Source organism: Excalfactoria chinensis, chromosome 8, assembly GCF_039878825.1.
Source record: "Excalfactoria chinensis isolate bCotChi1 chromosome 8, bCotChi1.hap2, whole genome shotgun sequence".
Taxonomy (NCBI): domain Eukaryota; kingdom Metazoa; phylum Chordata; class Aves; order Galliformes; family Phasianidae; genus Excalfactoria; species Excalfactoria chinensis.
The window spans coordinates 27,925,462-28,050,194 of record NC_092832.1 but is presented as its reverse complement, the minus strand read 5'-3'; the positions used below and the strand labels follow the sequence as shown (position 1 = coordinate 28,050,194).

The 124,733-nt window shown below is 41.7% G+C and overlaps 3 protein-coding genes and 2 non-coding genes across 5 annotated transcripts; 1 reads left to right on the top strand and 4 right to left on the bottom strand.

Moving 5' to 3' along the window:
• Positions 1–28,770: 28,770 nt before the first annotated feature.
• On the bottom strand, positions 28,771–52,090 carry MSH4 (mutS homolog 4). The gene is made up of 20 exons (XM_072342586.1): positions 51,777–52,090; positions 49,689–49,853; positions 47,171–47,334; positions 46,048–46,158; positions 45,547–45,662; positions 44,155–44,328; positions 43,557–43,729; positions 42,578–42,645; positions 40,438–40,512; positions 40,027–40,091; positions 39,395–39,564; positions 38,869–39,005; positions 38,393–38,496; positions 37,369–37,493; positions 35,336–35,536; positions 34,077–34,195; positions 32,946–33,074; positions 31,728–31,902; positions 29,526–29,614; positions 28,771–29,177 (listed from the first exon to the last, which is right to left on the bottom strand). The coding sequence occupies exons 1-20, from the start codon at positions 52,018–52,020 to the stop codon at positions 28,992–28,994; spliced, it is 2,790 nt and encodes a 929-aa protein (XP_072198687.1). The 5' UTR covers positions 52,021–52,090; the 3' UTR covers positions 28,771–28,991.
• Positions 52,091–53,064: 974 nt separating this feature from the next.
• RABGGTB (Rab geranylgeranyltransferase subunit beta) lies at positions 53,065–64,107 on the bottom strand. The gene is made up of 9 exons (XM_072342585.1): positions 63,961–64,107; positions 63,174–63,281; positions 61,957–62,154; positions 59,476–59,581; positions 58,196–58,248; positions 57,972–58,082; positions 56,892–57,017; positions 56,002–56,151; positions 53,065–55,040 (listed from the first exon to the last, which is right to left on the bottom strand). The coding sequence occupies exons 1-9, from the start codon at positions 63,961–63,963 to the stop codon at positions 54,900–54,902; spliced, it is 996 nt and encodes a 331-aa protein (XP_072198686.1). The 5' UTR covers positions 63,964–64,107; the 3' UTR covers positions 53,065–54,899.
• LOC140255909 (small nucleolar RNA SNORD45) lies at positions 60,950–61,034 on the bottom strand. The gene has a single exon (XR_011904599.1). It is a non-coding gene; the product is annotated as a small nucleolar RNA SNORD45 (small nucleolar RNA).
• Positions 62,977–63,059, bottom strand: LOC140255910 (small nucleolar RNA SNORD45). The gene has a single exon (XR_011904600.1). It is a non-coding gene; the product is annotated as a small nucleolar RNA SNORD45 (small nucleolar RNA).
• Positions 64,108–66,137: 2,030 nt separating the features above from the next.
• SLC44A5 (solute carrier family 44 member 5) lies at positions 66,138–119,329 on the top strand. Its single transcript, XM_072343052.1, has 22 exons — positions 66,138–66,335; positions 80,076–80,124; positions 82,309–82,382; positions 87,246–87,330; positions 90,529–90,613; positions 93,286–93,414; positions 93,881–93,941; positions 95,342–95,465; positions 96,262–96,345; positions 97,377–97,489; positions 97,901–98,032; positions 100,301–100,400; positions 101,738–101,830; positions 103,441–103,528; positions 104,251–104,513; positions 105,696–105,790; positions 106,176–106,279; positions 107,507–107,580; positions 109,126–109,196; positions 110,663–110,751; positions 111,371–111,455; positions 114,354–119,329. The coding sequence occupies exons 1-22, from the start codon at positions 66,299–66,301 to the stop codon at positions 114,464–114,466; spliced, it is 2,148 nt and encodes a 715-aa protein (XP_072199153.1). The 5' UTR covers positions 66,138–66,298; the 3' UTR covers positions 114,467–119,329.
• The last annotated feature ends 5,404 nt before the right edge of the window (positions 119,330–124,733 follow it).

Here is a 124,733-nt window from a genome sequence, read left to right as displayed (position 1 = left end):
GTCTGCTCCCGCGGGGTTCGGCTGAGGGAGAACGAACGAGAAACCGCGGGGCGCGCCAAAGGCGGGAGAGAACGCCGCTAAAATAGGAGGTCGCCATTTTGGTCATGCGCAGTAGCGCTTTTCCGCCGCAATTTTGGACATGCGCAGTAGCGCTGTTTTCGCCGCCGTTTTGGACATGCGCAGTAGCGTCCCTTCCGCCGCGGTGCATTGTGGGATATAACGCGGCAGGAGGAGGTCGGCATTTTGGACATGCGCAGTAGCGCTTCTCCGCCGCCATTTTGGACATGCGCAGTAGCGTCCCTTCTGCCGCGGTGCATTGTGGGATATCCCGCCAAAATTGGAGGACGCCATTTTGGACATGCGCAGTAGCGCTTCTCCGCCGCCATTTTGGACATGCGCAGTAGCGTCCCTTCCGCCGCGGTGCATTGCGGGATATCCCGCCAAAATTGGAGGACGCCATTCTGGACATGCGCAGTAGCGCTGTTTTCGCCGCCATTTTGTACATGCGCAGTAGCGTCCCTTCTGCCGCGGTGCATTGTGGGATATCCCGCCAAAATTGGAGGACGCCATTTTGGACATGCGCAGTAGCGCTGTTTTCGCCGCCATTTTGGACATGCGCAGTAGCGTCCCTTCTGCCGCGGTGCATTGTGGGATATCCCGCCAAAATTGGAGGACGCCATTTTGGACATGCGCAGTAGCGCTTCTCCGCCGCCATTTTGGACATGCGCAGTAGCGTCCCTTCCGCCGCGGTGCACTGTGGGATATCCCGCCAAAATTGGAGGACGCCATTTTTGACATGCGCAGTAGCGCTGTATTCGCCGCCATTTTGGACATGCGCAGTAGCGTCCCTTCCGCCGCGGTGCATTGTGGGATATCCCGCCAAAATTGGAGGACGCCATTTTGGACATGCGCAGTAGCGCTGTTTTCGCCGCCATTTTGGACATGCGCAGTAGCGTCCCTTCCGCCGCGGTGCATTGTGGGATATCCCGCCAAAATTGGAGGACGCCATTTTGGACATGCGCAGTAGCGCTTCTCCGCCGCCATTTTGGACATGCGCAGTAGCGTCCCTTCTGCCGCGGTGCATTGTGGGATATCCCGCCAAAACTGGAGGACGCCATTTTGGACATACGCAGTACCGCTTTCCCGCCGCCATTTTGGACATGCGCAGCAGCGTCCCTTCCCGCAATATAGTTTTATTAGTTGTTAGTTTATTAGTTTATTAGTTTATATTTCCGAAAATATAGTTTTATTTCAATAAATAATAAATAATAATAAAATAAAATAAAAATAAAATAAAATAAATATAAAATAAAATAAAAATAAAATAAAATAAAAATAGAATAAATAAATAAATAATAATAAATAAATAAATAATTTAGGGTATAATGGGGGCCTGCAATACCATTAACAGCCACAAGGCGGCGCTATAATGGAGCCCATAGGGTTTAATGGGGCCCATAGGGTTTAATGGGGCTCATAGGGTTTAATGGAGACCATTGGGTTTAATGGGGACCTGCAATACCCTCAATAGCCACAAGGCGGCGCTATAACGGAGCCCATAGGGTTTAATGGGGTCCATAGAGTTTAATGGGGCCCATAGGGTTTAATGGGGCCCATAGGGTATAATGGGGGTCTGCAATACCATTAACAGCCACAAGGCGGCGCTATAATGGAGCCCATAGGGTTTAATGGGGTCCATAGGGTTTAATGGGGCCCATAGGGTATAATGGGGGCTGCAATACCATTAACAGCCACAAGGCGGCGCTATAATGGAGCCCATAGGGTTTAATGGGGCCCATAGGTTTTAATGGGGCCCATAGGGTTTAATGGGGCCCATAGGGTTTAATGGGGGCCTGCAATACCATTAACAGCCACAAGGCGGCGCTATAACGGAGCCCATAGGGTTTAATGGGGTCCATAGGGTTTAATGGGGCCCATAGGGTTTAATGGGGGCTGCAATACCATTAACAGCCACAAGGCGGCGCTATAACGGAGCTCATAGGGTTTAATGGGGCCCATAGGGTATAATGGGGCCCATAGGGTATAATGGGGCCCATAGGGTATAATGGGGGCCTGCAATACCATTAACAGCCACAAGGCGGCGCTATAATGGAGCCCATAGGGTTTAATGAGGCCCATAGGGTTTAACGGGGCCCATAGGGTTTAATGGGGCCCATAGGGTTTAATGGGGTCTGCAGTCTCCAGTCTAAAGGGGCGGAGCCCCATATGCTAATGAGCCATGAAGCCACACCCCCGGTAGGCTGGAGTCCAAAGGGGCGGACACCAGGTGGCGCTCTAACATAAGCTATATGGGACCCCATAGGGTTTAATGGAGCCCATAGGGTTTAATGGGGCCCATAGGGTATAATGGGGGCCTGCAATACCATTAACAGCCACAAGGCGGCGCTATAATGGAGCCCATAGGGTTTAATGGGGCCCATAGTGTATAATGGGGCCCATAGGGTATAATGGGGCCCATAGGGTATAATGGGGGCTGCAATACCATTAACAGCCACAAGGCGGCGCTATAATGGAGCCCATAGGGTATAATGGGGCCCATAGGGTATAATGGGGCCCATAGGGTATAATGGGGGCTGCAATACCATTAACAGCCACAAGGCGGCGCTATAATAGAGCCCATAGGGTATAATGGGGCCCATAGGGTATAATGGAGCCCATAGGGTTTAATGGGGCCCATAGGGTTTAATGGGGCATGCGCAGTAGCGCTTCTCCGCCGCCATTTTGGACATGCGCAGTAGCGTCCCTTCCGCCGCGGTGCATTGTGGGATATCCCGCCAAAATTGGAGGACGCCATTTTGGACATGCGCAGTAGCTCTTCTCCGCCGCCATTTTGGACATGCGCAGTAGCGTCCCTTCTGCCGCGGTGCATTGTGGGATATCCCGCCAAAATTGGAGGACGCCATTTTGGACATGCGCAGTAGCGCTGTATTCGCCGCCATTTTGGACATGCGCAGTAGCGTCCCTTCTGCCGCGGTGCATTGTGGGATATCCCGCCAAAATTGGAGGACGCCATTTTGGACATGCGCAGTAGCGCTTCTCCGCCGCCATTTTGGACATGCGCGGTAGCGTCCCTTCCGCCGCGGTGCACTGTGGGATATCCCGCCAAAATTGGAGGACGCCATTTTGGACATGCGCAGTAGCGCTGTATTCGCCGCCATTTTGGACATGCGCAGTAGCGTCCCTTCTGCCGCGGTGCATTGTGGGATATCCCGCCAAAATTGGAGGACGCCATTTTGGACATGCGCAGTAGCGCTTCTCCGACGCCATTTTGGACATGCGCAGTAGCGTCCCTTCCGCCGCGGTGCATTGTGGGATATCCCGCCAAAATTGGAGGACGCCATTTTGGACATGCGCTGTAGCGCTTCTCCGCCGCCATTTTGGACATGCGCAGTAGCGTCCCTTCTGCCGCGGTGCATTGTGGGATATCCCGCCAAAATTGGAGGACGCCATTTTGGACATGCGCAGCAGCGCTGTATTCGCCGCCATTTTGGACATGCGCAGTAGCGTCCCTTCTGCCGCGGTGCATTGTGGGATATCCCGCCAAAATTGGAGGACGCCATTTTGGACATGCGCAGTAGCGCTGTATTCGCCGCCATTTTGGACATGCGCAGTAGCGTCCCTTCTGCCGCGGTGCATTGTGGGATATCCCGCCAAAACTGGAGGACGCCATTTTGGACATACGCAGTACCGCTTTTCCGCCGCCATTTTGGACATGCGCAGCAGCGTCCCTTCCGGCAATATAGTTTTATTAGTTGTTAGTTTATTAGTTTATTAGTTTATATTTCCGAAAATATAGTTTTATTTCAATAAATAATAAATAATAATAAAATAAAATAAAAATAAAATAAAATAAATATAAAATAAAATAAAAATAAAATAAAATAAAAATAGAATAAATAAATAAATAATAATAAATAAATAAATAATTTAGGGTATAATGGGGGCCTGCAATACCATTAACAGCCACAAGGCGGCGCTATAATGGAGCCCATAGGGTTTAATGGGGCCCATAGGGTTTAATGGGGCTCATAGGGTTTAATGGAGACCATTGGGTTTAATGGGGACCTGCAATACCCTCAATAGCCACAAGGCGGCGCTATAACGGAGCCCATAGGGTTTAATGGGGTCCATAGGGTATAATGGGGGCCTGCAATACCATTAACAGCCACAAGGCGGCGCTATAATGGAGCCCATAGGGTTTAATCGGGACCATAGTGTTTAATGGGGCCCATAGGGTTTAATGGGGGCCTGCAATACCATTAACAGCCACAAGGTGGCGCTATAATGGAGCCCATAGGGTTTAATGGGGTCCATAGGGTTTAATGGGGCCCATAGGGTATAATGGGGGCTGCAATACCATTAACAGCCACAAGGCGGCGCTATAATGGAGCCCATAGGGTTTAATGGGGCCCATAGGTTTTAATGGGGCCCATAGGGTTTAATGGGGCCCATAGGGTTTAATGGGGGCCTCCAATACCATTAACAGCCACAAGGCGGCGCTATAACGGAGCCCATAGGGTTTAATGGGGTCCATAGGGTTTAATGGGGCCCATAGGGTTTAATGGGGGCGGCAATACCATTAACAGCCACAAGGCGGAGCTATAACGGAGCCCATAGGGTTTAATGGGGTCCATAGGGTTTAATGGGGCCCATAGGGTATAATGGGGCCCATAGGGTATAATGGGGCCCATAGGGTATAATGGGGGCCTGCAATACCATTAACAGCCACAAGGCGGCGCTATAATGGAGCCCATAGGGTTTAATGGGGCCCATAGGGTTTAATGGGGCTCATAGGGTTTAATGGAGACCATTGGGTTTAATGGGGACCTGCAATACCCTCAATAGCCACAAGGCGGCGCTATAACGGAGCCCATAGGGTTTAATGGGGTCCATAGGGTATAATGGGGGCCTGCAATACCATTAACAGCCACAAGGCGGCGCTATAATGGAGCCCATAGGGTTTAATCGGGACCATAGGGTTTAATGGGGCCCATAGGGTTTAATGGGGGCCTGCAATACCATTAACAGCCACAAGGCGGCGCTATAACGGAGCCCATAGGGTTTAATGGGGTCCATAGGGTTTAATGGGGCCCATAGGGTTTAATGGGGCCCATAGGGTTTAATGGGGGCTGCAATACCATTAACAGCCACAAGGCGGAGCTATAACGGAGCCCATAGGGTTTAATGGGGTCCATAGGGTTTAATGGGGACCATAGGGATTAATGGGGCCTGCAATACCATTAACAGCCACAAGGCGGCGCTATAATGGAGCCCATAGGGTTTAATCGGGACCATAGGGTTTATAAGAGCTGCAATACCCTCAGCGGCCACAAGGTGGCGCTATAATAGAGCCCATAGGGTATAATGGGGCCCATAGGGTATAATGGAGCCCATAGGGTTTAATGGGGCCCATAGGGTTTAATGGGGCATGCGCAGTAGCGCTTCTCCGCCGCCATTTTGGACATGCGCAGTAGCGTCCCTTCCGCCGCGGTGCATTGTGGGATATCCCGCCAAAATTGGAGGACGCCATTTTGGACATGCGCAGTAGCGCTTCTCCGCCGCCATTTTGGACATGCGCAGTAGCGTCCCTTCCGCCGCGGTGCATTGTGGGATATCCCGCCAAAATTGGAGGACGCCATTTTGGACATGCGCAGTAGCTCTTCTCCGCCGCCATTTTGGACATGCGCAGTAGCGTCCCTTCTGCCGCGGTGCATTGTGGGATATCCCGCCAAAATTGGAGGACGCCATTTTGGACATGCGCAGTAGCGCTGTATTCGCCGCCATTTTGGACATGCGCAGTAGCGTCCCTTCCGCCGCGGTGCATTGTGGGATATCCCGCCAAAATTGGAGGACGCCATTTTGGACATGCGCAGTAGCGCTTCTCCGCCGCCATTTTGGACATGCGCGGTAGCGTCCCTTCCGCCGCGGTGCACTGTGGGATATCCCGCCAAAATTGGAGGACGCCATTTTGGACATGCGCAGTAGCGCTGTATTCGCCGCCATTTTGGACATGCGCAGTAGCGTCCCTTCTGCCGCGGTGCATTGTGGGATATCCCGCCAAAATTGGAGGACGCCATTTTGGACATGCGCAGTAGCGCTTCTCCGACGCCATTTTGGACATGCGCAGTAGCGTCCCTTCCGCCGCGGTGCATTGTGGGATATCCCGCCAAAATTGGAGGACGCCATTTTGGACATGCGCTGTAGCGCTTCTCCGCCGCCATTTTGGACATGCGCGGTAGCGTCCCTTCCGCCGCGGTGCACTGTGGGATATCCCGCCAAAATTGGAGGACGCCATTTTTGACATGCGCAGTAGCGCTGTATTCGCCGCCATTTTGGACATGCGCAGTAGCGTCCCTTCTGCCGCGGTGCATTGTGGGATATCCCGCCAAAATTGGAGGACGCCATTTTGGACATGCGCAGTAGCGCTTCTCCGACGCCATTTTGGACATGCGCAGTAGCGTCCCTTCCGCCGCGGTGCATTGTGGGATATCCCGCCAAAATTGGAGGACGCCATTTTGGACATGCGCTGTAGCGCTTCTCCGCCGCCATTTTGGACATGCGCAGTAGCGTCCCTTCTGCCGCGGTGCATTGTGGGATATCCCGCCAAAATTGGAGGACGCCATTTTGGACATGCGCAGCAGCGCTGTATTCGCCGCCATTTTGGACATGCGCAGTAGCGTCCCTTCTGCCGCGGTGCATTGTGGGATATCCCGCCAAAATTGGAGGACGCCATTTTGGACATGCGCAGTAGCGCTGTATTCGCCGCCATTTTGGACATGCGCAGTAGCGTCCCTTCTGCCGCGGTGCATTGTGGGATATCCCGCCAAAACTGGAGGACGCCATTTTGGACATACGCAGTACCGCTTTTCCGCCGCCATTTTGGACATGCGCAGCAGCGTCCCTTCCGGCAATATAGTTTTATTAGTTGTTAGTTTATTAGTTTATTAGTTTATATTTCCGAAAATATAGTTTTATTTCAATAAATAATAAATAATAATAAAATAAAATAAAAATAAAATAAAATAAATATAAAATAAAATAAAAATAAAATAAAATAAAAATAGAATAAATAAATAAATAATAATAAATAAATAAATAATTTAGGGTATAATGGGGGCCTGCAATACCATTAACAGCCACAAGGCGGCGCTATAATGGAGCCCATAGGGTTTAATGGGGCCCATAGGGTTTAATGGGGCTCATAGGGTTTAATGGAGACCATTGGGTTTAATGGGGACCTGCAATACCCTCAATAGCCACAAGGCGGCGCTATAACGGAGCCCATAGGGTTTAATGGGGTCCATAGGGTATAATGGGGGCCTGCAATACCATTAACAGCCACAAGGCGGCGCTATAATGGAGCCCATAGGGTTTAATCGGGACCATAGTGTTTAATGGGGCCCATAGGGTTTAATGGGGGCCTGCAATACCATTAACAGCCACAAGGTGGCGCTATAATGGAGCCCATAGGGTTTAATGGGGTCCATAGGGTTTAATGGGGCCCATAGGGTATAATGGGGGCTGCAATACCATTAACAGCCACAAGGCGGCGCTATAATGGAGCCCATAGGGTTTAATGGGGCCCATAGGTTTTAATGGGGCCCATAGGGTTTAATGGGGCCCATAGGGTATAATGGGGGCCTGCAATACCATTAACAGCCACAAGGCGGCGCTATAACGGAGCCCATAGGGTTTAATGGGGTCCATAGGGTTTAATGGGGCCCATAGGGTTTAATGGGGGCGGCAATACCATTAACAGCCACAAGGCGGAGCTATAACGGAGCCCATAGGGTTTAATGGGGTCCATAGGGTTTAATGGGGCCCATAGGGTATAATGGGGCCCATAGGGTATAATGGGGCCCATAGGGTATAATGGGGGCCTGCAATACCATTAACAGCCACAAGGCGGCGCTATAATGGAGCCCATAGGGTTTAATGGGGCCCATAGGGTTTAATGGGGCTCATAGGGTTTAATGGAGACCATTGGGTTTAATGGGGACCTGCAATACCCTCAATAGCCACAAGGCGGCGCTATAACGGAGCCCATAGGGTTTAATGGGGTCCATAGGGTATAATGGGGGCCTGCAATACCATTAACAGCCACAAGGCGGCGCTATAATGGAGCCCATAGGGTTTAATCGGGACCATAGGGTTTAATGGGGCCCATAGGGTTTAATGGGGGCCTGCAATACCATTAACAGCCACAAGGCGGCGCTATAACGGAGCCCATAGGGTTTAATGGGGTCCATAGGGTTTAATGGGGCCCATAGGGTTTAATGGGGCCCATAGGGTTTAATGGGGGCTGCAATACCATTAACAGCCACAAGGCGGAGCTATAACGGAGCCCATAGGGTTTAATGGGGTCCATAGGGTTTAATGGGGACCATAGGGATTAATGGGGCCTGCAATACCATTAACAGCCACAAGGCGGCGCTATAATGGAGCCCATAGGGTTTAATCGGGACCATAGGGTTTATAAGAGCTGCAATACCCTCAGCGGCCACAAGGTGGCGCTATAATAGAGCCCATAGGGTATAATGGGGCCCATAGGGTATAATGGAGCCCATAGGGTTTAATGGGGCCCATAGGGTTTAATGGGGCATGCGCAGTAGCGCTTCTCCGCCGCCATTTTGGACATGCGCAGTAGCGTCCCTTCCGCCGCGGTGCATTGTGGGATATCCCGCCAAAATTGGAGGACGCCATTTTGGACATGCGCAGTAGCGCTTCTCCGCCGCCATTTTGGACATGCGCAGTAGCGTCCCTTCTGCCGCGGTGCATTGTGGGATATCCCGCCAAAATTGGAGGACGCCATTTTGGACATGCGCAGTAGCGCTGTTTTCGCCGCCATTTTGGACATGCGCAGTAGCGTCCCTTCTGCCGCGGTGCATTGTGGGATATCCCGCCAAAAATTGGAGGACGCCATTTTGGACATGCGCAGTAGCGCTTCTCCGACGCCATTTTGGACATGCGCAGTAGCGTCCCTTCCGCCGCGGTGCATTGTGGGATATCCCGCCAAAATTGGAGGACGCCATTTTGGACATGCGCAGTAGCGCTTCTCCGCCGCCATTTTGGACATGCGCGGTAGCGTCCCTTCCGCCGCGGTGCACTGTGGGATATCCCGCCAAAATTGGAGGACGCCATTTTGGACATGCGCAGTAGCGCTGTATTCGCCGCCATTTTGGACATGCGCAGTAGCGTCCCTTCTGCCGCGGTGCATTGTGGGATATCCCGCCAAAATTGGAGGACGCCATTTTGGACATGCGCAGTAGCGCTTCTCCGACGCCATTTTGGACATGCGCAGTAGCGTCCCTTCCGCCGCGGTGCATTGTGGGATATCCCGCCAAAATTGGAGGACGCCATTTTGGACATGCGCTGTAGCGCTTCTCCGCCGCCATTTTGGACATGCGCAGTAGCGTCCCTTCTGCCGCGGTGCATTGTGGGATATCCCGCCAAAATTGGAGGACGCCATTTTGGACATGCGCAGCAGCGCTGTATTCGCCGCCATTTTGGACATGCGCAGTAGCGTCCCTTCTGCCGCGGTGCATTGTGGGATATCCCGCCAAAATTGGAGGACGCCATTTTGGACATGCGCAGTAGCGCTGTATTCGCCGCCATTTTGGACATGCGCAGTAGCGTCCCTTCTGCCGCGGTGCATTGTGGGATATCCCGCCAAAACTGGAGGACGCCATTTTGGACATACGCAGTACCGCTTTTCCGCCGCCATTTTGGACATGCGCAGCAGCGTCCCTTCCGGCAATATAGTTTTATTAGTTGTTAGTTTATTAGTTTATTAGTTTATATTTCCGAAAATATAGTTTTATTTCAATAAATAATAAATAATAATAAAATAAAATAAAAATAAAATAAAATAAATATAAAATAAAATAAAAATAAAATAAAATAAAAATAGAATAAATAAATAAATAATAATAAATAAATAAATAATTTAGGGTATAATGGGGGCCTGCAATACCATTAACAGCCACAAGGCGGCGCTATAATGGAGCCCATAGGGTTTAATGGGGCCCATAGGGTTTAATGGGGCTCATAGGGTTTAATGGAGACCATTGGGTTTAATGGGGACCTGCAATACCCTCAATAGCCACAAGGCGGCGCTATAACGGAGCCCATAGGGTTTAATGGGGTCCATAGGGTATAATGGGGGCCTGCAATACCATTAACAGCCACAAGGCGGCGCTATAATGGAGCCCATAGGGTTTAATCGGGACCATAGTGTTTAATGGGGCCCATAGGGTTTAATGGGGGCCTGCAATACCATTAACAGCCACAAGGTGGCGCTATAATGGAGCCCATAGGGTTTAATGGGGTCCATAGGGTTTAATGGGGCCCATAGGGTATAATGGGGGCTGCAATACCATTAACAGCCACAAGGCGGCGCTATAATGGAGCCCATAGGGTTTAATGGGGCCCATAGGTTTTAATGGGGCCCATAGGGTTTAATGGGGCCCATAGGGTTTAATGGGGGCCTCCAATACCATTAACAGCCACAAGGCGGCGCTATAACGGAGCCCATAGGGTTTAATGGGGTCCATAGGGTTTAATGGGGCCCATAGGGTTTAATGGGGGCGGCAATACCATTAACAGCCACAAGGCGGAGCTATAACGGAGCCCATAGGGTTTAATGGGGTCCATAGGGTTTAATGGGGCCCATAGGGTATAATGGGGCCCATAGGGTATAATGGGGCCCATAGGGTATAATGGGGGCCTGCAATACCATTAACAGCCACAAGGCGGCGCTATAATGGAGCCCATAGGGTTTAATGGGGCCCATAGGGTTTAATGGGGCTCATAGGGTTTAATGGAGACCATTGGGTTTAATGGGGACCTGCAATACCCTCAATAGCCACAAGGCGGCGCTATAACGGAGCCCATAGGGTTTAATGGGGCCCATAGGGTATAATGGGGCCCATAGGGTATAATGGGGCCCATAGGGTATAATGGGGGCCTGCAATACCATTAACAGCCACAAGGCGGCGCTATAATGGAGCCCATAGGGTTTAATGGGGCCCATAGGGTTTAATGGGGCTCATAGGGTTTAATGGAGACCATTGGGTTTAATGGGGACCTGCAATACCCTCAATAGCCACAAGGCGGCGCTATAACGGAGCCCATAGGGTTTAATGGGGTCCATAGGGTATAATGGGGGCCTGCAATACCATTAACAGCCACAAGGCGGCGCTATAATGGAGCCCATAGGGTTTAATCGGGACCATAGGGTTTAATGGGGCCCATAGGGTTTAATGGGGGCCTGCAATACCATTAACAGCCACAAGGCGGCGCTATAACGGAGCCCATAGGGTTTAATGGGGTCCATAGGGTTTAATGGGGCCCATAGGGTTTAATGGGGCCCATAGGGTTTAATGGGGGCTGCAATACCATTAACAGCCACAAGGCGGAGCTATAACGGAGCCCATAGGGTTTAATGGGGTCCATAGGGTTTAATGGGGACCATAGGGATTAATGGGGCCTGCAATACCATTAACAGCCACAAGGCGGCGCTATAATGGAGCCCATAGGGTTTAATCGGGACCATAGGGTTTATAAGAGCTGCAATACCCTCAGCGGCCACAAGGTGGCGCTATAATAGAGCCCATAGGGTATAATGGGGCCCATAGGGTATAATGGAGCCCATAGGGTTTAATGGGGCCCATAGGGTTTAATGGGGCATGCGCAGTAGCGCTTCTCCGCCGCCATTTTGGACATGCGCAGTAGCGTCCCTTCCGCCGCGGTGCATTGTGGGATATCCCGCCAAAATTGGAGGACGCCATTTTGGACATGCGCAGTAGCGCTTCTCCGCCGCCATTTTGGACATGCGCAGTAGCGTCCCTTCTGCCGCGGTGCATTGTGGGATATCCCGCCAAAATTGGAGGACGCCATTTTGGACATGCGCAGTAGCGCTGTTTTCGCCGCCATTTTGGACATGCGCAGTAGCGTCCCTTCTGCCGCGGTGCATTGTGGGATATCCCGCCAAAAATTGGAGGACGCCATTTTGGACATGCGCAGTAGCGCTTCTCCGACGCCATTTTGGACATGCGCAGTAGCGTCCCTTCCGCCGCGGTGCATTGTGGGATATCCCGCCAAAATTGGAGGACGCCATTTTGGACATGCGCAGTAGCGCTTCTCCGCCGCCATTTTGGACATGCGCGGTAGCGTCCCTTCCGCCGCGGTGCACTGTGGGATATCCCGCCAAAATTGGAGGACGCCATTTTGGACATGCGCAGTAGCGCTGTATTCGCCGCCATTTTGGACATGCGCAGTAGCGTCCCTTCTGCCGCGGTGCATTGTGGGATATCCCGCCAAAATTGGAGGACGCCATTTTGGACATGCGCAGTAGCGCTTCTCCGACGCCATTTTGGACATGCGCAGTAGCGTCCCTTCCGCCGCGGTGCATTGTGGGATATCCCGCCAAAATTGGAGGACGCCATTTTGGACATGCGCTGTAGCGCTTCTCCGCCGCCATTTTGGACATGCGCAGTAGCGTCCCTTCTGCCGCGGTGCATTGTGGGATATCCCGCCAAAATTGGAGGACGCCATTTTGGACATGCGCAGCAGCGCTGTATTCGCCGCCATTTTGGACATGCGCAGTAGCGTCCCTTCTGCCGCGGTGCATTGTGGGATATCCCGCCAAAATTGGAGGACGCCATTTTGGACATGCGCAGTAGCGCTGTATTCGCCGCCATTTTGGACATGCGCAGTAGCGTCCCTTCTGCCGCGGTGCATTGTGGGATATCCCGCCAAAACTGGAGGACGCCATTTTGGACATACGCAGTACCGCTTTTCCGCCGCCATTTTGGACATGCGCAGCAGCGTCCCTTCCGGCAATATAGTTTTATTAGTTGTTAGTTTATTAGTTTATTAGTTTATATTTCCGAAAATATAGTTTTATTTCAATAAATAATAAATAATAATAAAATAAAATAAAAATAAAATAAAATAAATATAAAATAAAATAAAAATAAAATAAAATAAAAATAGAATAAATAAATAAATAATAATAAATAAATAAATAATTTAGGGTATAATGGGGGCCTGCAATACCATTAACAGCCACAAGGCGGCGCTATAATGGAGCCCATAGGGTTTAATGGGGCCCATAGGGTTTAATGGGGCTCATAGGGTTTAATGGAGACCATTGGGTTTAATGGGGACCTGCAATACCCTCAATAGCCACAAGGCGGCGCTATAACGGAGCCCATAGGGTTTAATGGGGTCCATAGGGTATAATGGGGGCCTGCAATACCATTAACAGCCACAAGGCGGCGCTATAATGGAGCCCATAGGGTTTAATCGGGACCATAGTGTTTAATGGGGCCCATAGGGTTTAATGGGGGCCTGCAATACCATTAACAGCCACAAGGTGGCGCTATAATGGAGCCCATAGGGTTTAATGGGGTCCATAGGGTTTAATGGGGCCCATAGGGTATAATGGGGGCTGCAATACCATTAACAGCCACAAGGCGGCGCTATAATGGAGCCCATAGGGTTTAATGGGGCCCATAGGTTTTAATGGGGCCCATAGGGTTTAATGGGGCCCATAGGGTTTAATGGGGGCCTCCAATACCATTAACAGCCACAAGGCGGCGCTATAACGGAGCCCATAGGGTTTAATGGGGTCCATAGGGTTTAATGGGGCCCATAGGGTTTAATGGGGGCGGCAATACCATTAACAGCCACAAGGCGGAGCTATAACGGAGCCCATAGGGTTTAATGGGGTCCATAGGGTTTAATGGGGCCCATAGGGTATAATGGGGCCCATAGGGTATAATGGGGCCCATAGGGTATAATGGGGGCCTGCAATACCATTAACAGCCACAAGGCGGCGCTATAATGGAGCCCATAGGGTTTAATGGGGCCCATAGGGTTTAATGGGGCTCATAGGGTTTAATGGAGACCATTGGGTTTAATGGGGACCTGCAATACCCTCAATAGCCACAAGGCGGCGCTATAACGGAGCCCATAGGGTTTAATGGGGTCCATAGGGTATAATGGGGGCCTGCAATACCATTAACAGCCACAAGGCGGCGCTATAATGGAGCCCATAGGGTTTAATCGGGACCATAGGGTTTAATGGGGCCCATAGGGTTTAATGGGGGCCTGCAATACCATTAACAGCCACAAGGCGGCGCTATAACGGAGCCCATAGGGTTTAATGGGGTCCATAGGGTTTAATGGGGCCCATAGGGTTTAATGGGGCCCATAGGGTTTAATGGGGGCTGCAATACCATTAACAGCCACAAGGCGGAGCTATAACGGAGCCCATAGGGTTTAATGGGGTCCATAGGGTTTAATGGGGACCATAGGGATTAATGGGGCCTGCAATACCATTAACAGCCACAAGGCGGCGCTATAATGGAGCCCATAGGGTTTAATCGGGACCATAGGGTTTATAAGAGCTGCAATACCCTCAGCGGCCACAAGGTGGCGCTATAATAGAGCCCATAGGGTATAATGGGGCCCATAGGGTATAATGGAGCCCATAGGGTTTAATGGGGCCCATAGGGTTTAATGGGGCATGCGCAGTAGCGCTTCTCCGCCGCCATTTTGGACATGCGCAGTAGCGTCCCTTCCGCCGCGGTGCATTGTGGGATATCCCGCCAAAATTGGAGGACGCCATTTTGGACATGCGCAGTAGCGCTTCTCCGCCGCCATTTTGGACATGCGCAGTAGCGTCCCTTCTGCCGCGGTGCATTGTGGGATATCCCGCCAAAATTGGAGGACGCCATTTTGGACATGCGCAGTAGCGCTGTTTTCGCCGCCATTTTGGACATGCGCAGTAGCGTCCCTTCTGCCGCGGTGCATTGTGGGATATCCCGCCAAAAATTGGAGGACGCCATTTTGGACATGCGCAGTAGCGCTTCTCCGACGCCATTTTGGACATGCGCAGTAGCGTCCCTTCCGCCGCGGTGCATTGTGGGATATCCCGCCAAAATTGGAGGACGCCATTTTGGACATGCGCAGTAGCGCTTCTCCGCCGCCATTTTGGACATGCGCGGTAGCGTCCCTTCCGCCGCGGTGCACTGTGGGATATCCCGCCAAAATTGGAGGACGCCATTTTGGACATGCGCAGTAGCGCTGTATTCGCCGCCATTTTGGACATGCGCAGTAGCGTCCCTTCTGCCGCGGTGCATTGTGGGATATCCCGCCAAAATTGGAGGACGCCATTTTGGACATGCGCAGTAGCGCTTCTCCGACGCCATTTTGGACATGCGCAGTAGCGTCCCTTCCGCCGCGGTGCATTGTGGGATATCCCGCCAAAATTGGAGGACGCCATTTTGGACATGCGCTGTAGCGCTTCTCCGCCGCCATTTTGGACATGCGCAGTAGCGTCCCTTCTGCCGCGGTGCATTGTGGGATATCCCGCCAAAATTGGAGGACGCCATTTTGGACATGCGCAGCAGCGCTGTATTCGCCGCCATTTTGGACATGCGCAGTAGCGTCCCTTCTGCCGCGGTGCATTGTGGGATATCCCGCCAAAATTGGAGGACGCCATTTTGGACATGCGCAGTAGCGCTGTATTCGCCGCCATTTTGGACATGCGCAGTAGCGTCCCTTCTGCCGCGGTGCATTGTGGGATATCCCGCCAAAACTGGAGGACGCCATTTTGGACATACGCAGTACCGCTTTTCCGCCGCCATTTTGGACATGCGCAGCAGCGTCCCTTCCGGCAATATAGTTTTATTAGTTGTTAGTTTATTAGTTTATTAGTTTATATTTCCGAAAATATAGTTTTATTTCAATAAATAATAAATAATAATAAAATAAAATAAAAATAAAATAAAATAAATATAAAATAAAATAAAAATAAAATAAAATAAAAATAGAATAAATAAATAAATAATAATAAATAAATAAATAATTTAGGGTATAATGGGGGCCTGCAATACCATTAACAGCCACAAGGCGGCGCTATAATGGAGCCCATAGGGTTTAATGGGGCCCATAGGGTTTAATGGGGCTCATAGGGTTTAATGGAGACCATTGGGTTTAATGGGGACCTGCAATACCCTCAATAGCCACAAGGCGGCGCTATAACGGAGCCCATAGGGTTTAATGGGGTCCATAGGGTATAATGGGGGCCTGCAATACCATTAACAGCCACAAGGCGGCGCTATAATGGAGCCCATAGGGTTTAATCGGGACCATAGTGTTTAATGGGGCCCATAGGGTTTAATGGGGGCCTGCAATACCATTAACAGCCACAAGGTGGCGCTATAATGGAGCCCATAGGGTTTAATGGGGTCCATAGGGTTTAATGGGGCCCATAGGGTATAATGGGGGCTGCAATACCATTAACAGCCACAAGGCGGCGCTATAACGGAGCCCATAGGGTTTAATGGGGTCCATAGGGTTTAATGGGGCCCATAGGGTTTAATGGGGGCGGCAATACCATTAACAGCCACAAGGCGGAGCTATAACGGAGCCCATAGGGTTTAATGGGGTCCATAGGGTTTAATGGGGCCCATAGGGTTTAATGGGGGCGGCAATACCATTAACAGCCACAAGGCGGAGCTATAACGGAGCCCATAGGGTTTAATGGGGTCCATAGGGTTTAATGGGGCCCATAGGGTATAATGGGGCCCATAGGGTATAATGGGGCCCATAGGGTATAATGGGGGCCTGCAATACCATTAACAGCCACAAGGCGGCGCTATAATGGAGCCCATAGGGTTTAATGGGGCCCATAGGGTTTAATGGGGCTCATAGGGTTTAATGGAGACCATTGGGTTTAATGGGGACCTGCAATACCCTCAATAGCCACAAGGCGGCGCTATAACGGAGCCCATAGGGTTTAATGGGGTCCATAGGGTATAATGGGGGCCTGCAATACCATTAACAGCCACAAGGCGGCGCTATAATGGAGCCCATAGGGTTTAATCGGGACCATAGGGTTTAATGGGGCCCATAGGGTTTAATGGGGGCCTGCAATACCATTAACAGCCACAAGGCGGCGCTATAACGGAGCCCATAGGGTTTAATGGGGTCCATAGGGTTTAATGGGGCCCATAGGGTTTAATGGGGCCCATAGGGTTTAATGGGGGCTGCAATACCATTAACAGCCACAAGGCGGAGCTATAACGGAGCCCATAGGGTTTAATGGGGTCCATAGGGTTTAATGGGGACCATAGGGATTAATGGGGCCTGCAATACCATTAACAGCCACAAGGCGGCGCTATAATGGAGCCCATAGGGTTTAATCGGGACCATAGGGTTTATAAGAGCTGCAATACCCTCAGCGGCCACAAGGTGGCGCTATAATAGAGCCCATAGGGTATAATGGGGCCCATAGGGTATAATGGAGCCCATAGGGTTTAATGGGGCCCATAGGGTTTAATGGGGCATGCGCAGTAGCGCTTCTCCGCCGCCATTTTGGACATGCGCAGTAGCGTCCCTTCCGCCGCGGTGCATTGTGGGATATCCCGCCAAAATTGGAGGACGCCATTTTGGACATGCGCAGTAGCGCTTCTCCGCCGCCATTTTGGACATGCGCAGTAGCGTCCCTTCTGCCGCGGTGCATTGTGGGATATCCCGCCAAAATTGGAGGACGCCATTTTGGACATGCGCAGTAGCGCTGTTTTCGCCGCCATTTTGGACATGCGCAGTAGCGTCCCTTCTGCCGCGGTGCATTGTGGGATATCCCGCCAAAAATTGGAGGACGCCATTTTGGACATGCGCAGTAGCGCTTCTCCGACGCCATTTTGGACATGCGCAGTAGCGTCCCTTCCGCCGCGGTGCACTGTGGGATATCCCGCCAAAATTGGAGGACGCCATTTTGGACATGCGCAGTAGCGCTGTATTCGCCGCCATTTTGGACATGCGCAGTAGCGTCCCTTCTGCCGCGGTGCATTGTGGGATATCCCGCCAAAATTGGAGGACGCCATTTTGGACATGCGCAGTAGCGCTTCTCCGACGCCATTTTGGACATGCGCAGTAGCGTCCCTTCCGCCGCGGTGCATTGTGGGATATCCCGCCAAAATTGGAGGACGCCATTTTGGACATGCGCTGTAGCGCTTCTCCGCCGCCATTTTGGACATGCGCAGTAGCGTCCCTTCTGCCGCGGTGCATTGTGGGATATCCCGCCAAAATTGGAGGACGCCATTTTGGACATGCGCAGCAGCGCTGTATTCGCCGCCATTTTGGACATGCGCAGTAGCGTCCCTTCTGCCGCGGTGCATTGTGGGATATCCCGCCAAAATTGGAGGACGCCATTTTGGACATGCGCAGTAGCGCTGTATTCGCCGCCATTTTGGACATGCGCAGTAGCGTCCCTTCTGCCGCGGTGCATTGTGGGATATCCCGCCAAAACTGGAGGACGCCATTTTGGACATACGCAGTACCGCTTTTCCGCCGCCATTTTGGACATGCGCAGCAGCGTCCCTTCCGGCAATATAGTTTTATTAGTTGTTAGTTTATTAGTTTATTAGTTTATATTTCCGAAAATATAGTTTTATTTCAATAAATAATAAATAATAATAAAATAAAATAAAAATAAAATAAAATAAATATAAAATAAAATAAAAATAAAATAAAATAAAAATAGAATAAATAAATAAATAATAATAAATAAATAAATAATTTAGGGTATAATGGGGGCCTGCAATACCATTAACAGCCACAAGGCGGCGCTATAATGGAGCCCATAGGGTTTAATGGGGCCCATAGGGTTTAATGGGGCTCATAGGGTTTAATGGAGACCATTGGGTTTAATGGGGACCTGCAATACCCTCAATAGCCACAAGGCGGCGCTATAACGGAGCCCATAGGGTTTAATGGGGTCCATAGGGTATAATGGGGGCCTGCAATACCATTAACAGCCACAAGGCGGCGCTATAATGGAGCCCATAGGGTTTAATCGGGACCATAGTGTTTAATGGGGCCCATAGGGTTTAATGGGGGCCTGCAATACCATTAACAGCCACAAGGTGGCGCTATAATGGAGCCCATAGGGTTTAATGGGGTCCATAGGGTTTAATGGGGCCCATAGGGTATAATGGGGGCTGCAATACCATTAACAGCCACAAGGCGGCGCTATAATGGAGCCCATAGGGTTTAATGGGGCCCATAGGTTTTAATGGGGCCCATAGGGTTTAATGGGGCCCATAGGGTTTAATGGGGGCCTCCAATACCATTAACAGCCACAAGGCGGCGCTATAACGGAGCCCATAGGGTTTAATGGGGTCCATAGGGTTTAATGGGGCCCATAGGGTTTAATGGGGGCGGCAATACCATTAACAGCCACAAGGCGGAGCTATAACGGAGCCCATAGGGTTTAATGGGGTCCATAGGGTTTAATGGGGCCCATAGGGTATAATGGGGCCCATAGGGTATAATGGGGCCCATAGGGTATAATGGGGGCCTGCAATACCATTAACAGCCACAAGGCGGCGCTATAATGGAGCCCATAGGGTTTAATGGGGCCCATAGGGTTTAATGGGGCTCATAGGGTTTAATGGAGACCATTGGGTTTAATGGGGACCTGCAATACCCTCAATAGCCACAAGGCGGCGCTATAACGGAGCCCATAGGGTTTAATGGGGTCCATAGGGTATAATGGGGGCCTGCAATACCATTAACAGCCACAAGGCGGCGCTATAATGGAGCCCATAGGGTTTAATCGGGACCATAGGGTTTAATGGGGCCCATAGGGTTTAATGGGGGCCTGCAATACCATTAACAGCCACAAGGCGGCGCTATAACGGAGCCCATAGGGTTTAATGGGGTCCATAGGGTTTAATGGGGCCCATAGGGTTTAATGGGGCCCATAGGGTTTAATGGGGGCTGCAATACCATTAACAGCCACAAGGCGGAGCTATAACGGAGCCCATAGGGTTTAATGGGGTCCATAGGGTTTAATGGGGACCATAGGGATTAATGGGGCCTGCAATACCATTAACAGCCACAAGGCGGCGCTATAATGGAGCCCATAGGGTTTAATCGGGACCATAGGGTTTATAAGAGCTGCAATACCCTCAGCGGCCACAAGGTGGCGCTATAATAGAGCCCATAGGGTATAATGGGGCCCATAGGGTATAATGGAGCCCATAGGGTTTAATGGGGCCCATAGGGTTTAATGGGGCATGCGCAGTAGCGCTTCTCCGCCGCCATTTTGGACATGCGCAGTAGCGTCCCTTCCGCCGCGGTGCATTGTGGGATATCCCGCCAAAATTGGAGGACGCCATTTTGGACATGCGCAGTAGCGCTTCTCCGCCGCCATTTTGGACATGCGCAGTAGCGTCCCTTCTGCCGCGGTGCATTGTGGGATATCCCGCCAAAATTGGAGGACGCCATTTTGGACATGCGCAGTAGCGCTGTTTTCGCCGCCATTTTGGACATGCGCAGTAGCGTCCCTTCTGCCGCGGTGCATTGTGGGATATCCCGCCAAAAATTGGAGGACGCCATTTTGGACATGCGCAGTAGCGCTTCTCCGACGCCATTTTGGACATGCGCAGTAGCGTCCCTTCCGCCGCGGTGCATTGTGGGATATCCCGCCAAAATTGGAGGACGCCATTTTGGACATGCGCAGTAGCGCTTCTCCGCCGCCATTTTGGACATGCGCAGTAGCGTCCCTTCTGCCGCGGTGCATTGTGGGATATCCCGCCAAAATTGGAGGACGCCATTTTGGACATGCGCAGTAGCGCTGTTTTCGCCGCCATTTTGGACATGCGCAGTAGCGTCCCTTCTGCCGCGGTGCATTGTGGGATATCCCGCCAAAAATTGGAGGACGCCATTTTGGACATGCGCAGTAGCGCTTCTCCGACGCCATTTTGGACATGCGCAGTAGCGTCCCTTCCGCCGCGGTGCATTGTGGGATATCCCGCCAAAATTGGAGGACGCCATTTTGGACATGCGCAGTAGCGCTTCTCCGCCGCCATTTTGGACATGCGCGGTAGCGTCCCTTCCGCCGCGGTGCACTGTGGGATATCCCGCCAAAATTGGAGGACGCCATTTTGGACATGCGCAGTAGCGCTGTATTCGCCGCCATTTTGGACATGCGCAGTAGCGTCCCTTCTGCCGCGGTGCATTGTGGGATATCCCGCCAAAATTGGAGGACGCCATTTTGGACATGCGCAGTAGCGCTTCTCCGACGCCATTTTGGACATGCGCAGTAGCGTCCCTTCCGCCGCGGTGCATTGTGGGATATCCCGCCAAAATTGGAGGACGCCATTTTGGACATGCGCTGTAGCGCTTCTCCGCCGCCATTTTGGACATGCGCAGTAGCGTCCCTTCTGCCGCGGTGCATTGTGGGATATCCCGCCAAAATTGGAGGACGCCATTTTGGACATGCGCAGCAGCGCTGTATTCGCCGCCATTTTGGACATGCGCAGTAGCGTCCCTTCTGCCGCGGTGCATTGTGGGATATCCCGCCAAAATTGGAGGACGCCATTTTGGACATGCGCAGTAGCGCTGTATTCGCCGCCATTTTGGACATGCGCAGTAGCGTCCCTTCTGCCGCGGTGCATTGTGGGATATCCCGCCAAAACTGGAGGACGCCATTTTGGACATACGCAGTACCGCTTTTCCGCCGCCATTTTGGACATGCGCAGCAGCGTCCCTTCCGGCAATATAGTTTTATTAGTTGTTAGTTTATTAGTTTATTAGTTTATATTTCCGAAAATATAGTTTTATTTCAATAAATAATAAATAATAATAAAATAAAATAAAAATAAAATAAAATAAATATAAAATAAAATAAAAATAAAATAAAATAAAAATAGAATAAATAAATAAATAATAATAAATAAATAAATAATTTAGGGTATAATGGGGGCCTGCAATACCATTAACAGCCACAAGGCGGCGCTATAATGGAGCCCATAGGGTTTAATGGGGCCCATAGGGTTTAATGGGGCTCATAGGGTTTAATGGAGACCATTGGGTTTAATGGGGACCTGCAATACCCTCAATAGCCACAAGGCGGCGCTATAACGGAGCCCATAGGGTTTAATGGGGCCCATAGGATATAATGGGGCCCATAGGGTTTAATGGGGCCCATAGGGTATAATGGGGGTCTGCAATACCATTAACAGCCACAAGGCGGCGCTATAATGGAGCCCATAGGGTTTAATCGGGCCCATAGGGTTTAATGGGAGCTGCAATACCCTCAGCGGCCACAAGGGTATTAATATTAATTAGCAATAGAGTAGTATTAGTGATGGAGCATTATTAATTAGCAATAGGCCATTATTATGGTGATGAAGGTGATGACGATGGAGATAGATGATCCTACAGCACACAATGGGACGATCCTACAGCACACAATGGGGTCCTGCAGCCCATGGGATGATCTTACACCTAATGGGATGATCCTACAGCACACAGTGGGGTCTGTGGTGCACAATGGGGTCCAGCAGCCAATGGGATGATCCTGCAGCCAATCGGTGACTGGTGTTTCATTGTGCACACAGATGCTGAGCTGACACACATGGATGCGGAGCGGCAACAATCCGGACTCAGTGGAGGAATCCAACCTGCAGCATGTGAGGATGGAAAGCAGGGGGGATTAATAAAGGCATCAGCACTGCAATAGGAACAACAGGATGGATATGGGGTATAAGGGATGGTTAATAAAGGCATCAGCACTGCAATAGGAACAACAGGATGGATATGGGGTATAAGGGATGGTTAATAAAGGCATCAGCACCGCAATAGGAACAACAGGATGGATATGGGGTATAAGGCAGGGATGCCTCATAAAGGCACCAACACACAACAGGAACAGCATAGGGACAAAACTCCATCCAGCTATGGGATATAAGGCCATTATACAGACACACACACAGACACACACACAGACACACATCTCACATCAGTTCTCTATTGGGTTTAATGGAGGCCTATGGGGTCTTATGGGGTCCTATGGGGTTCAAATGGGTCTTATGGGGTCCTATGGGGTTCAAATGGGACCTATGGGTTCCAATTAGGGCCTATGGGGTCTCTATGGGGTCCTATGGGGTTCAAATGGGGCCTATGGGGTCTCTATGGGGGCCAGTGAGGTCTTATGGGGTATATGCACACATACATACACACACACACACACACACACACACACACACACACATACACACACACACACACACATCATGCCCCATAAATATCCCAGAAGATCCCATTAAGCCCCATAAGGACCCCATAACATCCCATAGGCCCTTATTAAACCCCCATAGGGATCCCATAAGACCCCATTAAACCCCATCGGACACCCTAAGGCCCCAAAGGCCCCATTAAACCCCATAGAGACCCCATAAAGGCCCCAAATGATCCCATAAAACCCCATAGCGCCCATTAAACCCCATAGTGACCATAGAGGACATTAATAGCAGCAGTCTGAATCTCCCTTTGCATTGCAGCCCTATTAACAGCAATGGGAGCTACAACAGCGCCGCCTTGTGGACACAACGCAGAACTGCAACGGAGGAGCAACAGCAGCAATAAAGAACTGAATGGAGCCATGGGGGAACAGAAACGAACTTGAGGGGCAGAATACGATGGCTGGACTTGGGGGGCAGAACGTGATGGCGGCACTTATGGGGCACGACACACAGGCTGGACTTGGGGGGCAGAAAGAGATGGCTGCATTTGGGGGCAGCAAAAGGCAATGGCTGCATTTGGGGGCAGCAAGAAGGGCACTGCAATAAGAATTAAGCACTGAAGTGCATAAATGAGCTCTGGAACGTTACCTTGGGTCTCAGTATGGAACAGATCCAACACAGTCAGTGTGTGCTGCTCTTATCTGCTGGGCAGGCAATTCCCGGCCAGCAAAGTTGAGTTCCGAGGCGTTCCAGGCAATGCAGGTTTCTGTTCCTCGCTGTTCTCGTCAGGAGCTGCACATCTCTCAGGGCTCTGCTGGCGCCTGTTGGACACAATGCAACAATGAAGGCACTACCCACATGTGCAGGGCAGCACCTTTTGCACAAGCAGGCACTGCAGTGGTCGGGATACCTAAAAATGGCAGAGCTCACAGCCCTGAAACAAAGCAGAAACCAAAGACAAACACTCACCCACAGCCCGCAGGAGGCAAACTCCAGGGAGAAACACCACCCGTACAGCTGCTGACACTTCAATGTGGTCAGGCTGCCCCAGAAATGAGGGCAGCACAGCCCTGACATAAAGAACCCCTCACCCCAATCCAAGGCCCAGAGCTCACCCCACACTCCAAAGGAAGCAGTCCCCAAGGAGAGATACTGCCCTCATGGCTGCCAGCCTTCCAATGCAGCTATGAGCCCCAACAGGGGCAGATCACAGCCCTGCAATAAGGCAGGAATCACTCACCCCTTCCCGAGGAGCGGGGCTCACCCCACAGAAAACAGTCTGCAAGGAGATATGTGTCCCTTGCAGGTGGCACCCCTTAAATATGGTCACAACCCCCTGAGAAAAACAGAGCTCCCAGCCCCAAAATAAAGGAATCACTCACCTCATTCCAGAGACAAACAGCCCACACTCCCAAGGAAGCAATCAGGTACAGATGCTGCTCCTGCCGCTGCCAGCCCTGAAATGGGGTCAGGATCCACTAAAAAGAGAAAAACACAGCCTTAAAATAAGGAAAGGATCACTCACCCCACTCCATGGCTCACCCCATAAGGAAGGGAACACTCACCCCACCCCACAAGGAAGGAATCACTCACCCCACCCCACAAGGAAGGGATCACTCACCCCACTCCATGGCTCACCCCCACACTCCTAAGCAATGGAGGGCTATAGGGGGCAATGGGATGATGGGGGGCTATAGGGGGACATTAGCAGCAATTTTATATATCATAAGTAAACCAACAATAGACGACCATCTATTTCATAGTCACACACACTGCCGGCTTCACACTGCACTGAGTCAGAGCTGCAGGCCTTCTTTCAAGCGCTTTGATAGCACTGACTGCAATACACGGTACCTGGCCATAAGCAATAGATGGGAACAGCAGCACGAACACCCCGTTATCGTTGCCATGGCTGAGAACAGCAACGAGGCAACAACCTGCAGCTCCTGCTGCGACGCTCCCGGACTTTTCCCTGCGTCCAAACGCTGTTCCACGGTCCGACTGTTGTTCCCCGGGCAGGAACTGCCGGCAGCTTTTCTACCCCAGCCGGAACCAACCGGACCCGGGAGCTCACCCGGCCGGGGGCAGCGACGATCGCTGCGCTTCTACCCCGCGTAGGACGGCTCCGTCCGGCTGACGGGCTGCCCTGATCCCACGCACAAACCGCTCCGCCGATGGAGGCTCCTTGTCGGCTCCCGCGGGGTTCGGCTGAGGGAGAACGAACGAGAAACCGCGGGGCGCGCCAAAGGCGGGAGAGAACGCCGCTAAAATAGGAGGTCGCCATTTTGGTCATGCGCAGTAGCGCTTTTCCGCCGCAATTTTGGACATGCGCAGTAGCGCTTCTCCGCCGCCGTTTTGGACATGCGCAGTAGCGTCCCTTCCGCCGCGGTGCATTGTGGGATATAACGCAGCAGGAGGAGGTCGGCATTTTGGACATGCGCAGTAGCGCTTCTCCGCCGCCATTTTGGACATGCGCAGTAGCGTGCCTTCCGCCGCGGTGCATTGTGGGATATCCCGCCAAAATTGGAGGTCGCCATTTTGGACATGCGCAGTAGCGCTTCTCCGCCGCCATTTTGGACATGCGCAGTAGCGTCCCTTCTGCCGCGGTGCATTGTGGGATATCCCGCCAAAATTGGAGGACGCCATTTTGGACATGCGCAGTAGCGCTGTTTTCGCCGCCATTTTGGACATGCGCAGTAGCGTCCCTTCTGCCGCGGTGCATTGTGGGATATCCCGCCAAAATTGGAGGACGCCATTTTGGACATGCGCAGTAGCGCTTCTCCGCCGCCATTTTGGACATGCGCAGTAGCGTCCCTTCTGCCGCGGTGCATTGTGGGATATCCCGCCAAAATTGGAGGACGCCATTTTGGACATGCGCAGTAGCGCTTCTCCGCCGCCATTTTGGACATGCGCAGTAGCGTCCCTTCTGCCGCGGTGCATTGTGGGATATCCCGCCAAAAATTGGAGGACGCCATTTTGGACATGCGCAGTAGCGCTGTTTTCGCCGCCATTTTGGACATGCGCAGTAGCGTCCCTTCCGCCGCGGTGCATTGTGGGATATCCCGCCAAAATTGGATGACGCCATTTTGGACATGCGCAGTAGCGCTTCTCCGACGCCATTTTGGACATGCGCAGTAGCGTCCCTTCCGCCGCTGTGCATTGTGGGATATCCCGCCAAAATTGGAGGACGCCGTTTTGGACATGCGCAGTAGCGCTTCTCCGACGCCATTTTGGACATGCGCAGTAGCGTCCCTTCTGCCGCGGTGCATTGTGGGATATCCCGCCAAAATTGGAGGACGCCATTTTGGACATGCGCAGTAGCGCTTCTCCGACGCCATTTTGGACATGCGCAGTAGCGTCCCTTCTGCCGCGGTGCATTGTGGGATATCCCGCCAAAATTGGAGGACGCCATTTTGGACATGCGCAGTAGCTCTTCTCCGCCGCCATTTTGGACATGCGCAGTAGCGTGCCTTCCGCCGCGGTGCATTGTGGGATATCCCGCCAAAATTGGAGGACGCCATTTTGGACATGCGCAGTACCGCTTTTCCGCCGCCATTTTGGACATGCGCAGTAGCCTCCCTTCTGCCGCGGTGCATTGTGGGATATCCCGCCAAAATTGGAGGACGCCATTTTGGACATGCGCAGTAGCGCTTCTCCGCCGCCATTTTGGACATGCGCAGTAGCGTCCCTTCTGCCGCGGTGCATTGTGGGATATTCCGCTTTAATAGGAGGTCGCCGTTTTGGTCATGCGCAGTAGTGTCACTTCCTGCAAGGTGCATTATGGGATATCCTTCCACGTGCGAGTTCCGGTGACGTATTACGTATGCGTCGATTCAGGTGTTACCATACGCATGCGTGAGTTGCGGAGCCGCAGTACCTTTGAGGCAACTCTAGAACGGGTTTACGTATGCGCGGTTTCCCGAACGGCAATACGTCTGCGCTTGTTGTGGCACCGTTCTGGGATTGGCTTGAACACTGTTTCCTGCGTATCGGCGTTTTGGACTTGGCACGTGCGAACTGTCTTTCGGGAACTGTTGTGTAAATTGGTGTATGCGATCTGCCGTTCCGGAATTAGCGCATCCGTATTGCGATGCCTGAATTCACGCTTCCGCAGTGCAGAACCAGATTTGGCGCATGCGTAGTGTCGTTTCGTAACTTCCGCGTGCGTACAGCCTTCTAGAATTGGTGCATGCGTAGTACGCTTTATGAACTCGCGCATGCGTTTTGTCGTTCCGGTCTTGGCGCATGCGTATTGCAGTTTTTGAATTGGCGCATGCGTCTTGGCGTTACGGAATTCGCGCATACATATTGACCCTATGGAGCTGGCGCATGCGTCCTACATTTCCGGTACTCGCGTATGTTACTGACGTTTCGGAATCGGCCCGTGCGTTGTGCGGTTCCAGAATTGGCCCATGCGTAGCGACCTTCCGGCATCGCCGCACGTGCATCGATGTGCCGAAACTGGCGCGTGCGTAACGCCGTTCCGGAGTTGGCGCGTGCGTATTGCGGTTCCGGGGTTGTTGGCGCCCAGGAAGCGGCGCTGCCGTTCCAGCAAACGCCGGTTTCTGTTCCTCTTTGCCCTCACAAACAGTCGCGACTCTGCGCCGTTCCGCTGCAGAGCGCGAACCTCGGAGCAGCACAGAGCGCCCGCTGTGCTCCCAGACCTTCTCTGATCCGCCCCCGCCAACAACCCCATATATAACCCCATATATAACCCTATATACAACTGATAGGGAAAATGGTAAAGTTCTCAGCCAATATGCTACTCATTAATCCCCTGTACAGCCCCGAACCATGAGCCATGTAGGGGTGTTAGACTTTGTGAAATCATAAACAGTAGAGTTAGACAAAAATAGTGCTGACATTGTTATTTAGTAGTTAATAAGTTGGTGATCATGAGACAGATGGAATGGACTGGTCAAGACCGGATAGCTTAGATGAAAGAAGAATAACACGCGAAGCATGAAAACCGGCGCAAACCAGATCCTAAGATGGGAAACAGCATCGAGAAGAACTGATGATCTATTAATAATTAGTTTTGAGAATGGATAACATAAGTGATGTCATGTTTTTCTGATCATATAAATATAGGACCTTCATAAAGCTTGGATGTCATTCACTAGGAGTGACCCGAGCTCTGTATGTCTGCTGTACTGAGCTTGTCAATAAAATCAACACTACAGTACCCACGAGTTTGAGTCTCTCCCTGGTGTCCCTGTCCGCAACAACAACCCTATATACAACCCTATATACAACCCTATATATAACCCTATATACAACCCTATATACAACCCTACATACAACCCTATATACAACCCTATATACAACCCCCCGCCGAGACTCGGCTGCCCCCGGGGCGGTCTCACGCTTTGGCCGCGCGGTGGGAGCGGAGACCGAGGAAGCGGCTCCGTCGCTCGCGTTGAGCGGCGGCTGCAGTCCAGCCTCGGGCGCGCCGTTTCCTCGCGTGCCGTTTGAACGCTGCTCCTCCCGGCAGCGCCCCGCGTGCCGAACCCCGCAGCGGCAGCGCTGTGAGAACCCTGTGAGTAGGAAACAGCTGTTTGTGGACGCACGTCCAGCAGCGCAACTAGAGATCGCCTGTGTAGGACAGACGGACCCCCTGCTTCAAACTGCTTTTTATTCAGCAGCATCAAAACACATCTCTCATGCACAAAGGATTAACTACATTCTGTCTCTAAAATAATGAAAGGGATAGAACGTGTTCACTATCAAAAGAAAAGAATTGCTTCACACAGAAAGTAAATGATTTCATTTCTGGCAACAGAAGAAACACAGTCTTTTACCAATGGATACAATTTCAACTAAGATTAAATTATAAACGTGAAAAGCCGTGTTTTCTAATACTATGGAAGAGAATAAAATCATCTCGCAGTCAGAAACTATTTCAGCAGCTCTTGTTACGAGTTAACGTTGCTCCTCGCTCCAATCAGACGCAGGACAACTGGCTGTATACTTTTTCTTCAAGCCTTTCAAATATATTTGCAGACTATCTGAATCCAATCGCGAATTTCTAGCAGTCTGAACCAACCTCGTTGCCAAATGGTACACAGCTCTGTGTTTCATCATCTCAGGAGCGGTTTTCTGTCTGTGCTGTTCTTAAAAACATACACATACTTTAAAACAGGAAATTAATAACTTTCTATTACTAAAATACAAGTATTAGAGGGTTTTTTCCCACACTGTTTCTGATCCGCTGATTCTTGTTGGTGCACCAACACTGCAGCCAGCACTCCTGAACCCCAAACGCTGCTTTCTGTTGTCATCGAAGAGAGGCCTTTAGCAAAATCTCTTACCAGTAGTTTCAGAAATCAAAACGTTGCTTTCATAAAGCCCTATCAGCGCTTATGCTATAATCTTTCAGAAACGTTTAAAATAAACCAGAGTTTTACAAAAACCAAGAATTGCAGCAGTACACATTTATAAAGAACTGCTACATACCAAGATTTGTTTTGCAACGTGGTTTGTGATTGCCTTTGCATCCAAAATTATGGATGGTGGTAGAGAAGAAACTTCTGCAGCTTTTAATCCTAAACAAAGGAAACACAAATCAGGATTTAAGATAACATTTTATTCTGCGCTCCACGGCATTTATTCTAGAATCAGCTCATTTTAAAGGGTAAAATATTCATCTAAAAAGTTATTTTGATAACATTTTCTGTCTCCTTTTCCATGAATACCGTTTTAAGAGTTACTGAATAAAATGTCTACTTTGCTACAATGTGGCCCCCCAAAAATATACTTCCATTATAAGTTACTGCTGGCACTAAGTAGGTGGGATCAGATACTCCAAAGGATGAAGGAAAAATGGCAACCGTGCTGATCACAGCTTTCTGTTTCAGTTTGTCAAGTTCAGGTTGTGCTAAATGTACTCGCCCCTGAATGTGGGTATTTAGTAGATGCAGGGGTCATTTTCCAACTTCTGTTCTCTGCCAGCTGCAAAGCTGTCAGATATTCAGGCTAAGAAAAATAGGTGAAAACTTTTTTTTCTGTCCTAGTATCTTTTTGTTGTTGTTGTTTTAATTATATATGTATATATATATATTTAACTTTTGCCTCTGACTCTGGCTGTTCAGAGGAAATTCTGTGCTTCAGCAGATGTTCTCATAATGTAGGGTTAAAAACAGTCAAGACCCCCTGCACTTATTTCTTTATTATTTATTATTACATTATATTATTATTATATTCATTATATATTTATTATTATATTTGTTATATATTATTTGTATTTATTATATATTATGTTATTATAACAATTGTTATTGTATTATTATTTATTATTTATATTATTTATTATTATTAAACATAACATTGCTCAATAAAGACAAAGCCACGACAGCAAAACAGAGTTACCAAAGGTCTCCTGTTCACAAACTCACAGAGTTGTAGGGGTTGGAAGGGACCTCTAGAGATCATCAAGTCTGACCCCCCACGAAAGCAGGTTTCCTACAGCAAGTCACGCAGGTAGGCATCCAGACAGGTCTTAAATATTTCTAGAGAAGGAGACTCCACAACCTCTCTGGGCAGTCTGCTCCAGAGTTCTTTCACTTCTACAGTCAAGAAGTTCTTCCTTGTGTTTGCGTGGAACTGTCTTACAGTTTCTGCTTGTTGCCCCTTATTCTATTGCTGCACACCACTGAAGAGTATGCCCCTATCCACTTTACTTCCACAGTTTTATGAACAGTTACGAGATCCCCTCTCAGCTTTCTCTTCTCCAGGCTGAAGACACCCTAGGTCTCTCAGCTTTTCCGTGTACAGGCAATGCTCCAGGCCTTTAATCATCTTTGTCACCCTCCACTGGACTCCTCTTGGGAGATCCCTGCCTATCTCTGTCTTTTTTGTACTGGGAAGCCCAGAACTGCACACAGTATTCCAGATGCGGCCTCACCAGGGCAGAGTAGAGAGGGAGGATTGCCAGGTCTTTTTCATACATCCCACGACACCACAGGCTTTCCTGGCTACCAGGGCACACTGCTGGCTCATGATCAACCTGTGGTCCACCAGGGCACCCAGGTCCTTCTCTGCAGAGCTCCTCTACAGCAAGTCAGCCTTTAACCCGTACTGGTGCATGCAATTATTCCTCCTCAGGTTCCTCTCTGCTCAGCAAGACCTGGACAGACTAGAACGGTAGCACGGCTTTCCCACGTGCCAGCTATTCCTCCCAGCTTTGTATTATCAAAGTCCACTCTCAGCTAGTTTGCTTTCTCTTCATTCAGGTCACTGATAAAGATGATGAACAAGACTGAACCCTGCACTGACCCCTGGAACTGCTGCTCCCAGACAATACTTTAACATTTGGTATTTCTGAGTTAGGGTTGCAGCATCTGAAACTGACCTCGTTCTGCTAACGACAAAGAAACTTACACCTGAAATTCTGACAAAGAGGCATTTTAAGTCTCATCAGTTCAAGCCAGACAGGAATGATTTGTAATTTCCAGTCACCACTGGCTTGCAGTAATCACGTGTGACTATTAAATCTCACCTAAATCACAGATCCAGCCACAGAATCTTGCATTTAGAAATATGGATTTCTACAGCTCCTTAAATCATGTAGTTATACCTCACTGGTATCATGATTTACCGACTCAAAATCCTTTAAGCTGCATGCTCTTCTACTAAGTTAGTCACAGTGAAATACATTACCGTAGTTTTTTTCCTCTGTATACCCTTTAGAAAGTGTGTAGGTGTACATAATTTTCTCCTTCTTTCCAGTGCTGCTTCTCACATGCTGCACTTCAAAATGGTAATTTTCCACATTGGGATACAAAGCATCCATGTGACACAGTTCCAGGAAATGCGTAGCAAACAAAGTAAATGCCTAAATAAGAAAAAACAAGAGAACATTTCAGATTCAAATGATCCTTCGATAAATTACAACAAATAAGAAAAACTGCCTCACAGTTCTCCAGGTTTTTATCCACAACTCTGACAAGCCATATTTAAATTATACAAGTATGACTGATGCAAATAATAATGAAAAAACCCTTATGTGATGAGTTCTGTCATTAGCAAGCATGTGTGTTCCCACTTAGCTCTTTTCTCAATAGAAGGGAAACAGCAGATAGAACAGGAAGTCTGTGATACTTTTAAAACGTGACGGGTTAGTTTGAATGACTGTCAAATGGGTGCTTTACTTTTTCCAGTGAATGTCTGCCCAAAGGCACACACTACTGAAAGCATGTGAGCTTTCCAGATAAAACCACAATGGTACTCTGAATGAACTCTGACAAGAAATTGAATCTATAAACATCCGTAAGTTGACAGTAAGTTGAGGCCAATCACCGACCCACTAACAGGAGCAACTTCCAACCCATCTAAAATCCTGTGACATTTCTTCTAAACAAACCTCTGACCTCTGTAACAAACACTGCGCCTGTGCAGAACTACAGCGTTAAGTAGTTGTGTGGAACTTCCATCCCCTTCATAGGATCATAGAATTACTCAGGTTGGAAAAGACCTCAAAGATCATCAAGTCCAACCACAGCCTAACCAGTACCCTAACTCTAACAACCCTCTGCTAAATCATATCCCTGAGCACCACAGTGTTCAAGGATACAAAGTACTAACTAAGCAAACTTAATGAGTCTGGGTTAGTACTTTTTCCAGGTAAGACAAGGAAGTTTTCAAGCAAGCTTCAAAAAGATGGTGAGCAGAGACCGGAAATTACAGGACACGTCAGCATTTTTTGTCTGTCACTGTAACTCTTACTGTTTCCTGGTTATGAAAAATGTCATATCTAGGCAAGAAATCTCTATGAAATTTAATTTAATTATGAGAAACCACAATACTTAAGGTATAATAATTATAAAAATTTTACACTTTTTTTTTTTTTTTTTTTTTTTTTTTTTTCCCCAGAATTACCTTCAAATTCAAGAGATATTCACAGGCAGCATAACAAATGCCAATACCTTCTTCAGCACTGGTACCTCTACCAAGTTCATCAATTATGATGAGTGATTTGTCATTAGCATTTTGTATGATGTATGTTATCTAGGAAGATACTTTATTAGTTACCATTTCTAGGAAAGCATCTTTTAAAAACCATGCTACTTAATTGAAATACCGTGTTATTCAGATAAAAATTCAGAAATGTAAAAGACTGATGTCAGATTCATCCATTTTTATTTTTTCATACCTTTCAAACAGCTGTAAATTCTAAACCATCGGTGCACGTTAATCCTACAACCCTTTCTCTTATCCACTCAACATACATACACTTTGCTGGGTAAAAAACTGGCTTGACAGCTGTACCCAGAGAGTGCTGTCGAACGGAGTTCAATCCAGGCAGTGTCTGGTCACTAGTGATATTCCTCAAGGGTCAGTATTTTGGGGCCAGACCCGTTCAGTATCCTTATTGATAATTTGGATGAGGGCCATTGAGTGCTCAGGGGGATCTGGGTAGGCAGGATCAATGGGCTGAAGCCAACTGCACGAGGTTTCACAAGACCAAGTATCAGGTCCTGCGCTTTGGTCATATAACACTATCAAACACTACAGGTTTGCGGGAGAGTGGCTGGAAAACTGCATGGAGAAAAAGTGTCTGGGAAGATTAGTTGACATCTTGCCGAATGTGAGCCAGCAGTGTGCTCAGGCAGCCAAGAAATCCAACAGCATCCTGGCTTGTATCAGAAATAGTGTAGCCAAGATAACCAGGAAAATGATTGTCCCTCTGTACTTGGCATCTTGAGCACTGTTCAGTTTTGTGCTCCTTATTACAAGAAAGATGCTTAGGCTTAGACAAATAATCCCTTAAGTTCCAAAAAATAACAAAACATTGGAATTACTGTCCAGTGGAACACTGATTTTAACTCAGATTGGGGCATCATTATATAATATGCATGTTTTCTATCTCTTATCATTCAGGTAAAAGATTAAGGATGATTTTTTGACAGTTTTCAAAATACATTCTTTCAGTAGAAAAATACTAGTACAATTTCAATCGTATCACCTGTAAAAATGGACATCTGGCCCTAGATTATATATGTTTACTACCTCTTTCATTTCCTTCATGAATGTTGAGGCATTTGTTTCTATATCATCGTCCATACCTATTCTGGTAAAAATCTGCTCTGCAATTCGAAAAGAGCAATATTCTGCTGGGACATAAGAACCTACAAAGCAAGTAAGATACAAATTTTCGCTTATCAGCCTGACAAATGCCAGTCTGTCTGAATATGTCAATAGGAGAAAAAAAAACAAACTGAACAGTTTTACATTTGGTCTTTATGCTGTTAGAAATCCTGTTCTATAAAACTTTGGAGAACATATTTTACCATTACTTCACTAAAAATAATATCGTTACATCAATTCTATATTTGAACTATCAGTAAAACCTTAAGATACCAGCTCTCTGAAGTTATGTCAGTCTGAAAGGATGCAAAAGTGAGAATGACCCGATAGACTAATTTACATTTTTGAAGGCATTGAGATACCCAGGGAACGGTAATCTCCACAAAACAAGATTGATATTGCCTTACCAGTCTCTGAGAATTACCAGTTTAATTAGAAAAAGTAAAGGAAGCTTTGTATCATCAATGAACTTTACTGCCTTCTTAATTCATATTAAATTCATGTTTTTGAGAGTAATTCCTGAAGAACTGCACTTGTTTGGAATTGGATACAAAAAACACATACTGGACAAATTTTATTCTTCACCACTAAGTAATTTTAACCCATTTATTTCAGCCCATTAGATTCTCTCTCTCCTGAGTTACCAGCCTTATCTTTCTTTATCTTTGAGACTAAAAAAATTTTAGTGATAAAGCATTGCAGTATTTATTGCTCCTTTTATTTGATTTACTAATTCTGCTTGGCTGAAAGCATGCTTCTCCACATAATCAAGGTATCCTCAAGTTCATCTCTTCTTTTTGGATGACGAATACATATGCAGCCTGGTGGTCCTACTCTGTGGACACCCACTATTAAGCTCGCATGAGGTGCTAGACTGAGTTAGGATGCTCCAAAAAAAAAAAAAAAAATTAAAGCCTTCAAATGTGTTTATCCTAGTTGAAACTGGCCAGGCTTCCTAGAACACAGAGGATTCCTCATGAGTTTCCAGTGGCAGACCCGAAATTCTATAGTGGCCTCTTAAGCAACACAAGCACTGGTAGGAGCAAAAGTTACATTAAAGTTACATTTTACTATTTACATAGAATCCTATTCTTTAAGATAAATTACTACCCTTCAAAAACATTATTAACTAGAAACTAATTAAAGTGCTGCAAAAGGTTATGAATATGGTAAAATCTTACCAATCTGCGCCATAATTTGACAGAGTGCAATCTGTTTTAGATATGTTGATTTTCCACTCATATTTGGTCCTGTGATAATGAGAAAATTGCTACCTTCTGTCAGATACACATTGTTAGACACGGGTTTTTCCATAGCTATCTTTTCAAGAATAGGATGCCATCCCTGTTTGATCGCTAAAGTATCTGTAAATTCTGGACGAACTAAAAGACAAGAAGGATATAATAAAGCTTCATAGAATTAGCATAGAAACCTTGAAGTTACTCGACCAGTGCATTTAAAATGAAGTTCCTGCAGAACAGAAGTCAAACTCTGTGGTACTGATTCCCTCATTTTTACTTTCCTGTAGTCAGCAAGACAAAGATGGAACACTTACAAGAATTACCAGCTATCTTCAGGTATGGATTCTGACCATCATGCAAGTCCTCAAGATTTATTTTTACAAAAAGAATCCCAACACTACATTTCAAAATTAACATAAATGTTTGTGTTCCCCAGTAAGCAGCAGAGAATTCTAGTAATAAAGAAAAAGATATAGAGTGAAGCTTCACAAGAACTTCAATGGAAAAACAGGAAACACATTTTCATTTTTGTATGTTCTGTACTTTCTGTCATTTAGTTTTATACTGCTCTAAACACATTAAATACAGAGGTCACAAACTCTACCTGGAACTATTACACAAGTTTGTTATTGTATCATCACATGGAACTAGGAAGTAACATTCTTTCTATTTTTGTTCATATAGTCCTACATGTATTATATGGGTATATACTGTTTCTATGTAAAATTATTTGAAACCAGGCCATCTGTATATATTTCAGTCCAAATTTAGTTTTGCTTTTTTCTGAACATATTCCTTATGCCTCCTCTCTGTCTATTTCTAAGGCACCACTGCAGACTAACAAGTGTTGTTAAAATTGCTGTTCTGCTTAAACAGTGAAGCCTTCAAGAAGTGCCAAAGCAATTCTTCAGGTTCCAGCAGTGAGCAACTCTAATTACCTGGTAGCTTTTAGAGAGAGACTCAAGCGGCAATGGGGACTGAAAGCTACAAAACATAGTCCTTTTCTTTGGGTGTATACACATTCAGGCCTAGCAGCGGAAACCACAGAAGCAAAGCAGCTTCAGTATTGTCATGAATTGTTGATGCAAACAACTGCTCTAATTCATTTGGTGGGAAAAGGCTGTGACAACTCAAGCCTATCATTTACTGCTGCGTTTGAAATAATTTCAACATGAAGAATCAGAGCCATTCTGCAAAGCTAACTCTGCTACTGAGCTGGAAATTTCACTGCAGCATCAGTAATGATGAGCAAATATATCAGCTAATATATCAGATAAGCTAATATACCTGCTGAGATGATCTTCCAGACCTGATTTTATTTGGTATTTACACAGCATTGTATTCTAGCTAGGAACCTCAAGTTTGCACAGTTTGTAGAGACAGGTATATCAAGTCAGTGTTTATTAAGACTACGTGCTTGTTTGTACATTGTAGAACTGGGCTAGGGAAACCAGATGATGCAGTGACACAAATAAAACCAAATTTTTGACCCAGGACATAACAATATGCAGGTGAGCACATCATCCTGGATTACTCACAAGATACCTCCCCCCAAAAGCATCCAAAAGTGATACAAAAATTGAAGCTGAAAAATAGATAGCCACTTACCTTTCTCTTGAGATATACGCTTAATGTTGACCTATTTACATTACCTTGTGTCCTTTCAGAACACAGAAGTAAATTCAGGATGTTCACAGACTTGAAAAGAATATACTTAACCAACTATCATGAAAAGACTGGATATGAAGGCTTACAGCAGCTGAATGTAAGAATGTAATTTCAACGCATGGAAATAGGAGTATCAGCACAAAACTGGCAAGGATAAACCACAGACATTTAAAGCCTATTGAGACCCAGAAAAATAAATGACATGGGTTTAGCAGTTGGAGAACCAAAGCTGTATGGATACTCTCCAACTACAGGATCCGTATTTGGTTTAATAACAGAATGAAAAAAAAAAACCAAAAACCTACCGTAGTCAGAAATAGTGCAGGCATGAGCAAATGAAAGCAGCATGTCCAGCATCGACACAATGTCAGATAGCTTGTATAGACAATGAATATGTTCATAGATCTCGTTCAGCAGTTTACACACTATTCTTAAAAAAAAAGAAAAAAAAAACAAAAACCCACACAGTAATTATGTTCATTCTGCATACATTAGGATGGGAGGTTACTTCATAAAACACAATCACCTCTACCAAATGCAGGAAAATATCTGAATTTCTTTGAAGTGTATTAAAATCTTATACAATAAACTCTGATCAATTACTGCCATCAGATACAAGATACAGATCAAATACCAAAAGCATGTTATGAAAGCTTCATATATATTTATTTATATATATAGAATTAACTAAAAACACAGCTTTGGGGTCAAATATGTTTTAGTAACATCCTCAGTGTGACTCTTAAAATTCCCTTTGGCCTTCATGTTAATAAAAACAAAAGAAACATACAAACTGAAAAAAACAAAACAAACACCAACCACAACAAAAAAAACAACAATAAACCGCACATGATTTCTAAAAAGAAAAAAAGAAAATTCCACAGAATTCACTAAACACCTAGCAAGTCTTCTGACACAGCAGATTAATACAACATGCAGCAGGGTCAAAAACACACATATAGTCCGCTCTACTGTTAACTTAAATTATGATGATTCCACATTATAAAATTAATACATTCACTGTATCATTTTGTATTCATACATCACGTATGAAGAAATACTAAAAACGAAGGCTACCGTTATTAATAAACATCTATGTCCTTTTAATTATGTTTAATACAATATGAATGTTGTGTTACTACTTTTCTCTCGGGTAGTGCACTTGATCATTGACATCACTTATGACACTGACCACTGTTCACCATGGATTACTGACATAAATCATCATAATTTATCAAAAAAGGTGCTTTAAAAAACCCAAACATATAAATAGTTTAAATAGGACAAAATAAACACAGTTAGAAATATTTAAGCTTTAAATGGTCTTACAAGTAGGTCATATGATATATTTCTCTCAGGGATTCCTGGCATCTTTCATTCATTTTTATTAGATCTGCTGTAGTGAAGCTATATGTGTTCTTCGTTTTAGTGACCTGTGGGAAATTCAAATGAACAGTAACTTGCCACATAATCCAAAGCCAGAACAGTTTCTAGAAAGCAGCCTGGGAAAAATATGGGAAAAAAAACAATTAGGAAAAAAAAAAATCCTAAATAGACTTTTATGACAAGTCCTCATAAAGGACTGCAGTTATCAACAAGATACACAGCTTTACAATTACAAGCAATGTAGCTGCATGAGAAATGGGGTGGTTGTACCAGTTACACCTTCGTTTTCTTCTAGATATGTTTACTGAAATTATTTTAACTGTTGTTTAAATTGCTGCATAATATGCTTTGTTAATGTGTTATACATTCTATAAACATTACTCATATAACAATTAATGAAATACCACTAGTGCAGATACCTTTGTAAATTCTGAAGGAAGTTGGCTGTTGGGTAATGTTGAACAATCAGCATTCATCTGGATAAAAAATCCTCGCACAGAACTGAAACTTGTTTTCAGAGGTAGGTTGTACTTCTCGGCGAGTTGTGCTATCATACCTACATACCACAGATAAAACACAGATAAAATCTGACCCAAATTAATTATATAGATACATACACAATTACCTGTACAAACTGTGGAAATTATTCACACAGGTTGAACGTGTCAGATAAGTAAAGGACCAAAAGAGTTTTAAATGTAGAGATCACAATATAGTTGTTCTTCCTCATTTAGATAAAATTGAATTTTTATCTACAAATGGAAAACCTGAATGTTAATATCAAAAGTACTTCAGTTACACATCAGTGATGAACAGCTTATATTAATATTAAATAAGTTTTCCACATTAAAAGATTATATACCATATGATTACATATATGGCCTCTATATGCTAGATGTAATGTACTTTGAACTCCAAGAAAATAAAGACTCAGTTTGGAAATACCTGCTATGTCATCAACAATTTCTGTGTATGTTCTACGAGCTATGTCAAGGAATTCATTGATGTTTGGCTTAACAGCATAGCATTTTTGGGTCCTCATACTCAGACATCCTTTTGCATATCTTGTATCATCATTAATCACAGTTGTAATCTTTTCAAGTATAACTCCAAACCTGCAATATTAGTAGTGTCACATATTAGCTACATAATACTTTATGATTGTAATTCGCATTTTTATCTTGATATTACAAATAACTTAAGCAAATGCTCTATCTTGCAGTAAATTTCATGCACATTTTCACCTCAAAACATAGTATAAATATACTTAGGTCTGATAAAAAAATACCATGATAGTCTTTGGGAGATATCAATGCCCAAATACACATACGTAACAGTTTACTTCTGCATTAGTATAAAGACTCTACGAAACTAAAACTTCTGCCTTCTTACAATCATTTCTACAGTTTGTTCATCAATTAATTTCTGTTCGTAGCTGTTCTTCTGCTTTGGTTTTTCCAGCATTTGTTTGTTAGTTGAAAATAAGAATTTTAACATAAAAATCAAGCTTTTAGCCGAAACAATAGCTACACTTGCAGCTACAAATAAGCAAAGATTCAACATAATTACTGTAATACCTTCTATCTTCAAGAGCACTGTAATAGGCCTTTAGCAGTGACGTGTTACAGCTTCTTAAAGCAGCCTGTTAGAAAGTAAAATATGAACACAGTTAATTATTTTCATAGCTCTTTTAAAGGAGCAGAACTTATTAAATTCACCGAAGTTTATCAGCAGTTGCTTAAGCAACCTGCAGAACCTGAGTGGGAGTTGCAGTCAAATATTTGTTAGAAAAATCAATTATACAGATAATCCAGTTCTTAGGAATACTGATCTCAAATAATTGTTTTCCATTTGGCCTAAAAGTTAAAACAGATTATATTGGCAGAATTGTGTTCTGCAAAATATATGGTAAATCTCATGAGATGTACCAAGCAGAAAGGACTAATTTGTTTGTACTTCATACCCCAAAAATGACAGATATATCTTACTTTCAGAGGCTCCACAAGTTCCAGAGTATGCTTCAGATAGATTATATTAGTTATTTTTGATTCAGCAGTTTTAACCTGTCGAATAATTTTTACAAAAATAGGAAGCATTTGTACACTCATTTAAAGAAAGCACGTAACCAGCAGAATTCACACCATGACTATAAATGTTTATATTGTTGACTTCTAGTGAACACTTCTGAAATACTTTATAAGCTCATTTTGACAACTTGGTATGTAACTGCATAAAAATGTTTACAGAAATTGTACACTGCCAGCTGTGATTGTTTGCCCAGCAATAAGTAGTGCTTTTCTTATGGCTGCAAAGATAATGATAACTCTGAGAATAAAAAGTTATGGAAATTCTTTTTCAACTTCTACATTATAGGTAGAGACCTTTCAAAGCCACTACATTCGTTTCTTTTCACAAACTCTGTTAAACACTGCATAATCTAATCTGTTCTGACATATTCTGGATTGATATACTGAAATCCTTAAGCATATGCACACATAATTTTAAAATAAATGTCAGTAAACACTAAACATAGAATGGCCTGGATTGCAAAGGACCACAATGATCATCTAGTTTCAATCCCCCCAGCCCCACCATATGCAGGGCCACCAAACACTCGACCAGGCTGCCCCGAGCCACATCCAGCCTGGCCTTGAATGCCTCCAGGGATGGGGCATCCATGACTTCCCGAATGAAACATACCTTTTCTAATGTAATGCTTGCAGGAACGTTACTAGAACTGTTATTAGTGTAGATTTATACATGCTACACTTCAGGGTCAAAGGAAGAAAATGAATGAAAATAACCATATTGGCTAACTGTCTTGTATAATGATACTTCTTTGGGATTCAATATTTGCGAAGAAAGTGCAAACCTATCTTTTATAACATCTTACATTAATTTCCCAGTGTCATATATTGTGATAAGCAAAGCACAAAGATGCAGAGAAACCTCTGGCTTTTTGTTTGTGGGGTTTTTTTTTGTACTAGAGATTTAAGTTCCACAGATTTTAAGTGCTTTGGCAGCAGATCAGCTCTAGTCTTATTTCCTGAGAAATTACTAATGCCAAGTCAAACCCAGACAAAAGGAACAAAGTCCTCCAATATGCTGACCCACTATGCCTTCCAATCAAAGGCTAACAAAAAAGTATCTGTCAAATTGAGAACTGGAGGCAGAAAGGATTTCAAGACACCATTCAGAATCAAGATCTCCTCCTCCTCTCTCTCATAAATATACATGCCTGAGCATTTAAGGTTCTCTGCATACTGTCAGTGTAAAGTGAACTCCCATCTCATTTGGTACCACTCACGTAGTGTAACCAAGCATCTTGTTTTCCATCAGCTGGTTGTTGCTCAGAGGAAAACACATAACTTACCAATGAAAAAATTACACTTAGCTCATACTGTGGCTGTATCTTGGAAACTAGGAAGTAAAGAATTCCTATTTCTGTCTTTGTAGCTCTATACAACTTAGTAATTAGATGAAGATCTGTAGCTCTGCATTATAAACACGGCTAAGCAAAGTCTAAGTGCTTCTTAAGGATCTTTTCCAAGGGTATTTCTTAGGCTATAGATTCAATTTCCATTAAGTAACATTACATAAAAACTAAGAGATTTTTAAATTTCATATAAGGAAGACAAATAATTTCCTTTGGGCTACCAAAAATTGTATTAACTTCTAACAGTTACATTACAGATATTTTCTTCTCATGCTGATATGAAAACTCCTTATATCCTATCATGGTCTAGAGGGAGGTATCCCTGCCTATAGCAGGGGGGTTGGAACTAGACAATCATAAAGGTCCTTTCCAACCCAAACCATTGTGATTCTACGATTATCAAGATGCATATACTTTTATGAAGAAGGAATCTGTGGACTGCTGAAGAAATCAACTCTTTTGGAGTTCAATTTGCATGTATTATGATGACATATTACAGCAAACCCGAATTTTCCTAACATTCACCTGTAAGAATCTTATCCTGTTGTAAAATACGACATATTCACAATTTATGATATCATCAGCCCATGAATCTTTAAGATGCAGCCTTTTCTTATAGATACAGAAATATTTTACACATTGCATGTTATGTGCAGATAACGCAATATTATTAAGAGTTATTTGGAACATACGGTATCTTGCTTAGGAATTTGTACCAAAACTGAAAGCAGTTGTTCTGTATCCAAAAATTTGGAGATAACTGTAAAATAAAAGGAACCAGATCAGAAATGTAACTGAAATTTCAAGAAAATCATACTAACAATCTGCATTTCTTTTATTTTTTAAATATACGCATTTATTAAGATTCATGCTAATCCATTTATTTTTATCCTAGCTTCCTACTTAACACAAAAAAATTACAACAAAAGACAAAAATATCTGCAGTTTAAATTATTTAGTCATACTTACTGTACCCAAGACTGCGGTAATTATTGTACAGGTGGACATATCAATTCAATAATATTCTTTTTCCTAGAGCAACTTTCAAACTATATATGATCTAGAGAACAGTGAAAAGTAAGAACAGTCTAACTGTCAAAGGGAAGGTTAGAAACAGAAAATAGAGAAAAAGAAAACCTCAAATGTGCAAGACTGCCAGTAATTTCTCTTTCATGTTTCTCTTGTGATAAAGATTAAGCTTATACGATGTGCCTTCAGGCAGCCTAACTTGTACTCTCTGGCACTGTAATATTTTTTATATCTGTCTGGACCATTAGGCTTGAGGAGGCAAAGGAAAAGAAAACAAAAACATAAACAAGGCCTTTGTTTGTTTTTAACAAACACCACTTCCAAAGCTGTATGTATCAAGCCAAAAGAGGTAAACTCCAATTTTGTGAAAAAGCTATTGGCTTACTGACTTTTATCCACTAGTTCACTTTTCTTTGCAAAATATATTCAAAAATAATTCAGTGTCACAATAAAGATGGCTTCAAAAGTTATGAATGACCACTACAAAAAATGTCACCTGATAATCATAATAAAATACTTTTCAAACACATTGAATCAGATTGCACACAGCCACAAGTTAGAAAAAAAATAAAAAAATAAAAAGGAATAGCATATTAAAAAATATGTATATGTAAAAAAAAGTATTAAAAAATAAACTACTACCTGCTTGAAGACCAAAAAACAGCTCCTCATCCTGGAGAAATTCCTGAACACAGTCCAGTCTTGTTTTAATTGTTTCAGCATCAACAAGTGGCTCCAGAATATTGGATCTGAGTCTTCGACTTCCACCTGGAGTTTTAGTGTAATTTAGGATACCAAAAAGTGTGTGGCCATTCCTGTCAAAATGAAATATACAAGAAGAATGCATTCATAAAAATAACTATGGTAAACAACAAATGAAATTTCTAGGAAAAGTGTCCAACAAATTCAAGGCACGCTTTCAGAGTACTTAGTAACTTCCTACCTGCTACGTGTATTTCATTAACTACAGCAGTTTACAAAGTCAGATTAGCCATCATTTTATCATTTATCAAAACAAAAAAATTCATCTGCATTCAGAATGTCTTCATTTTTTTTTTAGGATTACTCCATTGCTACAATAGTTTACACTTTTCTTCTCAACTGAACTACTTGAATTAGCACACAAACCATACAAAAGGAGAAATATTAACTGAGATCAAATGCTAATCAGGTGACTTTCAGTAAAACGCATTTATGAGAAAAAGTTGATTTAGGTGGCTGCAATCTTAAACACTCTTACCGAGAATCTCTGTTATTAGTTACCAGTTCCAGATTTTGGGCTGATGATGAATCTATCATAGCTGTTTTCTCACTCCCCTGGAAATGGACCTTGAGTGACTTAGGAGCATAAACGGAGTTCTGAATAAACTCAACATATTTTAGCAAAGCTGCAGCAGCTGCAAGACAGTAGTACCTTGGAAGGAAATAATCTTCAATGAATGTTGAATAGTGCTACTTAGTTACCAAAAATCAAGTGGTATACTAGAGAAATCACAATTAACACTTGACACTTGCTGCCTGACAATATAATAATAAAATAAAAGCTATATATATAATAAATAAAATATATATATAATAAATAAAAGCACTGAAAAAGCAGTATAATTAACAAATGTATATACACCTGAGAATCACAGGATTGCAGAGGTTGGAAGGAACCTCAAGGGATCATTGAGTCCAACCCACTGCTAAAGCAGGTACCCAACATTAGATGGCACAGGTAGACATCCAGATGGGTACTGAATACCTCTGTAGAAGTAGACTCCACAACCTCCCTCGGCAACCTCTTCCAGTGCTCCATCACCCTTAGCATAAAGTTCTTCTGCATGTTGGTATGGAAATTCTTACGTTCAAGTTTTAGGCCATTAGTCCTTGTCCTGTCACTACACACTACCAAGAAGAGCCTGGCCTCATCCATTTGCTTCCCACCTCCCTTTAGATATTTATAAAGATCTATCGGATCCCCCCCCCCCTCAGTTTCTTTTCCCCATGCTGAACAGACACAGGCTACTTGGCCTTTCTTTACAAGGCAGATTCGAGGCCTTGTATCATCTTCATGGCCCTCCCCTGGGCTCGTTCTAGAAGACCCTTGTCTTTTTTTAACCGGGGAGGGAGCCCACAACTGGACAAAGTATTCTAAACATGGCCTCATCAGGGCAGAGTAGAGGGTGAGGATTGCTTCCTTCAACCTGCCGGCCACACTCTTTTTAATGCGCCCCAGGATACATGCATACAATGCGTACGGTATAATGATGGAAATCAAGTTGTCATGTATATCACATATTTCTGTGATTATTTGTGACTCTAAATGAAGACTCTGCACAAAGTATACTGAAGATTGCTGGTACAAGGACAACTTTTGCAGAAGTCAAACTGGAAGGCATTCATAGTTTTTAAATTGCCTATCTAGGAAGAGAATAAAAAGGGGGAAGTGAAAACCTCTCAAAATCCAAAGAAATCTTTAAGTTTCTGGATAAATCAGAAATATCTGAAGGTAAAGTAAACAGTTAGGTTAAGAACTTCTTAATTAAAAAAAAAAATTGCAACCAGCCACTGGCTTTTGTACAAAGCACATAAGAAGCTGTTAACGTATTGGATGAGGTATGATTTCTCCTTATTTAATAAAACATACTTTGATTGAATCTCCATGAAAACGGTGCTGAATTCAGATGCACACAATTGCTCTATATACTCCAAACCCTTTGTTTCATTGAAGTATTTTCTTTGTACGGTTGTAAACGTCACATTCTGTGAAGACGGGGAAAAAAAGCAAAAGGTTTTCAAAGTCACAGATAATTTTTTCATCAGACAGCCTTCTCTATTTTTGCTAGAGATCTTTGCTCCCAAGAAAGTCCACCAACTGATTTCAGCACATGACTTCAATGAGCCAAGCTCAAATTTGTCTGCTTTAACTAAGCTAATACATTTATCTCTGTAATTTTATCAACCAGAACTAGTAGTGTTGGAGCTGCAATGGGATTATTCTTTACCACAGTAAAAAAATACGTCCAGAAATCACAGAAAACACACATTCTGACTGCATTTAAAGCTTCAGAAGTAGTAGAAGACTCAACAATCATACAGATGTGATTAACAAGAGCTCTAAAACGCAGAATAAAATTTAAGAGCTTACTTTGAAATGTTCCGTTATTAAAGCAAACAATTTTGTTGCGTTCCCTGCTTCACAAGAGGTGTTTGACATTATTATTTCCAGAGGAGTTAAAATCTTGAGTTTAGTAATAACCTGAAAAAAAAAAAAAAGTAATAATAATTAAAAAAAAAAATCTTGAGTAATTCAATACAGATCCATATCTAAAACAGCTTTACACTATAACACATCAGGAATAAAGAACTGTGAAATTCTCCACATGACAGATGTATTTACATACCTGCCAGGTTCAATACGTACTTATGCCCATTAAAACCAGGATAAGCTTTAAATTAACTAATGGCAAAAATTAAAAAAAAAGATTAAAAAATAAGTAAATAAATAAAAAAGAACAAAAACTCACAAACGCCTGACAATATTACAAATTTTAGGAAATAGATTTAACAGTAGTTTATATTCCTAGTCTTATCTACTTGCCATACTAATAAAGTCTAGCTTTTCTTAGACTGAATACTGTAAATACACTGCAAGCTACATTATTTCTAGCACATATAATCACAACGAAATTGTGAAGCAGGGAGTTTTATCAAGATTAGAACTGAATCAACCAGATAGAATACTTTATTAATGTAAAATATAGTAGACAATGTAAAATATGGCAGACAGAACACTTGGTTGTCAACTGAATACATTTCGTTTGGAAATAACTGAGAAGAAACATTCACTCAACTATACAAAGCCAATGCTACAGTCTACCTAAAACAAACAAAAGTCACACTTGTGAAGTGCCACTCTCAAAGATGTTTTGTCTAATGAAAAGTACTTGCCAAGACTACTACCAGGCATTCCCTAATGCTCTGCAGTACAAGGCATCTCAGTTTCACATAGTTTAAAAACATTATGCTTTGCAGAAATGCTTTTTCTCTTTTGCAAAACACGCTTCGCTCTTCAACCGAAATCTGAGGCACAGTACAGAAAATAGCAGCTCTTTAAACAAAATAAATATTTCAAATTTTCTAGAAATTCTTACTTTCCCTTCTGAGATTTTTTTTCCCTAAAAACTGAATCTTCCATTCCTGATTATTCAAGCAAGCAATCCACTGTAATCAGCCTGTCAGGTATACAGTACTTAACTGTGCCACAATACCTTAGCATAAGTCGTATTGTCTGCAAATTGTGACAGTATCACCTCAGGATTCTTTAAGTCAATACTGGCCATTCCTACTTCACCTCTGGCAAGTCCTCTTCCTTCTACTACAGCTACAATAACTGATGCAGCAGTATGAGCAGAGACTGTAGATGATGACGTAACTGTAAAACAGTTGCATTTATTCAGTTTTAACCTACTTTTTTACATTCACAGAATAATACTTTGACATTCCAAGCTTGGACAAGCTGTGGCAGAACTAGCAGTCCGAGGATTGTGAAGGGATTTTTTTCGTTCAGTTACTGTTTATTGTAGTATAGTTAACTGGTGACAAAGTTCAATGCATTCCTTGATCTTGTTCCTCCCAAACCTCCTCATATGGTACTGAACTTTAAATAGCATTGATTTTAAAAACTAGTAACACATCTCTTTCTCTCTCTTTCTAGCACTACTGCTTTTTGTTCCTAAAACTTAAACAGTAATGCAGTAAGGAGGACAGCTTGAGAGATGAGGTATCATCTGCAGCCAGAACTGGGGGATAAGCAGTCAGACAAAATGAGATGAGCCTCCCGATTCTGCCCTGATTTTCTTTGGGCATCTGTCATACAGATCAGCGCAATAATATGCTCCAGCCAACAGTTATTGAGTCCCCACATAAAACATTATGCTATATTACCTGGGAAGCGCTACTAATTGCTAGGTCACTGCACTTCCTGTGTCAGAGATTTAATTAACCAGGATGATGAACTTTTTCTCTGGTGTACTGAACTTTTTAACCAATGAAACACCAAAAATGTGGATACAGGGATTCCTACAGAATCTCTCCAATTTCTCTCTACATTCTTCAAATCTCACTGAAGAAGCTTCTAACAACATTTTGCTCCAAAATTTGCAACCCCAGTCTACACTATTCAAATGAGAAGACAGACACTGTAGAAATAAGGCAGACGTACATATCTGTATGTGAACTTCTGTTGAGAACAAATGCAGAGAACAATTATCCATTAATTTCACCAAAGTAGCTAGTAAGAAACTGAAATAAATCCTTAATGCTAAAACGCAACTTACTGATCTATACTAAATCAATAACCGCTCCATGAAACAGTCACTTCATGTTCTCAAGCTTCCTAACCTTCACGCAGAAGTCAAACCAAACCTTACAACAACTGAGTTGAAAGGGTTCTTCATTTTATAAACATTCTTGAATTCACTTACACACTCAGAAGACATACCATTATTAAATAACAACCAAGTATAATGGACTTAAAATAAGAAAGATACTTTCTTTTACACAGTATCAGATTTATACCTGAAATACCAATAACCTGTGTTTGTTTCATGTAATTATTTATATTGTTTTCCATCACTACTTTCCTCAAAAGAGGAATCAGCTCTCAAATAAGATTGGAATACAAGTGTTCTCAGAACAGAACTCTTCTCTCAAGAAGGCATAATACACCAAACTTGCCATTTTCTTATGGATACAATCAATTTGTATCCCCCAAACCAAAACTAACCCCATCAAAAATCTCAAAAAGCAACCCTTATCAAAAATTTATCTAGGAAGTGACAACTTGATCTCCAACTAATTGCTACCTAAGCGCTGAGAAAATGTAGTCTTTGATACTGCACACAGCTGAGTCTGAACCTTCATTTACCCTGTGTTCGATAGATGCCAGCAATGGCATTCACGCATAGTTTCATCTAAGGCCTGCTTTGAAAACATAACTGTTATTCTGAATGACCTACCCATGACTTCCCCCCACCATATCAGTAGCTGATTACTTTTTTTTTTTTAAAACAGCAACTAAGAGGTGTCAATGATTTTAAATTAGGTTACAGTACTTAGACAATTTTGATTTTGACGATGGTTAGTTGTTTAGTTTGTTACATATGCAAAAATAAATAAATATATAAAAATACAATGACCAACCAATCTTCTTCATAAGGTGGTATGCTGGATATTTGGTCTTCAGTACAGACCAATGAAACTTTGACCAAAGTTTTGCATACAACACAGCAAGTACAAATAACCATACAGACATATGGAGACATATGCATGTATACTTGTAGACTAAAAGTAAGGATTAAAAATATGGTTTTAATTGCTAAGACACATAAAGGTTAGAAAAATCTGCTCCGTGAGTTTCAAAGCTATAGTCACTGCAATTCCTACAGTAGTCAAATAGAAAACAGGGGATCACAACAGCTGTAAGAAATTACAAAATTCATGTTACCTCACTTTTTGCAATCAAAGAATTCAATTCAGTTTCAAGTAGAAAATCAATTTGTAGTCTTATCAGGATTTTTTTTAATTGAAATACATGTTTTTAAGAATCAATCCTTATGTAACTAGTTTAGAGAATTACCACTAAGCCTTCCTTGGATCTAGGCTGCCTAGGTATAAAAAAAGATTACAATTTCAGTGTCACATCATAAGCATATAAAAAATAAAATATGTTTAATAAAATGTTAGAGATATATGTTGAACTATTTCCCTTAAGCAACGTCAGTTTACCTGAATATCCCGTAACAGGGGCATGGCTTCTGCCAATAGATCTACTAGTAGAAAAGGGTATTTTTCCTACATATGTGTTATTCAGGCCTCGTGAAGAACAACCACCTCTGAAATTCACTGCACTGGCATTTTCTGCACAAGAACTTTTGTCCCCAAGATATGATTCTGGAGGGAAAGGGAAAGAAAAACAATCAGTTTCCATTCTGAAAACAACACTTAAACATCTTAGAAAACCTTCTATTTTGTATTAGAAGTACAGAAGTCTCAGCAATCCACCCCCAATAGCCTTCTCTAGAGGAGCACAAGCCTGAAATAATAATGAGTTTGTTCGGAAAGCCAGCCTGTATTGATAGTTACTTTCCATAACTTGTTACTTTTCATTATTTGCAGTGGTGATAAAAATCTCTGGTTAATTTGCTGGATGGAAACAATATAACTGGAGTAATTTTACAATGCATAATTTCATATTCTAATAAGTTCCAGATCCATGAAAAGAAAATGCTATAACGGACAGCACTACCTTGCATTTTCCCATTTGTTTTAAAATCCATAGCTGAAACTTCTGTTTATGAAAATTCCAAAGTCTGAAAAGGTCACAATAATATTTTTTAACATGCACATTCCTTTTTAAAAAAGAGCACTAAAAAAGCATAGAACTGTGCTCAGAAATACGCTCTGCTTGACCGTGATCTCCCTTTGAATTTGAGGTTCAACCCTCAGAAATGACACAGTAATCCAAAACACATTTTGTTAACTGTTACCTGCCATTTCTTCTGCAGATATGCAGACTGACTTTTTTTTTTTTAAATGTGGCAGAATAATTTTTTCTTCAGACAGCTCTTAAATTCAATAAATTAGTAATTTATTTAGTAAATAGTATTTTATGTATCTCAAGTGCTCTTGAGTAAAAACATAACATCCTTAATGTAGCTTTGATAACTGCTTTTTAAAAAAATAAGTATACAGAATAATGGACTTTTTGCACCTGAAACATACAAAATACCATATATAAAGTGACATATTAACTGTTTCTATTCTATATATTAAATTAAAATTTATTTACAAAGTAATAAAGTACTTTCTTAAGTGAACTGATTACATGACATTTTCACATAGTACAAGAATATTTACTGCACCATGTTTAGAAGAGGTCGTGCAAATCTTCCACTGTACTACATTTGAAAACAAATAGTATTAGTTCAGATAGATGTTTACTTATAACGAGTGGAAAAATACGCATCACAATGCATAAAGGTGATAGTTAGAATTAGTGTTCACTTAGACTTCAGCATAAGTTCACTCAGCATTTTGGCAGAAGAGACTTTGCTATTACTCTTGAATGTACTGAGTGCCTTAATGCGTGGGAAAAAAGTCATTTCAAAGACCAGAGGAACCAAGCCATCAACATCTTTAAAAATAATAATGAAAATTCAACAAGCCATGCTCTGAGCAAACTGGTATTGCTAGTTTTTGTCTGCTTGGAATTCAAGACTGACTGCGTACCTCGTACTGAAAAACACACTACTTTCATCCCAACTGACACATAACAGAACGTATGTACTTCAGAGCACATTTCAGCACGTGTCCCTACATTAGTTTTAATGAAGGGGGAAGAAAAAAAACAAAAAAAACCCACGCACTTTTTCCAGCCTGCCAAGACAGAAGGTTGGCAGGACCAGGAGAGATGGGCTGCTTACAGGACACACCGCGAGGAACTGCCAGGACCGCAGTCTTTGAGTACACCGGGGATAACAATACTAGGGTAGGCTAGGCCAAATAAGCATACCCAACTGAATGCGGTACAGCCCTGTAGTGGAAGCAGCCTTTACGGCGGAATTCAAATCAGCCAAATGACTCCACGCGCTCATTATCTAAAACGTCATGCAAAAATGGCATTTGTTTCAAGAAACGCGAGGAACGCCGCCATTACTCTGAGGAGCCGAACCAAAAGAGCCAGGCCGGCCGGGCTGAACACACGGCGCTTCGCCTCCGCCCGCACCGCGGCTGCCGCGGCTCCGCCCGAGCCAGGCGCAGCATTGACTCGCTCGGCGCGCACCGCCCCGCGCACACAGAGCGACGCCCTCCTACCTCCCCTTCCGGAGCGCGGCGGCTCCTTGCCGCTGCTGCCGACCGCCCGGAAGGGAGTGAGCCCCGCCCCGCCGCTGGAAAGGCCGCCGGTGCTGCCCGTAGTGCTGCGGGGCGTCTGCAGCAGGCCCAGCGTGTAGCGCCCGCCCGGCCCTGACAGGGAGGAGCAGCGGCCCGTATAGGACTCAGAGGCGGCCGAGGTGAGCGCTCGCCCGCACGCTCCCGTCTTACTGCTGCCGTCTGACATCGCGGCCTCACGCACGCGACCCGCCTCCCTGCCGCCGCACCTGAAAATGGCGGCAAACTTAGCGCAGCCGCGCATGCGCACAATCTTCACCCCAGCCGCCGCTCAGTGGTTACCCGCGGAGGCGGCGCCGTACGCGCGTCGCGCCGAGATGACGGCGGGCAGCGGTTCCTTACAGCAGGAGGCAGCGAAGCATCGTTTGTCCGCCACGCTTTCTACAGCTGAGTAGACAACCGAAGGCTGCTTCTAGCGGGAATTCAGAGACGGCATGGCCTGCAGAGCTAACAGAAACCCGTAATTAAAAACATGCACACACCCCAACATAAACCAACATAGGCTGTGTATCTAGACATCATCTTTAAGTACGAGAGCATACAGACCAGTTTGGGTACCAGCACATGCTACCACCACAGACCATCACAGTCATCACAGCACTTCAAATCCCCTTACCTGAAAGGCCACACCAAGCAGAAGCCAGACTGCACAAGGACACAGCTCATCAGCCACAGGCGGTCCTGATGGCTGCTCAGCTCCGCAACAGAAATGCTGCAGCAGCTGCCAGGGGATGCCAGGTCAGAGCAGGTGAGCACCTCCAGCAGACACAGCTTTAAAAGTACAAGTGTCAGAAACTTGAGTCTCACTGCAATGGATGAAGAACTCCAATTTCAGATACTGCTATTATTTTAACAAAGTTCTGTGCTGAACTTCAGAGACTTGGAGATGGCATCAGACCTTCTCTTCAGACAGAAATCTAACTGCACAGACAGAAAAACAGAAACAAAAGCTACATCTTCCCCATGACCCCCATTTCTTATGTTCATAAATCATAATGCACTTTGTCTAACCAGGCTGTCACAAACGTGACGCCTTGAGAAGAAAGCACCTGTCTCTACCCTTGACAGTGGTCGTAGCAGCTAACGGAACGGTTGCTGATTTTTCCCAGATAGCCCTTTTTCCTGGCCCAGTAGCTATGCTACAGCACTGAAGATTTACGTATGAAGAAAGTGTCAGGACCTTTCCATACAAAGAACTGCACAGATAAAGAAGTACAAACTTCTGAAAGCCTTTAATAAAGGACCAGTAACTGAAGGCTATGAGATTAAGTACTGCTACATATCAAGTACATAAACTCAGGGAAAAAGTAAAAAAAATAAAAATCAAGAGAACATTTAAGAACACACACACACACAGGAGACTTATAACAATGTATTCTGCAACAAAATCACATACTGAAGTGTTCTAATATATGCACATTGGCCAACTGAATGTTTTCACAGTACAATGAAAAAAATTTTGTGTAAGAAAAACTGATTTTTTCAATATGTATACACAATATTTGTAATAAATTAAGTGGTAAAGAATGGAAGAGAAATTCTAGAAGCTTTTAGTTTGGACAAACACATACTCATTTTTAACTTACAATCTGTATAACATGATCTTTAGTAATTACAGCTAACTTAAACCAAAGAGACCAGACCTCCTTCAGAGGGAAGTCCCAATAACATTAACAGGATTTCAGCCTGCAGTGAAACACCCTCATGTAGTATCATCCAAATTTTAATTCCCAAAATGTCTCAGTCTATACTAAACCAGAAATTCCAAACCATATTCTGTTATGTTTATATAACATGGAAAAAACCTTAATTCCAAATCTTGAAAAAATGAATTCCAGGCTTTGACCAAAAAATTCACCAGGAAACTGAATGATTAGAAGCGAACATTTTTATCCTTTTTTAAATCATGATCTTAAAGCTTTTGGAAAACTAAAGGTTTAAAAAAAGTCACAGTGCTTTATTCTCTACTAAGATGAATGGGTTGGACAAAACTAACCAGCTGGTGATCAAAGGAGTTGAAATAGCTTTGGACCTTTTTTAAGTGCGCATACAGCGATTACCAAAGACAACTTCTTCCCCTTCACAACTACATTTTACTGTGAAGCAGAATCCAGTTTCAGACTGCATGCAGGAGGATATAAAGTGACATACAGTTTTAGGGCTTCTGTAAAGACAAGATTTAATATTTCAGATGAGTGTTTTCCATGGCTAATTTAACTCTCAATTACATCACAATTAAGTGTTGGTAATTTTTATTCTTAAAAGCTGCAACACCATAATTTTAGTCCAGCAACAAATTTACGATCAGCACTATATTCAGCTGCAAGTCACTTTCCTATGAAGAATTTCTCTGAATGATTAACATTAGCAATTTTCAATGTAGATACACTCAAGGTAGGTTCCCTTTCAACTGTCAGGGGAATTTTGTCAAAAGGAACTTCACCGGTAATAGCAGTACACTCCCGTAATTAACAGAAATCATATTTTTTTGTTGCTTTCACTGGTAACAATTACTATCAGAAGAAATAGCCTTCATCTGAGTATACAGATGTGAGGTCAAACATGAACAGAAAAAATTACACATACAAGTGTTTGGCATTAAGAGCATGGCTTAAGTTGGGTGTTTTTTTTTCCTGTGTTCTTCTAAAGTGCTGTATGATACACCATCAAAACATGCTTGCGTAAAGACAGATGCTAACATGGTTGACAATGCAGGAATAGAAAAAAAAAACAAACAAAAACAAGCTATTCACACTACTGTTTCAACTTGGTTATTAAAAAAAAAAAAAGCCCATATACTTAGATACAGATTAGAAACATTTCTACATCTCTTATGTACAATCAAAGAACATATTACACTCAGAATACTACAAGCCTGTTACAATACAGTTCACAAAGTGACAAAGCCCACAGTAAAGCTACTGCTTTACTGTAATAATGTAAACACACCTTAAAGAAGAATATTAAGAATATTCTAAGCTTCAAAGATGACTTCCAATCAGTAAAACCAAACCAAGAGTGTATATCAACTTGCTGTCGCAATGAGATTTAGCTCACAAGCTCAGGCTGTACATTTATTCTTCGAAGGACATCTTCTGGCATACAGAAGACAGGATTGACAGCCTTAATTTGTTCCTCCCCCAGTAAGGACAGTCCAGCAATTCCAAACAAAGTGTGAAATGGATCCACCTGGAAGACAGAAAAACTTTGTGTCCATTTCCAAAAGAACAATCAGTTTTCATGGGCATGGAAGCCTGTTAGCATGAGAACTACAAGCCTGTGTACCTCAAGATAACACTGCAATTGCTCAAACTTCTATTTGTGCTTTTGAGCTGGTAGAAGCCCACAGGCAAGACAACTTGCAATACTATAATCCACTTAGAAAAGCACTGATCTCCACTTCCATGTATTGTCATAAAATAATAGAATCAAATGCAAAAATAACATTAGTAGGCTAATATGATCATCCACAAGTATCACTTCCCCATTTTGCCCTTCAGCAACAGTATTATGCTATTTAATGGTATCTGAATAAAGAGCTGGTGCTGTAAAACCTTAAGAGGGTAGCAATCTACTGTTAAAATAAAAAGTTAAAAAAAAAAAAAAAAACACAAAAAAAAAAACAACAAGGAAAGAAACAGAAGAGATCACCAGTCATTTTATATCAAAGTATTCCTTCACTATACAAAGTTCCCCCGAAAGCCTGTACTATCACATAACTGCAGCAGACTATTTATATTCTTATGGCATCCTCCAGGGCCAGTGCCAGGATCTATGCGGTGGTGTGTAACTGTCCTATTTACTCATGAATTATTCAGATCAGACAAAAGCAACAGGAGATTTGAAGACTACTTAACTTGATGCGGTCTCTAAATGCTTGCAAATTGTTGAACTGTCAGTGTTTTCACGTAGATCTTCCATGCAGTCTTACGAGAAAGTGTGGTATGCACTATGGGGACAGTATCCCACACTAGAGTCATCTGCTATAGTGCAGATGCAACATACAATTGCGTGTGCCTCCTACGTAAGCTTTCTAAAGCAACTCTACCTCATTCCTTCCCAGCTGCAGATGTTGCAATTCTGCAAAACACCAATATCTAGATCATGCGCTACATTCAAACATGTTGAGACTTAACTGAAGATTATTTACCATATCTCCTGGTCTGTCAGCAAATCCTCCAGTCTCCTCGTCCTGGCAAGCCAAAATAAAGCCGCGCAGTTTCTCTCTGTCAATCCAATGTAATCGGCCAATCATCTTCAGAGATGCCAGAACCCACCATGAATAACATACATCAGGCAACTAGCAAACAGAGAAGCGGAGTATTATTTGATTTCATTGTTAACATGACATTACAAAGTTATTTGTGATTCTATGAACTCTTAGCTGTGCTATCATAACATTGCTGCATACTAACAATGCTTCTCTGGAGTACAGGAAGCAAGTTTCTGAATGCATTTTCTTTTTAGATAACCTCTTGCCGTTTGCAAGAAACAAGACCACAAGAATGTTATTCTGAAACAACCTTCATTTCATGTGGGACAAGCTACAAATCTACATCACCTTTTTCATGAGCAAAGACAAAAAGCTTCATATAAAAAAAAAAAAAAAAAGAAATAAAACAAGAAAACAAGCTAGGTAATTTTTGAATATTTTGGAATACTGATTAGCTGCCTATTTGCCAGTGGGAATTATTCTAATTTACACAATTTCTTACCATAACATAAAACACTATTATACACATGATGCAGATCAAATGAAACAATTTTTGTACAAATCCTACATAAGGGATCATTCCCATCATCAGTAAATATTCAAAGCCTGATTTAATAGGTTGAATTGGTCAGCAAGACATATTTCAGTGCACATACTTTCCTAAGCAGAGGCAAACTACAAATTGCCAAGAACTGTAAATCCAGTGCTTGCAATGAAATGAAGGCCTGAATCTCTTGAGGAGTTTACTAAGAATTTTATCTAAGTAACACTGTATTCCAGAAAAAAATACATTAAGTTTTGAACAAACAGAATAAGCCATCTAGTACCTTCTCCGGTCGCCCATTGAGACCTCCAGAAGGTAGCTGACGTTCACAAAGCCACCAACCCAGCAAGTCAACATTTATTTGATGCAACTGGTCTGTAATAGCCAGAAATCCTGTGCAACAATAGATCTAAAATTACAGACATAAATGTTTTGTGTATTTAAAAACTAAACAGTTAAAGAGACTAAATACAGGAAGATCTCAAGCAGCCCTGCAAACAGGATACAAAATAAGCACACTTCACCTTTTAGCCAAATTTCATTTTTCCATTAAATGCAGATATTAATCTCACAGTTGCTTTTGTTTAAAGAGCTGCAGTAATTACAAACTTCTTACAGATATAAGATACTAGACTAAGATTTCCAAAACGATGAAAAGGTGGAGCAACGCTTTTTCATTGTAAAACAAGCCAAAACACTCAAACTGCTTTCTAAAGGTCAGACATGGTCTTTATGACAACCCTGTGACTAGCCTATGTTCATGTATACTTGCAGAATGGCATGTGTTGGAAGGGTCCTCAAGGATCATGCAACAGATAGTCACCACTTGTTATAATTTAATCAAATAAGTAATTCTTGCAATTTAAGAGATTAAAGATTTAGTTGCCACTTACTCCTCAGTTCATCTGATAAATATCAAACATATTATACAATTCACTTGCACGTTTCATTAGAATTTGTGGTAATCACTGCAACACATCACAACTGTTTTTGTTTATTTTCCTCCCCCAAGTATGTTTTTTTTTTCCAACGTCTACATTAATATCAATTCCAAACTCTTTAAAACCTCACACCAACTACTTACACCACTATTTAGATGTCACTCAGATCATACTGGTAATCTGAAACAGTCCTAAATTTTTTTTCCCTTATTTATTTTTCCTTTCCTAAATTATAGCCTCCTGAGTTCCTAACCAACTTCCCAGATTAATCCACCTATTTGTTCATTTACTTTAACTAAAAGACTGGAAATTGTCTTTTTTGAAACAAGAAAGGTTCCATCAACTGACATCACCGATTGATGCCAAAAATCATTCAGAGGTACCTGAATCATTTTAAATATTCCATATAAAATAAAACTCACCTGTCCTGCATGTGACTCAGAACCTGGCCTACAGCCAAATCCTCCATCAAAGTTCATACAGGACAAAACAAATTCTACTGCTTTCCCCACATCAATAGCATCCAGTTTTCCCTGCAAGTTAAAAAGGCAACCAATATATTTTACGTTCAGCCAATTCAATTAACTTCAGCTATACACCAATGAAAAAAATATTGTATTTGTTCAAGTGATGTTTTGGGACTTACAAGAAGTGCAAGGGTTGCTGCGGCACAAAAGGAGAACCTTGTATCTATTTCTCCTAAAACATGGAGGGCAGGAAATGAAACATTTTCATTTGTAACAATACATTTAAATCAACATTGAAAATATGGAACAAATGTAAAAACAGCAACAACAAACAATGTCGCCATACAGCTTACTTTTCAATCCACTGATTATTTCTCAATAATTTACAAAGTGCACATTACAATTCAAATGGTCTGTGTTTACTGTACATAAAAGCAAACAACTCACTATATGCATTCAGATGTATATTCAAGTCAGCTCAACTAGCAGTAACTTGCAAGCAGCTATATATAAAAGTTTATCTGTAGTACCCTACTGGGTAAAGGCAGAGCAGTGGATGATTTAAAACAAATAAAAGAACACCTGGAAACAGGTCTGCCTTTGATGCTTTGGGCTCTCTTTGATACTTGACAAGAAGCCACTTTTGTAATTAGATCAAGAGTAACTTGAATCGCAATTTTTTTTTCAGCACATTTGTACCTCGATGCTAAACCAAAAAAACTTCAGCAGATTGATTCTCAAAGTTCATAACGTGATTCTCCTAAAGCACAAGGTAAGATATCACTAGCTTTCCAGTAGCGCACACATACTAACCATGATACTGCCTGATAAATTTCACTAGAACAGCAAGCGACACACAACAGTTTCTATCAAATGAAGCTTTCCACAGGGAAAAAGTATTTTTATTGATTCAAAGGTTATGCTACAGCTTAAAAACTACCTTTGTTCATAAAGAACTTACTTGCATAAATGAAAGTATTAACAGATACTGATGAGTAAAAAACAAAACAAAACAGAAAAAAAAGAAAAAAAAACAGCTTGTATTTTTTCCCTCACTTCCATGTAGTGAAACCTGCCTTTCATAGTCCTTCATGGGACAAAGATCATAGGAGGGCCATGAAATAGCAAGCAAAAAAACAGAAATAGTGCATCTAACATACAAAAGCACTGGTTTTTGTGTACAAAAGTACACAAGAGCCCAAAGGTTTTTTTCTCTAATAGCTGGACATTTATTTTTTTTTAAAGGAATGAATCTTAGAACATCTAGAATATTTCAAAGGGAAAGAAAACTTAAGTTTGTCCTTCACAAAACTACTCATTTTTTCTTTTCTTTGTTAAAAAACTCAGGAACTAATTGTTCGTATACAGTAAACATGCAAAACTACCATCCAAGAAAACTTAAGTTCATAGACTTACATCTGTCAACAAAATCAGTACATTTTTACAATCTAAAATTTACCCCATTTGTCTCCAGCAAATGATCCATCTTCTTTCTGCAAGCTCTGTATATATTCAACAATTTTATTTACATCAACAACATGGAGACTTTCATATAAGATCAGAATCTAGAAGAGAACACCACAGTAACAATCAAAGGGAAACAAAAGTTATTTAAGTCTTTTAATAACAAAATAGACGTCCAGATTTGTTAGATACTTCATTTAACTGATTCTCACTGGGATCTGTTTGTTAAGTTTTGTTAAACTTAGATTTGGCCCATTCAAATTCAACTATCACTAAACAAAAATGTCTCAAATGAAAATGAAGACAATTCTTGTTGAGCTGCTCTATGTTTTATTGCTTTTCAACTTCCAGCTCTCCTTTCAAAGGCATAATCTGGCTTCTTTATTTTTACGTGCACCTTATGCATAACAAGAGATTTGATTATGGGTGAATTCTGTGATGCAATAACATCATTCCAGAATTTAAAATCCACAGTTTGTGCACTGTTATTTGTACACCTGTAAGTGAAACAAATGGTAACTAATACCACTTACCATTAAAGTCTACCAGGAGTGATTGGTATATAGAAAATGAATTTAAATACTTAAAAGTATAATAGCAAACTACAACAATTTAAGAAAAAATATAAACAATGTGATTAGACACAAACTGCACAATGAATATATTCTGAATGAAAAATAGGTCATAGTGCAAGGAATGCAAAGATTCTGAACTAGCACTGATCTGAGCCCATAAAGTAAAGATAGAATGTCATGTGGACACAATGGTGCTGCTACTGAGCCCCAGCTGGCTTCATGTTTTTACTCATAACTTGGATAATTTATGAAAATTTATTATAAATAGTGTAACAGAACAACTGGAAATAGAAAGAACAAGTGAAACCGAGGAACACTGCAAAACTGAACCTGAGAACTACCAACACCTATGAATTTGAGTTCCTAAAACTAAGAAGCTGGAGTATTTTAATTGCCAGCTATTATTTAACTTAAAAATAATGATGAGAATGAAAAAAAAAATAAATAAATCCACAAAGCAACTTCAAGAGAACATCATGTACCACAGTATACTCCTTCAACAGCTAACCTGCACACATCACTATTAGTTGAGAAGGGAAGGAAGAAAAGGAAGATGTGGTGTTACCTTTTCAACATTTTGAAGATTTAAATGGGACTAAACAGATTTTGTGAATTGAGGACACACACACTCATTAAGACACATTGGTTACATTTAAAAACTTCACATCAGCAATGGCTAATGCTTTTCAGCTTTACATACTGAGAGGTGCACTGCTGACATAAAGATATCTCCTAATAATGTAAAGTATTAATCTAAGAACTATGTGCCTCTTACAAAATTTAGGTCTCCAATTGTCTTCCTTCTCTGTACATGTAATTAGACTTCACAAAAGGAATTTGATTGGAGCATTTGGAAAAGCTCAAAGGCTGTTGTCTAAAGAAATTTTAGTTTCCTGGGTCTCAGAGTAATTCTAGAGCTAAAGTGTTGATAAACATCACCTTTAGATCAGATAATACATGCCAACAATCATCACCGACCCAAGAAAACATTTTCCTGTCTGAGTATTTCAAACCCAACACCTCAGATCCAATATTTCCTTCTTAAAACCTTATTTATTTGTAACACCACTTAAGTATTTCTTCCACGAGCTTCAATTAGAGATACACTATGTAATCAATCAAGCAATTGTTTAGAAGCATTTCACGCTCCACATATTATTTTCCACCCCAGTTTGTGCAAGAACAAGGATAAAAACAGATTAGATGGAGAAACATTAAATCTACAGTGGAGATAGCTATGATGGAAACATACAACTGAAAATACTTCATTTTTCTCAGGGAAGGAGTAAACTTCAAATAAAGAAAATGCTTAGAAGATTGATATTACTTTTTGAAGTTTACAGAAATAAAAGACATTTGAGGAACATAACAAGAACTGGCTACTATGATGTTCCATTTGTATGATACCAGAATGCAAACACGCTGAACGCACACACTAATATAAACCATGTATTTATCTAGTATTACACAGTTATGGTACATAGTAATTGCATTTATTATTTAATTAAATGTATGCATATTTATTAATATGAATCAAGTTTCTGGAGCACGTGCACGTATAAAATTACTCTGAACATATACACTAAGAAAAGTTTACGAAGTTCAGGATTATGCAAAATTTCACTAAAAGCTATAACTAAGAAACATTTCAAGAGGAGTGCTATAAAATTTATCAAGAAAGCAAATTCATCATTAAATGAACATGAGAAGTGCAGTATTCTCAAATTAGACCACTTTTAAAGAACTGACACAGCTAAATCCTAACATTTTGCTAATTGTATTTATTTTTTAAATACAGTACTGAGACACTTTTTACTATTAGTATCCAACACAGTCTGGTTTGGATATCTGCTTTCATCAATATCATTACTCACAAATGGCTGTTTCTACATCAGTTTTACCTGGACAGCACTCAGGGTATACAGAAGATGAGGATCGTGACCTGTGCTGGCACTTATTCCACCACATTCATGTTGACACGATTTGATGAATGCCAGAATTTCTTCTTTGTTCATTCGGTGCAGCTGTCCCATGAGATCCATTGCTGTCAGCCCCCAGTAAACACCACTCATCCTCAAATACTCAGACATACAGTACTCCTAAAAAGTGCATTATTTCAGTTCATCATCAGATAAAGATGCCATCTAAGTACAGCAATGGAAATACAGTTTGTAACATGTCAAATATTTTCAATTCCATAAACGACTTAGAATGTATTAGTCACCCTTACTCTGTATATTATGCACGTGTGCACATAAGAACACGCGTACGTACACATATACCTACATATACTAAATTCCCACCCTCCCCTGTATTACCTGTCTCAGGAGCATCAATCTAAACATCAAGTTTAACACAAGCAACCAGTAGGCCACCAGTTCATTTCAGATCATCAGTTACTGTCCTGACATCCAAACTACCACTCAAATTACCACCACAAATAATCCACCCCAAAAAAGAAGTAATTTAATGAAACTTATTAACAAGTGACTGAACTGCCACAATACACTGTTGTACAAGAAAGTAAATTCACAAATATACATATATAAGAATGCACATATGAAAATGTTACTTCATTTACACTACCTATAAGCATTGTTTGGTGCCAATCAGATCTTATAGCCGTCAGATTTTAACCACAGGAACAGCAATGCTGACAGTAAGGATAACTGCAACTTTCTTCCTTCCCTCCCGCCCCCCAGATACACAGTTATTGATGCTTCTCACCAAATAAAATCCATTTGCCATATGCTCCATCACACCTACACAACTGACAACAGTTAGAAGCACTCCTTACACCCGGTACTCACAGGGCAGTGCTGCAATGCACCTCAGTGTGCTGCCCTAGCAAGCACCCACATATGATTATAGCTCGACTCATGCATTCTGGAGGATGAAGGCATAACTAGTAGTTCATTTCCAAGGTCTCAGAGTAATTCTAGAGCTAAAATGATAATCTTCACATTTATGCTCAGATAATACATGCCAAAAGCCATCACAGACCCAAGGAAATCAACAAAGCCTTCTTCCTCTTATACTTTGGACTGCACAGAACAAGTAAGGTTTACTAGTACCAATAATAAAACCACAGCTGTGCTGAAGCAAAACTGATACTCACGTAATCGTCTTTCTTTGTTCCATACGAAGCTATGTAGTCCGCGTGTTTCTCTGAAAGCAACGTACTTGGAGCATCAGGCTTTATTACAACATCCTTCTGTGGCGTCCCCTGTAAAAGCACCATCAAGACATCAGCCACACAGCCAGCTCAATAAGTTCTAGCAGACAGGAACATCTCCACCAACGTTCGTTGCAATAACTGACTGCTCTGAATCGGACATTTCTCTGTGTACGTCAAGTACAGGACAGGTTTTATACTTTACTAGTACTTTCTCTGTCTTGCTAAATCTTTCCTAGCGAATGAGAACGAATATGCCGTGTTTTCTTCCTTAAATAACGCTAAATAAAACAAACAGCGTTTCCCCCAACACACTCAGATATCACGGGCCCCAACCACGCGCCACGAGGCAGCGCCCGCCACGGGCTTCCGGGCCCGACGCAGGCCCGGCAGCGCCTCAAGGCCGGCCGATGCGGACAGGCCGAGCGCGGCAAGTTCTCCTCGCCACGCCTCTCCGTGCTCGGCTCCGACCGCAGCCAGGCCCGGCCAGCTCGGCGGGCGGGCGGCAGTCATACCTCCGGGCCCACGGTGCCTCCAACTAGCGCCATTACGGTCATCGCGGCCCTTAGCGCGCACCGGCACCGCACTCACGGGGCGCGGAGGACGGGGCGCGGAGGACGGGGCGCGGAGGACGGGGCGCGGAGGACGGGGCGCGGAGGACGGGGCGCGGAGGACGGGGCGCGGGATAGGCCGGGCCTACCACCATCGCGACGCGGAGCACCAGACCTACCATCTTCGCCGCCCGCACCGAAAAGAGGGAGGCACCCGGGGGCGTGGCAAAAAGTAGCTCCCGGCGGGGCCTCGCTATGGCTGCCCGGGAACCGCCTGCCGGGTGCTGCGCCCGCAGCCCCTCGCGCCCGGCCCGACGCCGAGCCGCGAACAGGACGGGATGCCGGCGGACAGTTCAGGCCGCCGCCGCCACCTGCAGGGCCTGGAACGACGTTCCTCTCCTCCCAACCGCGGCCGGCGAGGCGCTGGGCAGCCCTGGGTCCTGCATGAGCCGCGGCGCTCGGGCGCGTCGCAGTCGAACGCTGAGTTTAAAGGCGGGCTTCGCGCGTAACGTGCGCTACCTGAAACTGCGCGTTTTGGCGCGTCGTGGTGCACACGTCAGCTGTCTAGAAAAGCTTCGTTTCTTTCCGTTGTATTTAAGGAAAAGCTATTGAAAGGGTTGGATTAGCACAGGACAGGTGAGGAAAACTGTTATTTCAACGAACAAGCAACAACAAAACCACTTTTCTTCCTAATAAAAACTTATATGACCGTATTATGAATTATGAGCACTGACTCAGGCCCACACAGGAGACAAAATCGTACTGGATTGGAACAGTATTTTAGGAGTATCCAACAGGAAAAGTGTATTATGCTGGCATGTGAAGAGCAGCCAAAAATAAGTTGTTTTTTTTGTTGTTAGTTTGTTTTGTTGTTTTCTAAGTACATCAGTTCTTAAGCAGGATGTCACACTAAACCTCCCCCTTTTTAGTTGTAAACAGTTACCGTTGTCCTGTCACTACATTGCCCGATGAAAAGTCTCTCCCCATCATTTTTATAGGCCCTCTTTAAATACTGGAAGGCAACTATCAGGTCTCCTCAGAGCTTTCTCTAGACTTAAGAAATCAAACTTTTTCAGCCTTTCTTTGTAGGAGATTCTTAGAAGCCTTTCTTCAGAAAATAGTGCAGACCGATGCCAATGAATTGGAGGGTAAAATAGTTGGATTCAAGATCCAATAGGAGTTTGGGTGGCTTTTTGCTTTGGGTTACACTGAATACGCCTAAAGAAGGGCTGGAGCCCCTCAGGTGCACTCCTAGATCATGTCTTCTAGTTAGTTTAATCCACAATTCAGTTCACATGCCTTCAAATCTCTCTGTAAATCAAAGCATACTAAGGCACAGCAGGAGCGAACCGAGGAGATTCACCTCAAAACTGCACTCATTAGAACCAAACTGTTCGTGCGGACACAGTCTGAGGCAGTAGTTGACTGAAATCAGCCATGTGAGGTAATTGGGATAAAGAATAGGAACAGACCAAAAGAAATACAAATAGGAATAAGAATGGCTGGTAAGAACTTTTGTATAAGTAAATAAAAGGAAGGAAAGAGTGCATGGAGCCACCACTGAAAAAGAATCTGAGCGAACAGCTTACTTGCTCTTGAAATGATCATTGCTACATTCAGTTAAAGCAAGTGGGTGGAAAGTTAATGGCAAGTAGTCTGTATTTGTCGGGACTGAACTGAGTTTCTGATCACAGCTCAGTTTTTAGACAGAATCATGAAAATGGCCTCGCTCGAAACTGCAGTGCAAGCATTTCTCTCTGTCGGAGGCTGAAAGCCCAGCTCTCTGCGAGTACATCCACGCGTCTGAGCGCCTCGGCTCTCCCCGCTCCCTGCCGACTCCCGCCCTGTCCTCGCAGAGGAAGCCGCTCCGCGGGGCTCAGCACGGACAGCTCCGCCGGGCGCCGAGGGCGGGAAGTTCTGCCCACGGCCGCTCGTGAGGCCGACGGGACCGAGGTGGGAGCAGAGAGCGGCTCCGGGACTGCCGTGACAAGAGCCCTAGACTCAGGGCGCGGGCTGGGCAGAGGAGAACCTCCTCCCCTTTGACGGCGGCGCGATCGGCCCGAGAGAGAGCCGAGCCGAGCTTGCCGCCGCCCTTCACGTCCCGCAGGGCAGAGCGCTCCTCCCGGCGTCGCCCTGGCGCCGCGGGCTTCGGCGGGCACGGCGCTCGCTCAGTGGCTGCGGAGCTGTCGCCGGGACCGGACGCGGGAGGAGTCAGAGCGGAGCGCCCGAGCAGGGGGTGGCGGGCGGTTGCGGGCCGTCCTGCGGCCCTGCGCCTGCCCTCGGCGCCCCCCTCTGCCCGCCGCCCCCCCCCCGCGGCTCGGGCACCGCCCCCACGAGCTCGGCGCAGGCGTCGGCCGCGGTGCCGGCGGGACAGGAGGGTCGGCGCGGGGCGCGGGCGGCGTTCCCAGCGACAGAGCGGAGCGGGGCTGCGCGGCCGCCACCTCCTCTCATGCCTTCGCAGCAACAAAGAGCGCGCTGAGCGGCGGGCTACTGTAGCGCAGAGGGCACCGCGGGACGATGGCGAGGAAAGGAGAAGCCTCCGCGCCTCCCTACGGTAAGCACCCGGTATGGGAGCGAGGCGGAGCGGGCTCTGGCGTTAGTGGACGGAGAGGGCCGAAGCCTGTGCCGCCCCCCGGCCCGTTTACAGTGCGGGTCTGGCAGCGTGAGGCAGCGGCGGGAGTTCGCTTTTCCGAGCAATTGCCGTGAGCGGGGCGGGCGTCACGATCCCGGGGACGGCGGGAGCCCCCGAGGCGCAGCCCGGCCGGAGGGAGGCGGGACGGAGCGGGGAAGGGGAATCGGCGGCCGCAGAGACGGGAGCGAGCGGGCGAGAACCTCCGCCTGCTTTCCTGGAGCAGGTGCTTTGCGTGCGCTTTGTCTGCGCCCGGCGGGGAGGCCGCGCTGGGCAGGAAGGGATGCGGTCCGTGCTCTCCGGTGGCGGCAGGTGCACCGCTGGGCAGGGTCGGGGCGGGCCGCACCATCTCTGTCGCGACGGTTCGGGCCGCGGGGCCTCGGCGGGCGGTGTTAGCGCGAGGCTCGGCCGGGCCGAGTGGGCCTCGGCGTCTCTTGTGCGCGCAGGAGCGGTTTTGCGGGACTGGGGGCTGCGCGGCCGTGGGGGGCTGCGGTACCGCGGCCGGTGGCGGGAGCCCGCCGTGCTGGTGGCACCGCTGGGTTGTGGGCTCTGTCACTCGGTGCGTATGGACTGGGAGCTCTGCAGCCAGAGTGGGGTACGCGGACTGAACGAGCCCGGGTTTGACTGAATCCTGGCAGCCAGCGTGTAGAAGGTCACTGGGGGCAGAACTTCATCCCTGTGCTTGAGCCCTGCTTCAGTCGTTCCTTGGAAACTACTGTGTTTACGACAAAAGAGAAAGGGCTTGCAAAGCTCCTTAGACTATTTGTTGGTGTTGCTACAAAACAGATCTAGTTTTCCAAATATATGTGAGATTTCCATGGCCTAAAAACTCTGCAGAATGAACAAACCGCTCAGAAACAAGGCTTCTTCTCTGTGAGTCTGACAAGCTGCCGCTAATTGCTTAAGATGTACAAATGGGCAACAGTGGCTTGATGAAACGTCCTTTGCCTTGACATAATAGGTGTTGTGTGACATGTTTGCAACTCTGGAGATTCAATTTCATAATTAAGATCTGTGTTCTGAACCGTGATCTGGCCAAAAGGAAAAATGCTTGGTTTGGCTTTCTTGCGCTTATGACCTGATGAAAAAGCTACCTCACCTTCATTTGTGGAAAATACGGGCTGTATGTAAGGAAAATGTTAATCCTTCACTGTACTGTAGCTGTGTTTATTTGTTTTATTAATCATACTGATGGTGTCAAATCTTTCTCTTTAGATGAGATGAGTCTAGCCCATAGTTAACAGCTGGTGTTAGTCTTTGTGAGTAGCTTAAGTACCTCAGATTTCTCTTTGGAGTAACAAGTATGCTATGAGATGAACTCACTGGAATCTTGTAATACCAGACAACGTAGTTGTCTTGTTAGTCTGGGTGTGGCTTGGTAAAAGCTTTTGAGAAGCCTGTAGGCTTTCTGAGGCCTATTCCTCTTGAACACTGTGTTTTAGCTGTGTTCTTTCTCTAAATGCATGTGTGAGTTCAACTTTGAAAACTTTGCAGTTGTTATTTAAGTTTAGTCTTCCTCACAAGAGCTATAAGCTGGTTCCAGAAATTGCAGCAATAGTTAACCGTAACATGAGTTAAATACAAAGGATTTCTCATGAACAGTAATAATGACTTTATGAAGGCCTCTCTCCAGAAGGGGACTCCAATTAAGAAAGAAAAGTTCTTTCACAGGAGGAAGATTGCCATTGAAGGGAAGGACACAAATTATTCATTGCTTGCTTTTCTCACTAGAGCAGATCTGTGAGATTATAGGTTCCTTATTTTGTAATCTAAGTGGTATTTGCTTTCTTTTAGCTGCAATATTAATTGCTGTTTTGAGGCTGTTGAAATCGGTGGTCAAATTGTTGGTGGTCATGTCAGGTTTCTTTAACTAAAAATATTATGTTTAATTTCCCAACTGAGGAAGGTTCTTCTGTTTCCATTGGAAGACCTGTAGGTGAACTAAGAAGGTTTTTATCAGTAAATGTTATGTCTTGTTGTCTGGCCTCATTTATAATTTCTTAATTTCATCCAGCTACACATACGTACCTTGCAGACTGAAGGACATCTTCAGTCTAAGAAGAATGGGCTATATTTAGCCACAGTGGTGTCATATACTGGAAGGTTTGGGCTGTGATACCGCTACAGATGAAGTCTCTGTAGCCACTGCTGATAAATTGTTGTGTATCATCATATGTAACTAATTTTGCTGTCTGATGTTCAAACGTCATGTGAATGGATGACATTCGTATTAAAGCTGAAACTTGATATTCAACACTTGATTCAAATTTTATCCTGATCTAGTGGGAGGTATCCCTGCTCATGTTATGGGGGGCTTGATCTAAATGATCTTTAAGGTCTCTTCCAACTCAAACCATTCTGTGACTTTATGATTCTGTGGCTCTGTGATTTGATTATGTTCAGAAGTGTTAGAAGTAGGTGAAACTTGAATTCACATGACTCAAACCTTTCTTTCTCTGATAAAAACGTGCTCTGCTTTATCTAGACCTTGCAATGCATGTTTTGGGTGAGATAAATCACTTCTTGAAGCATGTCAGCTGGAGCTGACGGTACAGAACTTCAACAGTGTCTGAATTTGCTAATACACTAGCTTTAGATAAAACAAATCACTGAGAAAAAAAAAATCTGAAGAATGGAGAGAAAAATATACAGTTTTAAAAGGAGTGCTTTGTAGAATGTTTCCTGTTTATTACGATAGATCTCCCTCAGTAAGAACTTCCTTAGTATGCAGCTTCATTTTTTTTCTTGGTCCTTTGATAACATACTAATCTTGCAAGTATTGAAATTTTAGTTTTTATTACCACGGAAATTATAGAATCATAGAATTACTCAGGTTGAAAAAGACCTTGAAGATCATCAAGTCCAACTGCAGCCTAACCAGTACCCTAACTCTAAAAACCCTCCGCTAAATCATATCCCTGAGCACCACATCCAAACGGCTCTTAAACACATCCAGGGATGGCGATTCAACCACCTCCCTGGGGAGCCTATTCCAGTGTTTAACTACCCTTTCTGTAAAGAAGTTATTCCTAATATCCAACCTAAACTTGCCCTGGTGCAACTTGAGGCCATTTCCCCTAGTCCTGTCATTTGTCACCAGGTTGGTCAGGCACAGCCTCCCCTTGGTAAAGCCATGCTGGCTGCCTTGGATCATCTGCTCACCCCACATGTGCCTTAACATGCCTTCTGGGACAATCTGTTCCATGATCTTCCCAGACACAGAGGTGAGCCTCACCAGCCTGTAGTTTCCTGGGTCCTCCTTCCTCCCTTTCTTGAAAATGGGAGTAACTTTTCCATTTTTCCAGACTTTGCCCAGCAGCCATGATTTTTCAAATATGATGGAGTGCAGCTCAGCAACCCCATCAGCCAGCTCCATTAGGACCCTGGGATGCATGTCATCCATCCCTATAGACTTGTATACATTCAGTCTCATGAGCTAGTTTCAGGCTTATTCTGCCTGCGCAGCAAGAGGAGACTTATTCTCCCAGATCCCACCAGGAGGCTCAGGGATATGAAAAATATGAGGATCTCCCTTGCACAACTTGAGGCCATTCCCTCTTGTCCTATTTACAGTTGCATGAGAGAAGAGGCTGATCCCCACCTCGCCACAACCTCTCTTCAGGGAGTTGTAGAGAGCAATAAGGTCTTCCCTGAGCCTTCTTTTCTCCAGACTAAATAATTCCAGTTTGCTTAGTCTCTCCTTATTAGACTTCTGCTCCAGACCCCTCTCTGGCTCTGTTGCCCCTCTCTGAACATGCGCCAGGGCCTCAACCACTGTAACTCAAAACAATTTATGTGAAACTCAAGAAAAAGTCCTTGCACCTGGTAGATGCAAAGATATAAGTAGTCTATTGTGACTACAGGGCTTCAGTGAACCAGGGATTGTCAGAAAAACATGACTGTTGACATACCAGGCAAAGCTAAACTGGAAAGTTTTAGAACTGACACACATTAATTCCTTTTGCTAATATGTTGGTCTTTAAGCTAGTATATTGATACCTACTGCTAAACCTGCCTATATCACTTATAAGAGCTTTTAAAGTTAATTCTGTATCAAACCTGTTTGAAATATTATACTTACTCTCTGAATGTCTACAGTAAAAGAAGTAATTTTTTTTTTTTTTTCAAAGCATATTCTTCCTTGTCCAAAATAAATGAACTGTTCTTCGTAAGTCTCTAAAGAAGGAAATACTGTTACAGCAAAATATACTAGATGTTTTGGACTCTGGTATTCTGAGTCAGTAAAACTTCTGACAAAACAGGCCAGATGTGCTTCTTTCATGGGCCCTTGCAGACAGCACAAAGCCTGTGACCTGGTAGTAGCAATGCCAGTGCTGTCATCTGGGATTCAGTATGGAAGTAGAACCTTCTCATTCAGTTGAAACAGAAGCATAGTGCATTTACATGGAAGAGTAGAAGAGAAAAAGAAAGAAGGGCATTTGTGGGATATGAATAGTAACCTTGATCACAAACATCCTATGTGGATACGCTTTTTTGAAGTAAGATGTTATTCCAAACCAGTATGTAAGGGAAACTGTTGATCACAGCCTGAAACTCTGATTAACCATCTGAGGCGAGTGAGGGGTCAGCTGTGGGAGCACAGGTGAAGGTAATTCGGCAGTGCTCCTGGAAGGGGTGGAGCTTATCTCCACCTCTCCTAGATAGCATTTAAGGGCTGACCACCGCTAAGGTAGTATCTCGTTCTGGAGATTGCTCCTTTATGGAGTTCTTGTGGTGAGCCTCAACATTGCCAAGTATCCATCTTGACTGAAGGCTTCAGAGGCAAGCTTGAACAGTAAGGTTTTTGCTTTTAATCTTTTCCTGCTAAACTGTAATGGTTCATTTGGGACTTTGAAGATTTTTCAGTCTGAGGTTAAAGAAGCAGTATGGAAGTACCTAAGGAAAGAAGACAAATGGAATAGCCCTTCAATGTTCATACCAGTGTTACTTTTTTGTGCTTGTTTATTGAGTGGTGGTCCAATTTCAGTAAGTTAGAGTCAGAACTCGTAATAAAAGAAAGTGTTTGTGTGGGATGTCACTCTCAGGAGAGTTTGTATCAGCTCCTGATGAAGGCACTTTAGGCTGCGTTCAGCCCTAGGGGGAAACTATTTAAGAATTCATTCCTTGTTTTCTCTTGTATGGAGAAAGTTAGTAGTCAGACCAGGAGGGGAAATAGTTGTCCTCAGTACTAGCTGGAATATGGTAAAATAAAGTTTGAAATGAGATCTCATTCAAGGTGGTGTCGTATAAATGATATAAACTCCATGAGGATGGTGGGGGAAGAACAGGTTTATTATAGGTCAGTGTTCTACTTTCGTTAAGATGACAGGAAATAAATGCCTGGCAGCCATTAGAGTTAGATGGAGTTTTGTCTTAGGTGTTTAAGTCATCTTTGGTAACAAGTCCCGAAAATATCTGAGGAAGTCTGGCATAAAGAAGTTGTTTCCCTAAAAAGAACCAATGACTAAAAGATTCAAAAGATTTGAATTTGAGCAGGAAGTCACATGCTTGTACCTGTTTCTTAAATTAAAGCTAGATGATAATGCTAAAATATATAGTTGATATTTGCTTCTGACATGGGAAAGATGGGAACTTGTTCCTGACTTATGAGCATGACATTAGAAAGAAGATTCCTAATGCGTGAGCAGACCAGAATTCTCCTTGATTTTCTCTTCTGCATAGTGAGTAATATCTGGAAGAAAGCAACTATCTTTTTCAGGTTAGCAGATTCCTGCTGGGCCAACTGCATACAGTGCATCTACACTTGTACAAACTGATGTACAATGAAATGTGGTAGCTGAATTAGTGTTTTTAATAATCATTATCCTTTGAAAGAAGTGTATAAGCTGAATAATAGCTCTGATTCTTATTATTTAATATTACTTGTACTGTATGTTACAGTAAAGCTAATTGTTTCTTCGTCACTTGTGTTTTTCTATGAGAGAATTCTTCGGACGTGATATGGTAGCTAAAAAGCAGCTGATTAACCACATAGAAAAACAGTCTCCTTCCCCTTCTCTCCCCCCTCCTCCAGGAGAATGATAAATAGTTTCAGTGCTATTGCTTTGTAGCTGAAAAAAGGCACTGAGCTCTACCCATGAATACCCCATTCTGTTGCTTTCAGTACAATACAATATCTGTGCTAGCATCTAGACAACTGCTATAAACAGTAAAAATGATAATAAGCGCTATGTCCTTGTGACCAGTACTCTTGAGCTATTGCATTATTTATCCCCATAAATAACTTGAATGTTTAAGGAAGATTTGTATGATAATGTTTATATATATATATATAATTTTTTTAATGAAAATATGCAGATAATATAAGTTTATTTCCTTGTTAACACTTTTCTGGCAGATGCCTAGGTTCTGGGAAATTGAACACTAAACTGAGACGAAACATCAATAACAGAATTAGTATAGTCATGAGCACAGTTTCCTTTGGAAAGCAAGTAGCATGGTATTTGCATACATTATATTTCTATTTATGTACTTCATGACCTCTCCTAATTTATGCCAATGGGCTCTTCACAAATGTCAAGAGAAATGTAGGACTGGTCCAGCATTTTGCCACAAGCTCAAGGCTAGCCCCAATATTACAACTCTGAACTGAAGGAGTACATCCATCTGAGCAGCAGTCTTGAATTTTATTTTGCAGAGAAAACTTTAAGGGAAAAAAAAAAAAAAAAACTAAATGGGAAACCAACAAAAAAACAAAAAACCACACCAGAAAACCCTACTAAAACCACCAGAAACCCCTACTAATGAAACAAACAAAAACAAATAAAAAACTATCTGAGCTCCTAAAAGTGCTGGCTTTCACCTTTTATCCTCTATTAATGAAAGGTTTCCCATTCAGGGAAGGAAATTATTGCGTTTTAGTGAATTTAGGTTTGTCTTGGGTTTATTGAAAAACAAAATTCAAATACTAGAGCGGAAAGCACATGGGCAGCTGAACACAGGCATTGTTTTATGGAAATGGTTTTGTGCTTCCATCAAATCAAACTGTGAGCAAAAAATGATCTTTCATTAATACTGACTGCTCGTTGAATTGAGACTGAAAGGGGGCATGACACTGTAAGTGTCTTATCACATGTTACTTCAAAATGCACAGAAAAACACAAGGGCAGTGAAAGTACAGTTACATAAGACATAGAAATATAGAATTTACCAAAGTGAAATGAAAACTAATCTGTGAGAAAGAATGGCTTTTGAAGCAGTATTTTGATAATACCTCTTCAGTTTGCAACCATAAGAAAACAATATTTGCAACTCATAGTTTCTGAATTCCACCCAGTGTCTCAAACCCTCTTGAGCTCTTCTTAAAAGCCTGTAAAACTGAAAATAGAGTTCTTAAATTTGGCACTTTTGAGAATGTTATTTCAGGCAAGTTAAAGAAGCAGATTGCCATTGACCTACAGTGTGCCATAGATAACTAACTTCACTGTGCTTCTCATTATAGATTTAGCAAATATAGCTGATACTTCTAGATTGTATAATAAGTTAAACTAAAGGAGAAAATTGTTTTTGTTCTTTCTCTGCAAGCTGTTTGGTCTTGACTGGAACACAGGAGGAAAAAATAAGACTGTGATCTATGTAATTGTACTTTTTTTTTCTTTTCCTATTTTGAACCTGTTGGCATTGCTGTGTCTGCCCAGCTGCTAATATACATCCTTAGGGATAGCTGGGCAATATCTTCAAACACATCTTCCTTATGGTAGCGCAGTTTAATTTTGATATCAGAGACTGTTACTGTAGTAAAGGGCAAATTCAAACATCTCTACGCTTCCCCTCCGCTCACAAGTGCAACTTTTTAGTGTTGTATTTTACGTGATTGCTCCACAGAGTGGATTGGTTTGTTTTCATCTGTGTCTTGACCTTTCCTTTTTGCAAGCAGATGAAAGCTAAATGCTTACATAATTAGGAAATAATAATTTGCAGTTTTATGCACTACATTTACATTAATGGCACTTAATGGCTTGTGGTAACAACAGTAATGGGAGGACAGCTGGACTGGATGATCTTGTAGGTCCTTTCCAACTTTGTGATTCTATGATTGTATGTATGTTGTCTTTCTTGGCTTCGTTAACTGTATTACAAAAACAGTGGCATGTTACTTTGTGATTATTTACAGCTTCTTCCTGACCATTTGAGGTGAAAATTTCCAGTCACATGCTGGAACACATGTGGTGTTAGTAGTATACATGTTTGTAAGTATTTGTGAGGTTGTGCTGCTGCATTACATAAATGTTATGTGAAATATTATTGTAGATGACAAGTTCCTGCACTATAGGTATTGTCATTTACAGACATCTATTTTTGCTTAATTTGCAGCCACCATGCGCCTTGAATCTGAACTGTTTGCTTAGTTTTATTTTCTTCTGTCTGCCTCTTTATGTAAGCAGCTTGTAGGCTGAGACAAGTAGAGAAATCTCTTGTCATTTACCATCATGGAGGAGACAAACTCTGCTTTGGGGAAGATCAGTTTCTTGGCAGTTAATAATGGTAAAACAGTGAGAACAAAGCACAAACTAAACCTGCCTTCCTCTGTTATCCTTCTGCCTACTCTGCGTGAGTGGTGCAAGGTGATGGGAATGTAGTCAGCCCATAATGCTTTGTTTCTGCTGCTCCTTCGTTCTCACTCTTCCCTTGTTCCACATGGAGTCCCTCCCATGAGATGCCGTCTTTCTCAAACAGCCCAAACTGTGGCCTTCCCACAGAGGCACAGAGCAGCTCCTCAACCTCCTAATGTACGGAGCTCGGTGTCTGCAGGGCAGTTTGTATAATGTCTTCTCACCACTCTCACTGCTACTGCACAATGTGGTGGGTTTTATTTTCTTTATTTCCCTTTCTTTTAAATATCTTATCCTGGAGGCACAATCAGTATTGGTCCTGTGGTTCCATCTGGAGCTGGCTCTTACCTAACATGGGGCACTGTCTGGGCTCATCTTGCAGAATTCACCATTGCAGTCTCCTGCCACATAAAGCCAGTGCAGTTAGAGATCAGAAAACATTTAGTAGATCAGGGAAACCTCTTATTTTCAGTTTGTTTTTAGTGAGTTGTATGTTGCTAAAGCTGTAAAACTTGTAGAATGTATAAGGAGAAAATCACACTTCAGGAGACAAACATGACCATTTTTTCAGTCAGTTGAAAAAGTTGTACACTCAAAGTAACTGTAAATGTAGCTGTGTGTGTACAGCCTGCTCCAAGAAGTCTAAGAGGTATCCCAAAATGTCTCTGTACTTAATGGTCAGAACTCTTTGGTGGGACGCACTTTTTTTTCTGGTGATGAACTGTGAAAGACGATCAAAATGGTGGGAATATGAGTAGGATGGAATGTGAACTCTGGACTGGATTTTTGCTTAAATTCTCCAGGGAGTGGGAAATACTGAAGGGAGAAAAATCTGGACAATGATACAAGTAATGTAAAAAGCTTTTTTCTTTTTTTTTTTTTTTTTTTAATTTCTTTCTCCTCCCCCTCTTAAATCTGAATGCTGTCTTTTATTCTAATTGTGAAAACACATAATTACTTTGTTCCATCACTAGCTGGATAGTGATTAAAATAGGGCTTAGCAGGGTAGAGATAGTGAGGGAAACAGTGGCTGTATCTTGACATAAAATAATTTTGTCTGTTAAGTAACAGGAATAGAAATGATTGTGACTTTTGTTATGTATTTTCTTCAAGTAGGTTAGTTGTTGCATCTCTTATAGCACTCACGTGCACAGGTATCTGTGAAAATGCCTCCTGGTTATTTTCATGGAAACTACAACAGATGCAAAAAGCAAAGGAATCCTATTTGATAGAATTCTCAACTACAAAATACTGTTTTTCAACATAATCACCACCATTAGCCAGTTTATGTGGATGGTCGAGATGCTCTTCATTTTGTGTTGTGACAGCTGTGCATGGCCATCCAGAATGTGGCTTGGCTTTTATATCATTGCTGCTACTGCTGAAACATGCTACCCACCACCTCACTGTGCTCACATCCACTGTTTGATCTCCATAAATGATTCACAAGCGTTGATGAAGATGGGTGCAATCTTTTCTGCTTGGAGGAATTCACTGGCATACCTTATGCACTTCCATATCAGATGCCATTTTGTCACGCTACTCCTCTGCTGCTGTCTGTCACACAACGGGATGTAATGAAATATTGCCAGGAAGGTTTGACCTCTGCTGCCATACCGCTACCTCTGACATTGCGGGCCATCAGAAGAAAATAGGAGGCATTATTGTGGAGCAGCCCTTGTGTGTGCGTGTGCATACACAAACATGAGGGCTTTACCCTGTCACATTCAAAATCATTCAAAAGCTTTTCAAATCATTATTTAAATCATGATTATTATTTTATTCATCACCTAATTACTGGTTGTATGGAAACAATATTTTCTGTGTCAGTGTAAGCCACCTTATTCATTGTGAACGTTGGAAATGCTGAGAAGTGCCTTTTGAAAGAAAGCCTTTAACTGATATTAGGTTTCTTTGAACATTAGCAATCTTACTACCTAGGTATAGAACCTGGCTCAGTGGATGATGACCGACTTGGCATAACTTGCCGTGCATTCAGGGGTCTACAGAGACAGACCACATCAATAGTGATAATTGCCCTCTTTTGTTTAAGACATTTGACTTATTTTATACTCAAGCTCATTGAAGAGTAATTTTTATAGAGACCAAATAGGGAACGTAGTTGAAATCTGTTCTCTATTAATAAGCAGGAAAAAAAAAAAAAAAACAAACTTAGAACAAACGGTCATTTCTGACCGTTTTTGATCAACTGCAAATGATGTATTTGTTTAAATAAATTCTTAAATTAAATCTTCCTGTTATCTTTTTGTGAATGCCTTCATTATTCCAGATACATAGAGCCATTACTACCATTGCTAAGACTACAGAGCACGTCCTACAGTAAATAGCAGCAGTGTCAGAGTTGAAGGTAAAATCAATGAAATTGAGTCTCCATTGAAGCACTGGGTCTAATTAACATAGTCTTACAAACTCCATTTGTAACCATGTATCTAATGGTTCAAAAACAGCTATGGGAGCTGCTGCTCCTTTTGTCATACTAGTCTACACTGTACATAGACTAGCTGTGTTCAAATAAGCAGGCATTCATAATCATCTTATGTATGGTGTTGTACAGTCAAATTTTGATTTGATAAAGCAAAAATAGCCTCAAGATGCCAGATCTCTATCTGAATAGTTTTCTATATATAATTCTTTGTGGTTTCTGGTTGGTTGGTGGTTTGTTGTTTTGGGGTTTTTGTGTGTGCGTGTTGTTGTTTTTTGTTTGTTTGCTTCCTTTAAGAATACTGCTGCAGAATGTTTGTTTCTATACAGAGAATAGTACATGAATTAGCAGAAGGCTTTTTAGTTTTAATCTTACTTTCTAGATAGATCTGTCTTTGCCTAGCATTGTGATCAGTCTAAAGTATAACCAGATATTTTCATATTAAAATATCATACCAGGTACTAGTAATCAAATACAAAAATTCCTGTCTTACTTTAAGAGTAAACTTGCTTGAAAAAGGAGATGTTTAACAAACCAGTAACGTGAAAGATATTTATATCATAGAATCACCAAGGTTGTAAAAGATCTCCAAGACCATCCATCCCAACAGTCCACCTTCCACCAGTACTTCCCTGCAAAACCTTGTCCATTAGTATCACATCTGAGTGTTTCTTGAACACCTCCTGCACCTCCTGGCACAGTGACTCCACCACCTCCCTGGCAGTGTCCTTCCATTGCCTAAGTGCTCTTTTGGAGGAGAAATGTTTTGTTATGTCTAACATGAATCTCCCCTGGTGCAACTGGAGGCCATTCCCTCTAGCCTAAGCACAGCACAGTGACAGGAAGTCGCATCTCAGGATGTAGTTGAATATGAGTGTACAACCGATGGCTAGCATTTTAGAGATGATCAATTATATCTTCATCGTGTTCTATTACTGATACTGATTATGCTACATATCTCAAAAAATAGGTGTTAGGAGATCACTGTGATTTTCTGAAATAGCAAAATGAGTTGTGTGTTTATATGACATGTATCATTTGTGAGTTATAATGTTAGATTATTTCCTTTTGTCACTGTGTAGTACAAGATTTACTTAAAAATTTTGTCTGTTATTCCAGCATGTAGTTTTAATATTCGCCATAGGAATGCATATGTATGTCTCATTACAGAATTCTCTAATAGGTTTTCTAATAATACTGCTCAATAAGTGAAAATTTCATACTGGTGAAAATTAGCGCATAGGGGTTTTGTTTGTAGCTGAAAAGAGAGATGCCTTTATTAAGAAAAAATGGATTCAGCGCTTTGGTTTCTCACAGTTAATACAATGCCTTCTATTTCCTTTTAGTACATAGGCGTTGTACTGTCTAAAGCAGCACTGCTAAGACTTTCTAGTTCTAACACATCCGTTCTGCACTGCTGTGCTGTGAAGAAAACTGAAATGTGTATTTTATTGAGAAAATAATTTAGTGAATGATGACATCTTCTACAGATAAATGTCCCATTTGACAAGAATGAAAAATTGATATACAGCAGATAGTTTGTATTTCAGACTGAGACTTGGCAGAGTAAAACTTGTTTAAAATCTTTGTGTAACTTGTACAAGGAGGGGAAGAAAGATTTGCCAGCTGTGAAATGTGAGGACAGTTTACCATCACAGCAGCACAGGCTACAAAAGCATAATAATCACTAATAGTGTAATAACTCACTCAGCAAATCGTCAGTGTATTGCACAGAGGGCTTAACACGGTGCTTGCACAAGACATTACGTGTCAAATTAGAAACGCTGAATTCTTAGAGCTACAATGTGATACTTTGTAAACACTCAAGTATGCATTGTTGCCAGGGTTTAGCCGTCTAGCTAGCCTTTTTACTGCAACAACATGGACTCGTTACTTTGAAGGAATTGCCACAGAAAAATTGGTTCATTTTGCTGTATTTAGTTGGATGCATTATACACAAATGCTAGTTCATAAACTCATCAGAGCAGTGTCTGTGTTTAGTAAAACAATGCCAAAGACTTTTTGTGCATTCTCTGTATGCCTGTATGTTTTAAAAGTATATGTGATAAAAGTTTTTTCACTCCCTGATGGGAAAAGCAGATACCATCTGTTACAGAAAACAGTTCTACGTCATTTCTTTTTGGATATGCTTTATGGATGCCTTGGTAAGATTGCAGTTGTTTTAATAGAAAAGCTCATGGAATCGCAAGTTTCTCGGCATCACTGAGTGGCACAGTTTTGTAAACAATACTGAAAAAGCTGAAAATGACTCTTTGAAAATTTTGTGACTATGTGTTTATTACAATTTTTTATCTTCATTATTACAGTTGTTGCCTTTCAAGTATCAGCAACTTTATATTGTTAATATTATGGATACATGTAGTGATGGGATGTACATTAAACTAATTGCATGCTAAAAGGACACCCTCAGATTTCTTAAGCTTGAAGAAAAAAAACTTCGATCTTGACTACCAAAACTAGGTAGTTGTATTGGTGAGTGACTGGCAATGCCTGTGTGAAATTATTTTAACAGAATTGAGTAAATGGGGACTTATGGAAGATGTTCTTCAGACTGTTGCTAACAACCCTTCTGTATAGATTTTATTTTTAACAAGGACATGAGTTTATGCTGTTTTATTTTAAATGCAGGTGAACCAAGGAAATTTGACCCAAAGTTCAGAGGACCTGTTCATAACAGGTAAATATCTCAAGTCATTGTGTTTTATTCTGTTGGTTTTGCAGTGAGCAAGGGAAAAAAGGTGGTTAATAAAACATGTGAATTTGATACTAAATTTCTCTTTAATCCAGGAGACTACCCTTCCCACACTTAACGTGTGTGCTTTTAAGTTCTTTCAATGTGAATGCCAATTTTATAAACCCTACATTGTTTGTATAGAATCATACAATCATAGAATGGCTTAGATTGAGGTAGTCCTTGAGGATCATCTAGTTACAAACCCCCTAACATGGGGGGTGTTTGTGTCCTATGAATGTCCTATAAAAAAATGGAACATCCTACATTCTGGTAAAGTGTTTATAGGAACTTGTTCACGATGGGTCTGCAAAACTTAGAAGTAAGATCTAGCACAAACAAGTGTGACTGTTAGTTGTATTTAGTAATCATAAAATGAGATCTATGAGAGTTATACTTGAAGAGATTTTTGAGGCAATATGAGTTGTAATTAAAGTATTTATAGTGGCTCATTTCTCCTGAGATTTTTTTCTATTAAATCTTCAGTCTCTTAAAAATTTCTCTTATGGGGCGAGAGCCAAGCTTCGACAAAGTGTCTGAACAGACACAGGGAATTAACAGAATTTCTGGCTTTGTTTCTTCTGCTTTAAGCAGCTGCCATTCATTAGATAACTGTCATACTGACCTTGAATCTGTACCAGCTTTGCCTTACTAAACATTTATTTCATTTATTTGGTGAATCTATCTCTCTAGAGATACAGGATTTTTCATTCCTTTTCCACACCTGAAAACACTTCTAAAGTTCTGCTATTGCTTCGAAGGACGTCTCCTTTATACTAGAGAATAATGGTTCTTTCTTTATAAGAGGAGAACATAGTTGGAAAATGGAAAGAATGATAGACACTAAAAATTACTGTTTGTCATTGGAGATTTCATTTTGAGATTTCTTTTCACTTTCAGTCTTCAGCTTACATCCACTTGGCTCCTTGCATAGACTTGCAAGGAGAGATGAGCACTGCTAGGTTTATGAAGGCAGTCCTTTACTTTCGCTTTATAATGAAGCATGCATTATGTTTTCTGGAGTGATTATTGCTCATTCTTATATAATGGACTGGTCAGCACAGAAGCAATTTATTACCACCAGGGAAGAATGGAGAGCAGCAGTGAATGCCTCTGCTGATAGAACTTGCCCAGGCACGCAGCTATGAAGTTTACATACCTTTAGGCTGTCCAACCTGCTCTTCACGAGACTGTGCCAGGTAAACAGTAAGTTGTCAGTCACAGAGATTGAAGTACTTCAGGTTTGGAAGATGAAGGTAGTACATCCTTCTATGAATGATTTACTTCTTTGCTAATGAAATAATGTAGACTTTGAGGCCAGTAATTGCACATACTTCTTAATGAGTGAGACCTGCAAAGGCTTATGAGAAATGAACTGGTATGCTGTCACATGTCTTCAGAAGCAAAGGCTCGTGGTGTTGGCTTGTGAAAGAGAAAACTGGTCACCAGTATCTTTTTCTCCATAAATGAATACTTGCCTTTCTCCTACCCTCTCAGGAGTTCATGTTTTCTATCGATTACACTGTTAGAGTGCCTCTAATCAAGGTCTGACACTGGAGAAAAATGTGTGGTAGCCCACATCTCAACTTTTTTGCCTGAATAAACTTAATAGATAGACAATAAAGAGAAAACATTAATTGAATTGAGTACGTGTGTCTTAGTTTTCCATTCAGAGAATGCTGTTCTTTGCTTGTATTTGCAGATATCTCTCCACAAAGTCTTTTTTTCACTTTCTGTAGAGCTTTTTTTGGTTGCACTAAGTGAGGTCAAGCAGCTGGATAAGAATTCTGTGCACAGATGGGGGTGATTTCAAATAGGCTTTATTTCTTAGTTTCACTGTTGTTTTTCCATTCATAACCTGCTTTCAATGCAGATAAGATGTATCGAGTCATCATCTCAAGACACTGCAAAATTTGATACCAGTTTTGAAGGACACACTGAGGATGTTTATAAACATCTTGCAGTGAAGGCAGGACCTTAACATCTTGAATGTGATTTAGCATAAGACTTAAAAAATAGTAAGTGCAGATGCAAATATGTGTGTAGTGCATTCAGATGTGAGAAGTTTGGTGTTTTCAAAGGGTTGTATTAGACACCTTATTTTTAAAAAGTGTTCCTTTCTGTTCCTAGGCGTTGTACAGATGTTATTTGCTGTGTAATCTTCATAGTTGTCATTCTGGGTTACATTGCATTAGGAATTGTAGGTAAGTAAACACAGGTACAGTATACAGTAGTGCATTCTCACGCCAAGGATAAGCAACTTTGTGAATGTTATTACTTCTAACTGGCATGTCCATTCTGCTTATATCTACATAAAGCTTTCAGGTCAATAAACAGTGCCTCGCCTAGAATCAAATTGTGAATTAACATTCAGTGTCTGTCATAATTAGAGAGAAGGTCAAAAACATGTATTTACTGATGTAAAATTTGAAATGAAATGTGTCAAAAGAAATTGATTTGATAATTTTACAATCATAGTAACTGTTGTGGAAAAATCTTTCATTTGACGTTAATCTGATAGGAAAAGTTAGAACTAAATGCTTTGGTATTTAAGAGGGTTTTTGTTCTGAAGATTTCCATAAGAACATAGGTAAGCAGTGAGTAGGGAAGGAAGAGTGATAACTTCATTTAGTGTGGGATCCAGAGTTGTTTTGCATTAGGACATTTATTAATCAGTAATACTCATTTTGTGTGAGAAAACTGTATAAATGCATATGTGTGAAAGGACAAATAATACTATAAAAATTAATGTGTGTCTGCATGTTTGCCTTAACTCCTTCAGTTTACTTGTAAAACATCATTTTGACTGTGCCTTAGATATAAGAAAAGATGTTAGTTTTCCCCACTATTCTGTAGTATCATTTTTTGTTCAGTACAGAGAAGTGATTGCATGGTCTTAATTCTTGGGGATATCTGAAAGCTGTTTGGATATGGTCCTAGGCAACCTGTTCTAGGTGTCTGTGCTGTTGTTCTCTTTCCGTCTGATTGTCTGATCTTCATTGATGCTCTGTCCTTCTGTCAGCATTCAAACATAAAGCCAAAACAGAAGGAGCTGGACTCAGATCAGGGGAACCTTTGTTGTTTTCCTTCAGGTACAAATGCTTTAGTGGCTGATGGCCTGCCTTTGTGCAGACAGGCAATGTTCTGGAGAGCTAGTATCTGGACAAACAGAAATGAACTGTCTAGCTGCATAGTGTTCTTGTGCTATGAAGTCTTGGCTTCGTTTCTGTTACTATATAAACCTCTCAACTCTTTGGCTAGAACTTTGTCAACTTCATATGTGCTGATTCCAAGGAACCATATAGTATATATTGAAGTAAATAACAGTTTTCTGGATGAGGTGTGAGGCAGTGAATTAGTCATGTTCACTGCTCTGCATGTGTAGGAGTTTCCTATTGTATGCAAAACATCTGAACAGCCTTCTTTTGCTGCTAACCTTATGAAATGTTGGTTAGAAACCAGGTTAGTTAGAAACCTATTCCCAGGACAGATACCAAATTTGTAGCTGGTTTCTTTTTCTTTGTTTCTTACAGAGAAGATCCAAATTCTCAATCTAGAAACATTTATCTCGGCTCCAAATCCAGATCCACATGGCCCCCGCTTTTCAAGTTTTCTAATGCAGTGCTTCAGCTATTCTTTTTACACTGATTTATTTTGAAGTAGGTGTGATCAGCTTTGGCTCAACTCCATGAATCAGCCCTGTACAAAATGCACGCATGAAAATAAATGATACGTTAAGAAAAAATTGATAATAGATCAGTTTTTAGTCATGAATTATGGCTAACGGATTATCATAGAGACAATTGAAAGTTTGTTTCTGCAGTTTCTTGGATATGCATCGGTAATTACCTGGATTCCCACCTAATCTGTTTTAAGAAATAAGCTACAAATATAGATTTATCACTGCTTACGTGATTGGAAATCTGAATCAAATTATGTCCTTGATATTGTATGCGCAGCTCATGTAGGCTTCAGCTGTATGCTCAGCATAAGGACTACCCTTTTGAAAATACATAGTAGAGGGAATGAGACTGATAATAAAAACAGATTTGCAGCTAATTTTTAAACACCACAGGATGCCGCTCTTCTAATGACATTTTCTCTGTTACGGAGTTGTCCAGAATCTGCAACCAGTGGTATAGTTCCAGAGTATAAAAAAAGAGGAGTGTATATTTATATGATATACACAGGCAACAGCTCTTTTCCTATATTGTCCGCATGTATTAGCTCCACTTCCGTAAAAGGACTGTCAGAACTGCTGCTCTACTGAAAATGAAATTGTGGTGTCATAATTACTGCTCTGAGGGTCAATGCAATTGTATAATATGGTTCTGCTATTCTTTCATTTTCTATTTTCATCTTCTTTTTGTTTGTGCCAGTACTTGAACTGCAGCCTTATGAGCATTAGAACATGCTTGGAAAAAAAAATCATATATGATTAGATTCCATTTAATTTAGTGTTTGATAGTTGTCAACAATGCAGCACAACACACAAAACAGGGTGCTGCTCTGTCAGGTCAGTTCTTGTGATAACCTTCTTCCCCCTGTTGAATTAGATACTGATTTTTTTACTACCTAGTTCAGTAAAAAACAACTGTGTTGATCACATGGATCCTTTTACTGTCATTGTTCTCAGTTTGCAAAGAAAGTGTCAGAGGAGTAGGTTCATTAATCCTGATGGCTAAGCCTTGGCACAGACAATTAACAAAGCTGCATATTTACTCTTCTGCTGGTAATTCTCCTTCTCTTTTTGCTGTAGAGTTAATCTAATGCTGATGTTCTATAGCAGACTAACGTGGGTTTTTTTTAGTTCTACTCTGGATTTTAGCTTACAGGCAGCTATGTCCACCTGGCAGCTGGTCCCAGTGGTGTAATTTCACAGAGAAAGTGTGCTAAATTACTTTTAAAAAATTAAATCATTTTATGTATTGCTTGATTAAAAACAAGACTGAAGCCTCGGGCACGCAGGACAGGTACTGCTGAGCAAGAGAAGTTTTAGACACTTGATAATAGCAAAGCAGTCTAAATAGAAATTCTATTGAGAAGTAACTTTGGCTCTGATGTGGTGAAGTTTGTCTCCACTGATTTCTGTTTAGATCGTGATTAAAAAAAATAACGTGATCAAATGAGAAAAATAATGTGCCAAGCAAAAGTTAGTTAAAAACAAAGAATTGAGAGCTGGAAAAACACTGGTGTATAAGAATCATTTAACAGCAGACAAATAAGGCCTTTTTGGATCTGTATAGGAGCTTAGTCCATTTGGCACCAGTCTTTTAAGTACGTGAAAAACAGTCATCTCCAAGTAGAAGAAAAACCCCCTATTGTCTAAGTCACAACAGAAGTATACATGACATAACCAACAGAATCAATGCAGTTATCAGAGAGCTGTCTGCTTTCTGATGTCACACGCTTATGTGTAATTGAGTTGTCTGATACCTTCTAAATTTTCCCATTAGCCAGTGTGAATGAAATGACTGAAATTTAATGAATGAAAATTTTGATGGAGTTTAACATCAGTGAAGAACTTCAATTTTCTGTGAGTATCAGTATACCACAGTTAATCTGAAATGTATTCAGTCTGGATATTCAGAAATTAATTGATACCAAGCAGCAAAGTAATTTACAAACTCTAAAACACGGGCAAACTAATGTGTGTTAAAATGTACTAGAGGATTCATACTGGTAACCGAAAACCATTCAGGGTGGGAGGTAGCATTACAGATTCTCTCTTGGTAGACAGTCCTACAACTACCTGCAAGTCACCATATATATGTTGTATATCCTTCCCAAATATTCCAATAAATTTGCATTCTCTCTTGTGTAGGTAGTCTCCTCTGCACATACAATGAGTGTTAGTGTAAGCACAGTTATTCTCACCAGAACATCCTTGAAGAAAATTATAGCTTCCTAATGGGTTAAATTTGATGCTGCAAAGCGGAGAGAAAATGGGGTAGTTACAGAGAAGCAAATTTAAGATGATGTGTGTAGGTCATAGCCTGAAGTTTATGCTATGGGAGATCTTCACTTTCAGTATGTTCTGCAAGAGTGGGAAGGGAGGGACTAAAATCTTTGTAATGCTTGAAATATTTTACATATAATACAGTCTCGAGAGGTTGGAAGAGGATCAGTGGACATTTTTTACACTTCTTTAGCAACCTGATTTTAGGAGGTTGATTCAGGGTATTGATAAGGAAGCATATTCTATATATTCTGCTTTCAGATGATACTTCAAAAAATGAAGCTTCTGTTACTTAAAGGCAGATCAGCAGCTAGTAGTCAGTAACTGGCTAGTCATAAAAGGAAATTAGTCAGATGTGCATTGTGTAACTTAGAAATGATGATACTAGTGGTAATAAATGGTATGTGCTTCATTCTCAGAAGAAAATAACAATGCAGGTGAAAATGTCTTGAAAAAGAAGGCTTGTTTTAAATTGGAGGAAGGAAGTTTGAAAAGTTCAACATAAACTTCTTTTCCCATTCAGGCCTATGGTTCATACTAGCTATATCTGTAATGGAAAGTTGCCAGATACAGAACTAATAACTGAAAAAACAGATAATTTTGTAAGTGAGAGGGAATACTTGGATTTTAAAAAGCACAAATGTTGTCCATTAAATTCAATCACAACTGCTGTATTTCTGTCATACTTGGGTAATACCATTGATTTCAGTACAGTGGCGGTTGTTTGTGAATACTCTCTTTTGACTGCTTCGTCAAGTCCCCGTTTCTCTGTGGCTGTAAGCCAACAGAACTTTTGCAGTACCTCCTCTTTCACCTTTTGAAAACTGTTATTTTTCTTTAAAGTCCATTACCTAGTATTTTGGATCCCCGACTCAGATATGTTTGCCCTGAAGATAAAAGGTGGACTGACTTGCTTTGTTACTGATTCATCTGTATTGTAGTTCAGTTAGTTTGTTTTGTATTGTTGCTTCTTATCAGGTAATGTACAAACCAATATCCTTCAGTGGCCATCATCAAAAATTGAAATGGTTCTAGAGAGGTGAATTTCAGTTATTACCATTACTGCTGTACACTTAACTATAATGTTAAAATATGTGTATATTTGCAGCTTGGGTACATGGCGATCCCAGGAAAGTGATTTATCCAACTGACAGCTATGGGCAGTTCTGTGGTCAGAAGGACACCTTCAATGAGTGAGTACTAAATCTGAACACCCATCTTTATGGCTCACACACTATGAGTGAAAAATGAAATTTCAAATCCTCTGTCTGCAAGTGGTTCTTGAGCAAAGTAGGAGAGACATCAACACTTGAGACCCTCTTACTGCATTTATTCCAAATGAAGATCAGAAATAGATTAGTTGCTCAGAGGAAATCTAACCACAAATTATTACTGTAGTGCAGTTGTTATCATTCGGAGAATATTTTTAGTTAAGTATGAGTGTAACTAAGATTGCATCACTGATAGCATTGGAAGTGGCTAGCTGGCTCATCTAAATGCAAAGGTTAGGGGAGTTCTATCTGTCTTGGGGTAAGAGTAGTCTCTAGAGCATTGCAGTTTCTTGGTTCACTTCAGCATGCAACAAATGCCATAGAAGAAAGCATAGTAAAACTCTTTAATTTATTCTGCCACTTATCTAGTGTATGTAAAGGGGAGACTGTGTGGTCAGGCAGCTATAGCCATACTTTTCTTGGGGGTATCAGCCCAGTATTTACTTATCTAATTTTCCTATTATTTTATCTTTGGACTTTTGGAAATTAGGATGTCACATCATTGTTTTCTCTAAAAATCTAAGAGTGTCTAATGAGAAAAGAATTAAGAAGTATTTTTACTGTTTCCCTCTCCCTTTCAGAAAGTAATCATTAGGTACTTCTCATGCCCTTGCTGACTACATGATGTTGGAAATTGTGCGGGAATCAAAACAAAAGCTACTATTTGATAATAGCTCTTGTTTGCTTCTTTATTTTCCCATTTAATTTTCTGGGGGAAAAAAAATGAAACTACTGCCCAAAGGACAGTTCAAAAGGAAAGAAGGAGAAGTGGATAGAGGAAGAGCTAATACTTACTCTCAAATTCTTCACAGAAGAAACAGACTAGGCTCTGTAAGAAGACAAAATCTGTTCCATCTTCTGACTATGATTCCATGTAGCAGTTGTTGGCAAAGGCCATAAGAGTCCTCTTTCTCTATGAAGAGAGTTGTGATGCTGTGTATATGTTCCATGACACTGCACACTCTTGCCTGCCGTTCACCCACCCCTCCATGTGTCGTTGTCCCCTCTGTAGTCCAGTGGCCAAATATGTTTGGGGATCTGAGACACACAGCATCTGTTCATGGAGTGTGACAAGTAGCCAGATCATTCTGTCTGATTCTTGTCACCCACTCACATTCCCAATTTCTCTTTGTTATGCAAGTCTTCAGTTATTTCTTAGGACTTAATTTCCAGTTTGTATGCAGAAATGTCCCTGTCATCGCCAGGGGACAATACAGGCACTGAGGATGCATTTTGGCATTTGTTTGCCATGTTGAGGATGTTTTTTATAAAAAAATTTATGTCAAAAGTTACATAATAAAATTTACTGTACAGACAGGATTGTTCATGGCAGCATTAAGGCCTGCTGGAAGGCACCTCTAAACGAATCCCTCTGGTCTGAAAAAGTGGAGATATAGAATGTGATTGAATGTCCTATGTGGATACCATATGCAGTGAGAAATGCTAACTCACAGTGATGATTTTTCAAAGTCCCTGTAAGCTTAATCTGATTATGCTGTCATGAGAATCTCTTGTAGTTCACTTTGTGCCTCCCTGTAAGCCATCCATTAATCTCCATGTAATCTCTAAGCCTGTTTGACTTCTACAGGACATACTTGCAATAATGAAATACAATACAATTTCTCTATAAAGGACACAGATTTATTCTTTTGTTACCTATATGTTTAATCTTTATTTTCTGCTGTTCATATCAGCAATTTAAAAAAACCAAAAAGAACACACACACAAAAATTGGGAATCTGCCTATTGGAGAAAGATGACATTTAGGTCCATTTTATTCTTTTTATTTCAAGAATTAGTACTTAATGAATTACTTGCCAGTACGTGTGTTTTGTTAAACAGCACATAGTAGAACATACCCCACTAAAAAGAGGTGTACATTCTAAAATGTCAGGCAGTTGAGCTGATCTCATTTTTAAAGGGAGCTTGAAAATGAGTATATGAAAGTGAAATATAATTGTTATATATATACAGGGGGATATAATGGTCTTGAAGATCTAGCCAGATTGAGAAGCTGGTAGAATTCCAGTGCTAATCAGTGTATGTGTTCTAGACTGGCGGATACTCTGGAAAAATATGACAATAGCAACCTGGTTACTCCAAGAGCATTTTGGTTTTGATGTAACCATCCTCCTCCCCAGGCAAAACTCATCTGGGTTTCCACAGTTCATGTCAGTGATGTCTCAGTGTGTATCAGCTCAGGTGCAGCTGTATTGTGTTCTCTTGCACAGCTGAGGCCTCAGGGTATATGTACATTGTTATGTCCCGTGGGGGACTGTGTAATCCTGGCACAGCTAGCTGACTTTGAAGTCATATAAAAAGGGCAGGATTTCTGGTATGCCATCCTCATTAGAGATAGCTGATAATTGTTTTGAGATACAAAATTTTAACAACGTGTTTTGATCACTTTAAACAGTAGGTGTTTAAAACCAGCAATCTTGGAGTTGTCATTTCTCAAAAAATCCAAATGGAGGAGGCCCACAAAGCAGGGCCTCAAGGCCCCAGTTTCCTGGAGCTGTTAATCATAGGGATTGTTGTGCACAAACCCCTTAGACTGTCCTTTATTTATATCACAGGAGAGTTAGGAGCATTATTGTAAGATGCTATTATTGTTCTGCTTCCTGGCTAGCTGCTTTCAGTTTCCATCCATGAAAAGCTTATGATTTTGATACCACCTTCTGATAAGTGAAACAATCAGCTTTTACAATGTAGAGTTTGTTGATAGTAATTTTGTGTGCAGCACATACACAGTATGTTCTGTACAAGCAAAGGGACCACACTGTTTTGCAGATATGTTTTACCAGATAGTTTTGCACTTCTTAGAGGCATGATTGAGACACTGTGTAACAGTAGTTAGGATTGTTTTAACTTAAACCCTTGCTGTGGAAAAACTGCTCAAAATTAGTATTCTTTAGACGAAAACTTCTGGTTTAAAACATATCTTGGTATAGAACGTTCTGTATCTGTGGTTTTCTTTTTTTTTTTTTTTTTTCCTTGTGTTTGTGTTACGACTTCAAAATAATAGAATTAAAATACCAATGTATGCTAGAAATTTTGGTATGGTAGGATATGTAAGCGCCTATACTTAAAACATTAATTATCTTATATCCACTTCCCTAGGAACAAGACCATTTTGTTTTACTTTAACTTTCTGAAATGTGCCAGTCCTGTAGTGTTAATTAACCTGCAGTGCCCTACAACACAGGTGAGTGAAATACAGAGATATTTTCCCTGCCTTGTAGACATGATGCCTAAGAACTAGACATACGTTCGTTTGGATTTTTAAAGTACTGTTCATATCCAGCTAAATGCCATCCAATTGTTTTATAGATTATATATGGAGAATAAAATATCTGCATTCTGTTATGATCAGAAGAAAATAAATGGAAACATATCAGATTGTGTATTTTAGGTCAGAACTGAAAAAAAGTCTAGTTTAATACAGCAGCTTGTTACTCATTAATTTATTGCAGGCAACTGTCCAATAGTAGTAAGTGTATACAAAAAATCATTTTAATTGACAGCTAGGGTTTTCCAGACTGGGCATGTACAAGAAAATGTGTGTATCCCCAGTGACAGCAGTGTCTGGGTGTGGTTAGATTGTATGGCACTTCAAAAACTGAAGAAAGCTTGTTTTAGACTAATGTCAAAATTTGTAATCTCCCTTAACTGTGCTGCAACTTATTGTGAAGCTGTGAAATAACTCCAGTTACTGAACTTATTGTCCTGGTTTGCTGAGCAATTGTACAAACAGTTATGTCAGTTAATCTTGGAAAGCAACAAATTATGGCCTGAGGTAGGTTGGAGAAGTTAGGGGCAGGACTGCTCTGATCCACCCTTGCTACCAGAGTATTTGTACTATGTAAATAAACAACAGATTCTAGTTTGGTCTCAGTCATCTTGAGAATGTTTGGTGAAATACAGTGTTACTTTGGATGAGAACTGTTTGTGGTGGCCAGTTTACTGATTCGAGATGTTAATTGTCAGTTTGTTTCGCTGTCTTTGAAAAGTGGTTCTCATTCCAGCTTGTCATTTCTCCTGATCCCTATTCATGCTAGATCTGTCTTGCCTATTTACTGTGACTGTGCAGATCATTTGACACAGCTGAGATGATGGAAATCTCTGGCAAGGGAGAGCAAGAGTCCTCTTAACTCTGTTCAGTTGTTTTCAGATGGAAACTTTATCAGCAGCAGATTTGTTTTTGGAGTTTGGAATTTCCCTCTACCCACACTCAAGACATGGAAACTGTTACTTGGTTACTGCAACAATTCAACCTGTTCAGAAATACTGAGGTCATTGTTTGGGAGCTGACTGGTACGATATTCAAGCTGGCAGTGGTCATGGATCAGGAAAGATGAAACACTTTGTTGAAACACAGTTTGAGGGAGAGTGGGTAGTTACTTTATTTCAGACATCTCCAAAGCAGAGTATGTTCCTAATTCTGTTTGCTGCTGAGGAGGTTTAATTCCCTGTTTGGTTTTTTTGTTTGGTTTTTGGGCTTTTTTGTAAAAATGCTGAAGGCGAGGCTGGATGTGACTCTGGGTAGCCTGGTCTAGTGGTTGGTGACCCTGCCCAGGATGGGGGGGTTGAATCTGGGTGGTCTTTGAGGTCCTTTTCAACCCAGGCCATTTTATGATTCTATCGTTCTATTATCCAGAGAACAGGCTTCTAAAAGAGGCTGAAATTTTCTAAGATGAACTTCAAACTATCACACAGTATGTAGCAACACTGTAGAGGTCAGAACAGCTGTACGCTTGTATGATTGCAGTGACCAGGAAAGCCTTCAGAGTCTATGTGTTGAGACAACTTCTTCATAGAATCATAGAACCTTAACATGACCCCAGAAGACCAGTTTTCTCAAAGAGTCTTGTCCTTCTCGATTACATAATCAGAGCCTCCTGAGAGAATGTATTCATCATAACGAAGTCTTCACTCAATTTCATAGTATCATCATAGTATCATGGTATCGTGCGAGTTGGAAGGGACCTTAGAGATCATCAAGTCCAACTCCCGGGATTCGAGCCCTCTAGTGTAGCAGAGCAGCACTTGTACCACTTGCGCCACAAGGGGGATTCGAACCCGGGCCCTCCAGTGTTGCAAGAGGTGTTTCTAACATTTATTTCTGTTATAAATTTGCTTGTGATGCTCCGTGTGTTAAAAATTTTGTCCCTGGCATATAAATTCCACTTTCTCTTTAACTGAAAGAGTTTCATCATTTGTCAGTAGTAAAACATTGCTGTTGTTTGAGTGACATACTATGGACATATATTTAACTGAAGAACCTGTATGTCGGATAGAGTGGTTTTAGTTGCTTGAGGTGTTTTTAATAAAGTTCTTCTTATAAATGTAATAGAAAGGAATGCAGTGTGTCCTGAGAAAATAGCTGTGTCAGCACCTTGCTCGTGTAGCTATTAGAAGGCATCCAGAGGAATGCTAAGAAGGTGGGGAAGGGTCTGGAGAGCAGGGCATGTGAGTAGTGGCTAAGGTCCTTGTTTTGTTTCATGCAGAGCAGACTGAGGAGAAGCTTCATGGCTGCCTGCAGATCCTTTCAGGAAGGCAGGGGCAGTGCTGAGCTGTACTTTCTGTTGACAGCAACAGTACCTGAGAGAATGGCATGGAGCTGTGTCGGGGTGGGGTCAGGTAGGGGTTAGAGAAATGTTCTGCCCCATAGGGTGGTGGATGTGAAACAGCTCCCCAGGGCACTGGGCACAGCCCTGAGCTGCTGGAGCTCAAGGAATGTTGGGACACCACTCTCAGACATATGGTTCGGAGTTTGTGTGGTACTGTTTGGAACTGGGGACTGGACTCAGTGATCCCTGTGGGTCTCTTCCTACTTGAGATATTCAATGATTCTATGTCTTGTTTGTTTTTTTGCAGCTTTGTGTCTCAAAGTGCCCAGACAGGTTTGCAACCTACATTGATGTTCAAGCTTCCTACAGATATAGGCCAGATCAGTGGAATTACTTCAAGCAGTACTGCAAACCTGGTTTTAATAATCCTCGCAAGGTGTGTATGTATCAAAAGGTGATGGGATACATTTATTCTTCAGGCAATGCGTAATATGCCTGCATATACTACATTGGAGCTTTAGATTATTCCAGTATCACCATATTAGGAGTACTTCCATGTATATTCCATATATTCCATATATGGACTCTCATATTATGAATGTTTCTTGTAGTTCTACCAGTCAGATTCAGGAAGGTGGCTACAAAGCCCAGTTTGGGACATTTTTTCAGACTGGTGAGAAATGAAAGACATCTGCCCAGGGAGGTGGTGGAGTCACCAACCCTGGGGGTGTTCAAGGAACGATTAGATGTTGTGTTGATGGACATGGTTTAGTGGGAGCTATTGGTAATAGGTGAGCGGTTGGACTGGATGATCTTTTAGGTCTTTTCCAACCTGAGTGATTCTGCGATTCTATCTTGTTATTCTGCTGTGTATTCAGCATTCCTATTTTTCCCCTTTTTAGTCTGTTGCTCAAGTCCTACGTGATGAAGATTGTCCTTCGATGATCATTCCAAGCAGGCCTTGTGAGTTCTTCTACTTCTTACACAATTTTACTTACACTTACACTTTACTTACACTTACACTTTACTTACACTTCTTAGACAATTTTTGGTATTCACAGTAAAGCACAACTCAGATCTGAAAAATGTTTTGCAGCAAGGTTTCTAGGTCTGTTATCTGTTAGTGACCGTCAATCATTTTTAAAGTTTAAAAGTATACAAGGTTTTTTTTTTTTCTAACTGCTGTTTGTGAACATTCAGCACGTGCTCTGGTCAAGCTGAGCATTTTCTTCCTCATGAATCACCACTAATACTGAAAAAATTTACAATTCTAGTTAAGCACATGGGCAAGCAACTCCATTTGCTTCAAGAAAATATAATGTACAAACAATTGTATGAACAGCTGTTAAAGTTCAGAGTGTACTTGAGCCTAATTACAGTGCATCTCAATTTTCACTCATAATGCTGGCTCTGTAAGGCATATAGATTAGTAATAAAGAGGCCAGAAGATATTTTGTCCCTACAGTTAGCAGGTATTACTGATCTCAGGTTTGGTCCCAGCTGCAGGGGTGTAATACCAAGGGTATCTGTCACTGCATGAAAATGAGATACTGCTGTTTGTTTTTCTGTGTAGACATTGTGTAAACCAGGGGCAGGTGTTTAAAACAAACAAACAAACAAAAAAAAACCCTTAAAAAACGCTAGTGCAGAATTGTTATGTAAAATGCAGCTGTGTGATCTGCTTTCCTCTTCCAAATGAAAACCTGAACATTTTGCAGGAAAGAGCCAGGAAACAAAGCAGAGTATGTGCTTATCTCTCCTCTTCTCTCTCTTTTATAATTCCCTCCTCCTTTAATCTAACTAATAGTTTCTGTAATTTTTTCCATTGCCTCCTCTCCAAGAATATCTAGTGACAGTAACTGCTATTGCAGATCAGCTGGCATACAAGGCACCGATGCTTGCTCTAATATTTTGGTTTGGGTCTTAATACCATTAGTGACCAGTGATGTTGAGTCTGTCCCTGGAGACTGGTTTGATTACTGCCATGTAAGTGACATATTTCAGATGCTGTAGTACTTATAAGCTGCCAAGATACTGGCAGAGTAATTCAACTCTACAGATACTACTACTGTTTTTTGATACCACCTAGACTCTCCAGTTGAAATCAATGTTTCCATTATGCCTGAACTTATACAAACATAGCACAAGAAGTTCCACAGTATAAAAAATATCATATTGTATATATTGACTCTTCCAAGATCTTTCGAAGCCAACATATCAATTGTTTTTCACTTGATGATCTATTGATAGAATTAAATTGAAATAAATTTGTTAGAATTTGTTGCATCTGCTTTTAGAGGATGAAAGTGGAGCTTGTCATGAAATGTAATGTGTATGCTTTTTTTTTTTGGTATTTTGAATAGTTCTTAAGAGATGCTTCCCAGACTTCTCCACAAAGAACGGTGTCCTAACCGTGGCAAACCAGACTACCTTCAAAGATGGAAAAGGGAAAACAAGAAATGTAACTGATCTCAGGGAAGCTGCGAAGTAGGTTCTACCATTCTTTACTGCTCATTTGTTGCATTCTGAGATTGTGAAATAACTTAGGCTGAAGATGACCAGGAAAGATTAGCTATTAGTCAGTGTCTTTGTGCCTGTGCAAGTGCACAGTTTCAGTAAGGGAAACTAACACCGTGGAATACAGAAATGAGCAGGGAACTAAAAGGTTTTAGTTTGATTGTCTCAAAGTAATTGTCAATTTTTAAATCATTTTGGCTTTTTTTTTTTTTTTTCCTAGCCAAAGAAATAAAGAAAAGCACTAAAGAAAGTTGAAGAAGGCTAAAAATGAAACCCTAATGTTCTGTGCCATTTCCTGTGCTTAACCTTTCTGCTAACATGGGGTGTCCTAGTACTACAGGCATTTAATCTCAGAAGAGTGCTCCTGTTTTTAATGTGTCTAATGATCAAAAAGTGGTGTATGATAACATGTCCCTTGCAGATGGACTTTCCTGGAGTCACAACTGATGTCTTTGAGTACATGCTTAACAATACATGCTTTTCTTGTGATGTAAATTATTAGCACTTACAGAGTTTTTTAAATAAAGCTGTATCAGGAGATGTGTAGATTATTTTTGCTAAAGTTTTTTGAAGGTTTTTAACTTAGAATCTTCTTTGACATACCTAAGATTGATAATGGCTTACTTAAAGAACTGAAGCTGAGTAATACTAATAGTCCTATTACTAGCAATGATATTTCAAATTCGTTTTCTGGGGCTATCTGTTGTTTAAATAAATTCTGCTTGTCTACCTAACTCAGCCTTCTTTTGGGTTTGTCTTTTTTCAGTGGTATCAACAATGTCCTGGATGCAAGATCAGTTGGAATGAAAATTTTTGAAGACTATGCCATTTCTTGGTATTGGATACTAATGTAAGATTTTAATGAGTAATTGTAAATTTTCCAAAGCCACTTTGGAGTGTGAAGAAGTTGAAAAAATAGATCATGTATGTGTTTGTTGCCAATTCTGCCTTTAAACTCAAGGAGCAACTGTAACTTCCTTTCATCACATCATAGTAATGTTATGATTTTGTACATGAAAGGATAGCACAGCACACATGCGTAGAATGTCAGTTGATTTGGAATCAGTTTTTATTATCTTACCAGGAAAAACAGGAGGTGACATCTTGTAATGCAAGAACAATCTGTGGTAATTCTGAAACTGAAACTCTTTAAGATTTTCAAAACAATTATACTTGCTAAGTGTCACTAGTGTGTGTGTATATATATATATATATAGAGAGAGAGAGAGAGATAAAGCATAATTTCTGAGTTCTTGCTCACTATTAGCATTTAGCATACACCAAAGTGATTTCTGGACAAAAGAATTGGATGTTCCAGAGACTGGGTGATGACAATAGAGGGCTGATAGTGAAAGGAGGCTGGGTTGAGAATTAAATTCAGCATTGCTGTAGTCTGTCTAGAATAACTCAAAATGTTGTTTTCAGCCTTCAGTTAAAGGCAACCTGTTCACTGAGGACAGTTGCTACTGTGCTCTCAGTTTTTATGTTACTTAGACTCGTGTATATTTAAAGAGATTTAAGCTACTGTTTGTATTTACACAGGTAGCTTCCTACTTTCAAGAGTAAAACCATAAGCCCCAAAACTATTGCTTGTTTTGAGGAACACATTCTGAATTTCAAACAGACCAATCAGAAAGTGAAAAAGCTGGTGTATACAAACATTTTTGGATCTGCCCTCTAAGACTGTCATATCTAAGCTACTCATTTCTACTAGCAGACAATATCAAAAGGTTATATTTCATAAGGAAGATTTTGAAATGCAGATTTTCAAATAATTCTCATTTGGGACAAAATGGACCTTCATTTGGAATAACAGGTGTGCGTGAAAAAGAAGATTCTCACACTTTTCTCACTTTTTGTTTCTGTCTTTTATTTCCCCAGTGGGCTGTTCATTGCAATGATAGTGAGCCTGCTCTTCCTTGTGCTGTTGAGGTTCACAGCTGGGGTTCTCTTTTGGATTTTCATCTTTGGTGTGATTGGAATTATAGGCTATGGTAAGTGTAATCTAGCCTGGGAGTCTGTTTTTTCCTTATGGCTTAGGTTTGGGAAAGGAAAGTCCGTAATTACTTCTCCCTGTTGTAAAGTTTATATAATGTATGGTTTTGGACATGGTTATTAGAGAAGGGCTTAAATGGTAGCAAAACTTAGTAAAAATTCAGCTCTGCTGGCACAACAGCAGATGTATTTACCTGAATTATCTATCCATGGTGCACTTTGTATTCATTTGTACTGATATTTCTTTTTATACATGTTATTTCATAGTTTACTGGTCTCACAGTAATGCGTTTTTTGTTTACCTGACGTGCTGAGGACAAAACACTTGGCTTGTAGAAGATTATTTAAAAAAAACACTTGTCTTTGCAGTCTTCAGAAATACACATTTAATATTGATTGCTTTTTAAAAGGCATCTGGCATTGTTACTGGGAGTATGATCACCTCAAAGGAATACCTGGATCTGACCTCACTGTTTATGATATTGGATTCCAGACAGACTTCCGAGTGTACCTACAACTGAGGCAAACGTGGCTAGCATTTAGTAAGTGCCCTTTAAAACTGATATCACTTAATAGATATTCAGGAAAATGAATCATTGTCTTGTTACATTGTCTGCCTTCTAAACACATCACTCAGAGAGGTAAGAAGAGTTATTTTTCTTTGTATTGCACAGAATACCTGTTTTTTGCTAGGAGGGTAGTAGATTTGGAAAAAAGTTGATGATGCAATTACACTGCTTATGGCAGTGAAAAACATTCTTTTGTATATTACGCTTCTTGTACTTTCTGTGTTCGTAATGGGCAAGAAGTTAGTCTTGATGAAGTTGCAAAAGGGCATTTTTCTCTCTCAGTCCACTTATTCTCAGAATAATATTCCCAGAAATAAGATTAATAACACTGTACATCTTTGTAGAACTCTTTATGATCAGGTCATTCATTTTTATTTTTAATTTTTTAATTATTTTTTATATTATTTTATTTTATTTTTTTGAGTCTGCTGTAAGACTGTGGAATGACCCTTCATAAATTTTGTCAGCTTTGTTTTCAAGAGTGCTTCATTGCCTTCTCTTACAGGGGCATGTGCACTTACTCCAGTAGAATTTTGTTTTAAATATAAGAGAGCTTGCAGCATTCACATCTCCCCTGGGAAGAAGGGATAGATGAGAGAACATATGTGTAGAAAATATAAATTCCACTGCTTCTACTACTCTTCTAGAAGGCATACAGATGCTTTAGCTGGGATGAGGAATGGAATGCGATCTAGATAAAACTCTGCCTCTCCCTATGAGTAGCTGAATTAATAGGATGGTAGTATTTAGGTTAATCTCCTTTCTTTGTTTTGTCTTCATTGGATTGTTGAGTTCATGAGGTATCTTTTTATGTACTGTTGAGACAAATCTTTCTTGTATGCTGTCTCTAGAGGATCTTATGATTTTATTATGTCATTATGTTTCCAACCTCTTATAACTTTCCTATCTCTTCTCCCGCCTGACTCTTAGCAACCAGTATGGAGTCTACTTGGAGGTCAATGTCACTTTCAGATTAGTAAACTAAGGTAGTCAGGATCTAAATTATTTCAACCAGCAAAGCAGTTAAATATCCTTTAAGAAAATGTGGGTCCTCTCAGTCCTAGTCTAGAACTCATGATGTATTAACATTGCTTTCTTTTTCTGTTTGTTTTTTGTTTGTTTGTTTGTTTTTGTTGTTTGTTTGTTTGTTTTTTAAATGGGACAAGTCTCATTAACTTAAAAGAACTCAAATGGAATGAGAAGTGAAACCTGATAATCTTTTCTTTCATGGGAACCTGTATTGAAATAGGTACTAAAATGCATGTTACAAAATCTTTGCTCTGAGCGCCACAGTGATTATTTGCAAACTGCAGTTCAGTGGCCAGAATGCTGGTGTAGATGTCATCTGATTGAAGCATCCAAACTTAATGGATATGTCTCAGAGTCAGAAGAGATGTGTTTCAGGACCCAGACTACCCCACATGAAGTCCAGTTATTTTTCTTTTTGCTGTAAGAGTATGCTTTGAGCTGACATAAATAAAAATTAGACTGAAACAGACTCGTGGAACCAGATCTGGTTAATGACTCAAACACTGCTAAAAGAAGAAAAGTTTTCGGGTATGCCATTCTGCTTTCAGAATTCAGAGGCAGTTCTTATGATTCCAGCAGTGTGACCAAATATTTTGTCCAAAAGTGTCCTATCCTGTCCTCTTTTTTCTTTTTTTAATGCAAAATTAAATAAGCTTCTACCAAGTTAATACACAAACAAAAGTAATGATTTAAGTGCATTTAAATGTTAGAAGAATATGCATAACAAAAAGACATTCTTCATGAAAAAATTAACTCATCTTTTTATTTTATTGCATCTAGATGCTGCAAACTGGTAGCAGTAAAGCATTAACTTAGAAAATACTTGTTTATGAAAAATAGAATTCATTAAGGATAAACTGTATTTAAGGTGAAATGTTGCAGTCATATTTAAATGGATGGTTACCGTAAAATGTTATCTTCCGTTTTTCCTCTAAAATTAGAAATGCTAATGTCTGGGTCCTACATTCTGACTAGTTCTGACTAACTCCCTATATGTAGAATTGCCTTATGCTATCATTAGAAAGCTGTGACATGGAATTGGCAATTAGCAGCAGTGAGACAGAAGGAGCTCTACCTCAGCGGAGAGTCTCATGGAGTTCATGCACAACAGTGTAAAATATAAGAAAGTTTTTAAAAGCCATTTACAAAGGCATTGTGTTCATTTGATTCTTGATAAATTTGATCTTTTTTTGTTGTTGTTGTTATCTACAGTGATAATACTTTGTGTTGTTGAGATCATAATCATATTGATGCTGATCTTCCTAAGAAATAGGATCCGGATTGCTATTGCGCTGTTAAAGGAAGGTAGTAGGTATGTTTGTCTGATTTTAAAACATTTTTTAATTTATTAAAATTATCTCTAGGGTATAATCTTCTTGAGCTTCATCTTGTACTACAAGGTTGGGAGTAAATGTGCAATACTGGGTTTGTTGAGAATAATGGATTGTAAGTATATGGAATGTTCATTCTCTGTTGATGAGATTTTGCTTATAAGAGCTTTCTGTCTTGCAATAGGACATGTCTTATATCTCAGTTCCTTGCCTTAGGTTAGCATACACACTCCTATGTGTCCTTAGTGCAAAAGGGTATATCAGCTGAAATGCTATGTGTGGTACAGTATTAATAGGAGCCTGGGAACCTATATCTGCTAACCTTGCTCTGTCACTGGATTGTCTCCAAAGTGCCATACTGGTAGTAGAGTGTTACAGTGGCTATTATTCAGAAAAGACTTCTGGCTTCAGTGAAACTTGTGTGGACATGCATGAATCTGCAGAGACTTCCATGACCAGACAGTGTGAAATGACTCAGTCCAAGACACTTCTTTTCAGATCTGAGCAGAGGGGAAAGCAGAGCAGGATGTGTTAGCTCAAGGACCGGGAGGCTTCATTTTGTGTTTCCTGAGATCTGCATAGACTTTGTTTGCAATGGTTCCTGTTTTATACAGTGCTAATGCTTAGTTCTTTATAAACTGCTTATGTAACAAGAGGGAAAAGGGCTCAAAAAATCAGACCCTTGGATTTCAGTACAGGTAGGTTTAAGGTGTGATTGACAACCACTGAAAGCATCTTCCTTGGCAGTAGAGCTCTGTTACTGGAGGTCATAAACTTAGATCTGAATATATCTATGTACGCTTTCTGCCACCTCTATTGGCACTGATTCCTCAGGAATCAGAATCTGATTAAGAAATACTGAAGCTCTGCATTCGGTCAAGTGCTTGTTTCTTTCTTATATTATTGTGCAAATAGGGCATAGCAGTTAAAATGGACAGAACTAAATTATACTCTTTAATTCTTATTTCATAAACGCAAGAACACTTTAAACTGTCTACAACGATTTTCTTCATAGCCTTGACAGTTAAGAGGATTTCAGAAATGTTATAAGCTTTCTGCTAAAATGGAGAAAGCAGAAGATGGGCTTGAACATGGCAAATAGATGAATGTAACTATACTGGTGCCAATGAAGTGGAGTGGTAGAAATGCTGAAGTAAAGATGCGAACACAGTACCTGCAGAATTCTGAGGTCCTAGTTCCAGATTGCGCTACCACCATCAACAAGTAGCTGTAACTAAAGAAGATTATACTAGGAGCCGATAAAAAGCTTGTTTCTTAAATTGTTGTAACTTACTGATGTCTTTTATTTCTTTCATAGGGCTATTGGCTATATAATGTCTACACTGTTCTACCCAATTGTCACCTTCATACTCATTGCAATTTGCATTTCCTACTGGGCTGTGACAGCTGTGTATCCTTCTGCCTGTAAACCTCTGTGGATAATGTTTTTCTGCTCTAAAAGAGAAGATCATACACTGTGATATCACCTGACCAAGCCAGTATCAAGAAGCTATTTAGTCACCTATCACTTGCTGCACTGATGCAGGATTGTTTCTCCCTGCACATTTGGATGCAATGTATAGTTTGGACAGTGGGCTTAATTTCTGCCAAGGCAGTAAGAATCATGTAAGACCTTGTAAACTGCTTAAGGTTGACTTTAACAGGTGAAAAAAAGTCCTTAGCGAAGAGGGAATGTGGCATTTAATGTGCTGCATGCTCTACATGCCTGATGTTAATGGTCTCAGCTGGGGAGGTTCCAGGTGGTCTTTGTTCAGGGAAGTGTAGGAGAGGAATGAGAACTTACAGTGCATGAAGTTCTCTCAGCCACCTCCTGGTAAAGCAGGGATACGACAAGGTATTGGAAACAGGAACATTGCTTTTTGAAAACAAATTTTTTTCTTCTTTCACATATTAAGAAGTTTGAGTATTGTTGTTCATGACAGTGTTTATTTGTCCTTGTGCTCTGCATCTACTTTCATCAAAGAAGAGCAGTCAGAGAACCACTGCATAAATTGCCTTGCCATAGGTAGATGTGCAGGAGAGAGTGAGGCTACCTTCAAGGTTACTGCAGAATCACAATCACAGAATTGCAGGGGTTGAAAGGAACCTCAAGAAATCATTGAGTCCAACCCACTGCTAAAGAAGATCTAATAGATTGCACAGGTGAGCGTCCAGATGGGTACTGAAAATCCACAGAAGGGAACTCTACAATCTCGCTGGGCAACCTCTTCGAGTGCTCCCTCACCCTCACTGAAAAGAATTTATTCTGCATGTTAGTATGGAACTCCCTATGTTCAAGTTTTAGGCCATTACTCCTTGTCCTACGCATCACCAGGAAGAGCCTGGCCTCATCCATTAGCTTCCTTATCTCCCTTTAGATATTTATGAACACTGATCATATCTCCCCTCAGTTTTCTTCTTCTCAGGCTGAAAAGACCTAGATCACTCAGCCTTCCCTTGTAGGGGAGATGCTCCAGGCCCTGTATCTTCTTTGTGGCCCTCTGCTGAACCCCTTTTACGAGATTCTTGTCTTTTTTTGAACTGGGGAGCCCAGAACTCTACTTAGTGTTCCAAATGTGGCCTCACGAGGGCAGGGTAGAGGGAGAGAATCACCTCCCTTGACCTGCTGGTTGTGCTCTTTTAAGTGCACTCCAGGATACCATTGGCCTTCTGTCATGGAGTTATCTAGATCAGTACCCTGACCACCATGGCACACTGCTAGCTTATGGCCGACCTGTTGTCCACCAGGAGGTGTAGCTCCTTTCCAGCAGGTCAGCCCCTACACTTCCTCCTGCCCATTCTGGTCAGGCTTTATAGTTCAGACATGGAGTTTTGCTTAGTTCTCTGAGTAATGAGAATGTTCTGTCATGTCTTTCAGACTTTTATATACATACCTGCATAGCAAAAATAATGTTTCTGTTAACTACACAGGTTCTTTAGTGCTAGTGATTCCACACTGCAGAGTTGTAAGTTGCTCAAAGCCTACAGTTCTGTGATTCCTCCTTAAAACATTTCATTAAGTTTTCTAGCTACATCAGGAGAACCTGTGTATAAAGTAATGGCCAATCAAACACTGTGCAAGTATGCAAACCTGACCTGTGACCCAGAGGTAAGTGTATGTAATGTCTACATATAGCAAAATTATTTTTAAAAAAAAAAAAAAAGTAAAAATAGTAAAAATTGCTATGAAATGCAATGCTAGTAGGAAACATGCATATTTTAGAAGAATTGTTCTTCATGTTGAATCAGCAAATAGTGCACTTCAGGTAACACTTCTTTGTTCAAAACAATTTACAGACATAAATAATTCTTCTGAACTGTCAGGTGGATATTAATGGTTCTATTTTACAGGGTGAGAGAGAGAGAAATACAGATTTATTTGGAAAGTTGTTTTTACATTTGTAAAGTTTCTATTTCATTGTCTTTGCTTCATTTCAGTTAAAATGGATGATTTACATAAGGTGATTTGGTCTGTTTTCAAATAAATAGTATATACTTTTTTACCTGGGTATGTTGTACTTAATGAAACCAAAGCAGTATCTGTCTCTTAAAAGGAGACTCCTGAAATTCAAATTCCATTAATTTTTGTTTTAGGCAAGTGATCAACAGCCCTGTTTGCTAACTCCATAGTTTAAAGTCAAGCATTTGCATAAGGCATTAGCATAAATCCTTTAAATATGTAAAAATGTTATGTACGTGCTATTGGAATGCAGTGTTGGATAAGTTAATGAAACATCAAGCAGAATTATATGATGCTGTATTGCCACTGAACTAGAGATATTCTCCACAGAATTCATTGCGTTGTTGTTGTTTTTTTTCCTTTCTATACAGACATTTAACACAACCAATGTAACGAAATTATGCCCAGGTGCTCAATGTACATTTGCTTTTTATGGAGGAGAAAGTCTGTACCATAAGTACATCTTCATCTTTCAGTTAGCCAATGCCTTTGTCTTTCTCTGGCTGGTGAACTTTGCAATTGCACTGGGTCAGTGTACCCTTGCTGGTGCCTTTGCCTCTTACTACTGGGCTTCTCGAAAACCAGCTGATATTCCACTGTGGCCGCTCTTCTCTTCATTTGGACGGGCAATACGGTAAGATTGTGAAGCTTTATGTGAGCCTTGTGATTTATTTAATAAGTGTTCTTTCTAAAGTTAGGGAAGCCAGATGGAAAATATAAACTGAAAATGATTAGCCAGAAAGTGTATTTTTTATGGGGATCATGAATCCAGTAGCCCAGCAGGGCAAGGCAGCTGCATCTCGATGCTGCAAGGTCCAGCCCCTTACAAGGCTGAGCAGCTATTCCCAGTAGATGCACACACCCAAACACGTTTGCAACGTATACATATACAGCTGGCTGTGCAGGTTGACCTACATACACACAGAGTAGTTGCATGAACACCAGCAGCCCCAGAGGCATCAGCCTGTTCCCTTCTGTTCGAAATCCCTTACTGATCAGTTTGGAGGTCTCCTTTTACTTGCCTTTAATTCTTCCTTGAAGCATCTCATAATCTCTGCTTCCCTTGCAACCCAGTATATGTTCTATACTCCAAGTCATTCACACCCTCCAGTCTGAAAGGTGCTCAAGGAAGTCAATTTTTGCTTACTCAGCTTGATGGGCTTTACATCTGAGCCAAGGGACTGATGGCTCTCTTGGGATTGGCTGTCCTTTCCTCTGAGAGCCTTATTTGGGTTCCCCACCTGCCATTGTGCCCCTGTGCTTGTGGAGGTGGGCTTTAGGTGGGACAGTCCTTCTCCTGTTATGGGTCTGGGTGATGCAAGACAGAGCATTGTTCAGAATGTGCACCCTACTGTTTTTGCTCTGTGTTCTGTCCTGTGCCCTAACCTCCTGTCATTAGAAGCTTAGCTTTTCTCATTATTAAAAGTGTGGTGCTTCCTGTCACCTTAGGGGATGCACTGATTCAATAAGTGCATAGCTGACTAATAGAAATTAATGAATACACACATTTTAAAAACCTGGGTATAAGATCAGTGAGCTCATAATAATTTTTTGATACACAAAGCCTCTCTTGACTTCATGAGATAATTGATTGACACTTCAGCATACAGATAGGTTGCTATAATTATATCTCCCATGGATACTCTGCCCAAACTGGCACTGACTTTATTCAGGAACAGTTATGTCTTTTCCAAAACTACACAAAGGGCTAGGTTGTGCTGGTATGGAGTGCGTGTTCTGTGCCACTATGATTAAGATAAAGTTTTGATAGAACTAATGTGAATGCAACCATTAAACAGCATTTGTTTTGTTTTAGATACCATACTGGTTCACTGGCATTTGGAGCCTTAATTCTTGCAATTGTCCAGCTGCTCAGAGTAATACTGGAGTACTTGGATCACAAACTGAAAGGTGGGATTTATGAATCGGCACCAGGTTATTAAAAACTCCTCAGGTAGATTATTTCCTTCCTTTCCCCAGGCAATTTTTCAGGAATGAAAAGTGATTAATTCCACATTAGTATTAGCCATTGCAGTTCTATTTGACAGTCATTGAATTCGTTATGATTTGCTGAAATTGAGTAAATTGGATCTTCAATGCAGAGTTCATGTGGGACATGAACCTCGTCTGAGATCTATTGAGCTAAATGTGGTTAGGAAGTAGAGTCTGTACCCAGGAGAAAAGAAATAACGTTTCTGCTTTTGCCACAGTTTTAAGATTGTTTTCTCAGTATGTTTCTGTGTTTTGAAAACTCTTCCTAAGTTCTGTCTGTGATATACTTCTTCCTTTCCTTCAGGTACACAGAACTCCTTCACTAGATTTCTACTCTGCTGCCTCAAATGCTGTTTCTGGTGTTTGGAAAAGTTCTTAAAATTTATAAACAGAAATGCCTACATCATGGTATGTGCTGTCTTTGCATGTGGTCTCCCCTATCTGGGACACTAAGATACCCTAGCAACTACTAGTTGGTAAACAGCCAGCAGTACTAGAATCTGCTGAATAAATAAATGATTTATGGGAGTTTTCAGGAAATGCATGTGGTGCTACGATGGAAAAGTAAGATTTTTTTTTTTCCTTCTTCTAAGCTATGCCTTTTCTTGCCTGTCCTTGTTCATTCTCCCTACCCTACAAAGAAAAGTGGAAGGGAATGGCAGCGCTGGTTAATTTCCCACTGTGATTCAGCAGCTGGAGTCCTACTTCAACAAGAATGCTTACTTGTTTTTTATTGCATGTTGACATGACACTTCTGCTTGGAGGCAGTGTTTGAATAAGGAAGTCAGAAGGTGTGTGCTTTCTTTATTTGCTCTAGGTAGACAAAGGCACAAATTCTATTAGCAGCAGCAGTGATGTTACTCTAAAATAAATCTTGTTGTTTTAGCTTCTGGAAGAGAAATCCCAGATTGTCACCTAAATATATACATGTTTCACCTTGGATGTTCTGACTTGAAATAATTTAAGTGACTGAATGCTAGTCACAGGCATTATCTCAAAGTAAGTGGTACTAATAGGTCAATTTTGGCCCATGTTATTGTTTCTGAACGTCTTGTTCACAGCTGACAAACTGACTGCACTCCAGAAGAGCTTTCTAGACAGTACCAGCTTTATAGACGTTATTCCAGAAAGGTTAAATGGTTTTGTTCCCCTATAACTTCAGTGGCCATACTTAAAGCTTACATAAAACCACTGACTTTGATGCCGATATTGCTGATTTCTTTTTGAGACAGTCAGGTCCGAGTCATTACCTAAATGGCTCAACTCACCTCTTCAAGCACCTTTTCCATTGGCTATAAATCTGACAAGAACAGCTAGTGAAGAGAGAAGAATCCCTCAACACGTAGTATTTTTTGCTCTGTTTGTAATACTAAGTTGTGACCTTTCAGGTGGCAGATTTGTAAGGGGTAGCATGCTCAAAATCAAGTGATTTGGTGAGAAGGACGAATGATACTTTGTCACAGTCTGATGGGAAGCATTGAGAGGTAACAGGTGACTGGGAGAAGTGCTTTATGTTCATGGTGGTGTTCCCAGGCCATACACTAGAGGGAGCTATGCATTACATGCAGTGTGATTCCTAAGTTCAAGAGGGTATCCTAATCATTTAAAACACTTAACAGGGCTGTTATTTTGCAGATTGCCATATATGGTAAAAACTTCTGCACCTCGGCAAAGGACGCATTCTTTCTGCTCATGAGAAATGTGGTGAGGTAAGGGGCCATCTCCCAATCCTTGGAAATGTTAGGATTTGCTGCAATTGCACTCTGAAGACATACTTCCTTCCTCTCCCACCTCTGCTCCAACTATTAATGGTTCTGTCTATAGACATGACCATCACTTCTAATAGCCAGTTTGTAAACACAAGCTGTCTGGCATAGTAACCTATACAAAGTTGATCTAATTTAACTGTTTTGCTTAGTTTACTCTTTTAAAATCCTAAGCACATACTAGATATTAATACTGCCTGTAAGTAACCAATGGAAGCCCTGTGTGAGAAGATCTGTGGATAAAAAGCAATGGGATGTGCATAGTCATGGAATCATAGAATAGCTAGGGTTGAGAAGGACCCTAAAGCCCATCCAGTACATACCGTCCTGTTGTGGGCTCATTGTCTCCCCCTCAGTCAGGTTCCCCGGGGTATTGTCCAAGCTGGCCTTGAACACCTCCAGGGCTGGGGCATCCACAGCTTTTCTGGCAATGTATTCTAGCATCTCTCTGCTTTGTGAGTGAACATTTTCCCCTTAGTGTCTAAATCTCTGTTCTTTTAGATAAAAAGCCATTTCCCTTTGTCCTATCACTATCAGACCATGCAAAAAGTCAGTCTTCCTCCTTATTGTAAGTCTTTTAAGTATTGGAAGGCCACAATGAAAAGGTGGCTCCACAGAGCCACCTTTTCTCCATAATGAACATAGCCATCTCCCTCAGCCTGTCTCCAGGGGAGAGGTGCTCCAGCCGTCTGAGCACCCTCCTCTCCCTGCTTTAGATGCCCTCTAAAATCTCCACATCTGTTTTTTTTCTGGAGGACTCAGGCCTGGAAACAGGACTCCATATGGGATCTCATGAGGGTCAAGTAGAAGGGGACTATGACCTCCCTTGTCTACTGTCCACTCCTGTTTTGATGCAGCCCAGGATACAGTTGGTCATTTGAGCTGGAAGCACACGCTGCTTGTTTATGTTTAGATTTATGACAGACTGACAGATTTACTGTCAGTTTTTCTGTCTGCATTCATTCATCCCTGACTGTCCCTCTACTTTGAGACCTCCTACTTTCAGTTTTATACCATAATATCTTAAAATAGCTGTGTGGATTTGGCATGCTATGGAATCATGGAACGTGGCCAGATGGGACCAAGCAAAAAGAGGACCAACCAACAATCTACATAAACACTGCTTTTTGTTATGGTATTTATTTTGTCTCTTTTGGGCTAGCTTATCTGTGACCCTAATAGAAAGTCTGAAATAAGAATGTTTTGACACTTTTTTTTTTTTTAATTACCAACAACAGCAATAAGCAGCCCACAGACCTAATTCATTAAGGCCTAATTCAGCAAGATGCTTGGTCTGTTCTTTTGTTTTGTTTTGGTTTTTGCCTCACTGTATTAGGCTATAATGAAGTTTGTCTCAGTATTGCTTTTCTACATTGTTACACTGTCAGTCTGTGAAACCAACAGAAAAGAGCTTCCATAGATGTCATGAAAAAGAACACAAATTTATGTTGTGTGATAACTGTATATTGTTTGTCCTTTGCTGAACAGAGTTGCAGTTCTGGACAAAGTTACAGACTTTCTTTTATTCCTGGGGAAGATTCTCGTAGCTGGTGGTGTAGGTAAGATAACTGATTTTTTTTTTTTTTTTCCAAATTCCTATTCACTGTTACCTACAAGCATTCCTCCTATATTCATATAAGCCTAGTTAACAGTTAAGAGGTTCTCCTTCATCTGACTATTGAATTTATTTTATTTTTTCTCACTTTTTTAATTCCCTTTGTGGTTATGACAGCATCTTTTCTGTAATTGCTTTTATTAGGCTGGCAGGTGTTGCTAGCAGAAGGACTTCTGCAGCCAAAGCATTATAGCTGGATCAAATCAAATTCATATCCACTAAATCAGCCGTAATCTGTTCTCCCTCCCTGAGAACTGAGCAGACATACTCATGACATTCACCTGAGAGCAGACTGCACACATATGAGAGGAGGCAGTGCAGGTCTGCAAGAGATGGGCAAGAAGTTGTGCCGTATTCAGTCCCATTCAAAAGAATCTCCAACCAAAAGTAAAAGAAATAAGATGCTTTTAATATCCATATAGTTTTTTCTTTGCTGTCAGTAGATATAAAGGAATATATTTTTGGTATTTCATGGCTTGAATTGATTTTTTAAAAAACGAAACACTTTCAGAAATTCAGGTTGGTATTGTTTCCTGACAGCTTATCGAAGTTGTGACAGCAGTTTCAAATCACTGTTTGACTAATAAGCGTATTTTATATTCTGTGTACTTTAAAAGATTACTAGTGAACAATATTTTTAGTAGAAATTGAAAAGTATTATCAAGACCAGATATAATTTTTTCTGTCGTTATTATGGGATGCCTTGCAAGCTGGGGCACAAAACTGATTTGGAAGGTTTTTTGAAATGTAAGCCATGAAATACTGAAACTCATTCATGCCTTATTTCTTTTCAAAAACAAATTATTTTGTCTACTTCCATTTTAAATTAACTGTTCTGTTCTAAATCTATTATTGTGTACTTTACTAGTGCTGCCATTTATTATTTTTTTTAATATGAAATAGGTAAGAATTTCTTCAAGCAATAAAATCTAAAGCAGGATTTTGCTGTCTGCTATTATTTTAAGGGGAAAAAAAAAGTCCACCCAGCCATCTTTGTTATTATCCCACATTATTGTCTTTTTCATTATTAGTTATTCATTTTGAAATTAATTCCAGTAGTGTGATAAAATAAAACAACTGTTTAAAGTCTTTCTTGACCTATGAATATCATTATGGTAATTGATTCATTTACGTCTCTCTTCTGTTCAGAATACGGATCCAGGAGATAATTAGGATGGAATAATTTATTATTCACAAACTTGTATAAACCAACCTTGGATCTACTGTGTGTTGTTTTTGTCACATCCCTTCTTTAGGTGTTAAGAGATATGGTTTAGTGGTTTGTTGTAGCTACAGTAACGGGAGGACGGTTGGACTAGATACTCCTGCAGGTCCTTTCCAAACTTGTGATTCTATGATTCTATGACATCAGTTACCCCAGGAATTGCTAATCTTTTGTGCTCCTTGCAGGTGTTCTTGCATTCTTCTTCTTCACACAGAGAATACCAGTCTTTGCCCAGGAAGCACCAGCACTAAATTACTACTGGGTACCATTGTTGGTAAGGCAACCATCTAATCCCCTGAATACAGAAGGCAGCTCGAGGTGTTTAGATTAGTCAGGGTGTGTTCTGGTAACAACAGCTTCTGTCATGCTCTTCAGAGAGGAGTGATCTAATATATTCTGCTCCTCTGGGTTGCTCAGACAAAAGTCACGCTGCAGCAACTCTTCACCTTCTGAAAAAAACGGTTATAGATTTTCTTTGTTCAGACTTCCCAAACAGCAAAGGCTGATTGTGAAGCACCAATGACACTGTGACTTATAATGAAAAAAGTCTGTGATGTATCACTTCTTGCTTCTGTAGCCCATGTAGACTCTGGAACAACTCCAGGGTGAGTTATTGCTTTGAGATTACTGTCTCAAAGGAGTTCAGAATGTGCTTGACAGATTCTCCATGGAGGTTGAAGTGGCTTCAGTTTGACAGCTGAAAAACTACTAGCTACTGCATGCAGTGTCTTAAATGTCTAATCCCTTTCCACAGCATCAGTAGCATCTGATAGAGTTAAGGAGATACAATTAAATCTTCCAAAATTAGCTTAGCAGACTAAGCTTCTGACTTAACATCGCCACATTGGTGTCAAGCTAACGTTTTGGGTTTTATTGTGGTTTGTCTTTTGTAGACTGTCATTATTGGCTCCTACCTAGTGGCACACGGGTTCTTCAGTGTCTATGCAATGTGTGTTGATACACTTTTCCTCTGCTTTTGTAAGTACTGAGTTTTCTTTTATTAACATCTGCAAGTCACAGGAGGAGTACAAAACTACTTTGTCTGTCCCGTACAGAATTCCATTTACATGCTTGGAGATTGCTTGAGGAAAAGTACTACTTTGCTTTTCAAACTCACTCTTCAATACATGCTTGAGTGCAGGAGTGTGTCTCAGTTTTAAAGTAACAGAAGAGAGCTGCAGGTCACATAGATATCTGGCTGTCTGGGAAACTATTGATCATGGCCTGAACCTTTGACTGACCACCTGAGGCAAGCAATGAGTCAGCCACAGGAGCACAGGTGAAGGTAATTCAGCTGTGCTACCTGAAGAGATGGAGCCTGGTTCCATCTCTCTCCTAGATCCCATTTAAGGGCTGACTGCCACTAAGGAAGGATCTTTCTGGAGATCACTCCTTTGTGGAGTTTACTGTGCGCCTTCAACATTGGTGAGCGTTTCCATTTGTTATAGATTATCTTTCCATCACAGTAACCTTTCTTAACCAAACATCTGTTTAACCTTTTGTTTACTTAATGGCTATACACTGGCTTTTCTTTTTCAGATGTTCTTTATCTGTTACTAACAGTTTGCTTCTGAGTGCTTTGCATAGAATCCTGTACAACAGAACTTTGATCTTCTTGTTAACAGCAGTTTTTTTTTGGTATAAAGGTAGCCTGTTTTTAAAAAAAGAAAAGAAGGAGGGGGAAAAAAAGAGAGAACAAAGAAAGTATTATGCTGAATTAGCTTCAAATTTGAGTAGAACACCATTTGAAAAACTGTCTGTCCTTTGTACCCACCAGTGTGGTGTGCTCGAAGGAACTACTGTTCAATTTTAATTTTTTCTTTTTAATTTTTCACAAAATAAATCATTTGATATCAAGTTAGGACATCATTATAAGAAGAGGATGCGTTTATTACAGAATGCATTCAATTTGCTGGGCTGACTGAATTAAAGAAATAAACATACTGTTTTCTATGGTTAAGTCATTCTGGTAGGTCCAAGTGAAAGTTGGCAAATTTTTAAATGCTAAGGTAACAATGAAATAGTTATAATCTTCATCTGTCACATACACAGTGGATCGCTACCGTAAGATGAAGATGGTAGTACCAATTCTTTTAATGACTGCTATATAACGGAAAGCATGACATTCTGTAGAGTAGCTGTATTTCATTTCCTAATTCTGTGGAAATTCAGAAGTGCCCCCATGGAAGGAAACAAGTAATTGTGCTGGTGCAGATGTTTAGGAGTGTGGCATGCAGATTCTTGGTTCATCGCTGGCAGAAATGCACAGCTCGTAGTGGTGACTGTGTTGAAAAACAGTGTTTTGTAGATGAGAATTTTCTGTGTTACTGTGCTTTTAGTGTCTGCAGTAGTTTCCAAGGAAATAATTGGAGGCATTACTTTTGGAGCTACCTACTTTTATAACCAGAAACTTTGCAAAATTCTCAAGAAAACTAAGTCTATTTCCAAAGTGTGTGATTAGTCAGTTGACACTCTGAGCTCCATCATCATTAAGCTCTTGTACTGTTACTCCCAGGTGCCCCTTGTACTACTGACTTTATGCTTGCTTCAGTTTCTGCCTTCACTTGTTCTGTGTGAAGGATGAAATAAAATCAGCAGTACTCTGCAAACCTGTCATTCTAAGGCTATACCACTGGTTCTTCTCAGTACGTGTTCTGGATTGTTTTATACGATTGACCAAATATACTAAGAATTTCCATCTTTTCTCATGAAGTTTGCGTATTGCTGATTGTCCCTGTACATTTGAAAAGTCTGTTTTGTGTGTGAGATACTGACAGACTAGTGTGAAACAATAGGGTGTTTTTAAAAGAGCTTGTGGACACACATTTAATATGTCCAAAGACACTTTGTCAGTGCTAAAGGTACTAGCAGATATCCATCTAACACTACTAATAATCATCCAATAAATAAGTTAAAGTGAAAACAAACACATAAATGGTTACTCAATTTATTTAGAATAAGATGCAAATGAATCAAACTGATAAGTTTAGAAAGTTGATTGGCATACTCAAAACTAACAGATTTTCATCTTAATTTACTCCGGGCACCTATAGTTAATTTATATTCATGGTGTATTCTGTCATGGAGATGCATAAAGATTTGCTTTCTCTGGCATCTTTGGCCATTCCATACAACTAGTGCTTTCTTTTTTGGCTTTTCAGAAGCAGCTGCCTGCTTTTGCAAGGCTGCAGTTGCAGTAAACCCGCTCCACTGTACGCTCTTTCCAGATTGTCCTTCAGTGTGAAATTGTTCACCTGTCTGTGCAAGGCATTTACCACAGATTGAACCCAGACCAGCGATGTATGCACAACCTTCTGTAGGGGGGGGGAAAAAAAAGGAATACAACCATCTCATTACTTTTAATCCATGTTTGTTTTACTTCCCATGCTTCTACTTGGTATCCTACAGTAGGAAATACTGTAGGTTATTGTGCACTCACAGCATTAACTTTTTGGAAAATTTCATCTCAAGCAGTGAAAAAAGGTCCAGTTGGAAAAAGTACTTACACCCAAAGCTAACTCTGGGTCAGAATGTCAGGCTGCTTCAGGAAAAAAGTGGCCACAAGCATGGAGGCATTGTGAGTTCCTGAAAACCTTATTTACAGCACTAAGCCAAAGAAATGCAGAATGAAAGGGATATATCATTGTCAATTTAAAATAATTAGTTGTGTGCCTCTACTTTATGTGAAACAGTGTCTGGCTTGTGGACAAGAAGTTGTTTTATGGTGTCCTTCAGCAGTTTAACAATTCAGCTGCGTTCCCTTGAGAGTTTTTAAAATGTTGATTCTTTTGCTCTCTCCCTTCTTCAACTCTCTCTCTCTCTGTCTCTCTCTCATGTGTGTGCTTGGTGTTCCGCTGCTTTGCTGCATAAATTCAGGTGAAGACTTGGAAAGAAATGATGGATCTACAGCAAAACCCTACTTCATGTCAGCTAGCCTTCACCGAATTCTAGGGAAGAAGGAGCTAAGCCCTAAGAAGGCAATAGGATAACATGCAATAAGCCTCAGCATCAAAACAGCGTCACTTTTAAGCAAAATGTGTATAAATTAGGCACAAGTAAATACTGTAAATGATGCTTCTGGTTAATGAGTGATTCTTTTTTCCTCTTGCTTACATCTTTAAGGAATCAGCAACATTGATAATGTTTTATTAGTTTAAAAGCTTAAGCTAACAGCTGTGAAACAAGGCCACATTTTAGTCTATAGAGTGCCTATGGAAAGAAAAATGTAAATTTGAAGCTTTTGTAAGTCTACAATAATGTTTTAATAACTTTTTTAACACAGGTTGCTGCCTTAAGCAACAGCAGTTTTGATAACATTTCTTTTTATAAGTGTATATATTTGTAAAAGATATTCAGGCAATTTTTTGAAAGCACTATGTGTAACCTAACTAGCCATAAAAAAAGATAGTTTGGGAGTCTCTAGTTAACCAGAGATGCTACTAAATTTGTAAATATGGTGCTATGATTGTATTTTTTGTATATGCTGGTTGTCAGCTATTTAAACTGTGATTATACATGCATTAAGGGTTCCCTACTCTAAAAATGTAATAACATTTTAATCATGTTAACAACTGTGTTCTAAGAAATGATGATACTGAAGAAGATAATGTAAGAAGACTACTCAGTCTTCTGTTGGTACTGCTTAAAGTGAAGTTTTCTTTGAGTTGTGCTTAAAAGATGATATAACTGAGACAGGATCCTATGGTGCTTGAAAAAGTGACTTGTGGTTCACACAGATGAAGTTTTGTCTGGTCCAAGGTGGCAAAGATATCATTTTCTAGCTGATGTGTAAGAGGCAGATGCTTGCATTAATGTCCCACCCTTAATGAGTCTTTGTATTCTGCATTATGAGGAAGTTGAGCTGCACTGAAAGGAAAACAAAATGCAGTATTGGAAGAAAGCCTTGGCTGTATACGTACACAAGGATCTCCATTGTGTCTGCCTAGTTCAGAAAGGCTTCCGAGTAGTTACTGCAATGGTAGTGTGGATTCTGAGAGCCAGGGAGTGCACTTTATACAGGTCTCTGGTCACTCAGTGGCTTAAACAGTAAGATAGGAAGATAAGATATTGAACTTGAGTCCGCTCATGATGCAGCATTAATTAGCTACTGAAAGAAGCTCCCAGAGATTTGGTGTCCTCTTTGATTATTAAGATTATTGGTTGCGAGAAAGTATATTGAGAAAAAGCATATTAACATTCTGTTCAGGTCTGTGAACCTCCCTTTAGTAGAATTGTTGCTGGGGCTAGTTACAGCTCTGCTCATAAAAAATATCTTACACTGTCTACAGAGTACATTTCCAGTTTATTACTTCCGTGAGCTGAACTAAAAAGGTTTTAATGTTTTAGGACGTAGCTACACTAAGGCATGCCCCTAGTTTTCATGGATTCCACAGTACTAAATGAGGTATTCTGTTACCCACTTTCAAGAGTAGGCACGTGACGTAGCTCTTCTAAATCCATGACAGGAATTCAGCTGCGTAAAATACTTTTCTAGCCCAAAGAGTCTCTTGCTATCACAAAGAGAAAGGCAAATTCTTTTCCAAATGATCTGAATTCTTTTTTCTGGAGAAAATTTACTGACAATGCATGTTTCAAAGTGGTTTTTGCTCTCTGACTTAGGGCTTCAGATCGTGATAATTTGAATCACAACGAAGATAGAAGAACTATCCTTTATGCAATAGGTCTGGGGTTAATGCACGAGTGTTATCACCTACCTGCTTGAAGTCATGGGCATGATAGGATCATAAAGTCCTGTGAATGGAGGTACAAGTTGCAGGATGCTGGTATGAGTTCTCTGATCCAGCAGACACTGTAGCTCTTCCCCCTGAAACATAAATGAGTGGTTTGCTTTTGGACTTAAATAACATAAAGGCATACAGTTTGCAGCTGAACTAGTGACTGTGGGCACCTTCTGTTTTTGAGAACCTCACTTGAGACATTAGTAACTTGACTTTCAGAAAGGGCTGAGAAACATAGCTTCTGAAAACTGACATGGTTTTTGTCTTCATCATCTTTCCTTTCTCATCATATGTGTGGCAGTGAATATTGAAATCCCTTTTTATTCTCATGTCATCTGAGAATTAAGCCAATAACATTATGGGCATATGTCACTCTTCTTAGAAATCTCATTTGTCTGTGGTTACGGTCAGTGCTCTACTTATTATTATCTCTTAACTACCACATAATTAGTTTGCAGCTAAAGAAGCTGCATTGGGTAATCTGTATTTCTCTATGGACCCCAGTGTCTTTCTGGGACCTCAACTGAAAAAGCTCATTTCTGAATACAGTGTGCTTTTTTTTATCATATGAATGTAACCATAGAGTTTATTAGTAATAAAGTGTAACAGAGTAGTATACAGTTATTTGATTAGATGACTTTTGTAACAAACCTATGCATTTACTAAAGGAATTTCTAAAAGTAAAAGTTTTAAATTGCATTATTATTTATATACAGTAAATATATATAAATGTGTATAAATCTCTCCACTCGCTATTTTGTGAAAATAAATTATTTAGAATGTAACTCATCATCATTTCTGAGAAGAAAACTTAAAAGCCATTTTATGATATAACTAAGAGAACTGTGAAAATAAAAGCAATACCGTATGAATTTCGTAATCAATAAACAGAATAAATAAGTAATAATGATTTAATAGTAAAATTGGCTTAAAAAAATAAACTACCGTTAGTAATAAAAGTCAAAATTATGGCAAGTATTTACTTGGAAAAAATTCACTTAAAACTTTTAAGACTGATTATAATGGCCCCTGATTAGTCCTGTGTACCTGTGTCCAAAGATTCACACCACAGGTACTAGTGGCAACATCTGTGGACTTGGACATCTCCCTTGTTGCTTAATTGAGTATAAAATTTAAAATTCTGTTCCTTGCTTTAGAGTGGGAAGTGTGGTTAAGTATAACACAGGTTATGTTTTCTTTGATCCTAAGCCAGCAGGACTTGGTGATAAAATTTCCGCTCTCTCCATGAGGCACAGGGTACCCCTGCATAGTACCGGGCGGTGTGCTGGATCTGCTTACAGTCGGTAAAGGACAAACTGGTAGAACCTGGAAGCCCAGAAGCTTCTCGTAGTGCTGTTGTGCGTAAGGGACTCAGCAGGTGGTGGTGGGATTTCTGCCGTCCTACCCAGCCCCAGGCTGTGCATTTCTGGCTAGAGGAAGAGCTGGAGAGATGGGATGGCTATGAAGAAAGACCCACTTATTTCCATAAAACTTATTTGGAAGTTCTTGAACAAGCAGAATGTAGAAACTAAGAGATACTAGAACATAGTCAGTATCGTAGCCATGCAATACATTTGCTTTAGTTCTGGTTTAATTCATTGTGTCTCCCTGTAATATATTAATGGGTGGCTTTTATTTGCATGTCTTATACCAAAGTTTTAATGTCAAGCCTTCAGATTTTGTAAAGAAAACTAACAAAAAATGAACCTCCTCCCTCCGCTTCACCCCTTCTTCCCTCCTCCCTTCCCCTCCCCCAAAAAAAGAAATGGAATAAGATTATTTTCCATAATGAGTTTTGTTTCCAAGTAGTATTCAGCAGTTGGTTGTTGTGGATTGGGTGCTATGAGGATGCTGAGTAGTCCTTCAAACATCACTGTTTAAATGACAGATGCAATATGTTACTGTTGCACATTCTGCAGTAGGCTGGTAGGATGATCTGGCAGCCATAGCGTCACGCTTATCCTGGGAGGGGTCACTAAGTGTGCTAAAATTGGTTGACATAGAAGTGACTGTAGAAGACTGTCCTCTGTGATGTGGAATGTCCCTTTGACCAATCACTTGTTGCTCAGCCTGGACGTCTGCGTCCTCTGACAAAGTGCCTTACCTGGCTGTTGTTTTACCTGGCTTATATCTTGAAGTTTATTCACATCACATAAATGACACAACAGATAAGACTAGCTGGTCGAAACAGTACTTTATTGAAAATTAATTGGTACGGAGTTTAATTGTAGAAAAGAAATGTTAGATTTATTTAAATTGCATAATGCAACATGCACCTTTTTTCTGTTGCTGTTGTCAGATCATGGAAGTACGCTGTTTGGCCCAGGAGAAAACACGTGGCGATTGTGCTGTTGCAAATAATTAAATAAAAACCCTGTCAGAGCGTTCCATTTTTAGTGGTAGAATTCTTTATCACCTTTGATTTCTGGGATAGTGGACTTCCAAGTGTGGCCAGTTCTGCCTTTGCTGCAGTGTCCTTGTGCACTGTGGCTGCGGGGAGAATTCGGCCACCGCTGCTTAGAATAAAAACAGCTGGGAAATGCATCTGGTACTACTGCAGTGTGTGTGTGTGTTGCTCACGAGCATAAAGCTCATTCTCCATTTTAAGACTGATAGTTTGCTATTCGGGAAGTGTTTTATAAATGATTCTAAATTTTTTATCTTTTGATACAGGTGACGATTTTTGAGGTAATAAGTAATTTGTACTGCGCTGTAATCAAATGGGAAATATAACTGCTTCATCGTGTTTAATTAATATTAATAGTGCTAATATTTCAATTGTCTGTTACGTTGTTACAGAAAGTCCACAGGCATTTGTCCCACATAACAAGGTGTAAAACCACAACAAAGCTCTCCGAGGATTAAGAGATGGAAATTACTGTCTGTTCCAATAATTAATGTGATTGTTAAAGGTATATTATTATTGTGCCAAAACCAAATTAACACGAGCACACGGCAGTTTGAGCTCTAAAACCTGTTCGCTTCTGCTATGCAGAAATAGGAACGTATTGTTAAAATACTTTTGGTAACTGAAGTGTTTAATATTTGATTTTGTTGTCGCTCACTGTTTGGCAGCTCTTGGGGATTGTTCTAATAAAGATTTAGATACAAAGCAGAGTGCGTGTCTTCGTGCCCAGCGCTGCGCTCGGCCCTGCTCCGCCCGACGGCGCCGCGATGGAGAGCGGCGGGGGGACCGGGGGGGCGCGGGGCGCTCTGCGCGAGCCGAGCTCGGCCGAGTCATGGGAGCAGCGGGGCGGCCAATGTGGGACACAGACACGGAGCTGCGTGGCCTGAGGAGGCCGTGCACTGCTGCTGCTGCTGCTGGACAGCCGGGAACTGCTGCATTGGCGTTAAGGATTTGCATTGCTTGAAGTGCGTAGAGATAAAACGCGGCTTTTTGGTTGGACCTGTTCAGAAATCTCATTTCACCAGACGAGTTTAAATCAGACGAAGTCAGACCCTGTAATTTGGTTTTAGCAGGCATGCCAAAAGTTGTGCTTTTCTCCTGTCCTTGTGTGAGCAGGTTGGGTGAGCCCTCGGCTCGTGCAGGACGTGCTGCTGGAGGCGCTGTAGCTGCACAGACAGTCCTGGTTTCTGTGTTGGCCCTCTGGTGTAAGCAGAGGAGGAGGAATGGGACTGCTGGTAAGAGGAGTGGTGCTGCTGGTAAGAGGAGTGGTGCTGCTGGTAAGAGGAATGGGGCTGCTGGTAAGAGGAGTGGTGCTGCTGGTAAGAGGAATGGCACTGCTGGTAAGGGATGGTGCTGCTGCCTGCAGAGCGATTTGTCCAGGTTGACAGGAGAAATTAAAATAATTTCTTTGAAGAAGTGCTAGCGTGTTTCAGAGGTGAGGATGGATTCCAGCAGAGGCGGCTCAGCAGCACTGGAGCTGTGCTGTGGAGGCAGGACAAAGGCGAAATTCAAGCAAGGTGTTAACAGCTGCAGTATGGCTGCTATGCAGTGCCATGCATTTGAGAGGACGTTCTGGTCTTGAAGTCTCGGTGCAATGAAACCACGCAATAGAATTTGTTAGTTAACAAAAAAGATACGATGCTTACAGGTACAGGCAGCTGGGCATTGCTGTCACCTTGTGCAGAGGGGGTTGTGCTGGCAGGAAGCATTAGTCTTTTCAACTGAGCAAGCGCAGCTGTCGGTCTTGGACATGGTGACTGAACAGCAAATGGATGCATGCAGATTCATGGGGCAAATAGAAAGCTTTCACCTCAGAGGTGCAGCATATGTCATTTAAAGTTATGTGCTCAGTGCATTAGAGCTTGCATTAAGTGATAATTGCTTGGAGAAGTGACTGCTGTCAGTTCTGATGGGACTGTCAGTGGGTTTGTGTTGCACTGTCCTCTTGCCAGTCAGAGACTGGTGGGTGAGCAGTGGTGCTGGTGTGGCACAGCCTGCAGCAGTTCCACCCTGCTCTGCTCTGCAGTTCTCAGAGGGAAAGAGTAAAATCAAAGTGGTCACAAGACAAATGCTTAAGGAGAAGAGAGTGAATCTGCCCCATGGGTTTGGATGTGGTCACGTTCAGTTCCAGCTATATTCTAGAAGATGAACTCTGAAAGTCATCCTTGAAAGGATACTGGCTTTCCCTGACCCCGGTTTAGCAGCTGAGCCATCATGGGTAGAGAAGAACGCCCTGCAGAAAAGGATGACCTCCCTGCTGCTCAGAAGAGGTAAGGACATTGTTGCTTTACAGTAAGTCTTTGGGAAAACATGCTTATATCTTGTTAATATGTTATCAGATGCAAAGTAGTATGGTAAAGCCATGCTACCATTATGTGAGTTCAGGTGGTAATGTATAGCCCTGCAACGCCTCAGTGCCAAACGATGCACTTGTGATATACACATTATTGTAAGGGGATGTTGGAAAAGGGAGGACTTTTACTATGTGCCTCACATGTACTTAGCTACTTTAATAAAATTTGCTTTAACTACATCAGTATCTCCTTTTAACATGCATCATCTGTTGGAACAATATATACGTATAGTCCTTCAGAAAATGACAGGCTTACTAACAAAATTGCCTTTTGCCTCCTTTAAAATGGGTTTTCAGACTGATGTGTTTTATATCTCACAGGCTTTCTTTTCATTTGTATGACCTTTAAATCTACCAATGGCTGCAGGCCATAAAAACTTTAACCTACATCCATGTGAGTTCAAAATGCAGCCCCGTTTTCTGGAGCGTACCAGGATTTGAATCACCACTCTTTTCCAGGGATCCTTTTTCTTCTGCAAAGTTTATGGTTATTCTTTCCAGCTGCTGCCTCTCAAGGGGAGCCTCATACTATATAGGCTTGGGTTGCCAACCAGTAACCCAGGTTACAGATGGATGAGACAGTGTGGCTTCTTGGTTTCAGGCAGTAATGTTGTTCTGCTGGGAAGTGCGGAGCTTTGCTTGGGGCGCTCCTGCCATGGCTGCTGCGCAGGGAAACGGGAGGAGAAGGCTCCTGGCTGCGCTCCTTGCTGTGGGCGTGGCGCACCCTCACTGTGCTGCAATTGCACTGAGCAGGCGGTGAGGCAGCCGGGAGGGGTGGCTCAAACTGACTGAAATTTCTACTGAGGAAGGAAACGATGCCAAAATTGACTTGCTGTAGCAAAACAGACTCTGGCCATAAACATGGGATTGAAAGGCTTCTGCCGGCATTTGATGTGTACCATCTGTGATGTCTTTGCAATGTGACTTTGCAGATGAACGTTGCTCTTAAATTGTTTTCTTGTAAGACTTGGCATGCTGCTGCAAGTCCACACAGCTGCAGATGGCTCGAAAAGGAAGGGACTGCTTTATACAGTGCTTCATAATGTAGTTTCTGGTTGCCATCATTTTCAACACATCTGACCAACGTAATTTCCTGTGTTGAATCAACTTTCATTTCATCAAGTTCCAAATTCTCGTTTTTCTTGCTTTGGCTACGCTGTGTGGGTGACCTGTTTTAATTTTGCAGTCTTAAAGAGCCAAGGTTTGCTATCTGGAAAATAATCCGAGTAGTCCCAGGAGGAAGTTGTGCATTTAATATGCTTCAAATGATAATTAGAAAAAATATATATTGTAGTTGGTTTTTGTTTCACTTCTTTCCTTTAGACCTCACAAGCCTCATAGTTCATACTGTGCATTTAAGCTCACAAATCCTCTGTTTTGTGAGAATGCTAGCAATGGTCCAAAACAGTTAAACAGCTTGTGAAGTAATTCTCAACTGCATAGGGCACAGGAGCTTAGAAAAGTAGATGTTTGTGAGTTTAATATTACTGGTTTGTGGCATCCAGAGGTGGCAGTGCTTTCTGAACTAATGACAAGAAACCAGTAACTGCATGTTTGCGTGTATCACATGGAGTAGGTCTTATTATTGCAGTTCTCTGCCAAGAAGGCTGTGCAGCTTCCTACAGAAGGCTGACTGAAAAGTGACTGATCAAAGTGTATACTGGAAGGTAATATTTCTACAGATCTGATTATACGTATCATACATCCACTTTCTTTTTTTTTTTTTTTAAACTTAAAATCACATCTTAGGAGAGATGAATGGACTTTCCACTAAAATGAAATTAGCCCCATGAAATAAAGAAATATTTTCTTTATTTAATAAAACCTCATGGAGTTTATTGTTCAGTGGGAACAAAACCAGTTGTGTGGAGCAGCTTTGTGCAGGAGTTGTGCATATTCTTGATATGCAGAAAGCTAGGTCTGCTCCTCATGACTCCATCTAAATGTGTCCTAGTTTTTTCATTTGTTACAGTTGGAAAGATGGTGAAATGGCAAAAGAGACCAACAGGACAAGATTGCTCATCTGCCTCCAAAGATCTCAGCGCGCAGAGTAAAACTCCACAAAAGAGGGATCTTTTTTTTTTGTGGGGTGGGATCTGTCTCTGAGTTCCTTAGGTGGTCTATACAGAATCTACTCTGAAGCAATTCTCTTGCAAGATGATGTAATTTAATCCTAGTTTTCAGATGGAACTGCACATCTGCTTTTGTCCTACCCTATTTTTTCATACCGTCTCTGCTGCTGCTTCAGTGTATGTGAGCATACATGCTGGAGTAGGTGAGACTCAGTAGGAGTTGAGAGAGACAGAAATTGTCCAGAAGGGGATGGCTTGCAGCTTTGTGGGCTCACGTTTGGAATTTCTTTATCTTCATTTACAATTTGGACAGTGGGGAAGGAGCTTCCTTAGTGAGTTTGCAGGCTACATAGAAATTGGGAAATGGCTGATGTACAAGAGGAGTGATGCTGCCATCCAGAGGAACCTTGACAGGCTGAAGAGGTTGGACGTCAAGAATCTCTTGCAGCACAACTTGGAGAAGTGCAAAGGTTTGTGCTTGGGAAGGAATGGCTTCAGGCTGCAGGATGTGCTGTGTGCAAATCAGAGAACAGTTTAGCAGAAATGGACCTGGGAGTCATGGTGGGCACCAGGATGAACATGAGCCAGTGTGCCCTTACTGCTAAGAAGGCTAACTCTACTCTTGGTTGCATTAGTCCAAGTGTCACTAATAGGCCAAGAGAGGCGATCCTGGCACTCAGTGTTGTTGAGGCTGTACCCAGAATATTCTGGGCCTTCTAGAGTCTCCCTCCTTTAAATCTTCAAGAGACATTTGGGCACGTGAGCAAGGGGGTGAAGAAGATGGGCTCAGAGGTCTCTTCCAACCTCAACCAGACTGTTTCTGTGAAGGTCACACTCTGAAACTGATGTTAGAATTGGATCCCCTTGCTGTGTACTAAAGCCTGTTAGAAGTACACAGGGGTGCAGTGGGTACTCGCAACAGTAGCTTGCTCTCTGATATTCTACTCAAGAACACCTGAAGGACAGTTAACAGCTCAGTATGTTTTGAGTAACTCTTAGTTGTATTTTATGATCAAAAGCAAGATCTCTGGAATCTTTCTGTCTAAATGGTTTATGGGTAGCCTGGATCTGCTACACTTTGTCCTGAGACCACTGTGCTAGACAGTGACCTGTTCAAATCATTAGTTCTTATTGCTGGGAGACACTTTGTGTCTATAGCTCAGGGGGTGAGCAGAAGAAAGCCAGGAAATTCAACAATGCAATTTAATTCCAGTTCAATTATTTTATTTGAGAATTTTTAAATATTAATGAGATTGACAATAACAAGAATACAAACAAGACTGTCAAAGCAGCCTAAATTCCTTTTAGCAAGGGTAAAAGCTGTGTGGGTGGTCACGATGCTGTACATGTCACTTTCTGACAAAAGCAAGATATGGAAGTAACCTTGGATAGAGAAGCTGGAAAGTAAGTACTTGCCAGCAGTTCAGATGATTCTTTATCCTATTATAAAACAAACAAACAAACAACAAAACAGAATTGAGCTCTAGAAAGTATTTTAGTTCATTACCTGGATGACAACATAAAGAGAGGCTCACTGAATTTTCTAACAACAGAGAACAGACAGCACTGGGGAGTTCACAGCTGGGATTCAGAATGACTGATAACTTTGACAAGAAGTGAGAAAAAAAACAAGGTGAAATTCAGTGTGTTAAAATATAAAGTGCTTACCTAGGCTGCGGTCATCTA

Excerpts from the sequence above, each read along its gene's own strand:
- MSH4 (XM_072342586.1), bottom strand. The coding sequence starts at position 52,020 with ATGTCAGACGGCAGCAGTAAGACGGGAGCGTGCGGGCGAGCGCTCACC. Across the intron at positions 47,335-49,688 it reads CCCTGTTACGGGATATTCAG|TTACGTCATCATCTACAGTC; the intron begins GTAAACTGACGT and ends ACTGTTTTACAG. Across the intron at positions 31,903-32,945 it reads AATATCTCTTGAATTTGAAG|GCATTTACTTTGTTTGCTAC; the intron begins GTAATTCTGGGG and ends TTTCTTATTTAG.
- RABGGTB (XM_072342585.1), bottom strand. Across the intron at positions 58,249-59,475 it reads ATTTGCTGGAGACAAATGGG|GAGAAATAGATACAAGGTTC; the intron begins GTAAATTTTAGA and ends TCCATGTTTTAG. Across the intron at positions 57,018-57,971 it reads CTGAGTCACATGCAGGACAG|ATCTATTGTTGCACAGGATT; the intron begins GTGAGTTTTATT and ends CTGTAATTTTAG.
- SLC44A5 (XM_072343052.1), top strand. The coding sequence starts at position 66,299 with ATGGCGAGGAAAGGAGAAGCCTCCGCGCCTCCCTACG. Across the intron at positions 95,466-96,261 it reads GATCTCAGGGAAGCTGCGAA|TGGTATCAACAATGTCCTGG; the intron begins GTAGGTTCTACC and ends GTCTTTTTTCAG. Across the intron at positions 100,401-101,737 it reads CTGTTAAAGGAAGGTAGTAG|GGCTATTGGCTATATAATGT; the intron begins GTATGTTTGTCT and ends TTTCTTTCATAG.